This window comes from Podarcis pityusensis (genome assembly GCF_964106645.2).
Source record: "Podarcis pityusensis genome assembly, chromosome: 2".
Lineage (NCBI taxonomy): Eukaryota > Metazoa > Chordata > Lepidosauria > Squamata > Lacertidae > Podarcis > Podarcis pityusensis.
Window position 1 is genome coordinate 121,933,775 of NC_138029.1, and position 114,233 is coordinate 122,048,007.

At 48.7% G+C, this 114,233-nt stretch overlaps 6 protein-coding genes and 1 long non-coding RNA gene across 18 annotated transcripts; 5 read left to right on the forward strand and 2 right to left on the reverse strand.

Annotated features, from left to right (window-relative positions):
• Nucleotides 1-7,902: 7,902 nt before the first annotated feature.
• On the forward strand, nt 7,903-35,627 carry LOC308469892 (cholesterol 7-desaturase nvd-like). Its single transcript, XM_080992970.1, has 7 exons — nt 7,903-8,215; nt 21,899-22,087; nt 25,628-25,806; nt 26,971-27,096; nt 27,524-27,643; nt 29,273-29,449; nt 31,425-35,627. The coding sequence occupies exons 1-7, from the start codon at nt 7,918-7,920 to the stop codon at nt 31,584-31,586; spliced, it is 1,251 nt and encodes a 416-aa protein (XP_080849096.1). The 5' UTR covers nt 7,903-7,917; the 3' UTR covers nt 31,587-35,627.
• Nucleotides 24,307-36,385, reverse strand: LOC308470176. Of its 3 annotated transcripts, none has more exons than XR_013982219.1 (3): nt 35,729-36,385; nt 26,429-26,560; nt 24,307-25,156 (listed from the first exon to the last, which is right to left on the reverse strand). It is a non-coding gene; the product is annotated as an uncharacterized lncRNA (long non-coding RNA). The 3 variants fall into 3 exon arrangements; XR_013982220.1 differs by having other exon boundaries at nt 24,315-25,251; nt 26,429-26,543; XR_013982221.1 differs by having other exon boundaries at nt 24,325-25,251.
• A 325-nt stretch (nt 36,386-36,710) lies between these two features.
• LOC308469936 (DLA class I histocompatibility antigen, A9/A9 alpha chain-like) lies at nt 36,711-53,000 on the forward strand. 9 transcript variants are annotated; one of them, XM_080993058.1, is made up of 8 exons: nt 36,711-37,043; nt 40,052-40,078; nt 42,125-42,400; nt 45,148-45,411; nt 47,784-48,102; nt 49,261-49,335; nt 50,190-50,219; nt 51,659-52,998. In XM_080993058.1, the coding sequence occupies exons 1-8, from the start codon at nt 36,962-36,964 to the stop codon at nt 51,723-51,725; spliced, it is 1,140 nt and encodes a 379-aa protein (XP_080849184.1). In that variant the 5' UTR covers nt 36,711-36,961; the 3' UTR covers nt 51,726-52,998. The 9 variants fall into 9 exon arrangements, with proteins under 9 accessions (XP_080849184.1, XP_080849186.1, XP_080849187.1 ...); XM_080993062.1 differs by having other exon boundaries at nt 36,712-37,043; nt 47,784-48,068; nt 51,659-52,997; XM_080993065.1 differs by lacking the exons at nt 36,711-37,043; nt 40,052-40,078 and adding exons at nt 37,051-38,006; nt 38,111-38,257 and having other exon boundaries at nt 51,659-52,993.
• A 1,266-nt stretch (nt 53,001-54,266) lies between these two features.
• LOC308469945 (major histocompatibility complex class I-related gene protein-like) lies at nt 54,267-67,699 on the forward strand. Of its 2 annotated transcripts, none has more exons than XM_080993079.1 (7): nt 54,267-54,412; nt 56,867-57,142; nt 58,253-58,528; nt 60,685-60,969; nt 61,664-61,750; nt 62,030-62,062; nt 64,662-67,699. In XM_080993079.1, the coding sequence occupies exons 1-7, from the start codon at nt 54,340-54,342 to the stop codon at nt 64,721-64,723; spliced, it is 1,092 nt and encodes a 363-aa protein (XP_080849205.1). In that variant the 5' UTR covers nt 54,267-54,339; the 3' UTR covers nt 64,724-67,699. The 2 variants fall into 2 exon arrangements, with proteins under 2 accessions (XP_080849205.1, XP_080849206.1); XM_080993080.1 differs by lacking the exon at nt 54,267-54,412 and adding an exon at nt 54,765-54,834.
• Nucleotides 67,700-68,255: 556 nt separating this feature from the next.
• On the reverse strand, nt 68,256-78,394 carry PSMB9 (proteasome 20S subunit beta 9). Its single transcript, XM_080993363.1, has 6 exons — nt 78,246-78,394; nt 73,347-73,414; nt 72,791-72,922; nt 69,852-69,981; nt 69,634-69,775; nt 68,256-68,614 (listed from the first exon to the last, which is right to left on the reverse strand). The coding sequence occupies exons 1-6, from the start codon at nt 78,279-78,281 to the stop codon at nt 68,487-68,489; spliced, it is 636 nt and encodes a 211-aa protein (XP_080849489.1). The 5' UTR covers nt 78,282-78,394; the 3' UTR covers nt 68,256-68,486.
• Nucleotides 78,395-78,543: 149 nt separating this feature from the next.
• Nucleotides 78,544-95,319, forward strand: TAP1 (transporter 1, ATP binding cassette subfamily B member). Its single transcript, XM_080991927.1, has 11 exons — nt 78,544-80,437; nt 81,535-81,649; nt 81,758-81,888; nt 84,061-84,266; nt 85,681-85,878; nt 87,326-87,454; nt 88,007-88,195; nt 88,820-88,993; nt 90,092-90,251; nt 91,770-91,906; nt 92,808-95,319. The coding sequence occupies exons 1-11, from the start codon at nt 79,918-79,920 to the stop codon at nt 93,054-93,056; spliced, it is 2,208 nt and encodes a 735-aa protein (XP_080848053.1). The 5' UTR covers nt 78,544-79,917; the 3' UTR covers nt 93,057-95,319.
• A 5,147-nt stretch (nt 95,320-100,466) lies between these two features.
• On the forward strand, nt 100,467-106,866 carry PSMB8 (proteasome 20S subunit beta 8). Its single transcript, XM_080993245.1, has 6 exons — nt 100,467-100,654; nt 102,704-102,854; nt 102,999-103,110; nt 104,399-104,528; nt 106,338-106,542; nt 106,664-106,866. The coding sequence occupies exons 1-6, from the start codon at nt 100,508-100,510 to the stop codon at nt 106,750-106,752; spliced, it is 834 nt and encodes a 277-aa protein (XP_080849371.1). The 5' UTR covers nt 100,467-100,507; the 3' UTR covers nt 106,753-106,866.
• The last annotated feature ends 7,367 nt before the right edge of the window (nt 106,867-114,233 follow it).

Here is a 114,233-nt window from a genome sequence, read left to right on the forward strand (position 1 = left end):
GACTCAGCAACTCAGCATTTTGGCTAATCTACTTTACTTACCGGTACATATTAACACACACGGAGCACTGCAGCATGGCTCCCTCCTTCTCTAGCATCAGACAGCAAAGAGAAAAAGAACGACGGACAATAGTCCCACTTCAGGAAACACAGTAACACAAACATCCTGTCTTTGTCACTTCCCACTCTGTGCAGTCAAAACATATACCGTCATGTGGTAGACAAAAATCCCATGACTGCAATCATGGAGCAGGAATTCTAACAGTGGTATGTGGTTCATGGACTAGTGGGACTAGCCTGAGACCTCTGGGTATAGGGCTGTATATACAATATAATAATAATTAATAATTAATAATAACCTAGTTCCCTTACTGTCCTCAGCAGGACCTTTCCGTTTACCTGCTTGGCCAGTGTCTCCAAGCTCTCTGTACGTGTGTGCATACGTCTGTCTGTCTGTCTCCCCCTCTTTCTCTGATTACCTCTGTGAACGTTGCAAAACTGCACAGCTCTGCCGAGCAATGCACACACCTGAGCAGGAAGTGGCTGTTTGAAGCAGAACTGCAGCCCCTTCATTTTTTTATGGAAGAGCAGTCGGAAAGCCTGACGTGCCTATGGGATGGGGGTGGAAGATCCCTGCAACCTTCATATCTCACTTCCTCCTTTGCTTCAGCCTCGTGTGTTTGTATGTGTGTTTTCAAAGTGTGGTGTTTTAATAAAAAAGCCCGCAGCCCCAATCTGTCAGAACCTGAAGGATCAGCAGCAACATGCAACAACCAGCAACAACATGGTCATAGAAAGGGAGATGATAAAGAAAGGAGGGGGGGTTAAAATGGTTTTTTTTTCCAAGGGGGGGAATCCACCTGTCCATATGGGGCTGTCTTTTTCAAAAAAACAAAGCAAAGCCAAACTTTTCTTTTTGCAAACTGCTAGGAACTGGCAAATTGGCTGGCCAGGGAATTGACTTTCTTGGGAGGTTGTGGATCCTCCTTCATTAAAGGTTTTTAGGCATCTGCCAGGGATGCTTGAGGGGTGCGGGTGGCGCTGTGGATTAAACCACAGAGCCTAGGACGTGCCGATCAGAAGGTCGGCGATTCGAATCCCCGTGATGGGGTGAGCTCCCATTCCTTGGTCCCTGCTCCTGCCAACCTAGCAGTTCGAAAGCACGTCAAAGTGCAAGTAGATAAATAGGTACCACTCTGGTGGGAATGTAAACGGCATTTCCGTGTGCTGCTCTGGTGCGCCAGAAGCGGCTTAGTCATGCTGGCCACGACCCAGAAGCTGTGCGCCGGCTCCCTCGGCCAGTAAAGCAAGATGAGCATCGCAACCCCAGAGTCGGCCACTACTGGACCTGATGGTCAGGGGTCCCTTTACCTTTAGGCATGCTTGAGTGGAGATTTCTGCCTTGCAGGCGGTTGTATTAGATTACCCTAACACTATATACAGCCCTATCTGTTCGCCTATGAAAAATTTCACAGCATGCCACTGGAATACCCACACACACAGCTAAAAATGTATTCGCTCCAAAGAAAGAAAACTTCACACCAGTATTCCTACAGGTACGACCAAATCTTGAACCTTGGAAAGGTTTATCATGATCAGGACACGTGGCTGCGGTAAAGATGGCTATCCTGCTGAAATGTTTGTTTCCTCTTTCAAGTGCTGCCAATCATCATTACACCCAGACAATTTAAAATTTGTTAGTGCTGAATAAACAAGTCTATTCATGAAGGGAAAAAAGCACAACTGGGCTCCAGAATTATATGGAAGTGTCCAAAACGGCAGGCTCGTAATCCCACATTGCCAAGCTCATTACAACGCCTTCCAGCTAAAGCATTTGATGTCACTGATCCACGGGCAAAAAGGAAAACCATGGGTAGATACAGAAATTTCAGATCCTATATATAGTGTGTATCCCTTTTTACTCTCCTTACTGAAAACCCATACTATTGCAAACCCTTTTCTCCACATGAAACTAAATGTATGAAAAGCAAAGTTTAGAAAACTTTTCCCCAATATCCCCCCTTGGCATTCACCCATCTTTTAAAGAAGCAGAGCAATACTTAGATTGGAATGGTTGGGAACAGGTGGACATTTTTAGATTAAAAGATTTCTATGCAAACCCCTACAGAAGGAACAATTCATAGCTGCCATAAAAAGTAAAGGGACCCCTGGCCAGTAGGTCCAGTCATGGCTGACTCTGGGGTTGCGGCGCTCATCTCGCTTTATTGGCCAAGGGAGCCGGCGTACAGCTTCCGGGTCATGTGGCCAGCATGACTAAGCCGCTTCTGCCGAACCAGAGCAGCGCACGGAAACGCCGTTTACCTTCCCGCTGGAGCAGTACCTATTTATCTACTTGCACTTTGACGTGCTTTCGAACTGCAAGGTTGGCAGGAGTAGGGATCAAACAACGGGAGCTCACCCCGTCGGGGGGGATTCAAACCGTCGACCTTCTGATTGGTAAGTCCTAGGCTCTGTGGTTTAACTCACAGCGCCACCCGCGTCCATGATCATAGCTGCCATAGCAAACCTTAAATGATCATGGTACCACTTTAACCAGCTGTGAAGACTGCTGTCAAACCCAGACATTTCCATTCCAGTAAACAGGAAACAAAGAGCAGTAGAGCACATCTTGGTTAACTTCTCTCCACTGTCTAAGGGCCGAGCTCCCTCAATTTTTGAAGTTGTAATAACACTAGAATATGGCAATCTATTGTACACAAAAATGTTGCAGGAAGTGGACATAGATGTGCAAATCCCAAATGAAAAATGGGTGGCTTTGTAGTCAGGGAGACTGTTGAAATCAGTTTCTTCAAAAAATAAGGGCAGCATTGGTGGTGATATACACGGGTGAGGTTATCCCGAATATGTAGGGAAGTCAATCCCAATTGTCGGAGGGGATGCACAGTCAAAGGTACATATTTCCATATGTGGTGGTGTTACATGATCAAACCCTTCTGGAATGCTGTCTTCAAAGAAATAAGCTTGATATACAAGAAAACAATTGAAAATCCCCTGCACTAGTGCTACTTGGGCTTAGGTTCCCATCTGCTTGCGGTTATGCTAAAGATTATCTCTTAGCCCAGGGGTCAGCAAACTTACAGCGCCTCGGGCCGGTGTCTCCAGCGCCAATGATCGTGCAGCAGGCCGGAGAGCGGGGGAGCGCGTGCGCGCACTCTATTTCTGGCACACTTCCAGGCTGGAGGAGCACCAGAAATAGCTTGTGCGCATGTGCACGGGCCTCCTCCGACCCGGATGTGCACCAGAAATAACACTTGCGTATGCGCAAATAACGCTTGTGCATAGGTAAAGGGACCCCTGACCATCAGGTCCAGTCGTGGCCGACTCTCGGGTTGCGGCGCTCATCTCGCTTTATTGGCCAAAGGAGCCGGCTTACAGATTCCGGGTCATGTGGCCAGCATGACTAAGCCGCTTCTGGTGAACCAGAGCAGCACATGGAAACGCCGTTTACCTTCCCGCCGGAGCGGTATCTATTTATCTACTTGCACTTTGATGTGCTTTTGAACTGCTAGGTTGGCAGGAGCAGGGACCAAGCAACGGGAGCTCATCCCGTCGCAGGGATTTGAATCCCCAACTTTCTGATTGGCAAGTCCTAGACTCTGTGGTTTAACCCACAGCGCCACCCGCGTCCCATGCGCACAAGCTATTTCCGGTGCTCCTCCGACCTGGGTTGCTGTTCATAAGAGAAACCTGGTGGGCAAGCAGCGGCAAGGACAGGCCCATCTGCTTCATCCAACCAGGTCTCTGTCACACATGCCAGGTCAAATCCTCCATCCACAATCAGGTCGTGGATGGCAGTGGTTTTATTCATCATTGACCTGGCATTGCACAGCAACACTTTCAGGTCATGTGGGTATCCCTTGCTGATTCCAGTATCCTTCCAGTCAGGACCAGACCTGGAGGCAGGGATAGTACTCAAACAACGACTAACCCTGCCTCCTCAGTAATGACATAGTCTGGTCTTAGCGTAATTCCTCCTCCTGCCTGTGATCACTGAGATCGGGTGTCCCAGTACATTCCCCCCTGTGGAACCTGCCCCAGCCATTCTATTGGCTGAGGCCCACTCCCAGGCAGCCCTGACCCTTCTGCTTAAAAGGCAAAATACAAACTATATAATAACTTAACAGAATAATAAAAATAGAAGCAAAGCAAGAAACAATAGTGCTAAAATTAAATTACTCCCCACCCTGACTAAATACTTCTCCAAACCCATCAGCAATAAAACAATAAAATTATAGAATATTATAAAAAAGCCACCATTTAAAGTGCAGCAAATTAAAAGTACTTAAAACATTTAAAACCATTTTGTCACTTGCTGCAGGGAGCTGCTCAGGCCTCTTAAACTGTGGCGGTAAATGCAGGCCCCGCCCCCTAGGCCAGATGGAGTTGGCAGGAAAGGGAGCGGTCCTCCCAGCACTCACCAGAGCAGCAGCAGCAGTCTCCTGCTGGTCTCCTATGCTGGTGATAGGCTGAACATAGATTCTTGGTACGGTGGTACCTCGGGTTAAGAACTTAATTTGTTCTGGAGGTCCATTCTTAACCTGCAACTGTTCTTAACCTGAGGTACCACTTTAGCTAATGGGGCCTCCCGCTGCCGCTGCACGATTTCTGTTCTCATCCTGAAGCATAGTTCTTAACCCGTGGTACTATTTCTGGGTTAGCGGAGTCTGTAACCTGAAGCGCCTGTAACTGCCCTGTGGAACGTTGTTTGAGGACTATCCCTGCCTCTAGGTCTGGTCCTGACCAGAAGGATACTGGATTCAGCAAGGGAAACCCACATTTCCTTCAGATGTGAAGGAAATAAGCAGCTATCTTATCTTTAAAAGACATCTGAAGGCAGCCCTGTTTAGGAAAGTTTTTAATATTTAATGCTGTATTGTTTTTAACACTCGATTGGGAGCCGCCCAGAGTGGCTGGGAAAACTCAGCCAGATGGGCGGGGTATAAATAAATTATTATTATTATTATTATTATTATTATTATTATTATTAACCTGAAGCATCTGTAACCCGAGGTACCACTGTATAACAGAGTACAGTGGTACCTCGGGTTACATACACTTCAGATTACATACGCTTCAGGTTACAGACTCCGCTAACCCAGAAATAGTACTTCGGATTAAGAACTTTGCTTCAGGATGAGAACAGAAATCATGCTCCGGCGGTGTGGCGGCAGCCGGAGCCTCCATTAGCTAAAGTGGTGCTTCAGGTTAAGAACAGCTTCAGGTTAAGAACGGACCTCCGGAATGAATTAAGTACTTAACCCGAGGTACCATTGTATGGTCAATAGCATTGGCTGAGAAACTAACATGCCAGGCAATAGCAGCAAAGGGCAAACACAATCCATATCCCTTTTATGACATATGGCAAATGTTTATTGAATGCATAAATTGTTCAGACTGTGGCAGAGTTCCCCAGAACTCTTCTGGAAACGTGGTGTGATCTCTTAGAGTAATGAAATGAAACTTCAAACACATGGCATGATAAAAAGTCTGCAATTTTATCAGGACAAGTTTACTGTGGTAACAATTGTTTTCTCAAAATTTATCTTTTGTACCATGAAAATAAGTAAAAACAGTATTGAAAACAACAACATAAAAAGAGCTTCCTGGATCCAGTCAGTGGCCCAGATTGTTGATCTCAGATTGGTGTGTGAGATGAGACCAGAAGGAGCCTGGTCACGTTTCGCTGTGAACTTTGGAGACTCAGTTCCTGCTCTCTTTTAGCCCTATTTATCATGCTCCTTGATCCTAGCTTTCCCTCAGCCATTCTGATTTATACAGTGGTACCTCTGGTTAAGGGACGCGGGTGGCGCTGTGGGTTAAACCACGGAGCCTAGGACTTGCCGATCAGAAGGTTGCGGTTTGAATCCCCACGACGGGGTGAGCTCCCGTTGCTCAGTCCTTGCTCCTGCCAACCTAGCAGTTTGAAAGCATGTCAAAGTGCAAGTAGATAAATAGGTACCACTCTGGCAGGAAGGTAAATGGAGTTTCCATGCACTGCTCTATTTTGCCAGAAGCGGCTTAGTCATGCTGGCCACATGACCCGGAAGCTGTATGCCGGCTCCCTCGGCCAATAAAGCAAGATGAGTGCCGCAACCCCAGAGTTGGCCACGACTGGATCTAATGGTCAGGGGTCCCTTTACCTTGGGTTAAGAACTTAATTCATTCCGGAGGTCCGTTCTTAACCTGAAACTGTTCTTAACCTGAAACACCACTTTAGCTAATAGGGCCTCCCACTGCCACCGCTGCGCGATTTCTGTTCTCATCCTGAAGCAAAGTTCTTAACCCGAGGTACTATTTCTGGGTTAGCGAAGTCTGTAACCTGAAGCGTCTGCAACCTGAGGTACCACTGTATAATTATATAACTGAAGAGTTGCAAGGGACCCCGAGGGTCATCTAGTCCAACCCCCTTGACATGCAGGAATCCCAGCAGTAACTTGCATTTGAGGGGAAGTCACTTTTCTGCTGGCTTTTGGCTAATTTTACTTTTCAGCCGATTTTCAGGAACATGTTTGTATTCATCAGAAATGTGCCAGATACACACAACTAGAAGCTGTGTCCCTTTAAAAAGGGGGGAGGATATTGAGCATGATTTGTAGTGATTTTTAATGGCATCTATTGTTAATTTGTCCCTCCCTCTACTAGAGCATGGATAGGCAAACTAAGGCCCATGGGCCAGATCTGGCCCAATCGCCTTCTAATTCCGGCCTGCGGGGAGTCCGGGAATCAGTGTGCTTTTACATGAGCAGAATGTGTCCTTTTATTTAAAATGCATCTCTGGGATATTTGTGGGGCATAGGAATACATTCATTTCCCTCCCAAAATATAGTCCGGCCCCAGACAAGGTCTGAGGGACAGTGGGCTGGCCCTCTGCTGAAAAAGTTAGCTGATGCCTGGTCTAGAGACCCAACTTAGCCTGTCCTGAGAAACTGAGTGGCTGGAAACTAGAGAGGCTGAATCAGAGTGTGGCAGACTTTGGGCTTTCAGATTTCAGCGATGCCCTGTGCAAGGCTAAAATTTGGCGTAACCCCTCTCCTTCCCTCGCCAGCGTTGTTTCGGTGACCCTTGCAGGGCAGCAGCCTGGTTAAAAGATAAAGGTAAACGGACCCCTGACCATTAGGTCCAAGCATGACCAACTCTAGGGTTGCGGCGCTCATCTCGCTTTATTGGCCGAGGGAGCCGGCGTACAGCTTCTGGGTCATGTGGCCAGCAGGACTAAGCAGCTTCTGGCAAACCAGAGCAGCACACAGAAATGCCATTTACCTTCCCGCTGGAGCGGTACCTATTTATCTACTTGCCCTTTGACGTGCTTTCCAACTGCTAGGTTGGCAGGAGCAGGGACCGAGCAACGGGAGCTCACCCTGTCGTGGGGATTTGAACCGCCAACCTTCTGTTACTCAAGCCTAAAACCGCCTCTGATCTGGAAGCTGACTAGTGTGCATCCGAGGGTGAAAGGCACATCATCCTTGCCATTGATTCCGTAAGAGCCAGGGAGGGCACTATTTCCACTTATAACATTTGTTTGTTTAAATCTGTATATGGCCCTTCCTCCCCTCCAGATAGGAAATTCCTGCATCGCCAGGGGTTGGTCTAGATGACCCTCGGGTCCCTTCCAAGGCCGACGATCCCTGGAGTCTCTTTCGCAAACTTGCAGAGCCAGATGCCGCCTCCCGGGGAAAGGAGAAGGAGAGGATCGTTGGCTTTTAGGAACTCTCTCTCCTCCTAAGCGCAGACACTCCAAAGGCGCGCAGAGCCTCAGTGGCTCCCCGGGAGGCTGCACCCGGGGGTCAAATTTCCAGCCAAACCCTCTTCGTTGGGCTGGGCTGGGCGGGGTGGGGCTGCCTCCTGCCGGCGCCCATAAGAGTCCGGGCGCGCAGCCGGGCGCGGCAGGTGGGGCGCGATGGCTCTGCGCGAGTGGCTTCTCGGGGCGCTGCTTTCCGCGGGTCCCGGGGCTTGGATCGTGCTGCTCGGGGTGCTGCTACTCTCGTGGCTGGCGCTGCGCCCTCTGCGGCTCTTGCGCGGCCCGGACGAGGTGGGCTACGCGGGCGAAGCCGGCTGCAGCCGCGCAGAGGCGGCCAGGCGAGCGCGCAGGAGCCGGCGGCTCGGGCAGCTGCCGCCTGTCTACCCCAACGGCTGGTTCCGCCTGCTGGATTCGGCGCAGCTGGCCCGCGGAGAGGTGCGCAACGTGGCTGCGCTGGGTAAGTGGGGTTCCGGAGCATGGGCAGATTGCGGAGCGGGCAGCTTGGAAGTGGAGCCGTCTGCCGAGCGCGCACCGGAATCAGCTGCGCGTAAAAGCGCGCACCGGAATCCTGCTGCCAAGCGCGCGGCACAGTGCGCTGTTGGCACGTCCTGCCAGGCGCCGGCCTCGGGATTCCACCCCCTGGAAAGGAATCCAGCGTATCTCCACGAGGGTCGGTCGTAGCTTTGTCTCTGAAAGGTGGCTCGCTAGCTGCGGGGAACTCTTTCTGCCTTCCTTTCCACGGAGAAGCTTTCCATGACGCGACAGTCTCTGCTGCGAGTCAGGAATGGCAGCTATAAAATCCCGGAATGATTGACAGGGAGGGGAGCCCGGGGTCTTCTAGTCCAGCCCCCTGCAAGGCAGGAATCTCAGCTCAAGAATCTCTGACAACCTCTGTTGAAGAAAAAAACAAAACACTCCAATTACACCCAGAAAAGACCGCAGTCAATAGAATCTTCTGAGACACCTGCGAGAATATATACTACTGGAAGCATATTTTGCAAAATGCTTTTTATTCCTGCATTGCAGGGGGTTGGGCTAGACGACACTCTGGGGTTGCTAGGCGTGACTTTGGTGTATGTGTGTATGTGGCAACTTGAATGCTCGAAATCTTAAATTCTGCTCTCAATCTGCAAAGGTGGGCAACCAAGATGGCCAAAGGTCTGGAAACCAAGCCTTGGGAGGGAGCTGGGTCTGCAAAAAAGGAGACTGAGAGGAGACATGATAGCCATCTTCAAATATCTCAAGGGCTGTCCCATGGAAGATGGCGCAAGATTGTTTCCTCGTGCTCTGGAGGGTAGGACTCGAACCCATGGCTTCAAGTTACAAGGAAGAAGATTCCGACTAAACATCAGGAAGAGCTTTCTGATAGTAAGAGGTGTTCACCAGTGGAACCGTCTCCCTCTGGAGTTTGCAGACTCTCCTTCCTTGGAGGATTTTAAGCAGAGGTTGGAGGGTCATCTGTCAGGGATGCTTTAGCTGAGTTTATTCCTGCATTACAGAGGGTGGGACTAGATGACCCTTGGTGTCCCTTCCAATTTTACATTTCCATGACTTTCCCTTTCTTCTCCTCCTCGCTGCCAGCACTTTGCAGATGTATTTGGCAGAAAAGACAAAATCAGTGGGTGCTTACAGGCAGCGCTCAGAGGCCAACAATTTTTCTTAAAAAATGCACATCCCCATTCAGTTTTTGTCCTCTGAACTGCAGGTTTAGGTACCCTCCTGCAACTGAAACTGTTCCAAACAATCCTGTCTACACAGGAAACTCGAATCCGGTCTCAGGCTGTTTTAGGAACTTCTCATTGGCTCCCAGCCCAAAAGAGGTGTCCTGTTTGTTTTAAAGAGTTAGATTAGAGGGGGGAACTTGGAGGGCAGGAGGGTGATGGCAGCGGCTGGGAGGGGTGTCGCTGCCCCTGCCCTTCCCTGCTAAGCTTTGCCCAAACCCCATCGCCAGTACTAGAAATTCCCCAGGTGGAAGGCATGTTTTGCGACTGGCGCAGGTCCGATTGCGACCATGTGGAGACCTTTGGATGCTAGGCTGGCGGCTGACATCTCCATCTTGCTGGGCCCTCCAGCTTTCTTAAGCAGTGAAGCAGAAGAGCTTTATTCACCTTTTTCTCCAAAGAGTACATGGTTAGTAATAGTAATTTATTATTTGTACCCCACCCACCTGGCTGGGTTTCCCCAGCCACTCTGGGCGGCTTCCAACAAATATTAAAAAATACATTAAAATGTCACACATTAAAAACTTCCCTGAACAGGGCTGCCTTCAGACATCTTCTAAATGTCAGGTAGTTGTTTATGTCTTTGACATCTGGTGGGAGGGTGTTCCACAGGGTGGGTGCCACTACCGAAAAGTTCCTCTGCCTGCTTCCCTGTAACCTCACTTCTCACAGGGAGGGAACCGCCAGAAGGCCCTCGGCGCTGGACCTCAGTGTCCGGGCTGGACGATGGGGGTGGAGACGCTCCTTCAGGTATACTGGGCTGAGGCCCTTTAGGGCTTTAAAGGTCAGCACCAACACTTTGAATTGTGCTCGGAAACGTGCTGGGAGCCAATGTAGGTCTTTCAAGACCAGTGTTATGTGGTCTCGGCGGCCGCTCCCAGTCACCCCCCCTCAATTAATACCTACAACGACCCTGCGAGGTAGGTGAAGAGGCTTCAACTGACTCCAAGGTCACTCAGTGAGTTTCAGGACGGAGTGGAGGAATTTGAACCCCAATCTCACAGTTCCTCATCCAACACTCTAACCACTACATCCCACTGCCTTCCTAGAGTCCTTCTGCTACAGGGCAGCTCTATAAATTCAGTAAGTAAATAAATATAGGCAAAGCAAAGTGACCTGAAATATTTTCCTTGAAGCATGAATTTGTTTTATTCCGATTGTTTTATTTGACATTTAAATGTGTTGTCAGCTGCTTGGAGATTTTTTCTTTAAAATATAAAACTGTATAGAAATGCAATGAATAACAATAATAATAATATATTTCACCTCAAAAAAAGGCACCTGGATATTCTGTTGTGGCTATCGCAACCTAGGTTTAAGGTGCTATTTAAGCTTATATATCTGAGTTTCCAACACTGGAAATGCATAATAATAATAATAATAATAATAATAATAATAATAAATTTCATTGGTAGGAAAAAATGATGCCTAGGTACTCTGTTGTGGCAACTGCAATCTAGGTTTAAGGTGCCATTTGGCGATCAGCTTCTAAGTCTGAATTTCTAGCACTGCCCATCGCCGAACCACCACATTTTTTTACAATTTGCGTACGGCAGTGTTCAAAACTCCCATTGTCCTAGGCGCATTTTGCGACAGGGACTTTCATTAGCGTGGGCAGTCTGTGAGCTCTGGGCACAGTGCTATGCCTAAGATTTCAGATTAAAACTGCAGAGTGGAAGGAAAGGGGGACCTTTTTCTGCCTCCCCACTTCCAGCTACTCTCTGAAGACTGGAGAAGAGACCCTCTTAAGAAGATTTGGGGGTGTGGGCAGGGGAAGGATTAGACCATGCGACAAATGAACATAATATTTTAGCTGCAGTTCATTCATTTTCAGCTTTGTATTAAAACTATATTTTATTGATGCGCCCATAACCTAGGTTTAACCTAGGCTTTCACACCTCAGTTTCTAACACTGGCGTAACAAAACCTGGGTGCCCCTTGCCGCCTCCTGGCACCCCCTGCCAACTCCTTTCTCTGCCTGACTTGGAGCAGCCCACCCAGAAGCCGGGCAATTTTCTTTTCCCACTTCTTCTCTTCGTTGCTCCTTGTTTTAGAAACTCGCAATGCTGTTTGCCTACACAGAGCTCCGCGTCTTCTTCATCCCACTGGTGGCCTTGGAGATGTTGAGGAAACTCAAACCTTGCCAAGTCTCGTTGTCAGAGCTTCTTTCGTCGACTCACCCACAATTGCCGGCAATACACCCTTTAATCAAACCAGGAACAAAGCGAGCCGTTTGCCTTTTGTAGCGAGTTACTTGGCGAGTTGTTTGCAATAACTGGGTTGCGGTGTTGCCAGAAGGCTTTATGGCCTCAATATCCATTTGGCCATTCACAAAAGGGTGGGTGTGCGGTTTTTTGTGCCTACTGCAAAGCTGAGCAAGCCTTCAGAAAACAACTATTTGACTTTCCGAAGACATCTGAAGGCAGCCCTGTACAGGGAAGTTTTTCATAGTCGATGTTTTATAGTGTTTTAAATATTTTGTTGGGTGCCACCCAGAGTGGCTAGGGCAACCCAGTCAGACGGGAAGCATATAAATAAGATAATAATAGTTCAAATTCTTTTTTTGCGAACCATCAGCTCTTAGAAGTGGTAATTTTTTTACCTATTTACTGATCACATATTCCACCTCGGTAAGTCCTAAAAAACAGACCCAGTAAGGTAGGCCTGATATTGCAGCCAGAAGTAGACATTGTTAGAAACTGAGATACATAAGCTAATTGCCAAATTCCTGCATTGCAGGGAGTTGGGCTAGATGACCTTTGGGTCCCTTCCAACTCTACAATAATTGCACCTTAAGCCTGGCTTGTGATCCCCACCACAAAATGTGTAGGCACCTCTCTCCTTTTTTTGCAGTGACATTTCTTAATCTTATCATTCAGTTCATTTCTATCCTGCTTTATGTTTTAAAGGAAAAATTTCCAACACGTTCAAACATCCAATCGGACCATCAAGCTCCTTGGGAAATATTTCAGATCCTTCTTGAAGGGATATTTTGCTTTCCTCATCTTTATGGGCCAACATAATTTAAGAAGGCAGTGAGGTGTAGTGGCTGGAGCATGGGTAGGCAAACTAAGGCCCAGGGGCCGGATCTGGCCCAATCGCCTTCTAAATCCGGCCTGAGGACGGTCCGGGAGTCAGCGTGTTTTTACATGAGTAGCATGTGTCCTTTTATTTAAAATGCACCTCTGGGTTATTTGTGGGGCATAGGAATTAGTTCATTATTTTTTTCCAAAATATAGTCCAGCCCCCCACAAGGTCTGAGGGACAGTGGACCGGCCCCCTGCTGAAAAAGTTTGCTGACCCCTGGGCTAGAGGGTCAGACCAGAACCTGGGAGATCCGGGCTGAAGTCCCCACTCAGTCATGAAACTGACAGGGTGACGTTGGAGTGGGTCGCTGCCTTTTAGCCCGCCCCACAGGGCTGTTGTAGGGCTCAACATGTACCCTTGGAAAAAAAGGGTGGGATATAAATGTCATAAACAAGCTCTTTTGCTTATCTGCTTAAGAAAGCTGGAGGGAGCAGCCAGGTAAGATGTCAGTCGCTAACCTGGCACCCAGAAATCTCCACATGGGGATGTGTTCCTTAGGGAATCCAAGTTTCCCTCTACACCAGCTCTCGGTTGGATGTGTGCAAAAGCTTCTCATACAATCAAAAGGATAAGGACCCTGGAATAAGTCCAACCCCCTGCAAAGCACGAATCCTTTGCCTAAGCCTGGACTCGAACCCATGACCCTGGCATTCAGAGCCTCGTGTTCTACTGACAGAGCTATCTCAGTGTCCCACTTTCTTCCAGGCCTTTTCAAGCAAAGATGAGTTTGGCGGATCTCTGGCGCTCTCCGTATTGTATTCCGTGTAATTGCAGAATTGGAAGGGACTTCGAGGGTCCTCTAGTCTAACCCCCTTCAAAGCAGGAATGTGCCGCTGTCCTTTACAGGGATCGAACCTGCAACCTTGGCAGACTCTCTTTTTGCTGCCTTCTTCACGGAGCGGCCAGCTCCTGGCTTACTCACTCCAGCAGAGGCATTCCTAAAGGATTCAAAGCGAACCTTTCTCCAGTTCCCCAGCCAGTGCGGCAGAGCTGGAAAAACGAGTTGTGGAAGTGTGCGCCATGTCAAAGGCAAGACCTCGCCGCCTTGTTCGGCTTTGCAATCGAAGAATTGTTGATCTGGAAGGGGTCCCCAGGGTCATCTAGTCCAGCCTGCTTGAGGCAGGACTTTTTTGCCCAATGAGGGGCTCGAACCCATGACTGAGAAGAGCCCATCGCAATAAAGAAGTAAGCGTGGGTATTTAGGGGCTGCGGCCGAAAGCAGATTCAAGTCAGCTTCATTAAGGTGTCACCCAGAAATGTTGACTTGCCTCCAAATTGATGTTCTAGTTGTGCGCTGGCTTGGGGACATGGTGTGCCGCCCCACCAATGGGGTAAACCAGGGTGACATGCTGACACCCCAGCAGCCAACCTTGTCTGATGACGGACTCCAAACGGATGCCAAGGTTTTGTCCTCGTTTTGTGCCAGACTCAGCAATCGACACTTGAACTGGGAGCTAATGTGAAAGAAAGGGTGAGAGTTTATCTAAGGCCGCAGGTGGGACGTGGGTTAAACCAAAGAGCCTAGGACTTGCCAATCAGGTTGGCGGTTCGAATTCCCGCGACGGGGTGGGCTCCCGTTGCTCAGTCCCTGCTCCTGCCAACCTAGCAGTTCAAAAGCACGTCAAAGTGCAAGTAGATAAATAGGTACCGCTCCGGTGGGAAGGTAAACGGCATTTCCGTGCGCTGCTCTGGTTCGCCAGAAGCGGCTTAGTCCTGCTGGCCACATGACCCAGAAGCTGTACGCCGGCTCCCTCGGCCAGTAAAGCGAGATGAGCGCCGCAACCCCAGAGTCGGCCACGACTGGACCTGATGGTCAGGAGTCCCTTTACCTTTACCTTTAAGGCCGCAGGTTCAATCCCTGTAAAGGATAGCTGCATCTTCCTGCATTGCAGGGGGTGGGCTGGATGACCCTCAGATCCCTTCCAAGCCTGCTGTTTTCATAGAACCCTAGAATGGTCAAGATGGAAGGGACCTCGCCGGTCATCTAGTCTAACCCCTGTGACACAGGACTCCCCTCCCCGGTGGGTCTCGAACCCACAACCCGGAGATTAAAAGTCTCCCCCCAAGTCCAAGCGAATCCAAGCTTCCGGGCAGGAGGTTTCCATTGCTTGGTGCAGGCTTCAGAAGGCAACATCCAGCCTGCAAGGCCCACAGCAAAGAGGCTTCATCCTTGCATTTCTGACCCATGTGGGTTCGATTCCCTTGTTGGGCTGAAGATTCCTGCATTGGGCTAGACTATCATCCCTAGCTAACAAGGCCAATGGTCAGGGAAGATAGGAACCGTAGTCTCAAAACATCTGGAGGGCCGGGGTTGGGCTAGATGACCCGCAGGGTCCCTTCCAACTCGACAGCTCTAGGACTCTCGAAAAGCAGCCGCCTTTTGCATCAAGCATTTCTGCTTTGGACTGAGTGAGATGTTAAAAAAAAGAAAGAAAACGGGGCAATCTGTCCTGGAAGAACCCTGGGAAAAAGGTCGCTGGGGTGACCCTGGCCTTGTTGCTGCTTGCGAAGGGGACACCACCACAGGCGGGACTTTGGACCACCTCAAAACATCAGTCCGCCACTGCACAGACTGAGTTTCCGGCTGCCCCACCCCAGCGGAGGCATTCTCAACGGCTTTTGCTTGACCCTTCCTCCAGTTCCTCACTCCGTGCGGCAGAGCCAGAAAAGCAGGTTGGCAAAGTGAGCAGCGTGCCAAAGGCAGACCGCCTCCCCCCCCGCCCCGCTCAGCCTTGGAACCGTCAAGTTGGAAGGGACCCCAGGGTCATCTAGACCAACCCCTGGCAAGACAGGTATCTTCTGCCCAACGCGGGACTCGAACCCACAACCCTGAGATTCAGAAACTCCTGCTCTTCCGACTGAGCTATTTCATAGAATTCTATAATTATCAAGTTGGGAGCGACCTCCAGAGTCATCTAGTCTAACCCCCTGCAAGGCAAGAATCTTCTGCCCCATATGGGACCCGATTATTCTTTCTTCTGTCTTTCCCAGGAACATATTCACGTCCGGAGAGCTTCCTAACCGGATCATTTCTGAGAGAATTTAAGCGCTCTTCGGCAGAGCGGCCAACTTACCATCGTGCTCCATCTTGGCAGCTTTTACGCTGCCTACTCTCAAAACTTTGGGATTGTCAGAAAAGACACCACCAAAAATGAATCAATTTGAGTCGGACTACTCCAGGGGTCAGTTAGACCCAGGTTGTTTTTTAAAGCAATGTGGGTTTGAGTCCCACATTGGGCAAAAGATTCCTGGCTTGCAGGGGGTTGGACTAGATGACCTTCAGGATCCCCTCAACTCGAAAATTCTGGGATTCTGTGAGCAAGATGTGGCATGAGGTCTGTGCAGTGGGAAAAGAGGCTGTTCCTGGGTGCTGATAAGCCCTTCTGGCTCCTTTGCTTGCCCCCCATGGATGAGGCTGGGCCGAGGGCAGTGGCTTCAGATGGAAAAACTTCCCCCGGCTGACCTTGAGAAATGCGTTTCCTGCAGTCCAGTTTAGCAGGCCCTTCTGCTCCCAGCCAGATCTTCACACTGCTTGTAAATCCAGCACAAGCTCCAAGTGTCCCTATTTCCCAGGGACGTCCCTGATTTAGAGAAGCCATCCTGGTTTCTAATTTGATCCCGGAATGTCCTGCTTTTCCTTCGGACGTCCCTATTTTCACTGGAAAAATGTTGGACGGTACAGAGTTATCCGACGCCCAAATCATTTGAAGGTACAGTCATACCTTGGTTTTCAAACAGCTTAATTCTTGAACGTTTTGGTTCCTGAATGCCACAAACCCGGAAGTGACTGTTCCGGTTTGCAAACTATTTTTGGAAGCCAAACGTCCGACAGGGCTTCCATGGCTTCCGATTGGCCTGCAGGAGCTTCCTGCAGCCAATCAGAAGCTGCGCTTTGGTTTCTGAACGTTTTGGAAGTCGAACAGACTTCCAGCACGCATTCCGTTCGACTTCCAAGGTACGACTGTATGGGGAAGTTTTTAAAATGCTTAATGTTTTATTATGTCTTTATATATGTTGGAAGCTGCCCAGAGTGGCAGGGGCAACCCAGTAAGATATGTGGTGTATTAATACTTAGTAAAATTATCATTATGGAACGAGACGTCATTGGAGAAACGTTGGAGGGTATGAGATATATAACAGTGGTTTTCAACCAGTTTGCCGTGGTACCCTGGGGTGCCTTGAAGGATGGTAAGGGGTGCTGTGGGCAACCCTGGCCTCTGTCCCCTTTTCCTTCCCTCCCTCCTCTGATGCCCTCTCGTGTCTCGGCCTCCCAAAGGCTTGCACAACTGTTTGTTGCAGCGGTCCTGGCTGTAAGCTCCGCAGGCAAATGGTGCCTCTGGGGCTGGCCAGGGGGTGCAGGGTGCCAGGAACTGAGGCAACCTCGAAGCAAGCAAATAAGTGGGTGAGGGAGCCCAGCCAGCCAGTCAGTCCACCAGCCCCTGCTTTGGGGAATGGACAGGCAAGTGGGAGGCCGGGCAGGCAGGCTCCGTGCTGGCCTTCCTTGTGCCTGCTGTGTACAATGCCTGCCTGGCAGCTGAGTGCCCAGTGCCGAAGAAGAGCCTTTGTGCCCTGCAGGCCTGGCAATGCCCGCTGCTGCCACCCAAGGTGCCGGCCTCACGTTCTTCTTTGGCCAGTCTCTGTTGGGCTACTAAGGCTGGGGGCACCCTCTTTCCAGGCTCCTGTGGGGCAGTGTAAGGAGGCACCTCTCTCTGGGGCAGGGGGGCAGCTCAGAGACCTAGGGCGGCAGCAGCGGCTGCCAAGGAGAGGGGAGGGGAGAGGAGGCTGAGGGAACACTCCACAAGGGAGGGTGTTCGAAAAGGGGTGAGGGGCTGCCGGCTCTGCAACCAAGGGGGGGGGGGATATAACTGGGCTCCTGAGCCCCACAGGGAGCCGCAGAAAGAATGTAGTTGCTCAAGGGAGCTGTGGACTCAAAAATAATTTCGGAGACACCGTTGAGGCCAAAGAAGAAGAAGAAGGACTCAGAAAGGCTGAAAATCTCCGGCATGTAATCATTAAGTTGGAAGGGACCCTGAAGGATGCCAACTTCAATAAAATATTGGGGGGCGCAGGACCACATCATTGATCACATGACGCAGTGCACACACATAATATAATAATAATAATCATTTATTATTTATACCCCGCCCATCTGGCTCGGTTTCCCCAGCCACTCTGGGCAGCTTCCAACAGAACACTAAAATGCAATAACATATTAAACATTAAAAGCTTCCCTAAACAGGGCTGCCTTCAGATGTCTTCTAAAAGTTTGGTAGTTGTTTATCTCTTTGACATCTGGTGGGAGGATGTTCCACAGGGCGGGTGCCACCACTGAGAAGGCCCTTTGTCTGGTTCCCTGTAACCTCACTTCTCGGAGGGAGGGAATCGCCAGAAGGCCCTCAGCGCTGGACCTCAGTGTCCGGGCAGAACGATGGGGGTGGAGACGCTCCTTCAGGTATACTGGGCCGAGGCCGTTTAGGGCTTTAAAGGTCAGCACCAACACTTTGAATTGTGCTCGGAAACGTACACAAACACCGTTTGAATGGCAGTGCTCATCAACTTGGGGGGGGGCCCCTAAAATATTTGATTTTGGGGGCCAAAGCATAGTTGGCTCCTATGTTGAGGGTCATCTAGTCTAAGCCCCTGCTAGGGAGGAAGAGGCAGCTGCCCAATATGGGGATCAATCCTGCAACCTTGGTGTTGTCAACAATCACACTCTAACCAACTGAGCTCTCCAGCATTTTAGAAGCCCAGAATTGTTAAGGGACCCCAGGGGGTCATCTAGTCCCACCCCCTGCAATGCACAACAGATGGTGCTCTGGGGAAGTTTTACTAATTTTACAATTAAATTTACAATACCGGATTATTATTATTATTTTTAAAGCTGAATTCTGCAGCTCGTACCCAAAGTCATTTCTGCGCTCTGGAGAAGCTATGCGTCTCTGCATGACTGTGGGTTCCCGAGGCATCGGGCGGCTACTCATGCTGTTTTTGAGCCGTTTGATTGGATTTTTATGCCGTATGAAGCATAGCAGTAGCAGACCGTTAGAATTGTGGAGTTAGAAGGGACGTAAGGGATCTGCAGGGATGCAGGTGGCTCTGTGGGTTAAACCACAGAGCCTAGGACTTGCCGATCAGAAGGTCGGCAGTTCGAATTCCCGCGACGGGGTGAGCTCCCGTTGCTCGGTCCCTGCTCCTGCCAACCTGGCAGTTCGAAAGCACGTCAAAGTGCAAGTAGATAAATAGGTACCGCTCCGGTGGGAAGGTAAACGGCATTTCCGTGCGCTGCTCTGGTTCGCTAGAAGCGGCTTAGTCCTGCTGGCCACATGACCCAGAAGCTGTATGCCGGCTCCCTTGGCCAGTAAAGCGAGATGAGCGCCGCAACCCCAGAGTCGGTCACGACTGGACCTAGTGGTCAGGGGTCCCTTTACCCTTTACCTTTAAGGGTCATCTAGCCCACGGGTGGCGCTGTGGGTTAAACCACAGAGCCTAGGACTTGCCGATCAGAAGGTCGGCAGTTCGAATTCCCGCGACGGGGTGAGCTCCCGTTGCTCGGTCCCTGCTCCTGCCAACCTGGCAGTTCGAAAGCACGTCAAAGTGCAAGTAGATAAATAGGTACCGCTCCGGTGGGAAGGTAAACGGCATTTCCGTGCGCTGCTCTGGTTCGCTAGAAGCGGCTTAGTCCTGCTGGCCACATGACCCAGAAGCTGTATGCCGGCTCCCTTGGCCAGTAAAGCGAGATGAGCGCCGCAACCCCAGAGTCGGTCACGACTGGACCTAGTGGTCAGGGGTCCCTTTACCCTTTACCTTTAAGGGTCATCTAGCCCACGGGTGGCGCTGTGGGTTAAACCACAGAGCCTAGGACTTGCCGATCAGAAGATAAATAGGTACCGCTCCGGCGGGAAGGTAAACAGTGTTTCTGTGCGCTGCTCTGGTTCGCCAGAACCATGCTGGCCACATGACCCGGAAGCTGTACGCTCCCTCAGCCAATAAAGCGAGATGAGCGCCGCAACCCCAGAGTTGGTCACGACTGGACCTAGTGGTCAGGGGTCCCGTTACCCTTTACCTTTAAGGGTCATCTAGCCCACCCCCGCAGTGCAGGAATCTTTTGCCCAACATGGGCCTTGAATTCACAACCCTGAGATTAAGAGCCTTATGCTCAGCTGGTGAGAGTGTGTTTCTGATAACGCCAAGGTTGCAGGTTTGATCCCCGTATGGGACAGCTGCATATTCCCACATTGCAGGGGGTGGGGTCCCTTCCATTCCATGAGTCTATATCTAGCCATGGAGCATAGCAGACTTTGCTTTTCATTCCCTGCTTCTCCGCTGTGTGAACAGGATGGGCTCCGTTTGACCCCACCCAGACTCACTCCTCTTCTCAGAGCTGGATAAAACTTGCAGACGTCGGTTCAAGTCCTACCCTCCAGAGCAGGAGAAAACAAGCTGCCTTTTGCTCTAGGGAATATTCTCCAACCGTGAAGCTGCGTCTTATCATACGCCTGGTGTCACACAAGCAAAGTGGATGTGAGATTTTTCCACGCCTCATTTTTGCAACAACCTCTCTTATGTTTAAATCGGGCATTTGCCCAAATTACGGCTTTAGGCTGAAATCCTGTTTTCTTCATTCCGGGACTCGTCTCCTTAAGTCACCCCTTTCAAACAGCTTTCCTTTCCCACCATAGAGCTGGAAGGGACCTCAAGGGTCATCTAGTCCAACCCCCTGCAATTCAGGAAACTCAATTAGGCATCCATGACAGCTGGCCATCCATCCTCTGCTTAGAAACCTCCAAGGAAGGAGAGAGGTCACTCTGCTCTTCCTGGCAGAAAACTCTTCCTGATGTTTAGCCAGAATCTCCTTCCTTTCAACTTGAATCAATTTGTTTGGGTCCTACCCTCCAGAGCAGGAGAAAACAAGCTTGTTCCATCTTCCATGTGACAGCCCTTGAGGTATTTGAAGATGCCGATCTTATCTCCTCTTTTTGAGGATAAACTTACCCAGCTCCCTCCTAAGGCTTGGTTTCCAGACCCTCGATCATCTTGGTCGCCCTCCTCTGCACATCTTCCAGCTTGTCAACGTCCTTCTTAAATTGTGGTGCCCAGAACTGGACGCAGTATTCCAGGTTTGGTCTGACGAAGGCAGAATAGAGTGGGATTATGACTTCCCTGGATCTGGACACTAGACTTCTGTGGATGCAGCCTAGAAAAGCGTTAGTTTGTTGTTGTTGTTTTGCTGCCGCATCACACTGTTGACTCATGATAAGCTTGTGGTCCATTGATGCTCCTAGACCCCTTTCACATGAGCCACCAAAACAGAGGACGGAGCTGAGTGCAACTTCAGCAACAAAGAGTGAATATGAACATGAAATTTATTACGGTCAGAGACCAGCTTGAGAAACACAAATGAAACTACTGTCCCAAACATTTAAAACAATATACAACAATGGTTTAAAAGGGTGATAGGCATATAAACACATAAAAACTTTAAAATAGACTGCCTTAGAGAAATGACCCAAAGTCACCCGTGAATCCGGGTTTGGGAATTTTCTTAACAAACTAGATTGAATCGGGGGGGGGGGGGTGTCTGCGCCTACAGATCTGTGCGCAGAATCTGGCGACAATCCGGGTCGCCTTGTGGTCTTTGCCTAACAAGGGAAGATCAAATTTTTGCTTTACCGGCAGGTCAGCAAGCCTCACCAGCAGGGGGTCAATGGTTTCTCTACGTAAAAGGGACTTCTAAAAAATATGTGTTCAGGGCTTCCTATATCCCCCAACGGACAGGCGCAAATTCTCTGGTCATATGGGACTTTTTAAAAGGATCCTTCCAAGACTGGCGAGGGCAGAGCTGAGCTTCTGGCAAGTGTGAAAGCCCTTCTTGCATTTTTGGATACAAGAAAAAAGAGATATGTTGCTGGTGATTTCTACAATTTTGTAGTCAGGGCACCTTAAGCAGCCCTGTTGTCTCTCGGTGTCTATAATTCTTTGCCTAACCATTGCTTTTGACGAAGAGTGAAGAAATCATTCTCACTTCTTGGGGGCTTTTAAGCAGAGGTTGGGTGGCATCCAGGTGGAATTTTTGAAATGTCTGGGAAAACCTGGGAACACGACAGCCCAATTTTCCTATTAAATTGGTAAAAATGTCATTTTTACCCCCTCCCCAACTTTGCCCAACTTTTGTGTCTGGATTTTCACTTTATGAAATATGGCAACCTTACATCTAGGGATTCTCTTTGGGCTTCCCCCACCCGGCTGAGAATCAAATCCTTTGTCCTAGCTGAGAGAAGAGCCAGCCTTAGCTCCCTGGGCCTCATCCTGCCTTCTTTCTTTGCCTCCGGCAGGGGAGCAGTTTGCCGTCTTCCGGAACTCGGAGGGGAAAGTTTGTGTGGTGGATGCCTATTGCCCTCACCTGGGCGCTAACCTGGGTGTTGGAGGCCAGGTGGTGGGCAGCTGCATTGAGTGCCCGTTCCACGGCTGGCAGTTCGACGGAGAGAGCGGCAAGTGTGTCAGGATCCCGTACGCCGAGAAAGGTGAGACGCCTTTGCCCATCTCATTGAACCCTGAACGTGTTTCGCACCTGGGGCCTGGAAGACAGGGGGCGGCTCAGCGCTTTGGGGGCCAAGGGGGGCAGCCCTCACAGGGGTGGCGCAAGGCCTTGTGGGCACAGACAAAGCAGAAATCCCTGAAGATAAGCAAGGTAAAGGTAAAGGGACCCCTGACCATCAGGTCCAGTAGTGACCGACTCTGGGGTTGTGGCGCTCATCTCCCTTTACTGGCCGAGGGAGCCAGCGTACAGCTTCCGGGTCATGTGGCCAGCATGACTAAGCCGCTTCTGGCGAACCAGAGCAGCACACGGAAATGCCGTTTACCTTCCCACCAGAGTGGTACCTATTTATCTACTTGCACTTTGACGTGCTTTCGAACTGCTAGGTTGGCAGGAGCTGGGACCGAGCAACGGGAGCTCACCCTGTCACGTGGATTTGAACCGCCGACCTTCTGATCGGCAAGTCCTAGGCTCTGTGGTTTAACCCACAGCGCCACCCACGTTCCTGAAGATAAGCAAAGGTTCTGTTAAAACCAGGAATGGGAGGCAATTAAATGACTCCCCCAAAATCCCAAGTCCCCACCAGAGCCTCAAACTAAGGCCAGGACAATGACCTTTGACACAGGCACCGTAATACACAACAGCAAAGAGGCTCAGAAAAGCAGTCTATAAAACTGTGGCAAAAGCAGATACGATGTGTCGTACTGTTTCCCCTGACTATCCAACATAGAATCTAATAATTGCCCAAATTCAGTGGTTTGATGGATTTCCTTGGTTCCTACGGCTAATGACTCCTCTGGAAGAGGGGAATCTAGGGCTCCCCCTGCTTCCATAATCCCTTAAGCATAAGGTCACACACTCCTTGCCCTTCCATAAGGTGGGAATGTAGCCTCACAATAGGAGGCAGGAGGCGATCAAGGGCAGAACAAACCCCAGACAGAAATCCTTCGGGATGGTGGATTGAACCCTGATACTTTCAGAGGAGAATTGTGGGGAAAGCCTTGCAGCTAGGGCAACACTTTTATTGTTCTTGGGAAGCAGGCAGGGGCGGAGGAAGGGGGTGCGGGCTTCCCCGGGTGTCACCACTGAGGGGGGTGACAAAATGCCGGTCGGCACTCACCGTGGGGCCTGCTGCGTGCCTGAGCCACCGCGCGCAGGCTCTGTGCTGCCCACATGGTCTGACCGCTGCCTGCCCCCCAGCTGTAGGCAGCTGAATTGGAGGAGGCAGGCAGTGGCGTCGCAAGGTGGGGGCAGGGGGGGTGCGCTCCGGGTTTCAGGTCTGGGAGAGTAACAAGGTGGCAATCTGTGGGGTGCTTGCCCTGCCACCCGGGCGCAGCGGCATGAGCAAGGCCTTGCAGAGACAGGCAGAGGCCTGGGCCAGGTAGATAATGTGCCCCCCCTTTTTTTCTACCCTGGGGATAACTGAAGCCTTATAAATAAGTAAGTATATAATTTTCACAAAGTTATGCTGACAAATCATTTTATTTCAAGGCTTGAACCTGCATGTAAAGACAAAATGGAAAATACAGATAAATATGCTGACCGAGGCCCCCTTTGGAATCGGAGGCCCGGGCCAAGTGGCCCATATGGCCCCCCCCCCTCTGTCTGGGAGATCAGCCATCGTGCCGCCACCGCCACACGTGGAGGATCCTCCGTTCGCGGCTGCAGCCACAAGCAGAGGATCCCGCCAACGTCTGTATGGCTCTAAGGCGGCGCCGGCAGCAAACTGCTATGTACAACGCATGCGCGGTGTCGCACGCACACACTGTGCATAGCGCCGCCGCACATGGGCTGTACATAGTGGTTTGCCACTGGCGCCGCTGGAGCACCGTACGGATGGCGGTGGGATCCCTCCACTGCCAGCAGGAGCCGCTTACGGCGAGCCGGGGGGCCCCCTCCCCGCCTCCCCGTAAGCGGCTCTCGCTTTGCCGCTTTACAGCGAGCTGAGGAGGGAGGGAGGGGGATGGACGGACGGAAGCCGTGGCTTCTGAGAGGACGCAGCTTTGGCAGTGCCCCGGCAAAGCGGCATAGCTCCCCCCCTTCCGCCGACGGCTCAGGGTACTTGGGAGTCGCGGGTGGGGGCGCAGAGGCATAGGAAGGGGGGTGGACATTTGGCCGCGAGTCCCAAGCCTACCCCGAGCTGTGATGTGGGGGGGGGGGGGGGCTGACAAAAAAAATATCCACACTGGGTACCACCTGGGTTTGCTCCACCTCTGGAGGCAGGCAGACTCCAGAGGCTCCACGGTGTGCCCTGCCCCTATGGGCAGCTTGCGCTGCCCTAGGTGCCCGAGCAGCTTCCTCTGCCACTGGAAGCAGGTACTTAAAAGGTGTCAGGAACGAGGATGATGAACAGGGGTGGGCGGTGGGCTCATGTTTCTACACACCAAACACTTCTTTTCTTTTCTTTTTTTGAATTTGCATTTTATTTATTTGTTAACATTCTTATATTACATTGGTAAACGTTGTCATATTACGTTACAGGACTTGGTATAATATAATTTCCAACATGTATACATAAATTATATATGAATTTTATATACCTAGAAGGAAAATGGAACAAACAAACAAAAAAGAACAAAGAGAAAAAACAAAATTTCCCCCCAAAATCATATACATACCAGCACACTAGACTCCCTGTCTTTCCCATTGTATATTCCTTTTTTACAAATGAATGTACTCTTATTATTGTATATTTCTTTACATATTTCTAATACATATATTTATAATACATTTCTAATACATATTATGTATATTTCTGATACATTCCTATATCAATATGTGCTCTTAGTCTTATTTCTCAACTCAGTCTCACTCCAATGTCAATCAAATGCTAGCACAGACAGCGAACCTTTACTGTATTTTTGAACATATGTTTTATATCTATCCCACTTTTCCATAAATTTTTGTTTTGAATTGCCTCTCAGGGTATTTGTTAACTGCGCCATTTCAGCAAATTCTTGTAGCTTGTCACGCCAGTCTGTTATTGTCAGGGCTTCTTGTTCCTTCCAAACATACCAAACACTCCTACGGACATATCTGTGATGTCTCGATGATGCTGTTGATGAATGTGTTATGGGAAATGGGGGGAGGTCTTAAAAGCTCACGCAACCCTATGCTCGGAGTTCCTGCTCTTGGTGTGTTTGAACCTTCCTGCAACAATTAAAGATCAGGTTTACTGGCCACCATTCTGCTTCTTTAACTTGGCTGGAGACTCCTCCTTTTGCTGACCAAAGGGACCTGCAGGGAGTGGCACCCCGACGGGCTGGACCATAGCTGTCAACTTTTCCCTTTTCTTGCGAGGAATCCTATTTGGAATAAGGGAATTTCCCTTAAAAAAAAGGGAAACGTTGACAGCTATGGGCTGGACAATGGAGTAATCCGCACATCAGTATTTTTCCTTATCAGTTCGCAAGCACACCGGAAGCGCTGAACATGGATGTATAGCTCGGTTCATCTGAGCTCTCTGGCCTCCATCTGAATCAGGAGACACTGGGCTGCCTCTGACGCCTGCTCCCTCTCCCCGCAGTGCCCGAATTCGCCAAGATCAAGGTGTGGCCGTCGTGCGAGGTCAGCGACATGGTCCTGGTCTGGTACCACTGCGACGGCATCGACCCGACGTGGCGAGTTCCTGACCGCGAGGAGTTCCTGCCGCGCCCGTGCCCCTTCCGCGGCCTGACCGAGCACTTTGTCAACGTGCACATTGAGGTGCTTGCGGGGGCACAGCCAGGCAGGGCGCTGTGACAAGTCGGGGGTCCCGAGGGAGGGGGGTGGGCAGGCGTCATGGCATGATCTGATGGTGGCACTTGGTAAGGCTCGGTGGCAGGATTTGTGCGGGGTTGGAGAGTGTGTGGAGAGGAAGCCCACGCAGAGCAGAATAATAATAATAATAATAATAATAATAATAATAATAATAATATCTTTAAACCCTCCCCAGCCACTCTGGGCAGCTCCCAACAAAATATTAAAAACACAATAAAACTTCAAACATTAAAAACTTTCCTAAACAGGGCTGCCTTCAGATGTCTTCTAAAAGTCAGGTAGTTGTTTATTTCCCTGACATCGGGTGCCACCACCGAGAAGGCCCTCTGCCTGGTTCTCTGTACCCTCACTTCTCGCTGTGAGGGAACTGCCAAAAGGCCCTTGGCGCTGGACCTCAGTGTCCAGGCTGAGTGATGGGGGTGGAGACGCTCTTTCAGGGATACTGGGCTGTGGCTGTTAATGTTAAAAACATATGAAGGCAACTGTCTACTTTTGGAAAGGCACGCTCAAAATTGTCTTCTACAATTATGTTATAAAGTCCAGCAGGACTAAATTTTGGTTTTTTTACCTTTATTGTTGCACTGAACTGGCAATGGGAGATTTCCTTGAAGCTTGAAGTTATTTTATTCTGGACCGTTGGATTTGATTCCTTAATGGGTTGTCAACAGCCTGGAGATTTTTTCCTTTAAAATATAAAGTGCTATAGAAATGAAATTGTTATTATTGTTATTATTTATAATAATATCATTGGTGGAAAATAGCAAATAATAATAATAATAATAATAATAATAATAAATTTCATTGGTAAAAAAAGGAGGGGGGACTGTTTAAGACCAAGCCAGCCCCTTGGAAGGGTCTCTGGAGGTTGTGGAGGAGTCTCCTTCTTTGTTTTGAAGCAGAGGTTGAATGCCCATCTTGGATGCCATCCAGTTTTTGAACAGGGAAGGGCGGGGTATAAATAAATATTAATTATTATTATTATTATTATTATTATTATTATTATTATTTGATGTTTGAGTGGGGGTTGGGCTGGATGACCTTTGGGGGCCCCTTTCCAACTAGCAGAGGCTCTTCAGAGTTCCAGGCAGCTCTGTCCTTTCTCCATGCCAGGAGATCCCAGAGAACGGAGCGGATACGGCCCACCTCTCCTTCCTCCACCGCCACGCTTTCCTGAGTGGAGCTGACCTGCGCTACATGGACTCCCCTTTCTGGACTTTCTTCCGGCACCACTGGCAGGTAAAGGAGGCTCTCCCAGCGGGACCCAGCGTTTGAAGCACAAATATCATTCCTACATTGCCGGGGGTTGGACCAGATGACCTTTGGGGGACCATTCCCACTCGACAACTCTCTGATTCTATGAAAGGAGGGTTGGGGTTACCTTGGCCAAGTTGAACGCCAAAGTCAATAATTTCTAGCTCGGTTGCTAGTGGAAGAAAATGAGACTCCAGAACTCTGGGTGGTGGGTTCAAGCTCCATGCTGGGCCAATGTTTCCTGCTTTGAGCGGGGTTGGGCTGGATGACCCTTGCAGGTCCCACCCAATAGCTCAGTCGGAAGAGCATGAGACTCTGTATCTCAGGGTCAAGATTCCTGTCTCGCAGGGGGTTGGGCCAGATCACTCTCCCAACTCGGCAATTCTATGACTCTACCATTTTTCTACCGCAGGCAGATTGGCACCCTGATCCGGAGCCCAATGCGCACTGTTCCCGCTTGCAGCTGAAGCACAGCATCACTCTCTTCGGAAAGCACTTCAGCTTCATGGACCTGAGAGTTTCTGCCTGGCAGGTACAGTCTGTGGCGAGGAGAGGCTGTAAGAGGATGGTTTGTAGACTGTGTTCTTTCTCGACTTTTTCTAGGGTCATCTGGTTCAGCCCCACCCCCTGCATGGCAGGAATCTTTGGCCCAAGGTGGGATTTGAACCCATGACCCAGAAATTAAGTATCCTAGAACCATAGGATTGTAGAGCTGGAGGGGATCCCAGGGACATCTAGCCCAACCTGAATCCCACCTATTACATCCCAGAACGGAGATGAAGACCCAGAACAAAATTGGGTCATAGCTTTTAAACACATTGCCTGACCCCTTAGCCAAAGACCACCTGAAAGCATCATACAAGCATCACAGAAAGAGGCGGAGAAATGTGAGTGTGTGGCTTGTCTCTTGTCATGGATTTGTGGAGTGGTCTTCTATTCCAACCCCCAGCAAGGCAGCTGTCCCATACAGGGATCGAAACTGCAACCGTGGCGTTCTCAGCATCATGTTGCGTGCCGAGACCCCGCAACCACCCCATCGTTGATGAATAAGACACAAGGACACAGATATTAGGTTAATGTTACTGGGCAAATTTAGGCCACAACTTTATTGGTTACAGAAGGTGAGCGGTATTGGCTTAGGCATTGGAACTGACCTGACTATATGACAGCATCTTAAAAAGCAGAGACATCATCTTGTCAACAAAGGTCCGTATAGTTAAAGCCATGGTTTTCCCAGTAGTGATGTATGGAAGTGAGAGCTGGACCATAAAGAAGGCTGATCGCTGAACAATTGATGCTTTTGAATTATGGTGCTGGAGGAGACTCTTGAGAGTCCCATGGACTGCAAGAAGATCAAACCTATCCATTCTGAAGGAAATCAGCCCTGAGTGCTTACTGGAAGGACAGATCGTGAAGCTGAGGCTCCAATACTTTGGCCACCTCATGAGAAGAGAAGACTCCCTGGAAAAGACCCTGATGTTGGGAAAGATGGAGGGCACAAGGAGAAGGGGACGGCAGAGGACGAGATGGTCGGACAGTGTTCTCGAAGCTACCAGCATGAGTTTGACTAAACTGCGGGAGGCAGTGGAAGACAGAAGTGCCTGGCGTGCTCTGGTCCAGGGGGTCACGAAGAGTCGAACATGACTAAACGACTAAACGACAATCACATTTGTTTCGAGTATTAAATTCTCTTATCTATTTTACATTGTAGGAGTTACTTCAGTCCTGCTATTGATTTTAAGTTTTTACAACTGTCTTTTAAATACTCAGTAAATTTACTCCAATTGTCCTGGAAGCTCTGGTTGTCCTGGTTCCAGATCCTTCCTGTCAATTTGGCCAATTCCGCGTAGTCTGCCATTTTCGACTGCCACTCCCCAATGGTAGGAACCTCTTGTGATTTCCCGTTTTGAGCCAGCAAAGTCCTTGCAGCGGCTGTGGCATACATGAATAGTCTTTGGTCCTTTATCTTAATCTCCCTTCCCATCAGACCAAGCAAAAAAGCCTCTGGTCTTTTGGGGAAGGCATATTTTAATATTTTCTTTAGTTCATTATAGATTGGCTCCCAGAATTTCTTTATCACAAGTCCACCACGTATGATAAGCTTGACAGTCCATGAGGTTGCCTCCAAGCTGGTTGACAGTCTCTCTCTCGCCCCCTGCAGGTGGGGCCCAGTTTGGTCTTCCTTGTCCTTCGGTTTCCCCTCCTGGGCCAAGGAATCATCGTCCAAAGCGTCACCCCCGTTCAGCCCCTCATGCAGCAGGTGATCCACCGAATATACTTCCAGAAGAACGTTCCCGCCTTCATCCCCAAGATGGTCCTCCGGGCAGAGTGCAGCCAGGTAGGGAGTGCCAGCAGGGGGCACCCAAGCAGTGGGTGGGGGGAGAACGAGACCTTCCCGTGGGCTGGAAAGCCAGCCAGACCTTCGCCCCTGACAAAGGGGGCAGGCAACATCAGAAACTCAGGGAAGAGAATCGCCAAATGGCACCTTCAACCTGGGTGATGGTCGGCCCTGAAGAATGTTGAGGCACAATTTGTTTTTGCAGTGAAATTTATACTAACAATAATCTCAGATATATAAGCGAATTGCCAAATGCCACCTTAAGCATAGGTAACAGTGGCCAACATGGAACGTCTAGGTGCCTTTTAAAATAATTGATTATTATTAGTATTACAGTCAAACCTCGGTTGTTGAATGTACAGTGGTACCTCAGGTTACAGACACTTCAGGTTACAGACTCCGCTAACCCAGAAATAGTACCTCGGGTTAAGAACTTTGCTTCAGGATGAGAACAGAAATTGTGCGGCAGCCGCAGGAGGCCCCATTAGCTAAAGTGGTACCTCAGGTTAAGAACAGTTTCAGGTTAAGAACAGACCTCCAGAACGAATTAAGTTCTTATCCCGAGGTACCACTGTACAGTCAAACCTTGGTTGTCGAATGTAATCCATTCCGGAAGACTGTTCGACTTCTGAATGACAACCGAGGATCAAAAGGCGGTTGGCAAAGTCAGTGGAGAAAAAAAGGGGGGAAAAACCCGGAGTTCGAAAATCGTTCGAAAACCAGAGCAGTTACTTCTGGGTTTTTGGCATTCAGGAGCTGAAACTTTCCAAAAGGGAGGCGTTTGGGAGCCGAGGTTTGACTGTATTATTAATAATAATTTCCACTGTTAGAAACTCATATACATAAGCAAGTCGCCAAATAGCACCTTAAACCTGGGTGATGGTTTACACTGTGGAATGTTTAGGCACATTTTTTTTGCTATTATTATTATTATTATTATTGTTGTTGTTATTGTTGTTTAGTCGTGTCCGACTCTTCGTAACCGCATGGACCAGAGCACACCTGGCACTCCTGTCTTCCACTGTCTCCCGCAGTTTGGTCAAACTCATTATTATTATTATTATTATTATTAATCTGGGGGGCAGCCAGATGGAGATGTTAATCACTATCCTGGCACCCTGAGATTTCGGCGTGGTTGCAAGTGGGCCTGCGCCTGTTGTAAAACGCAGCTGGTGGATTTTGAACCCTGGGTGCAGGGCAAAGTCTATCAAAGGCAGGGCAAAGTCTATCAAAAGAACTCCTGCACTCCATCCCCGTTCCCTGCCAGCTGCATCTCAGTGCAGGTTTCGTGCTTCTCTCCACGCTCTGTCTCAGTTCAGAGGACTGCATGCAGATTCTTATATCAGGGAAACCTCCAACTGTAGAATGAGAAGTGACGCCAAGGGTCATTAACCACTTGCAATGCAGGAAGATGCCGCTGTCCCTTACGGCGATTGAATCTGCAACCTTGGCATTATAGACGCCATGCTCTCGCCAACTGAGCTATCCATAATAAAATAATGATAATAATAATTTACTACTTATACCCCACCCATCTGGCCAGGCCTCCCCAGCCACTGGGCGGCTTCCAACAGGATATTAAAAACACGATAAAATATCAAACATAAAAAACTTCCCTGAACAGGGCTGCCTTCAGATGTCTTCTAAAACTCAGATAGTTGTTTCTTTCCTTGACATCTGAAGGGAGGGTGTTCCACAGGGAAGGTGCCACCACCGAGAAAGCCCTCTTCCTGGTTCCCTGTAACCTCACTTCTCGCAGTGAGGGAACCACCAGAAGGCCCTCGACGCTGGACCTCAGTGTCTGGGCTGAATGGTGAGGGTATTCCTGTTGTCCTGTTCCTGTTGCAGGGGTTTGCACCCTCAAGGTCCCTTCCAACTCTACAATCCTATGACTGATCTGCAGACGCCTGTCACTCTACTGCCGTGATCCCTGCAGTGAAGTGACTTTTCTTTCTTTGTTGGTCTCCTTTTTCAGTTTGAGCGGGACGTCATGATATGGAACCACAAACAATACCTCTCCAAACCGCTTCTGGTGAAGGAAGATGGGGCGATCCAGAGGCACCGTCGTTGGTTCTCCCAGTTCTACGGCGAAAAGAGCCCGAAGATTACCAGCCAAAAGGAGAGCCTGGACTGGTGACCGAGAGAAGCCCCCTTTCCCCCTCTGGGTTTTTTTTCCTCCTGTCAAGGGGATCCAAGAAGTCACCACCCGCGAGTCGCACTTGGGTGACCCTGTTCAGGGAAATCTTTAGTGTGTGATGTTGTGCTTTTAAAATTTATTATGGCAGCTGCCCAGAGTGGCTGGGGCAGCCCAGTCAGATGGGCGGCATATAAATAATAAATTATTATTATTATTATTATTACTATTCCTGGGGACTGTCGCTCTTTGGCCAAGCAAGCCTTGAAGAAATGCAGATCCTGATCTGGTCCACACGTGAAGCTCTTTTGCTGGCCGCCCCGAAGAAATGTGGATCCTGATTTTCTCTGAAAAGATGGACTGCAACCAGTTGTTGCCCCTGAAAAATGTGGCTCTTTTGGCCCGCAAGACTTTGGGTGGTATGGAATATTGCAGATACTGATATTGCGCAGTTTGAACAGACTGGATGCATAAAAACTGAGTCCTTTGGGAATGAAGCATTGTCCTGACCCAAACTTTGACTTACAGAACTTTCTTTAAAAACATAACAAAAGCATCAAAGAGATATTCAAAATATCCGTATAATATCTTGTGCTGTCCAGCATGGGCTCCGCATCTTACAAATAAAATAAACTTATAATCAGAGCGAGCAAACATAGCTCTTTCTCTCACACAGGCTTCATTGCCAGCATTCTGGCATTTCAGCCCCCAAGGCTGTGCTCCTGACAAGCCATTTACATTGTATCAAATAATTGTAGAGTTGGAAGGGACACCAAGGGTCATCTAGTCCAACCCCCTGCAATGCAGGAATCTCAACTTAAAGCATCCATGACGGATGGCCAACCAACCTCTGCTTTAAAAAAACCCCAATGAAGGGAAGTCATTACTCCATAGAGTTTGAGAACAGAGAAAGAGCCTTCACCCTTCCAAGTTAGCAGATTTGCAATACGATAACCTCACATGTGATCTAAGGTTATACACTCACCTCTTACCTTCTTGAGAACAACAACCAGTTCATTTGTCAACTGGTTAAAACTCAGAGATGACTCTTCTTCTTTTAATATAGCCCCAACACATAGGCATTCGCATTTCAGTGTGAGTTAAACCAATTATACCTAACGTGAAAACCCCTTTGCTTGGTGGAAAGGGCCCCTTCATTCAAAGCAGCAAGGGGAGAGTTGCACCCTCTGGCAGGGAGTGCAAATGCGCCTCTTCTGGGATGCCAGGTGTTTGCACCCCGTGGTGGCTGTGGAAGGAGAGGATTCTTGCCCATGATAACCAAACATCTCCGCTTGCTGGCACAAGGCCGGTTGCCTGCTGCGAAATGCGCCCAGCGAGATTCGAACGCTGCTCCTCTGGTGGCTGCCCGCATCTTCCATGCAGCTACTGTGAGATGGCCCTGCAGCCCATTTGGAGAAGGAAGCTTATTGTGCAGGTTCGTGATTTGTAGCTGAGCTCCTGCACTGCAAGGGTCACAGCTGCCATGCCACCCAAGGGGCACGTCACAGCACTTCCACAAGCTTCCTGACTCCCCTACCCCTGAAATGGAGTCTTTAATTTCCCGGCAAAGGTAGAGCACAAAACTCTGAATCTCAGGGTTGTGGGTTCGAGTCCCAAGTTGGGCGAAAGATTTCTGCATTGGAGGGGGTTGGACTTGATGACCCTCGGGTCCCTTCCAACTTGATGAGTCTAGGATTTGCAGCCTCCTGATGTTTCCAGTTGAGGAATTGAATGGTGTGCTGGTCCAAAGCTGTGGTGCGTGGATGTAGATCCCTAGCAGCGAGCGGGAGGTGCACGATGTCAGGGAATGGCTGGACAAAGAGAAGAAGAAGAAGAAGAAGAAGAAGAAGAAGAAGAAGAAGAAGAAGAAGAAGAAGAAGAGGAGGAGGAGGAGAAGGAGGAGGAGTTTGGATTTGATATCCCGCTTTATCACTACCCGAAGGAGTCTCAAAGCGGCTAACATTCTCCTTTCCCTTCCTCCCCCACAACAAACACTCTGTGAGGTGAGTGGGGCTGAGAGACTTCAGAGAAGTGTGACTAGCCCAAGGTCACCCAGCAGCTGCATGTGGAGGAGTGGAGACGCGAACCCAGTTCTACCACACTTAGCCACTACACAACGCTGGCTCCCAGGAGTGGTGGGAGCCCCCAGCCAGGGAACCCCCAAGGGAAACCCCAGAAGAGCCTGGGGATTGGTGATGGAACACCAAGGAGAGGTCAGAGGGAGAAGTGTGGGAAGTGTGTGTCGGATGCTGAAGGGGCAACAGGGTTTAGTGAGCAGGGAAAGCCAGGGACAGAGAGCAGTTCAGACTCTGAGACTGAAGCAAAGGAGGGGGATCAAGAGACTGCAGAAAAGTCCCAGGGATCTCCCTCTCCGGCTGAGAAAAGCTCCCTTTCCTGTTCAAGAACATGCAGAAGTGATTATTGTTTATATTGATTGGACATATCGGAAGCATTTTAATTTCTATAATTTATCTTTCCCATTGTCTCTTTGAAGCTCTTTTCTGCTGCTTCTTAGTTTTTTCTTTTCCCCCTCTTTCTTTACTTTTACTTTTCCTCTATGTTTTCATTTCATTTCATTTATTTCATTGAACTGCCCTGAGACCTCTGGGTTTAGGCCGGTATATTAATTCAACAAATAAATAATAGATGAAAACTTAGATTAAAGTTGGCTAAAAAAAGAGATTTGGTATTAAGTTTTGTATTTCTCTTTATAAACTCTAATAAAATTGGTTAAAAAAAAATAAGAAATGTGCAGGATAATGAGGGCAGAACAGAGACCAGAACCATAGAAACATAGACAGCTACCCGTCTCCTCTTCTGATTCTCCTCTACGACAGGAATTAATTTCATCACTAACCTTGACTCCAACAGCCAAATTTCTCAGCAGCTTATTCCCCACATCTTTTCCAAAGAGGGCTTTAACTTAGCCCCAATTAGCCGAAATGAAAAGGGGATCTGTACCTGCCAAGGCAGATACGGAGGTGGGCTTCTGGGTCATGTGGTCAGCACGACTAAGCCACTTCTGGCGAACCAGAGCAGCGCACGGAAACGCAGTTTACCTTCCCGCCGGAGTGGTACCTATTTATCTACTTGCACTTTGACGTGCTTTTGAACTGTTGGGTTGGCAGGAGCAGGGACCGAGCAATGGGAGCTCACCCCGTTGTAGCTTTATGAGGCTTTGCCCTCGGGTGGGAAAAATATTGCGCCTGGGAAAGGGAAGTGGGAGTCAACAGACACTCAAGGAATAGTTTCGGAGAAAAAGGTTTTATTTCTACCATCCATGAACTGGTAGAAGGAGCAAGCGTGATAAGTCACAAAAAGCATGCACGAGTTCACAATCATGTGCACAAGCATATATACCCCTTTCTAGTTCCCTCCCCCTTTCTCCTCCCTCAGGAGTCCTGCCCCATGTTGAGGTTCCTCTGAGCATGAACAGAAAGCTGTCTTGGGACTATTGTGGACTCTTGGCACCCTTCCCAGGAAAGGGGAATGAGAACGGTTCAAGATGTCCAAAGGTGTTGCAACTGAATGAGATAAGATTCGTTTCTCAGGCCTGAGTATTCTTGGCAATGACAAAGTCTATTCATTAGCCTTTAAAAGTAACATTTTGCCTTTTGCCACAGCATCTTGTGATAGAGCAGAGGAGAGCAGAGAAAAGCTGTTTTGGATTTTTAGAAGACAAAAGGAGTTTTGGACAGTTTTGAGGCCTGGGGTGATTTCACAGACAGGATTTGGGTATCCTGTCCCTTCACCGTCACGGGGATTTGAATGCCAACCTTCCAATCAGCAAGCCCTAGGCTCTGTGATTTAGACCACAGTGCCACCCAAGTCCCTTAGGGACTGGTAACTTGATGCTTTTTTAAAAAGAAAAGAAAGAAGAGGAAAGCTAAGAGTCCCAGGAAGTTCTGTTTCCCTCCTGGTTGAAACCAGCCCCTTTCCTTTTTGCCAAGAGAAAGCCCGAGTGTGCTGTTCTATTTATTCATATATTTAGTTATTTCACAACATGTATACATCATTTGATTAAAAAACAAAACAAAACTCCAAGCGGTTTGCAAAGAGAATTTTTTTAAAAATAATAATATTCATGCATCTGATGGAATGGCAATGCACCCACTTAGTTTCACAAAAGTGACCAGTTTACTCACCTGAGTGACTGAGATCCCTGATCCGTGGCTTTTCCCATGCTTCAGAGGCTTCCCAGATCATTTCAGTGGTGGAAGCGGACTGTTTTGTGCCTGTCTCTTTGCACAGGTGGCTCCGATCCCCCTCGAGTGGGATGAATGGGTGTGGTGTTTGCCCATCCTTTTGAAAATGTCTGTACAGGGGCAGAGAAGGATTAATAGGGAGACCAATAGCAAAGCCCAGAGGCAGAGCCTACCTCTTTTTAAAAGGCTTAGCCAAAGGTTTAGACAGTTGGGGAAGACAGTTGGAAACAGAGAGACCGTTAGTTCGGTTGGTTTCTTGTGGGTGGGGGGCATAGGAGCCCGAGTGGGTTAGAGACAGAGAGAGGGAATTGGATTACAGTGGTACCTCGGGTTACATACGCTTCAGGTTACAGACTCCGCTAACCCAGAAATAGTACCTCGGGTTAAGAACTTTGCTTCAGGATGAGAACAGAAATTGTGCAGCGGCAGCGGGAGGCCCCATTAGCTAAAGTGGTGCTTCAGGTTAAGAACAGTTTCAGGTTAAGTACAGACCTCCGGAACGAATTAAGTTCTTAACCCGAGGTACCTCTGTATTGTGTTTCAAAGTATTTAAAACTTGTTTACGTTCACAATAAACTGGAATCTTTGTTAATACGTTACAACCTGACTGAGTCTGAATATATTACTGGGAAAACCTGGTTGGTGGCAGTGGAAGAGAATAGACGTGGCGGCACAGGGGCAAGAGTCCGTGGAACGACCGGGGACTGTGTGTGAGCGCCACAGTGGGGCTCCAGAATTTGCCAAGCTTTATTTTTCTAATTAAAATAGCATTTTCTTAACTGTTTCGTATCCGTCTGCAACAAACGGCAAGAATTTCAGGACGTCCTTCACTCTGTGTGTGTGTGTGTGTGTGTGTGTGTGTGTGTGTGTGTTTATTTACGTCCCTGCTCTTGCACGCACCCCGTGACTTGCTCAGACGTACCCGGGTGGTTTCTTAGAAATCACCGGCTTGCATTTTCGACCTGGGAAGTAGCCAGCAGGAGGCAGAAAAGCGTCACAGACGGAGGTAAAGTTGTAAATAGGAACTGTTAAGAAATAGCAGAGCGCGCGAGCACGCAAGTATCCCCCAGAGAGACACCCACGCAGCCCGAGATGTCCCGGTTCTTGCCCGGATTCTAGTGGCCGCGAGTTCCCCGGGCTTCTTAGAGGGAATTGTGCAACGCGAAGCTGCTGATGGGTCTGCGCCGGTGGCCCGTCGGGCTGCTGCTGCCGCTGCTGCTGGGATCTGCTTCCTTCCTGCTGGGGGGCTGCGCAGGTGAGTGGCTTCTTCGGGGGTTAAATGTCGACCCGGGAACAGAATTGGCACCCAGTACCTGCGTGTGTTTGTCCGCAACACATTTACAGTGAGCGCGTTGGGGGAGAGTGGATTTTCAGACAATGCAATCCATACCTTAGCGCCTCTTTCGCCAGCAGAAAATGCTCCATATCTGTTTAGGGCACCCCCTGCCCCCTCCTCCAACCCAGAAATTAGGGTGCTAAAAAGATAAAGACGTGTTTTCCTAAATATGTTTAGATGGGGGCAAACTTTCGTGTCCTTCTCACAACAATATCGCACTTATTAGTCACTTGCTGCACATAAAAAAGGTCTCCTTTGGAAATTCACGCACCAAAGTTAGTCGTGCCCATTGGGTCTACTCTGTGTAGCAATGGCTGCAACCCTTACAAAAACTTCAAGTGCCAAAGGGGTATGGGGTATAACGCTATAAATGAATACACAGAGCTACAGTTACAGCCCTCATTTTCCCCTTGCAGAGCTATAATTCCCTGCGCCCTTTGCAAACTACAGTTCCCAGGACTTTTTTGGGGGGGGAGCCAGCTGCTTTCAATGTATGTTGCATCTGCTTTAAATGTACGGTATTTAAATGTACGGCCCGTTACACCCCCCCCCCCCAGAAAATACTTCAGTGCTGCCTGGTTTGACCTGCCCCCCCCGGCTTTGGGAAAATAAGTATGGGAACTATAGTTTACCCTGGAAAGACCTAAATTGTCAGCAATTTAGAGTTCTCGTGGTTCTTTGGGAGCGGGGAAAATGTGCTTTGAATGTGCTTTAAAGGTCTGGTGTGTAGATGGGTGTGTGTGTGTGCTTTCTGTGTGTGTGCTTTCTGTGTTTTTCTGTTGTTTCTTTTCTGCCCAGCGCCTGGCAAACTACGAAACACACCTTGGAGAACCGTAGCAATAAGGAAGGGAAACTAAAGGCCACCTAAGAAACAAGCAAGAGGTAAAACCTTATCTCCCCTCCCCAGTTCACAAAAGTCCCCCCATTCCTTCTCTTGATTTATTTACTGAATTTATTACATTTAACACACCACTTTTTCACCCAAGGAGCTGAAGGTGGAGTGTAGTTCTCCAGCTTCCCATTTTATCCTCACAACAACCCGGTGAGGTGGGCTGGGCTGAGAGACAGTGTCTGGCCCAAGGTCACCCAGCGAGCTTCATGACTGAGTGGGGATTCGAACCCTCATCTCCCAGGTAACAAAGACCAGCACTCTAACCCTTACACCACCTCCTTGCAGCCCTTTCCCGTCAGTTTATTTGGGCCTGGCTTGTCCTTGCAGGGATGATGAGATCAAAGAATCATAGAATTGCAGAGTTGGAAGGAACCACGATGGTCATTTAGTCAGTGGCGTAGCGTGGGTTGTCAGCACCCGGGGCAGGGCAAGTAATTTGCGCTCCCTAACCTGTGGATTTGCGCCCCCTAACCCGTGGATTTGCGCCCCCTAACCCGTGGATTTGCGCCCCTAACCCGTGGATTTGCGCCCCCTAACCCGTGGATTTGCGCCCCCTAACCCGTGGATTTGTGCCCCCTAACCCTAACCCCCAGATGTTGCGCCTGGTGCGGCCGGGCCCCCCTGCACCCCCCACGCTACGCCACTGCATTTAGTCCATCCTCCTGAAATGCGGGAATATCTTGCCCAACGTGTGGCTCAAACTCACGACCCTGAGCTTAAAACTCTCATGCTCTACCAACTGAGCTACTAGCTGAGCTGCTAGATGATGGTGATGTTTTCAATTGTTAGCCGCTTGCTGCAAAAGGAGTCTGTAAGCAACTTGTTGTTGTTTAGTCGTTTAGTCGTGTCTGTCTCTTCGTGACCCCCTGGACCAGAGCACGCCAGGCAATTCTGTCTTCCACTGCCTCCCGCAATTTGGTCAAACTCATGCTGGTAGCTTCGAGAACACCGTCCAACCATCTCGTCCTCTGTCGTCCCCTTCTCCTTGTGCCCTCCATCTTTCCCAACATCAGGGTCTTTTCCAGGGAGTCTTCTCTTCTCATGAGGTGACCAAAGTATTGGAGCCTCAGCTTCAGGATCTGTCCTTCCAGTGAGCACTCAGGGCTGATTTCCTGAAGAATGGATAGGTTTGATCTTCTTGCAGTCCATGGGACTCTCAAGAGTCTCCTCCAGCACCATAATTCAAAAGCATCCATTCTTCGGCGATCAGCCTTCTTTATGGTCCAGCTCTCACTTCCATACATCACTACTGGGAAAACCATAGCTTTAACTATACTGACCTTTGTCTGCTTTTTAAGATGGTGTCTAGGTTTGTCATTGCTTTCCTCCCAAGAAGCAGGCGTCTTTTAATTTCGTGGCTGCTGTCACCATCTGCAGTGATCATGGAGCCCAAGAAAGTTAAATCTCTCACTGCCTCCATTTCTTCCCCTTCTATTTGCCAGTGGCCATGATCTTCGTAAGCAACTTACACCATTTTAAAAACACCAACCATCACATTAAGTTGGATGAATGAAAAAGTTAACAAAGGCTGTAGGATAAATTCCAGCGAAACAGCAGCGAGAAAATACAATATTGTTTTGGCCGCAAAATACAAATAACATCCAGTGACATCACCCTAATTTGTAAAGCTGTCTGGCGGAAGAGATAAGTTTTTGCCTGGCATTGAAAGATGACGGTGCCAGGCGGATTTTGCTGTCCCAGATCTGGCTGGGCTCTGCGGAGAACGCCCAAAGGAATTCAGGCAGGAACGCAGGTGCAAGTCGACTTTTCACGATATGCAAGGATTCAATTGCACGCCTGGGTTGCATTTATTGGGGCCTGTGCATTAATTGGCTTCCCAGTGGGCGAAATGGTTGTGGTAACAGGTACATTTCTGCATCTCTTTTACCTCTGGCCTCACTATTTACCCCCCTAAAAACACCTCCATGTGTGAACACACAAACACAAACCGCTCAGGAAAACAGTTTCTGCACCTCCTACATTAAATGCTATTTCTTGAAGCTTGTGGCATAAAAAAAGCTTCTTAATTTTTCAGGTGTCACAAGACTCTCTTTCCTCTTTGGTAAGTTTCACTTTCCAGGGTTAGTTGGATAGGCTCCAACACTGGGCGGGGTGTGGGGGGAACAATGCAAGTTGTAGTTTTAAAAACCGATTTTAAAGTTATGTTTTAAACCTCCCCTCCCTGTGTCCTCTGCCCCTGGCGTGTTGCAGTCTTGATAACAACCACAACTGCACCCACCTGGTACAGCGACATTAGGTGTAGTTCAGCTCTTTATTTGAAGGGAAAACAACAGATCGGCAGAATAAAAAACAGGAAATGTCGAACCTTCCCCTGTACCACAATCTCCACCTCGGAACCACGTCTTCAGGCTGAGCTTTCCAGCGACAACACCAAGCTGAAAACTTCTGCTTTATGTTTTTCCTTGCGCAATATCCGTTTGGGGCAAACAAAGAGGACTAGAAAGTTTGTCACTATTTTGTGACATTTTAGTTGGTGGTAAAGTAAAATGTGCAGAAAACAGACGGCTGAATAAAAGGCATTGCAGAGCATTGCAGTGCTAACATCTCTAATATTATTCATTACCTTTTTAGATTCTTTTTCCCCCAGAGAAGGCACCCAAAGCAACTTGCAAAGCGCTATGGCCTTCAAAATAAAGCACAAAAGAACTGCTCTTTAATCCGATGGTCATTGGATTCAACTGACATTTGGTTTTTTTTTACTTTTGATGTGATGCGATTTTCTTGCATGTGTGCTGTCCATGGTGATATTTTTTATTAGAGAGTGCATGGAACTGCAAGGAACATACACACGCCCACACGTGAATTATGGCTAAAATGCTGCATTTCTTCAAGTCAGCAAAGAGTGACAGCATTGATAGTTCAGGGTTTGAGCTCCATGTTTGACAAAGATTCATGGATCATAGAATCATAGCATCTTAGAGTTGGAAGGGACCCCAAAGGTCATTTAGTCCAACTCACTGCAATGCAGGAATCTCAACTAAAGCATCCATGACAGAAGGACCTCCAACCTCCGCTTAAAAACCTCCAAGGAAAGAGAGTCCACCAGCTCCCGATAGAGACTGTCCCACTATCAGACAGCTCTTACTGTCAGAAAGTTCTTCCTGATATTTAGTCAGAATCTCCTTTATTGAGACTTGAAGCCGTTGGTTTGAGTCCTACGCTCCAGAGCTGGAGAAAACAAGCACACTCCATCTTCCATGGGACAGCCCTTGAGATATTTGAAGATGGATCTCCTATGTCCTCTCTGTCTCCTCTTTTCCAGGCTATTCAGCTCCTTCAACCATTCCTCATAAGGCTTGGCTTCTAGACCCTTGATCATCTTAGTTGCCCTCCTCTGTGTGGGATGTGAAACACAAGAGCAGTCAAGTACAACATTTCTAGAGTGAACATGTTTACACATGGGGAGGAATGCTTGTCCAGCCAGCAGGTAAACTTTCTGTTTCCTTCTGGGCTGGGACAGACTTCCTCTGCATGTGACTAGAGGCGGGCGTGGCCTCACCTGTGCAGGTAACGACAAAAGCACAGGGCAGGACAACCATCTTTCTCTCCATGACTACTTTCGTCGAAGAAGCAACATCTGATTAGCCAAAGATGCTCTCTTGGTCTCCAGCCAAGAGAAGACAAAGGGACTGTCTCCTTATGGGATAGTTTCCAGGTGTATGTTACTTTTCTAAGCTTCTGGGATCCGATTGTGAACATAATCTTCTTTTATAGAAGACTGTGTCATGTCTTATCTTTTATGAGGGAATAACGGGAAAATACCAGAACGGTTATTATAGAGGCTTTAGCAAGCCTGAGCAAACGCATCCGCCGAGAGTTTAAAAGGGGGAATGTTACTCTGCTAAGTTGTGAACTTGTTTACACAAGTTGGAAAGGCTATAATCAAACAATATATCCTCTCCTGCATCCCTGATCATTCCCACACTCTGCGCATGTTCTAGCTTGTCAACATCCTTCCTAAATACTTAGAAATCTTTAGCTGAGCTTCCTGCATTGCCGGGGGTTGGACTAAATTGCTCTCAGAGATACCTTCATTTTATGATTCTACTGGAGTCCTAATTCTGCCCCTCTCTGTCTTCCTTTCCAGGCTCCTCCTCGCACTCCTTGCGTTATTTCTACACGAGGGTGTCTGAGCCTGGCCAGGGGCTTCCCCAGTTCACCGCTCAGGGGTCCGTTGATGACCACATCTTCATTCAGTACGACAGTGACAGGAAAAGAGCCTTTCCTCAGGTGCCCTGGGTTCAGAAGGTGGGGCAGGACTACCCCCATTACTGGGACAATATGACCCAGATCTTTCGGGATGCTGAGGAAGTCTTCCGAGTCGTTCTGGAGAGTGTGCAGCGTGACCACGAGCAGAGCACAGGTGAGTGGGTGCTGCAAGGGGCAGCAAGTCCCCCTCCCCAATATTTATCCCTCCCCTGGTCAGGAAATGGGGAGCAGGGGGACGACAACTGGGAGAAAAGGAAGGAGGAGCTCTGCTCTGCACAGAAGCTCCTTCTCCCTCCATGCACCAAGCAGTTTGACTGTAACCTTAGCAGCACCCAAGTGACCTCCCTGGGGTGCAAGCCCGGGCAGTGTGTCTGGAGGTCCTGCACTGCTCAGGCAACAAGACCCCCCTCTCAGCCTCGCCGATGTGCTCCAAAGGAAAGCAGAGCAAGACGTTTGGTACCAACTGAGCTGCAGGAGTTGCCCGAAGGAGGCGTACAAGGTGCCATCCAACCATAGCTGTCAACTTACAGATTTGAAAATAAGAGACCAGCAGCCTTGAAAATAAGGGACCAGCAGCCAAAATAAGGGATTTTAGTCAACCAGTTAAAAGGGACCAGATAATTTTGGAGAGCAGCGCCGGTTTTTAGCCCTTCGTTTCCAGAGGTTGCTGCTCAAGACACCAGCCGCTGAAACACTGCAATTAAATAACTACAAGCAGCAACCACTTTTTGCGCAAAACGAAGTCCAAGCTACGAAGATGCTGCTGCAGTTCTGTATCTTTTCTCTCGTGCTCCATCTGCAGCTCTCAATTCCATCAGGTGGGGCGGAAGGAGGGGGGGAAATAGCGCCCGAAGTAAACCCGCAGATCAGACCATCTATGCTAATCTACCACTACAAATCTATGGGAGAAGCGCTTGCGGTCCTTCCCTTGTAGCCCTTGGAACACCTGCCCGCGCCTCCGCCTCCTCCTCTCTCTGAACTGCTTTCTCTATGGTTGCCCTCGCTCTCCTCGCAAGGCTCCTCATCACTTCATAGACCATGCCCATCTCATTCGGGTCCTTCAGCGGCACAGCCGCAGTACGGCCTAGCGGGAGCGGCGGTGACGGGCAGAGGGGAGGCCCCAGGCAGAGACGCCCAGTTCGGTGGCCGTGAGGAGGATGGCGGCGAAAGGGCCCGAGGCTCCCGCCAGTCCCGGCAGGGAGGAGTTCCTGGGGGCCGAGGCTGGTGAGAGGAGGCCAGAGGGGGGCGGGCCGGGCAGCCAAGCAACAAAGTTGGAGCCTCCCTCCCCCCTGGCCAGCAGGGAGGGAGGGAGAGGAGCTGCTTCCTTTGAAACCCGGGAAATTTAAGGGACATCCATCAATAAGGGACAGCAGAGGGACATGGTCCTGGGATAAGGGACTGTCCCTCCAAATAAGGGACGCTTGACAGCTATGCATCCAACCGTCTTCGGGACTCCACTCTGGATTTATGTAGAGTTTGCTCCTGAGAGCCTTTTCTTCTCCTGCAGCTATCCCACAAGTCAGCAGAGGTTTAGGATCAGAGTTTTCCTTCTCCTCGATGGTCTCCCTTCCCTGGTGGACGAGCCCCATCTGCCCCTCACTTCTCTCTGCGACATGTGCAGAAACTGCCTTATTTACGGCTGGCCCCACACTTGGTCTCATCTGCTCGATCCACCGGGGTCTGTCTTTACATGCAGGGGAAGCCCCTATTTACACTTGCCTGTAAATCCCACCGAAATCAAAGGGACTTGCTTCTGCATAGACAAGTACAGTCATACCTCGGGTTAAATATGCTTCAGGTTGAGCGACCTGGGAGTAACAGAACGTGTTACTTCCGGGTTTCGCCGCTTGCGCATGCACAGACGCTCAAAATGACATCACGCGCATGCACGGAAGCGGCGGATTGCGACCCACGCACGCGCAGACGCAGGTTGTGTTCGCTTCAGGATGCTAACGGGGCTCCAGAGGTACCACTGTACATAGGATTGCACTGCCAGAACTTGAGTGACGTTAAACTTGGAGGTAAACAGAAAATTTTTGTTGCTTTCCATTGGGGGGGGGGGGGGAGAATGACCTGTTTTCAATCGTCAGCATCTCTAAGTAGGGATGAGAGAGATTCCTGCCTGAAAGCAACTGCAAGTAAAAACTTGGTGCTGATGATTCTTAGCTAGAGGAACCAACAGTGGGGTGGGAGGGAGTCATGTAGCCCCAGGAGCTGAGTCATCCGTTGATGGGTGGGAGCCACCACCGAGAAGGCCCTCTGCCTGGTTCCCTGTAACCTCACTTCTTTCAGTGAGGAAACCGCCAGAAGGCCCTTGGAGCTGGAATCATAGTTGGAGGGGACCCTGAGGGTCTTCAACCTCCTGCAACACAGGGATCTTTTGCCTGCCGTGGGATTTGAACCCACAACCCTGAGATTAAGAGTTTCGCGCTCTACCGACTGAGCTATCCAGTCTGCCTCTTCTTCCCCGAGGTGAAAAATAATCAAATCTTGGATTTAAATAAACATTCACATTATCAGCATCAGAAAATGTTTAGAAGATAGTGAAATATGATGGTGTATTTACTTTTATTTTTATGTTTTTAGGTTTGATGCTATGTTATTAATAACTTTTTCTGTTAAGAGATAGCAAAGTGGGTGAAAATAGAAACAAACCAGAAGCGCAAGTTGGGGGAAGCCTTGGAGGGGAAGGAGGGAGGAATATATAGTAAATGTTAAGAATTTGAGATGTATGTAATGAATGAAAAAGAAAAATGAATTATTTTTAAAAATATAATAATAATAATAATAATAATAATAATATCTTTGCCAAACCTCTTCTGTGGGTTTGTGGGGGTTTCACCTGCTCCGGTCCCCCAATCTCTCTCCCCTGTCCCACTGACCTCTTGCCCCTTCTCCCAGGCCTGCATACCTGGCAGGTCAGGTACGGCTGCGAGTTGAGCCAAGAAGGCCGCCAAGGAGCATACGAGCAGGAAGCTTACGATGGGACGGTCTACCCCGACCTTGACCTGGAGTCTCTCTCCTGGATGGCAGTCGAGAGAGGAGCCCAAGTGAACCGGACTGGAAACCAGACGGTCTCTGTGATGGCTTACATGGGGAAGGAGGACTGCATTGCGTGGCTGCGGAGATACCTGGACTACGGGAAGGAGACTCTGCTGAGGACAGGTGGGTGTTTGTGTGAGGGCAGGTGCAGGGAGATGGGAACAAGACTTGTGTTGAGTTGGGTGTGTGTGCTGAAATTCTTTCATATTCTACCCAGCATAAACCCATCCTATACCACACTGCAAAGGTGATGGGAGCCAAGAGCTGCCTAATAATAATAATAATAATATTAATAATACAGTCATAGTTCTTGTTACGTTTGCTTCATGATATGTTTTTTCAGGTTGTGTCCCGCGACGCCCCGGAAGTACCGGAAAGGGTTACTTCCAGGTTTCGCCACCTGCGCATGCGCAGATGCGCAAAATGACATCATGCACATGCGCGGAAGCGGCGCAGATGCGGATTGCGTTCCTTTTAGGTTGTGAACAGGGCTCCGGAATGGATCCTGTTCTCAACCAGAGGTACCAGTGTAATAATAATAATAAACGACAGCTTAGGGGGTGGCAGAGAGGACACACTTCTAGAATATTTATCCCGATCTTTTGAAATAAATAAAGAATCTCAGGAAGCAAGAGGACAAAAACTTTTTAAAAATAATGGTGGGGTGGGGTGGGAAATATAATTTATTTAGGAGACCTTTGCAAGCAGATGAAAACATTATCAGAAATTTAATCTCACTTGTAATGTAACAAATATGATGGATAATATGGACTGATATAAAATATAGATTATAGAAAAATATGCAGTTGTAAATGTTGACAATAGGACCCATGGAGGGGTTGGGGGGAAATCTCAAGATTCAGAGTAATCTCTATATAATGGATACATATCTGGATTGTTATAATTTTGTATTTGTAAAATCAAACAAAAATGATTTTTAAAAAAATGAAATAAAGAACGCAAGCATAGTGGAGACAGACCGGACCAAGTTTTCAACTTGAAAGGGTTTAAATCTCTCTTCTTAATGTTGAGAACCTTCAGGCTGGATATATCAGAACATGTGCAGACTGCCACACCTTTGAATTATCCTCTTTGCACCACCCCGCCGTAAATAAAAGCCTCAGCCCTATGGAAAGTCATAAAAACACTAACAATGTATTTTATGGCTTCACGTCTTCCTGAAATTCTTGCTGGACCTGCTGGTTAACTCTTATGTGGCCTCCATTCCAAGGAGTTGAGGCCTTTTGTACCTCATGTGGAACATTATTGTATTCACCCAATGATTCATGTTTTGCCAGATATGAAGGGGCAGAGGTTCAGAGCTTTCCCGTAAAATTGGCTAGCGAAAAAACTGAGATGACTTCCTTTCTGTGCCTTGGCAATAAATTGCAACCACATGCACATGCTCAGACACCATTTCATACTTAGATTTTGTACTTTTGTAGCTTGGATAGTAGTTACAAACCTGTCTTAATTTTGCTTCATTTTGCTACTGTAATTGCTGCTTTGAGACCCAGATTATGTAAGTAAACACTGCTTTTATTTCTTCACAAAACAATGTGTGTATGATTGCTTTTAAGTGGGGGAGAAGAGGGATAATACAGTGGTACCTTGGTTCTCAAACTTAATCCGTTTCAGAAGTCTGTTCCAAAACCAAGGCGCACTTTCCCATAGGTCAGAGGGAGTTGACGCTGGCAGCTCTGGCCTCTGCTCAGCCTGCGTCAAATCTAAACCTCTCTGTTCCTGCCCGTATTCTGCAGCTGGCTGTAAAGTTCTACTTGGAGCTGGTTCATTCCTGACAATTGTCATAAAATTTTCTCTTAAACCATAACATGCTGTAGATAATCATCCCCATTCTTCCATGTCTATATTATGACCAATATCTATTGCCCAATGTATCATTGAGGATTTTACTTGCTCATCTTTACATTTCCAACACTTATTTGGTTTAGATTTATACATTTATACTCGGTGTTAGATACCACCGATATATCACTTTCGTATCATTTTCTCTTAGACCATAACATGTTGTAAATTTTATATCCATATTCCACAAGTTCTTAGTCAAATACAAGAACCATCAAACACTTCTGGTGAGACGCTCGGACATTGCCCTATCCCATATATTTTCTGATATCTTCAGGGGTATTTCAGACTGTTTCTTCCATTCATGCTGTGGTCAGTAAGGAGCCTACTACTTGGCTGTGGTGCAGGGTAGAGCCTAAGTCCATGTCCAAAGATAATAGGGCTGGGGCAGGATTTGGAGAAAGGGATTGACCTGTAATTGCGGATATAATGGGGAATACCCTATTCCAAAAGTTTTTAACATGGGGGCATTTCCGCCAAATGTGAATAAATGAACCAAGTTTTCCACAACCCTTCCAACATAAAGGGAAAAGGGAGGGATTAATTTTTGCCAGCTTGACAGGGGTGTGGGGACATTTGAGGAGGACACGGCCTGCTTGCCTCTGAGGAGGCTTCTGTCATTTCCGCAGAGCCTCCGGTCGTGAAGGTGACAAGTAAGGAGGACTCCAAAGGCCCGGCCACCCTCGTCTGCCGAGTTTACGGCTTCTACCCAAAGGAGATCAATGCCTACTGGAGGAAAGACGGAGAGGTCTGGGTGCAGGATACCTTCCGCAGAGTTGCCGACCCCAATTCGGACGGGACCTACCATGCCGTGCTCGGTATTAAAACCAGCCCCAAGGAGAGGAAACATTTCCAGTGCCACGTGGAGCACGAAGCCCTGCCCAAACACCTGGATGTGGCCTGGCAGGAGCCTGGTGAGAGGCAGCAGGGAGCAAAGGCTTATGGGAGGTGAATTTTCACCTGGGGAAGGAAGAGGGACGACACCAGGGCGCTGGCAGCATTGCAGCTGATATTGACAGCCTCCAATTGGAGACAAACGTTTCCTATTTGCTGAGATGATTGAGGTCTCGTGCAAGCCTTGAGAGGTGATGAGATGGAGGGGGGCTCTTTCTTAGATGATGATGATGATGATGATGATTTATTATTTATATCCCATCCATCTGGCTGAGTTTCCCCAGTCACTCTGGGTGGCTCCCAACAGAATATTTAAAATGTGATAAAGCATCAAACATTAAAAACTTCCCTAAACAGGGCTGCCTTCAGATGTCTTCTAAAAGTCAGATAGTTGCTTTGTTCCTTGACATCTGATGGGAGGGTGTTCCACAGGGTGGGCACCACTACCGAGAAGGCCCTCTGTCTGGTTTCCTGTAACCTCACTTCTCTCAGCGAGGGAATCGCCAGAAGGCCCTTGGAACTGGACCTCAGTGTCCAGGCAGAACGATGGGGGTGGAGATGCTCCTTCAGAAATACTGGACCACGGCCGTTTAGGGCTTTAAAGGTCAACACCAACACTTTCAATTGTGCTCCGAAACGTACTGGTTACCTCCCCGAATCCCTCTGGATTTCATGAGCTCCCAAGTCCTGTGGCCTCCCCTATGTCAGGTTCTGGTGTGATTGCTCGAGAGTAAGAGGCAAGACTCCGACCTGTCTTTTCCAGGCTTTATTCTTGGTGCAAACTATTTACAGTGAAGAGCATCGTAAGTTCATGTCTGGCTCAATTGCTAGCAGAATCTGGGAGTGGTTGGTCTTTGTACCACCCCCAGCATAAAAGTCGCATCACCCCCAACCTTTTTCACCCCTCCCTGCGCCAAAACCTATCGCGCAGAATCGGCGCTGGCAGGGGCATACTTCCCGCCTCTCCGGTTTGCTCAGGCTTGGTGTTGAGGCTCTCCCTAGCATTCCCTGGTCCCTGCACCTCTTCTCCACTGGAGGTGGGGCTTTCCTCCTCGCCAGAGGTGGAACTGCTTCGCAAGATTTTTGGAGGCTCCCTGCCCTTCCATCTTTCGCCTCTGAGCTAATGGCAGTTCCCTGACACCCCATAAGAGGAATTTTTTGTTCTGGGTTCCCCGTCAATCATTTCTCTCTTTTCTTCTGTTCAACCTTCAGTGTTCAACAGCTGGCTTCTAATTCTATGCATCGTGGGGACTGTAGTCCTGGTGGCCGGCATCTCCATGGGCATCAGTAAGTACCACGTACCCTCCAAGTGTCCCGATTTTCTGAGGATAGTCCCAGAATTACGAAAGCCACCCCAGCTTCTGATTGGATCGCTGAATGTCCCAATTTTCCCTGCCGGTGCTGCTGCCACCAAGCTTGGCTAGGAGGATTAGCCGAGGGAGCATCCCATAGCCTCTTTGTGGCCTCTCCATGGCTGCCACTGCCAGCCTCCTCCCATGGGCAGCTCATCGTGGCTGCTGGAGAGCGGGCAAGGAGGAGAGAACCTGCCACCGCCAAGGCACAGCCCTGCGCATGATGCTCCAGCCCTTAAGGGCAGATAAGAGGGTAGGGCTGCCCATGGGCAGTAAATCGTCCAAATAATAAAATATGGGTTGAAGGGTTTTCTCAGGACAGTGGAGGGCGGTGTGTCCTCTTAGTGTGGTGGCACTTTTCCAGAAGGAAGGGTCAGAGGCAGCAAGGGTCATGTTGGAGGAAATCAGGTAGTGCTTGGAATCTGGAAGACTTCCTACCTTTACTAGTGACAGGTTCCTGGGGTGTCTGCCAGGATCTTTCCCCAGGTCCTTCTCCACAGGAAAGGGTGAGACTGGACAATCTCCATTGCATCCCTTTCCGTCCTGAAGAATCGTTGTCATGAGTAAAATGACTAGAGGCTCCAGAATCTATAACCCACTTGTTTGACTAGGTCTCACAACTGTTCACAGTTAAGCTCTTTACTTATGAAAGAAAACTTTTCTCGTTGTTCCTTTTCATTTGGCCACTTAAAATGTAGGGGATTTCTGTGACTTTTGGGCTTTGCAAACCTTGGCTGTGTGCCCTCCCTTGTGGCAAGTGAAACTCATAATTTGATTCTCTCTCTGCAGAGATGTGGCAAAGACACTAAGCTGTGCCAAGTAAGTGAGATGTCCCTCTTTGCGAGTTTTTCCTCCGGCATGGAACAGGCCCAGGGTGGGAGACGGGCATAAGGGAGGATTTGTTCAGGGCCTGTGTGAACTTGAAACAGCACAAGGTCCCTGTAAAACTGGAGACAGAAAATAAAATACTCTAACGGAAAGGTAACGGCATTTAAACCTCCCATACTCCCAGAAAACAGGAGATTACGTTAAGGGGAAATTGAGAGGGGCAATTCACAGTATTCTGTCCTTCACCAGAAGCAGTGAAAACAGACCTTCTGCTGGCCTGTATGTCTGAAACTGCCATCGCACACACCTGCGTAGGATCACCTCCCTTATTTCCTTTGAGTGCCTTCTCAAAACTCACCTTCCTCCGCGATGTATTTGGCTCAGGCCTGCTCATGCCAATGCCCTACTGCTGGCTTCCCCAACCTGGTGCCCTCCAACTGCTTATGGCCTCAGCCAGTGAGGCCAACAGGGAGAGATGAAGGGAGTGTGAGCCTTTAGCAGCTTTAAGCAATGTTTATCCAGTCTACACGGGACAAGTTGGAGTTGCTGTTGGATCCATCCATCAACCTCTGATGGATGATTTAGGAGGATTGGGTCCAGCATCACTTTTGCTGTGTGTGTGTGCCAGTATCCTGCAACGGAGTGAGCTCCCGTTGCTCTGTCCCAGCTCCTGCCAACCTAGCAGTTCGAAAGCATGCCTGTGCAAGTAGATAAATAGGTACCCCTGTGGTGGGAAGGTAAACAGTGTTTCTGTGCACTCTGGTTTCTGTCACGGTGTCCATTGTGCCAGAAGTGGTTTAGTCATGCTGGCCACATGACCTGGAAAGCTGTCTGTGGACAAATGCCGGCTCCCTCACCCTCAAAGCGAGATGAGCGCCACACGCCAGTCGCCTTTGACTAGACTTAACCGTCCAGGGGTCCTTTACCTTTACCTATAGCTTGTCTAATGGAGGCAAATGTATAGAAACCAGTGGTATGTATGTAATTGCATGTCATGCTATGCAGCAAAGTGAGCTCCTTTGCTCTGGAGCAAAGTGCAGGAGGCCAACGCTTCTGATGTGTTGGTTGGGTAGCGCCCCCACCCTCATCCATAACAAGCCTCACCTGGATACTTTTGCCCAGAAGGTGCCCTTTTGATCTTTGCTTCCTGCACATTTCATTAAAAAATTCCTTCCAGTAGCACCTTAGAGACCAACTAAGTTTGTTCTTGGTATGAGCTTTTGTGTGCATGCACACTTCTTCAGATACCAACACAGCTACCTGCCTGTACATTTCATGTGTGTCTTGATCATGCCCAGGGATGGAGTCCTCTGCAAGGGGAGTTGGGTTGGATTAGATGCTCTGACTCTGTTATTCAGATGCCCCCGTCCTTTGTCAGCTTCACTGTGCTTAGTTCACCTGACACCCACCTGTGTGTTTTTCTGCAACAGATATGTCGGCTGGAAGAGCAGCAGAAACAGAGGAACCTCTCTGACATCTGAGCAGAGAGGTGGGTAGATCGCCCTACTCATGAGGAGCTATTTTGCCTGCCCAATGGCAGGACAGCGAATAAGAGAGAGCCTTGTGTGGACAGTACGGGGCTGTTCAAGGAAGAGACGCAAGCTGGAAATCCTAAGAAGCTCAATTGGAGAATTCCAGGATGGGCCTCAGGACACCAGATGGAGGAACCTGTTTAAAGGATTGCGTCAAGCCAGCAAGTTGGAAAATACTTGGCCCTACAATGGGCTGGTTTTTGTGCTTCCTATCGCAAATGGGATTTCTTTAGACATTTCTCCCTCTTCTTCTGATTTAAGGGTTTGGGGCTTTTGCTCTGCAGGAAGAAGCACATGGGAACTTTGCATCATTTTTTACTGCTCTCCATCATACCATATTTTAGGGTGGAAGTGTGCAGTGTTCTTTTTTAAAAAAGAAAAATACTGTTTGTGACTCTATGCCACATGTTGGTGCCAAAAATGCTAAGCTAGAAGAACCGTAGTTGGACCCTGCAGAAGGCAGCTTTAGATGTTCCTAAATCTTGTATTTTTCATTGCTTAGCTAAATTATGGTGGTGATGAGGAAATTGTTTTAATAATAATAATAATAATAATAATAATAATAATAACTGGAACAGTGGCCTCCAGCAAATGCTGCTGTTAAGGCTTTAAAAGAAATACAAGAGATTCTATAGACGGCTCCCTGCATCCCTATCTGTAGTTTGGCAATGAGTGTGAAGCCCTCAGGACTTAATCAGAGCTGATGACTGGCTGACTTGGTTTATTCCCCACTTTAACATCAACTTACGTGGAAAGCATAGACACACACCTGTATCTGCTCCCTAAAAAAAGCTAAACAACTTTGATCTGAACCCCCCAAAAAAGGGGGTAGATCACTGCCAGTTTTTTTATTCTGCAAGTGGATCGCAGTCTCTTAGGAGTTGGACGTCCCTGCGCTACACCAATCAAACTTGTTCAAATAGGTGATGATTACCTGTGTTTTTACAATTTTATCATAGTATTGCAATAACATTTCATAAGACTCTCATGCCACAAGGTTCTGTGTGTTTTGCTGCAACAGCTACCTGTCTGGAATTTGTCACAGCTGTTTCATTTCCACCTCCCAGGATTTAAAATATATATTGTATGCAAATCAGGAAGCTGAGGCTATTTTACTTACAGCGTTTCTCTCCTGCTCTTAGGCCAAAAAAGGGTCCTAAAGCAGCTTACAAATGTCAGCAATAAGACGGTCCCTGCATTCAGGCTTATACTAAAAAAGACACAACACAAAAGGAAAAGGGGTTGGGTGGGAGGAGGAAAAAAGGAAGTTTAAGATACTACAGTGGTGCCCCGCAAGACGAATGCCTCGCAAGACGGAAAACCTGCTAGACGAAAGGGTTTTCCGTTTTTGAGTTGCTTCGCAGGACGAATTTCCCTATGGGCTTGCTTTGCAAGATGAAAATGTCTTGCGAGTCTTGAGATTTTTTTCTCGCTTCCCCCCCCTTTATCTAAGCCGCTAAGCCTTTAATAGCCTTTTAGCAGCTAATCTGCTAAGCCGATAAGCCTTTAATAGCCGCTAAACCGCTAATAGCGCTAATCCGTTAAGCCGCTAATAGGGTTGCTTCGCAAGACGAAAAAACCGCTAGATGAAGACACTCGCGGAACGGATTAATTTCGTCTTGCGAGGCACCACTGTATCTGGCAATGGACACCACTCACTATTAATGACATTTTTGGCCCTGGTGAAAGGATTGCAAAGCTGCATAGGATGCAGGAGAACCATTATGCCCTGAAAGAAGGAAAAGGAGGGATGGGGTGGTTTATGTTTAGGAGAAGTGTCAAATTGTAAACCATCCAGGGTGGCTAAGCAAAAAGGCAGGATATAAATGCAATACAATCAATTTATTACTTACAGAACTGGGTGTATCAAGTGAGGTCATGTCTGTGTCCCTATGATCTTGCTTTCCCCCCTCCTTCCTGCATCATTTCCTTCCTCCAAACCTCGCTACTTTTTCGACGGAAATTCTGAAATCGAAATTTAAAACCATGCAACAAAGCAATCATACAGGAAAACTGAGCTACGGGCAACGTTCAAAGTGTGTCATACTTTAAAAGCCTGTCAGAACAACAACAAAAATCCCCTCTTGGCAGTTAGCGGTTGTCGACTATCCCCCTCTGGAAAGGAGGGAAAGGAAAGGGAGAAAAGTCATCTGCGGAGGAGAGGATGGGAGAAAACCCACTTCCAGGGTCCCAAGCCACTGAGGACTTTCAAAAGTATTTGATTTGCAGCCAGGAGAATTTTGGCAAAACCCTTGTGGTTCTCCAATGAATATTTTCATACACACACCCCCCCCCCCAGTGATGCACGTGGACCCTCCAGACTCTACCAGCGACATTCAAGTTTTTACCCCCTCCCCCGCATCTCCCCAGCAGAAAAGGCAAGAGGAACGGGGAGGCGGCGGAGTCAGGGGAGAAGTTTCGCTTTCGCTTTCCACTCCATCTCAACCACGCTACGGTTTTCAGATCTACCCAGCAACCGCCGACGCAATCTGCACGCCGTTTTCCCATTGGTGGAGTATTTCCGCCGCGGCTCCTCTTCCGGACCCTTCTGCTGGCGGGGCGGGGATCGCTTCGTCCCGATGGGGGTCCTCATCCGTGGGGGCCCCTGGATCCTGTGCGCTGCTGCCCACCTGCTCCTGCTGGACTGCGCTGGTCAGTACCTCCGGGGGCTGAACTGCGCGGCGGGGCGGAAAGAAAGACCCCCAAGTCCAAAGATCCCGGGGTTGTGGGTGTGACTTTGCTGGTCACCCAAAGGGGGAAGATCAGGGGGGAGCTCCCTACCCGAAGTGGAGCCAGATCCCTTGGGAAATACCTGTTTTTCTCAGACTTTTTGTTTTGCATGCCGCCTTGGGGGCAGGGAGAGTTTCAGAGGCGCGCAAGGTGAGAATTAAGGGACTTGGGGGTCGTGTTTGTGGGGCTCATCATCTACCTACCAATGCAGCGCTGGCCTCTTCCCTAACGCACACGGTAATGTGTGAAGAGAGCTACTAGCAAGGGTGGGTGCGTGATCTGGGTGGCTATGAACTGGGAAGTCTACGGAGTAATTGGCAAAAGCGAGTCCTCCTTTGCTTCAGGTAAGGATGTGCTGTGTCGGCTCCTTGGTCCACCTAGTGGCCGGGGTTGGAATAGCTCGTGGGAAAGGGAGCTCTGCTGGGGAGGGCTGGTTCAAATCTTACCTCTGCCATTCACGAACTGACCAGGTTTAGCACACCTGTCAGCCAAACACCCATTCCCAGCACCCTTCTGAGTAATACCCCTCCCCACTCTCTCACTCTGGTGACTTCTGTTTCAGTGTATCTGAAGAAGTGTACGTGCACATGAAAGCTCATACCAAGAACAAACTTAGTTGGTCTCTAAGATGCTACTGGAAAGAATTTTTTTATTATGAACATTAATTGAAAATGAAATAATTCTAGCACCCTCCCTTTTTGAGGAATGACACATACGTATTAGCTGTGTTTAGAGAGATCTGGGCAAATTCAGCTATGGGGGCCTGGTGATAATTCCCCCCCCCCGATGATGTGAGCTTCAGCACCCGCAGCTCCCTTTCATATTTAAAATGGGGGGGGGGGTGGCAATACTGACCTCCTGCATTGCAGGGTCGTTGTCAGGCTTAGGAGAATGTCAAATGCTCAGAACGCCTTATTCTGCTGCCCCTTTGCTGTCCTGTCTGTCTGTCTGTCAGTGGTTCTCCAGACACAGCTGCCTTTCATCTTTAAAACTGGCAAAACTGACACGGGACAAATAGAAGAAGACTCCTTCGTCCCGGTACGGTTCCTCTTTATCACATACACAGCCCAACAAGACAACAGGAAGGATCCGCCAACAGCATATGAATCAATCTGGCTAACCTGATCCAAACACACACACACACACACACACACACACACACATGCCCTCACTCACACACCAAAACAAATCTCACCACAGCCAAGCAAAGACAACCAACCACACATTAGGCTACCCCCAATCTCTCTCACCACCAAGGAAATACAACGAGCGAATAGTAAGAGAACCCACACAAGTGACGCTGACACAAAACGCCACACATACACTAAGCAGAATCATTGCCACCCGACCCACCCCCCTCACCATTCCCCCTCCCTCTCTTCCCCCTTTTTTCTTACACTAACACTGTATACACTAATGTCTCACAACAAATGAAACCGATCTGTAGAAAACACGACTTGAAAAAAGAGACACGTATTTTTGTAAATGACAAAATCTTTAATAAAAATACAGTCGTACCTCTTGTTACGTCAGTCTCCGGTTGTGTTTTTTCAGGATACGAACCCGGCAAACCCGGAAGTGTATACTTCTGGGTTTTGCCATGCGTAGAAGCAGTGCTCTACTTGCGGACTTTTCAGGGTGTGAACGGCACCCCGGAACGGATCGAGTCTGTAACGAGAGGTACCACCGTATTTTAAAAATAAAACTGGCAAAACATACACACGTTCAGTGTCTCTGGGTGCAGTGGTTTGCCACTCCCTCAGGCGCTGGGCACATTTGTGATTGTTCGTCTAGAACAAAACATTTAGGCTGAAGTCCTTGCTTTCCTGGGTGTAAGCCCCATTGAACTCAATGGGACTCACTTCAACACAGAGGTTGGCAAGGTTTATCTTCCCTGGGCTGGATCAGTCCCATGGGCCAGATTGCGTGCACGATTTTCAGCATCTACGTATGGACAGGTGCAATTTTTGGTGGCTGCGTCTATGCAGATGCAATTTTCAGCACTGCAAAAGCAAGTCCCTGCAACATAAGCCCCATGGGGCTTATGTTTAGCGCAGTGTTTAGCCAGTTTAGCCAGTGTTTAGCCAGTTTAGCGCAGTGCGCTAGCGGGCAGCTCGGCTCTGGGGTGGCTCTTGGGCCAATCAGACAACCTCCACGGGCCACTTCTGGCCCATGGGGCTTATGTTGCAGACCCCTGTGATAACATATGTGCACAGGATGTCATGGTTTTCTGCTTTAAAATTTAAGGAACCAACAGCAGCACTTTGAGAGCAGTCTTCTCAGGTTCCTCGCAAGGATGATGGTCTGTGAAGGTTTTTTTTTGGTGGGGTGTGGATTCTCCTCTTCAGGATCCCTAACTCTGCCCTTCTTTTGCAGCCTCTTCCTCCCACTCCATGCGCAATTTTTACACTGGGGTGTCAGAGTCCGGCCAGGGGCTGCCCTGGTTCGTTGCCGTGGGGTACTTAGATGACCAACCCATCTACTACTACGACAGCGATACCCGGAGGGAAGAGCCTGCGGTGCCCTGGATGGAGAAAGTAGAGGAGGATTATCCCAAGTTCTGGGACAGGCAGACGCAGATCTTGCATGGCTGGGAGCAGACGTTCAGAGCGAACGTGGAGATTGTAAGGAACCTTTACAACCAGAGCAAAGGTGATTGGAGGGGACGAGGAGTGGCTCTCTCTCCTGCTGCAGCTTCTCCCTCAGATGAAGGCCTCCACTCTGGAACAAATGTCAACTCTGCCTGTGGTAGATACATGGAAGGATGATGATGATTATTATTTATACCCTGCCCATCTGGCAAGGCTTCCCAGCCACTCTGGGCGGCTCCCAATAGAATATTAAGAACACAATAAAAGATAAAACATAAAAAACTTTCCTAAACAGGGCTGCCTTGAGATATCTTCTAAAAGTCAAATAGTTGTTTATTTCCTTGACAAATTATGGAAGGGCGTTCCACAGGGTGGGCGCCACTACCAAGAAGGCCCTCTGCCTGGTTCCCTGTAACCTCACTTCTCGCAGTGAGGGAACTGCCAGAAGGCTCTCGGAGCTGGACCTCAGTGTCTGGGCTGATCGATGGGGGTGGAGACACTCCTTCAGGTATACAGGACCGAGGCCGTTTCGGGCTTTCAAGGTCAGCACCAACACTTTGAATTGTGCTCGGAAATGTACTGGGAATCAATGCAGATTTCTCAGGACCGGTGTTATATGGTCTCAGCGGCCACCCCCAGTCACCAGTCTAGCGGCCACATTCTAGATTAGTTGTAGTTTCCAGGCCACCTTCAAAGGTAGCCCCACGTAGAGTGTATTGCAGTAGTCCAAGGGGGAGATAACTAGAGCATGCACCACTCTGGTGAGACTGTGGGCAGGTTGGGTCTCAGCCATATGGTTAACTCAGAACAAGCCAGCCCCAAATTTGGCAGCTCTGCTTTTCAGCAGAATCCAAGAATCCTAAAATTGTAGAGATGGACCCCAAGGGGCATCTAGTCCAGCCCCCTGCACTGCAGGAATCTCAACTAAAGCATCCATGTTAGATGGCCACCCAACCTCCCCTTAAACACTGTGAGGTTTACTTTAGCAGAGTTAAACAATCCCCCTTTTAAGTTTATGCTTTGGTAAACCACGATACACCACTGCAAAGAATGAGCCCTAAGAACATCCGTTCCCTGTGGGTGGCTGGGAGTCCCCAGTGCTATTTCTCAGCATGTCTTTGGATGCCTGGCGTTAAGCTCACTGGCCTCCTGAGCCTCTTTATATTTACAGGGTTTCACACCTGGCAAGCCATGTACGGCTGCGAGCTGAGGCAGGACGGGCACGTAAGTGGGTATTCCCAATTTGGCTACGACGGGAGGGACTTTGTCACCTTCGACAAGGAGACCCTGACCTGGACGGCAGCTGACACAGCAGCCCAGGTGACCAAGAGGAGGTGGGATGCCGACTTGACTGCCAACCAGCGCAGGAAGCACTTCTTGGAGGAGATTTGCATCGAGTACCTGCGGAAATACCTGAACTACGGGAAGGAAGTTCTGCTCAGGACTGGTGAGGGGTGGGGTTTTGGAGGGCTCATTGGGGGGAAGTTGGCCATTTCCTTACAACTTATAGGGTGGCGTTCCTGCCAAATGTCTACCAGATCAAGTTGATGATGGGGATAGGGAATAAATGGGGGTGGGAATGGCTTGTTGTGGGTTTTGGGGGGTGAGGGTAGGACTTGAAATACCTTCCTTCAAGTTAGAGGGAACTGAATCAATTCATCCATTGAGGGCCTGGTGACATTTGCCCCTCAGCCCAGAGGTAGCTCAGTGGGAAAATCTCAAAACCACAAGTTTGATAGGCGGGTCTAAACCACTGAACCTCTTGGGCTTGCCAGTTGGAAGGTCAGCAGTTCGAATCCCTGCGGCGGAGTGAGCTCCCGTTGCTCTATCAAAGCTCCTGCCAACCTAGCAGTCCGAAAGCACACCAGTGCAAGTAGATAAATAGGTACCGCTGTGGTGGGAAGATAAACGGCATTTCTGTGTGTTCTGGCTTCCGTCAAGGTGTCCTGTTGCGCCAGAAGCAGTTTAGTCCTGCTGGCCACATGACCCAGAAAGCTGTCTGTGGACAAACGCTGGCTCCCTCAGCCTGAAAGCAAGATGAGCGCCATAACCTCATGGTCACCTTTGACTGGACTTAACCGTCCAGGGGTCCTTTACCTTTACCTTTAATATTAGAGCCTCTCAAGAAGACGATGGTGATGATGATTAGAAAATGACATCTCTCCCTCCCAAAGCAGCCCAGGTTGGCCAACACACAAGCAACAAAACTTCATGTGGAATGCTCTCCCCAGGGCGGTTCGCCTGTCGCCTTCATTATATATTTTTAGGCGCCAGGTGAAAACATTCCTCTTCAACCAGGCCTTTGATTGAAGCCCTTTAAACATGTCTGAGGGAAGGGGGTGTTATTGTTTTGTTGTTTTGATTTAATTATTTACTTGTGCTTTATCTTGTATTTTATTCTGTCAACTGCCCTGAGATCGTTTCATGAATGGCAGCGTATTATTATTATTATTGTTGTTATTATTATTAATAATAATAATACAGTGGTACCTCGGGTTAAGTACTTAATTCGTTCTGGAGGTCCGTTCTTAACCTGAAGCTGTTCTTAACCTGAAGCACCATTTTAGCTAATGGGGCCTCCTGCTGCTGCCACGCCGCCGGAGCACGGTTTCTGTTCTCATCCTGAAGCAAAGTTCTTAACCCGAGGTAATATTTCTGGGTTAGCAGAGTCTGTAACCTGAAGCGTATGTAACCCGAGGTACTGCTGTATCATCATCATCATCATTAATAGTATAAGGTGTTAAGGTGTGACCGGAAAGTTCAGTGAATGGTCACAGAAATCAGACAGCGAGAAATATGCGAACATACAATTGGCATCGGAAACCCACGAAATGCTCACAATTGTGAATGGAGATGAAGCTGTAACTCGAAAGACAGTGTGTGAGTGGTTTAAGCATTTCCGTGAAGGGCAGCAAACCATCGAAGATGACCCTCAGTCTGTCAACAAGCAGAACGGCGGCAAATGTCGACAGAGTTCGTGAGTTATTGATGTGGGATCGGCGTTTGTCCAAATGATGGTGGAAGAATCGCATATTCCACATGAAATTGTTACTGAGGTTACTGAGTTGTCCCACCCTCCATATTCTCCCCATCTGGCCCCACCGGATTTCTTTCTTTTTCCAAAACTGAAATCTGCACTGAAAGGGCACAGATTTCCCAACATTTCACATGTCCAAGCTGCTGTGATGAAGGACGGGAAAGCAGTATAAAAAGAGGACTTTTCCAGAAGTTTCTAACAGTTCTATGAACGTTGTCAATGGTGCGTTGTATCAGAGGGGGCCTACTTTGAAGGCCTGTAAGGCATGTATGTTCAAATATTTTTCGCTGTCCGATTTCTGTGACCATTCACCGAACGTTCCGGTCATACCCTGTAATAATAATCCAGAAACAGTTCTGAGACCAAAACGGACTGGAGAAGATGCCAAGGGAGGCTGAGGAATCTGGTTCCTTCAAGGTTCTTCTTAATTTATTCAGGATGCTACAAGTGTGGGATATTGACTCTCTGGGTCAGGATTGAGGGGGACTCTCCCTGATTTTACAGCATCCATCCTGCCAGCCACCAGAGACATCCCTCTGTTAACCCCAATGTGGCTCTTTTTCCAGAGGCTCCGGTGGTGAAGGTGACCAGGAAGGCAGACTATGACGGCCTGGAGACCCTCGTTTGCCAAGTCCACGGCTTCTACCCCAAGGAGATTGAGGCCAACTGGGTGAAGGACGGGGAGGTCTGGCAGGAGGGCACCCTCCGAGGATTGGTCGCCCCCAACTCGGACGGGACCTACTATCTCTTCCTCAGCGTCAAGATCGACCCCGAGGAGAGGGAGCGCTTCCGGTGTCGCGTGGAGCATGACAGCCTGGAGAAGCCTCTGGACGTGGGCTGGGAGGAGCCAGGTGGGCTCTGGGAGGGGGATTTTATCCATTTTATTTATTGAATTTCAAACCCAGCCACTGCATCACAACATAGATTGGCAATTCCTAGTTGGATCCTTTCTGTACATCTGAGAGCAAAACAAGTTACAGTTGTACCTTGGTTCTCAAACACCTTGGTACTCGTCCGTTTTGGCTCCTGAACGACGCAAATCTATAAGTGGGTGTTCCGGTTTGCAAACGTTTTTCCGAAGCCGAATGTCTGATGCGGCTTCCAATTGAGTGCAGGAAGCTCCTGCAGCCAATCGGAAGCCGCGCCTTGGTTTTTGAACATTTTCGGAAGTCAAACAGCACCTGCTGCCTCACAGGCCTTGAGCTCAAAATATTATGTCAAAGGTAAAAGATGGCCACCATCTTTTTGTCTGTAAACCTGTGTGGTTCTGAGTTCACAAAGCATTCATAAACACTCTGATTTTTAGATATGAATAAAACCTTACTATGGCTTCCCCAATTCTGTGGGGAACTCTTCCACACCTTGCATAGGGGGGGGGGTTGGGGGGGAGTAGAGAGAGAGAAGCACGTTCACCACCTTAAAATCCTTGGTGGGATTATAATTACAAATAAATAAAACTGAATGTCAGATCTCCATCTTTCTGCCTCTCCCATGAATGGAAAATATTGCTCTGAATTTCCCTAATTTTCCCTAATCTGCTTTTAGCATCCAACCTGGGACTTGTTATTGGGTGCATCTTGGTAGCTGTCCTGCTGGCAGTGGCTGGAATTGCTGGGATCTTGGTGTGCATCAGTAAGTAACTTGTGAATGGACTTGCTGGGAATTAGGGACCTAACTCTGTTGTGGGAGAGACTATCCCCTTTTGAAGGAATCCAGGTGACTCCATGGGTTGGTCTTCTCCACTTCCCCCATCCCCTGGTGCTTGGTGTGTTCCTCATTCACCCCTGGAGATTATTAGGCAGGGACCAGAGGAGGCACCTGCCACAAGGTCCTTCCTCCTTGCAGAGAATAAAGCTGGAGGATCTCTACAAGGTCTCTTTCCATCCTAACGCTCTGATTCTGTCTCTGCAGAGAAAAGGAAAGACGGATACAGAGCAGCGTCAGGTGAGTGATGCCTTCCTCTTTGCATGCTCATTCTAATGCAGGTAAATTCAGGGTGAGAACTGAACAATTAGTTGAGCCATGTGTAAGTATATTTCCTCTGTATTATGTTTATATGAGACGATGATGATTACATTTGTGTACTACCCTTCATCCATAGACCTCAGTGTAGTTCGCAACATAAAAATGCAAGATAAAACAATATGATAAAAACAACACCCCCCCAATAAAAAACCCCTCTCTCCTATCCTTTACCTGTGCACTGCACTGCGCTGATGTTGCGTGTTACAGTGGTATAGAGATACTTTAATAAATTAAATAATAAATAAAAAGCACAGAAAAAGGCTTGGGACCTGGCTTCCTGAGACTCTCTTCCCTTCATCATCTTCATCATTTTTAATTTGTATACCGTCTTTCTATCTTACAATACTCAAGGCGGTTTACAAGCTGAGGAAACAAAAAATGTACCTCTTATAACAATCTAATGCAATACAAAAATGTGATAATAAAACATAACTTTAAAATAGGCATGCACACGAAATAGTGCATGCACACGAAAGCTCATACCAAGAACTAACTTAGTTGGTCTTTAAGGTGCTACTGGAAGGAATTTTTTTATTTAAAATAGGCAACCTACATAAAAAGTAACAGTCAACAATCATTAGAATAGCATTAAACAACAACAACAACATATAAAAGTTAAAGAGAAATCCACTCACCAGTTACAATAAATAATTTCCAAACTATAATCAATAAAACGACAGCAAGCCACAGTACATAAAATAATACAATACAATTTGAGAAGCAGAGACTGGAGGGTGGAGCAAGGCAGGTGGAAAGAGGCCTTGCTTCGTTGTACCCTGAAAACACATCGGTTAGAAAATGGGAGGATTCAAGGCACCGAGGAGGCAGGCTTGGTTTATTTTTAAATTTTATATCCCTCTTTCCCCCCACATCTGAATCTCGAAAGGTCTCACAGATGCAAAGCCAGATTGAGTCCTTTAACGGTGGTGTCCTAGGCTGCCGGTGGCCTGTTCTTGTCACCACCCTAGCTGCAGTATCTCCCCTAGGGCAGAGCAGACCCACATTGCAATAATTTAGATTTGAGGTGACTGGAGGTGTCAGTGCATGGACTACAGGGGTCAGGTTGCCCCTGTTGTGACCATGAGGCCCTGCTATGTGTGAGGAACCAACTCTCCCAAGGTTAGATCTGAACGTGGGCCTGCAAGGTGGAGAGAGAGAGAGAGAGAGAGAGAGAGAGAGGGAGAGAGAGAGAGACGCATGTCCCAGAAGGAGTCAGTGGAGTTTTCCCTCCTGCCAGGTGAGCTCTTCTTACATTGAAGATATCCCTCTCTATCCCCCATGGCTCCCCAAAGGAGAGGTGTACTTGCTTCCAAACTGAAGACTTTCCTGTTTAACACCCCCACTGTATACGTTGCAGGCGGACTCAACATCTTTCCAGTTGTTTTCCCAGGCCTTGGAAATGCGTTCATTACACTGTACAGTGGTACCTCGGGTTAAGAACTGAATTCATTCTGGAGGTCCGTTCTTAACCTGAAACTGTTCTTAACCTGAAGCACCACTTTAGCTAATGGGGCCTCCCGCTGCCGCCGCGTCGCTGCTACGCAATTTCTGTTCTCATCCTGAAGCAAAGTTCTTAACCTGAAGCACTATTTCTGGGTTAGCGGAGTCTAACCTGAAGCATCTGTAACCTGAAGCATCTGTAACCTGAAGCATCTGTAACCCCAGGTACCACTGTATTTTAGTGCCTTAATTCAACGACAACGCTGTTCAGGGGGAAGACTTGTGATTGCCACCATGGGCAGCCAATCAGTGCTGTGCACAGCCGGCTGCTCAAACCTAGCGCAGCCAGTTCCTCCTGAACTGCATCCTGCAGGGAAGGTGGTATCATCATTTTTTATTTGTATGCCGCCTTTACACAGTTAAAAAAGCAATGCTCAAGGCTGCTTACAGCATAACAAGGTTTACATAATTACAAAAGTCATAAATCGCATTAAAAAAAACACACAACCAAATGAGAAACAATTTCCACATAAATCAAAATTTAAAACTAAGAATACAGCATTAATATCACAGTTTAAAATGACATAGGTAAAAAATAACAGCAATTTAAACAAAAAACAAAACACAACGGAGCTCTCTCTGCCCAGCAGCAGGAGCGCTAGTCCTTTACAGAGCCCATCAGGCCCCGCCCTGGGCCAGGTGGTGAGTGGCAGGACTGGGGTCCTCAGGCGCAGAGCAGGGGAGTATGATGAAGGCCGTGCCATATCTGACCTTAAAGGGGACATTCCCAGGGTGCAGAGAGACACTTGCAATGCTGTCTGTCTGTGGAGCATATCAGCAAGTTGCGTGTGTCCCCCTACCCCCGCTGGGCAATGGTGGACCTGAGATCCACCCCTGGTGCTTAGTGGTGGGAAGGTGTCTGGATTTGGGGCGCCTCTTAATACCCTCCCTCTGCACCTGACTTCTGTTTGTTTTGTTTAGAGCGCAGTGTCTGCCCTATTTCTTTTGAAGATGGAGAAAGTGCTCTGCAAACACCCCCCGCCCAATCGTGCATACCTGTCTTGTTCTTCCTCTGCAGGTGACCCTGGAGAGGGTGGGGTCATCCCATGCGTGGTCCTCGAGGATGCTGAGCAAGCCTGATCTTGCCTTGTCATGATTCCCCAGCCGGGGCGGACAGGGGAGAGTTGCCTCTGATCCAATGATGATTGCTTGCTCATGTGGTTTTGAGAATTTGCCTCATATGGCGAGAGTGTCAGTTTGCATTTCTTTGTACAGAAAGTATTGATCTGATGTGTAGAGATCTTTCCTGTTCTGCTTAATCCAAGAGGGTTCTGGAAGGTTTCTTCTCTGTGTGAAAGAAGGATCTTGTTTGGGTTATTCCTTCTGAGTACAGCTGGTTTCAGGGATGTGGGTGGCGCTGTGGGTTAAACCACAGAGCCTAGGACTTGCCAATCAGAAGGTTGGCGGTTCGAATCCCTGCAACGGGGTGACCTCCCGTTGCTCGGTCCCAGCTCCTGCCAACCTAGCAGTTTGAAAGCATGTCAAAGTGCAAGTAGATAAATAGGTACCACTCTGGCGGGAAAGTAAATGGTGTTTCCGTGTGCTGCTCTGGTTTTGTCAGAAGCGGCTTAGTCATGCTGGCCACATGACTAACAGTGAGGTCAGAAAAAAACCTGGGTTTCATTCTGTCTCTATCTCTCTTTCTGGTGTGATGTTTCGTATATAGTGTTAAGGTTTTAGTCTTATTATAAGATATTGTTAAGTTTCCATTAAGTCTTCTGCAACTGTATTTCTTATGGACAGTGCCAATCCTGAATGTATTGGATTTGTGACCATTATGCTCATTTGCCTTCAGTAGCAGCAAAGCTCTGCTGGATGAAATATCAATTGCCTCTGGTCTATTTTCTGGGAACTCTTCAACGTGTTTAAGTTTTTCCTCCACACATGCGACAGAGAGACCCTCAGAGAGATTGAAGGATATCTCGGGAGTGATGCGGATTAAAGTTGCCAGGCAGAAGGCTGCGTCTCTGGGACTCTGGAGAAGCAAAGAGAATCAGATCTGTGGAATGATGAGGGGGAGAGGAAAGGCAAGAGTTTGGCCCCCTGAGCTGGGAAGACTCCAGGAGAAGCTCCAGGAGTCCTGATGTGAAGATGCTGAATGGAGGAGGACAGAGAGAAGCGGTGGACAAACACCGGAAATCTGGGGAAGAGAGAGCTCTGGAGGTGGAAAATCCTGAAAGGGAGTTTGCTATGAATATGCCCGCCTGTCTTTGGGTGTTGGTGGGGAACGACTGCTTTGGGGAGCTGATTTCTGAGACACACGTCTGTTGGTGCTGTGATTTCTAGGTACAGGTGTGAGTCTTTTTTCTTACCCACTGTTTACTCCTGAATTGCAGCAGCAGCAGCAACAACAACAACTTATTTATACCCCACCCATCTGGCTGGGTTTCCTCAGCCACTCTGGGTGGCTCACAACAGAATATTGAAAACGCAGTAAAACGTCAAACATAAAAAACTTCCCTAAACAGGGCTGCCTTCAGATGACTTCTAAAAGTCAGGTACAGTGGTACCTCGGGTTACAGACGCTTCAAGTTACAGACGCTTCAGGTTACAGACTCCGCTAACCCAGAAATAGTACCTCGGGTTAAGAACATTGCTTCAGGATGAGAACAGAAATCGTGCTCCGGTGGCGTGGCGGCAGCGGGAGGCCCCATTAGCTAAAGTGGTGCTTCAGGTTAAGAACAGTTTCAGGTTAAGAACGGACCTCCGGAACAAATTCAGTACGTAACCTGAGGTACCACTGTACTTGTTTATTTCCTTGACATCTGATGGGAGGGCGTTCCACAGGGTGGGCGCCACTACCGAGAAGGCCCTCTGCCTGTTTCTCTGTAACCTCTCTTCTCGTAGGGAGAGAACGGCCAGAAGGCCCTTGGTGCTGGACCTCAGTGTCCGGGCAGAACAATGGGGGTGGAGACGCTCCTTCAGGTATACTGGGCTGAAGCCATTTAGGGCTTTAAAGGTCAGCACCGACAAGCATCAGCCAGGCTTTCCACAGCAGGTTTTCCAAGAGAAAGTGGTGGGACAAAAAAAAAGTGTTCACAACCATGCCTAGAAATCACAGCAGCCCACTGTAATAGCCAAGGACCCACAGGCGTCCTGCCCAATGGGGAGGAGCTGAACTGAGACGGGACGTGGTTTGTGTGTGCGTGCATGCGTGTTTATCATTGGCAGAAAATTCCTTTTGCACTGCAAGCTGGCAGTATTGTGTTACAACTCCCAGCCTTAAGTCTAGCTGCCACCTTGTTCCCAGGCTCACTTTAAAGTGCACACACTTTAAGGCTGCCTCCTTCCCTACAGACCCCCCCGGGTGTCAAGGCAGTTCTGCTGCCTGAGCCCTTCTCTCCCATGGAGATCTACCAGAGGAAAAGGATTAGTTGTCCCGACTGAGCTCCACTAGGAGCTGGGCATTTGGTGTCGCTGGTCCCCTGCCCTTCCAGCAGATGTTCAGCAGAGGCCTCTTCACCTTGGCCTTCTGGACATCCCTTGAAGACTGTTTTGGATGCCCATTCAGTTTAATTTATTTGAGATTAGTCAGTTGTGATTATTTTGCATTGCATTTTTGTATTCGCATATCTCGTCGTATGCCACCTGAATATTCTATTTGAATAGGCAGCAAGTACAGTTGTACCTACGAAGTCAAACACCTTGCGAGACAAATGTTTTGGCTCTCAAACGCCGCAAACCCAGAAGTGAGTGTTCTGGCTTGCAGATGTTCTTTGGAACCCGAAAGTCCATCGCAGATTCCGATTGGGTGCAGGAGGTTCCTGAACATTTTGGAAGTCAAACGGACTTCCAGAATGGATTCCATTCGACTTCTGAGGTACGACTGTACTGTTATAAATAAAAATCTAGAAAGAATAAGCCAGTTGCTGCACAATACTACCTTGCCTTTGTTGTTCTTGCCTTTCCATCATCTGCATGGACTCCAAATATGTACAGGGCAAGAAAATGAGTAAAAAGTCATTGATATCACAAGTGTGTTGTGCATTCGTGTTTTGGCTCTTCTGCAACATGTAAATTGAATAAACAAATAAAAATAAACTTGACTTGCTTAAACTGGTCCCTTGAATGATTTCTCGGAAATCACCTGATTTCCTTTTCAGTTGGGAAGAAAGCAGCCGGCAGGGGGCAGCGGAGGATCGCAAAAAACAGGAAAGTGAGAAAATACAAATAGGGACTGTGGAGAAAAGGGTGAGGATGTTTTGTGGCAGAGAGAAACCATGAGGGCAGGAATCCACCCTGGAAAAACACACACACACACACACACACACACACACACACAGAGAGATCCATTTGCACAAGAAGAAAGACAAAGGACTGACTTTCTCAGCAAAAGGGCTCTCCATTTATCAATTGTCAATTATCAATTTCTGTACAGGCATCAGTCAAATGACGGGCCTGAGATGCCATTGACATGTGAAAAGGATTCCTGGCACCTCAAAAGCAGTGGAGACACACCAACTTCGCTTCTTTCCCCCCTTTATGAGCCCAATTAAGATGTTGACAAAGCAGATTCCCACACAGAAGTGTGCGCAGGCACGACTGTGAACATGCATGTGTGCATGCGCACAGCGGTGGACAGCCTCTGTCCCATGGACCACACGGGGCACAGTTTTTCTCTAGCAAAGTTTATTACTGTCAGCGGAGGGGGGTGCACATTGGAACTGATAAGGCAGGAGACAGGGAGGCCAACACTAGGGGGAGCCAGAGCCAAAGGCAGGCTGCTGTAAGTAAGAAGGAAGGGAGGTGGGGGCGCACTAAGGCTGGTGGGGCAGTGCCCCCTTGTCCAAATGGGCTGCCCTCCACTAATGGGAATAAAAACAAAGAGGGGAGGGGAGAAAATTCATTCGTCGTAGAACTTGGGAATTTCGTCTCCCACGACAACTTCCTCCTTGACACCCTCTTTGGTGATGGTGGCGAGGTAAATGACGCCCCCGCTGGATCCGTCCCGGCACATGGCAAGGGCAATGGCTGAAAGGAGAGGGAAGAGAAAGGAAAAGGGGCATTTAAATTCAGCTGATGCTGTAGAAAAAGCTTTGAGGACGGGGATGATATAATAAAGTTGTTGTTGTTGTTGTTGTTGTGGCCTATCAGCACTATACATTTAAAACAGTATCAAAGCACTTTAAACCGTTGAGCCTTCTCCCAAAGAATTATGGGAACTGTAGATTGTTAAGGGTGCTGAGTGCTGTTGGGAGACTTCTAGTCCCCTTGCAGAGCTACAATTCAAAAAGTTCCCTTGGGAAGAACAGGGATTGATTGTTAAACCACTCTGGGAATTGGAGATTTGTGGAGGGAATAAGGGGTCTGGGAACTGTAGTTTGGCAAGGATGCTGAGAGTTGTTAGCTCTCAGTATCCTTACCAAACTACAGTTCCCAGAATTCTTTGGGGGAAGCCATGATATTCTAAAGTGGCATCATAGCACTTTATATGCCCAGTGCAGACGGGGCCCTGTTGCTTTTATGGAGCCACTCGCATAGCTATAGAAACCACAACCCATTTCTAGGAAATACAGTGGTACCTCAGGTTAAGAACTTAATTCGTTCTGGAGGTCCGTTCTTAACCTGAAACTGTTCTTAACCTGAGGTACCACTTTAGCTAATGGGGCCTCCCGCTGCCGCCGCGCGATTTCTGTTCTCATCCTGAGGCAAAGTTGTTAACCAGAGGTACTATTTCTGGGTTAGTGGGGTCTGTAACCTGAAGTGTCTGTAACCTGAAGCGTCTGTAACCTGAAGTTTTTGTAACCCGAGGTACCACTGTACTGCTATTTTCTCCAATGGTTAACAACGATTAACAGTGGTTAACAATGGTTCTCCAAACTGCATCTTTCTGAGCTACTTTTCTCCAATTTTTAGTCAAAACCTGCACCTTCTGTAAAGATGGGACTAGACTTTCTAGGAGTCCAGCTTTGTTTCCACCTCTCCACACCCCCCAAAAAAATGTCCCTGTCACGCCGCCACCCTGAAATGGACACAGCTTAGACGGCTACCGTTCATGGTGAACTGGCGGCATTCCTCCCGGCTCATTCCTGGCTTGTAGGCAGAGTCCACGTAGCCGTAAATGTAGGTGCTCCCGGATCCGCCAATCGCAAAAGGCTGTCGGGTCAGCATCCCGCCCAGAGTCCCGTACACCTGGAAGGTAGCAGAGAATGAGCGGAGCAGGTGGGATGCCAGAAACCATCCCTGGCCCATCATTCTCTCTGCTTACCTGCCCGCCTTTCTTGGCGTCCCATCCTGCCACCATGAGGTGAGCCGAAAACTCCTCCTTGTACTTGTAGCTGATGTTTTTCACCAAGGTGGCTGCGGCCAGGACCAGCGGAGGACCCTCCATGTTCAAGCTGCCAGGGAGACAAAAAAAAGATTAGGTAGGTAGGTAGATAGATAATTTATTACAGTCGAAGACCAGCTTATAAAACACACTCGGGGGTACATTCCCAGAAAGAAAACAAACAGTTAAAACAATGTACAACAATAAATTTAAAATTTATAAATGCAATAAACGTATAGACACTTAAAACTTTAAGATAAACTACCGCAGAGAGATGACCCAGAGTCACCCATGGAAGCGAGTTTGGGGATTTTCTTCATGAACTAGTTTGAGTCGGGGGATGGTCTGCACCTACAGATCTGTACACAGAATCTGGCGACCATCCGGGTCGTCTTATGATCTTTGCCTAACAGGAAAATGTCAATTTTTTTTGCTTTTCTGGGAGGTCAGCAAGCCTCACCAGCAGGGGATCAATGGTCTCACTACGTGCCTCTTCGGAAAAGGGACATCTAAAGAACAAGTGCTCTGGGCTTCCTATCTCCCCCAATGAAGAGGCGCAAAGTCTCTGAGCATATGGGACTTTTTAAAAGGATCCTTCCAGGACCAGTGAGGGCAGAGCCGAGCTTCTGGCGAGTGTGAAAGCCCTTCTTGCATTAGGTAAAAATGAGGGGAATTGGGTCCTGCAACAAAACCACAGCAGTGCCCTGCATTCCTGTTCAGGGTTCTACCCAGCCAGCCAGCCATGCCCTTTTTCAAGATATTCCATCACATTCCCTCTCCTGCCTGGTTTTCCACAGACACACCTAGCATTCTGTGTCTTCTGAGCATGCTCAAACCTCACTGGCCTGTTTTTTTCGGGGATGCCTTTCCCCCACCCTTCACATTTTCTCCCCTTAAAGCAGCCTTTCTTGACCTGTGGGTCCCCAAATGTTGTTGGACTACAACTCCCATCACCCCTAGCTAGCAAGGCCAGAGCTCTGGGATGATGGGAGTTGTAGTCCAACAACATCTGGGGACCCACAGGTTGAGAATCACTGCTTTTTCGTATTTCTGCCAAATTTTGGGGGTCCCCTCCACCTCCGTAAACCTGCTGATTCTCTCGTGTGAGAATAAGAGCATTGATCTTGCTATTTCTATATAGGATATGCTCCCCTCACTTTAAAATACACACTGGACGTGAAGAGGTCTGCACAAGCCCCTTTCTCGTGTACAGTGCTATCTTGGAAGTCGAACGGAATCCGTTCCGGAAGTCAGTTTGACTTCCAAAACATTGGAAAACAAAGGTGCGGCTTCCAATTGGCTGCAGGATATCTCGTAATAGCAACAGCCTTAACGGCTGAGTCTGGAGTCTCCTTTTCTGGGAAATCAGGTGATAACGGAGTAGAGAGAACAGAGAGCTCTTCCTGCTTTGGCCACTAGAGGGCGGTTCAGCACCAACAAACTGTCTTCTTTCTTCCAGAAACCAGGCTGAGTTCACCTAACATCTGAATCAATTGCCAGGTGGCTTAAAGATGGGGTCCGCCATCTTGAGGCTTGCAGCTGGTAGTAGGCTAGACCTCAGGGCCAAGACCCAGCCCCCACCCCACTCATTACCATCTAGAAAGCAGCAGAAAATGGTGAAAATGGCAAAATTGTGGGGGGGGGGGGGAGCAAATCATTGAGGCTGGTCACCACAGCATCCTCCCTTTATTATTATTTTTTAAAACATGTTTATAGCCACATGAGTCCAGATGCTCATTTTCTTTATACAGTGGTACCTCAGGTTAAGTACTTAATTCGTTCCAGAGGTCCGTTCTTAAGCTGAAACTGTTCTTAACCTGAAGCACCACTTTAGCTAATGGGGCCTCCCGCTGCCACTGCCGCGCGATTTCTGTTCTCATCCTGAAGCAAAGTTCTTAACCCGAGGTACTATTTCTGGGTTAGCGGAGTCTGTAACCTGAAGCGTACGTAACCTGAAGCATATGTAACCTGAGGTACCACTGTATTTTTTCCCTTAAAAATATATATTACTCTCTCTTTTTTTTACAACAAAATTATACTTGTGTCCAAGCAAAGGTGCTGAGCACAAGGAAAACAGAAGGAAACTCCATTTTATTCCTGTACAGTCATACCTCGGGTTGAAGTTGCTTCAGGTTGAGCGCTTTCAGGTTGTGCTCCGCAGCAACCCAGAAGTAACGGAACACGTTACTTCCGGATTTCACCGCTCGCGCATGCGCAGGCGCTCAAAATGACATCACGCGCATGTGTGGAAGCGGCGAATCGTGACACACGCACATGCACACACGTGGGTTGCGTTTACTTCAGGATGCGAACGGGGCTCTGGAATGGATCTTATTCATATCCAGAGGTACCACTGTAGTAGTTATGGTGCTGCACTTTAAAATGAGAAACTGTACATGCTCAGAGTATTTATTTCTTAAAAAAAATAGGAGTAGCCAATTTTCTTTGCCGTTTACTCTAGGTTGGAGAAACTTTCTGGCTGGGGAGACCAGATCTTTATTAGACCCCCGTCTCTGACAGCCAACTGTGACAGGCGGGCTGGGTGGACAACGCTCCTGTCAATCATATGATTGACAAGTGGGTAGTCCCACCCACCTGTCATAGAATCAGAGTTACATGAGGATCATCGAGTCCAACCCAACCCAGGAATCTTTTGCCCAGCGTGGACCTCGAACCCACAGCCCTGAGATTAAGAGTCCCATGCTCTGCCAAAACTGCTGTTAAAATGGAACGTCCCCTCTCTTGTTTTTGCAGTGGTTTCCCTGAAATTCACCCGAGCTAAGGTGACGCTTGGCCACTGTGTAAGGTCCTTTAGAGATGGCACCTGTGGCTGGCAGCCTGCCCCCTCCCTCACCTGAGAAGCTGACACTAGTGCTCACCTGTGCAGCTCTAGCTGGTAGTTCACCATGTCAGCAATGGCCTGGGCATCCGCTGCCGAGCCAGAGAGGGCACAATAAATTCGGCTGTGCAGCCGCTCCAGTTTGTTGAAGACGCAGTTCACCACGGACTGCCTGGGAGGAGATGTCAAAAGCACAGTGTGAAAGGAGAGAGAGACATTACAGTGGCAAAAATCAACATTCCCACAACTCTAGAAAATCCCACAAATATTTCAACAGAGGAAATCAGAGGTGGGCATTTTGGCTCTCATGCACGGCTTGGCACACTTCACGTGGTTCCAACTTTGGAAGCCAGCCATTTAACTGGACAAGCAACTAGTCCTGTGGAAGGTGGATTTCCATCACGCATTCAAGGAGGCCTCGTTTGGACAAAGAGATACGCATCTCGGAGGAAGGAAGCTCCCTCCCAGAAAAGTAGCCTTGGAAATGTTACACTGCCCTGCGATTCCCCACCATCGGGTGGAGAGGCCAGACATTAGACAGGTGTACACAAACACACAAGCACCCCCCCCCCCTTTCTCAAACGCACAGCACTCACCCTGCAGATACTCTGGAGTCAGATCCAATCACCACCCCTCCGTCAAACTCCACGGCCATGATGGTTGTCTGCAGAAGGGGAAAGAAGGGGGAGTTTTTTTGTTTTTATAAAAAATTATTTAATCGTTTTTTCAATACAAACAACAACCGCAAAGACACATAAAACAAAAACCATTGTAACACTAATAACACAATTTGACAATTCAGATTTGAATACTGATATACCGTCCGTATAGTTAAAGCTATGGTTTTCCCAGTAGTGATGTATGGAAGTGAGAGCTGGACCATAAAGAAGGCTGATCGCCGAAGAATGGATGCTTTTGAGTTATGGTGCTGGAGGAGACTCTTGAGAGTCCCATGGACTGCAAGAAGATCAAACCTCTCCATTCTGAAGGAAATCAGCCCTGAGTGCTCAGTGGAAGGACAGATCCTGAAGCTGAGGCTCCAATATTTTGGCCACCTCATGAGAAGAGAAGACTCCCTGGAAAAGACCCTGATGTTGGGAAAGATGGAGGGCACAAGGAGAAGGGGACGACAGAGGACGAGATGGTTGGACAGTGTTCTCGAAGCTACAAACATGAGTTTGACCAAACTGCGGGAGGCAGTGGAAGACAGAAGTGCCTGGCGTGCTCTGGTCCATGGGGTCAGTCGGACATGACTAAACGACTAAACAACAACAACACCTTTTAAACAATATTTCCCCACCTCTCCTCCCCTACTTCCCACCACCGTCCGCCTTATCACTTAAATATTCCCTCCAGATTTCTTCACATTTACCCATTCTTCATTTGCGACATGCAATTCGTTCGTATGTAGCTAGTCTGTCCATATTATCAATCCATGTGCTCAATGGAATCTTTTTGCAGCTCTTCCAGTTCATCAAAGCAAGTTTTTTTGTTTCTAATATGGCATGGTACATCCATTTTTGTGTGACCCCTTTTAATCTCCCACGTTTCCGGAATATAATTTAGAATTAAATTCAATTCCCCTAAATAACAAGGGGGAGTCTTGACTTTTTCAGGGGTGACTGGTGCCCCTTGGAACCAGTAGGGCAGCAGGCCAGGAGCCGAACAGAAGGTGGCGCCAGAACCAACTAAGTCTGTTACTTGTCCCTCCTCCCCATTGAGTTTGACAAGGGCAACACTGAGACTAGCAGGTAGGCAGGTGGAGACTGGTGGGGCAGGGCCCCATTTGCCCCAGGGAAGCAGACTCCATGGAGATCTTTTGCAAAGGAGAAGAAAGGGAGGGTAGGGTTTTCATCGGTGCTTGGAGGCCCTGGCCCTCTGGCACTGATAGTTTTACACTTGTACAATCAGTGAGACAGCTGGATTCTAAATGGAGCCGGGTTATTCTTATTCTTATTATTAGGCTACTGTAGAGAAGAGAGGATAAAATACTGCTGGTTCTTGTTTCCAACATTTGCTTCAAACATACCTTTAAAGAAGATTGGAAAATGTTTATTGAAAAATGGGAAATAACTGTGTATAGCTGAAAACGCTGGCAGCGTTAAAAGAAATTCAACAGTGTAAGTAAGTTTCGGTGGATGCAATAATGGAATACTGAATGGTATAATTTTTGTAAAAGATGCAGGGGTTTATGATACGTAAAATGAACCATGAAAAGAGAAGAAGGGAAGTCATAGATATTTTAAGGATGTAAAATGAGTATTTAAAACGGTAAAACAGAACATTTAATAAAAATTATAATAAGAATACAGTAAATTGGTTGGCTTTAAATCTAAAGAGGAAGCCGGGCTTTGCAATCTTGCAGCAGTGAAGATGCGAGTCAAAAGACATACCATATTTTTGGCTCTATAGGACGCACCCGAACATAGGACGCACCTTGTTTTAGAGAGGGAGAACAAGAAAAAAAATTCTCCCCCTCTCTGCGCAGCGCCCCTTCAGCGAAGCGGCAGGAGAAACGGAGCCCCTTCCATTTCTCCTCCCACTTGGCTGAAGGGGCGCTGCGCAGCTCTCCCTCTCTGCTGAAGCCAGGAGAGTCTTGCTCTCCCGGCTTCAGCGAAAGGAACCCGAAGCCTGCGGAGCGCAGCGGGAACTTGCGCTGCGCTCCGAAGGCTTCAGGCGGCTATCCCTGAAGCCGGGAGAGTGAGAGGGGTTGGTGTGCACTGACCCCTCTCGCTCTCCAGGCTTCAGCAAAAGCAACGGGAAGCCTCCGGAGCGCAGAGGGAGCGCTCCCTCTGCGCTTCGGAGGCTTCACGTTGCTATCGCTGAAGCCAAGGAGCCTGCATTCGCGCCATAGGACACATACACATTTCCCCTTAATTTTTGGAGGGGGAAAAGTGCGTCCTATAGAGCGAAAAATACGGTAGTTATGTGCTACCATGGATCATTTATTTTCTTCTCTTTCGGGCCTATTAACAGATCCATTTTGCAGGGATATAAATATTACTATTATTATTATTTGACATCCAGCAGGGCAAACGAGATGGAACCAACGCGGAAGAAACTTTTTATTTGAATACCACTATGCCCCTCGCACCTCATTTTTTCTAGCATTCATTAATGATGCTGATGGGGGGCGTCCCTCCTTCTCCTCCCCCCACCCAGGCAGCATCAGGTGGCTGAAATGCCCTTACGTTTCCCACAATGCACCTGGCAGAACATCACTCTGCGGCATTCTGGGAAACTGAAAAGGGGGCTAGATGCAGCCGCCCAGGGCTGCTGAAGAGTGCAACCACCACATCTAGGGGAGACCACCTGAAACCCACTGACAGGGAGGGGCGGCTAGCAGAGGACCCTCAGACCTGGAGCCAGACCTGGGCTGAGGGCAGACCCATAACACTGCCCTCTCCATTAACCAGCGTAAAGGTAAAGGTAAAGGGACCCCTGACCATTAGGTCCAGTCGTGGTCGACTCTGGGGTTGTGGCGCTCATCTTGCTCTATAGGCCGAGGGAGCTGGCGTACAGCTTCCGGGTCATGTGGCCAGCAGGACTAAGCCGCTTCTGGTGGTGAACCAGAGCAGCGCACGGAAACGCCATTTACCTTCCCGCCGGAGCGGTACCTATTTATCTACTTGCACTTTGACGTGCTTTCGAACTGCTAGGTTGGTAGGAGCAGGGACCGAGCAACGGGAGCTCACCACGTCGCAGGGATTCGAACCACCGACCTTCTGATTGGCAAGTCCTAGGCTCTGTGGTTTAACCCACAGCGCCACCTGCATCCCTATTAAACTGCATACTTCTTGCTTATCTGTCTTATATGCAGCATTATCCGCCATTGCCTCTGCAAAGGAGCGAAATCCATTGGCTGGCACATCCGCACAGAAGACGGCCAACTTTATTCCTGATTGCATCTGTTTTATACGAAACTGTTTCGCCAGTTGTATCTGTTGCTACAATATTTCTTATGTAAAAGGCAGATGATATTAACCTCCTGTTAATATCCCATTGAGTTCAATGGGACTTACTCTCAGGTAGACCTCCATGTATAGGGGTACCACCCAAATGCATAGATCTCTAATAATAATAATAATAATAATTTATTATTTATACCCCGCCCATCTGGCTGGGTTTCCCCAGCCACTCTGGGCGGCTTCCAAAAGAATATTAAAATACAATGATACATCAAACATTAAAAGCTTCCCTAAACAGGGCTGCCTTCAGATGTCTTCTAAAAGTCTGGTAGTTGTTGTTCTCTTTGACATCTCTGTGCAACAATGTCTGGAGGTGAGGTAGCTATTGGCTGTGTTTAAATTGTGGGGCTGATTCACCAACCAAACCGGAAAAGCTTCTGCAAAATAATAAATATGAATAATGGGGGGGGGGTGTCCTCAGTTTGAATTAACTGATACAGATCATAGAATCCGGGGGGAATATTAACTGTTCACCGCACAGAGCTCTGGGCTGATTCACTTTGATCTCAGCTGCTTTTCATCCATTTGGGGAATGTGTGTAGTGCAGGCATAGGCAAACTTGGCCCTCCAGATGTTTTGGGACTACAATTCCCACCATCCCTGACCACTGGTCCTGTTAGCTAGGGATCATGGGAGTTGTAGTCCCGAAAACATCTGGAGGGCCGAGTTTGCCTATGCCTGGCCTAGTGGGTAGAGCTTTGGCCCTGGCAAGGTCACACCAATTCTAACCATAGCTGTCAACTTTCAGATTTGAAAATAAAGGATCAGCGGCCTTGAAAATAAGGGATCAGCAGCCTCACCTGTCCCGGGGACAGTCTACGGGATATATAACAATCCGGGATAGCAGCGGGAAGCAGTGGGAAACGGTGCTGGAATAAGGGAATTTCCCGCAAAAAAAGGGAAGGTTGACAGCTATGATTCTAACAGATAAGTCATTTAATGTTGGGGAAACCTTTCTCCCTGCCTCGGTTTCTCTGTAAAATGCAAACAGCTGTGCCTATTCCTTCCTCAGAGGTTTTCAAGCAGAGGTTGCAAGGCCATCTGTCATGGGTGCTTTAGCTGAGTTCCCTGGGGTCTACAAATTCTACGTTTCTGCGATTCTATTACTATTCTGTAGGGGATATGGGAAGAGGAAGAATGATGTACTTTGACAGGCGAATATGCCAATAGGATTAGAGGGGGAGGAGCCTCACTCTGAAAACAATTTCTGCCTTGCAAGAACCCACCAATTTAGTAAAATAGTATGGGCAAAAAAATTAAAAAAAAAAAATTAAAAGTGTGGGCGAGATCCGTGACTGTTGGTGGTGCAAAACTGCCCTCCTGCCTCCGTTTTTCCTAACATGAAACGGGTGAATGTACCTTAAGCCCCCTCCCCGATTTCGCTCTCCCCCTACCCATCTATATCCAGCCCCCTATTTGGGGGGAGCGACCCCCCCCCAAAAAAAGGGTTCAGGGGCGTTTGGATTCCTGCGAATCCTAGGCAAACCCCACCCGCCACGCAACCAGGACACACGCAGAGATACTCACGCCGGTGCTGATCTTCTGCGGCCCGCGGTGGTCCATGGTGGCCCCCGACCCGCAGCGCTGCAGCTTCTTCCGCGGGAACCGACCGAGAACGAAAGTGACAGGGGACGCTGTCGCCTGCAGAGCCGCTCGTGGTCGCCAGAGGGCGCCCCTCCTCGCGTTAAAGTTTAACCTGCGAGGAAGTCGCCATCCGGCTCTGAATGGGGCGCGGTGGGGCGGTGGCCAAGGCCGCCTTTGCTGCCCCTGGATGGGGCGCTGGGTCTTCAGGCATCCCAAGCCGCTTCCCCAGCGCTCAGGTTACTGGCAGCCAGCTCTCCGGAGCATGCTGGACACTTGATCCTCCGGGGATCCGCTCCAGAACCTGTTGCCAATGCCGAGGCTCACATTTCTGAATGAAAGAACGCGTGTTAACCCTCCGGCATGCGGAATAATCGCGATGGCGAGAGTGGTCCAGAGCATGTGCAGAGTACAAGGCCTTCCTCGCACAGATCGAGGCTACGGGGCGGGGCAGATGGGGGGATTCGCACGTGCAAGGGACGCCCTGCACGCAGATGGTGAGAGAAGGCGAGAGACATCGTTGAGCATTGGGGTTGGACTACAGGATCTCTGGGGTGCCCTACCAGCTCCACGATTCCCCGGTGCTCAGTCGACGGCTCTGCTGCATCCGTGGCGGCGGCGGCGGCCGTGTGCCCTGGCGAGTGTGCAAACGCACCTCCCTGATATTCTGTGCAAGAAGCACGTGTGGACGGGCGGACACGCGTGTTTCTTTTTTCCAAATGGCAATAAATCGAAAAGTGGAATGTAAATGCACTAGCCAGATGCAGAGTGTGTGTTTTCACCCCTAGGAAACTCCCTCCTACTTTTTCCTGCTGCCTGACAAAATCCAACTGGTGAAGCTTGCCCATTGCATCTCCACGCATCTAGTAGGAAAAGCTTCACCGGTTGAATCGCCGCCTGCCCTGCAGACATAATTTATCCTGCCAGAGACACAAAGCCATTTGCAACTCCCTTCCCCCTCCAGTCCTTTCTAACGGGCTGTTTCCTTCTCGTCCTCCAGCCCTTCCCACCTCTGAGATATTTCTGAACGACCAAATTACTTTCGTTTTCCACTTCCCAGAAACGGCCGCGCTTCCCTGAAGATCCGAGCTGGTCAGAGGGGCTTTCCAGAGAAGAGAGGCGCGGCTGACGGAAGGCTGCAAACCTCTCTCCCCTTTTGACTCCACTTCCACTTTTAGCTCCCAGGATATACAGAACACACCCGAAGCTGTTCCTTTAAAAAACCCCTTTTTTTTAATTCCCTCGCGCAAAGAGGCGCGAGAGGCGTAGGGCCGCCAGAGGGCGCGCCGTCGCCCTTCCTTTTAACCTCTTTTAGCGACGTCGATTTGCAGCAGAAAGAAACTTTCCGGCTAGATCAGCTCCGTCCTCCGTTGGGAACGGAGAACTGGGTGCGCGGCTGCAGATTTGCTGCGCGTTGCGGCGGCGGCGGCTGCTTCTTCCTTGGGCGCCGTCGTGATGGTCTGCTGCTTTTCCCCCAGATGAGATTTTTGGCCTGATCCGGATTCTTGATTGATTTCTTTTTCAGTGGGGCTTTCCAGAACTGCACTTTGCCGGCCTCTCCTCCGAAGGCAGCTGCTCCTCTCTGTCTCTCTCTAGGATCCTGCCAGCTGCAGAGAAGATGAAGCCCTCTTGGCTGCCCTGGGTCTGGATCCCCCCAGTGGCGCTCCTGGACTTCTTCGCCCTCCGCCTGGCCTGGCATCTGCTGAGGCTGCCCTGCTGGAGCCCCCTGGTGGCGTCCTGGGCCGCTGCCCTGGCGCGGTGCCTGCTGCTGACCCTCTCGGCTTGTGCTGCCACCTGCTGTGGGGGACCCGGGGGCCCAGGGGCCCTCCAAGACAGCCTCCTGCCTGCAGCGCTCCTCCTCAGTTTCCTGGTCCCCTGCTACACAACCCTGCAATACCTGTTTCTGTCTGAAGGGGTCGCCCTAGAGCTGGCTCACGGCTGGGCCCGGGCTGATGTGTTTGCCCTCAGCTATGTTGTTGTGGGGGCATCGGCCCTGTTGTGGCACCACCTCGCCCCCCACGAGAAGGGGGAGGTGGAGACGAAATCTTCTGCGTCCTTTTGGCGCCTTGTCGCCACCATGAGGCCAGATGTGCTGAGGTTCGTAGCCATCGCTGTGCTGCTGGTGGTCTCGTCCTTGGGTAAGTGAGTGGTTGGGGGTGGTTGGGGGTCTCAAACCTATCCCCTAGGGGGATATTCATTCTAGCCCCCTTCCCAGCTCTCCCTCCGGTGCAGAGTTTTACTTGTAATAATAATAATAATAATAATAATAATAATAATAATAATAATATATTTATACCTCGCCCATCTGGACAGGTCTCCCCAGCCACTCTGGGCATCTCCCAACAGAATATTATTAATAATAAAAAAGCGATGAAACTTCAAACATTAGAAACTTCACTAAACAGGGCTGCCTTCAGATGTTTCCTAAAAGTAAGAATTACCCCTCTGGGTCCGTCTCTCTCTGCATCTTGAGGGTGTCTGTGCAGCGAGACGAGTGGTTTGCTTGTGGGAAGCCACCAAGAAACCTGATATCCTTTTCGTATTCATCCAGCCTTTTTCTTTGGGAAAGTTATGTATGCTCCTGATCCTCCCAGCATCTTGTAGCAATGAGTCCCACAGGTTAATTGTAGTCTAGATCATGTGTGGAGGAGTGCTGGTAGGTGTTTGTCTGACCTGCTGCCGGCTGGTTTCAATTTATTGGTTGTTTTCACCCAACACCATCTACTCAGATGCAACAAATGCAAATTTCAGCCAAGTCTCAGTATTCCTCGCCGCCTTTGATTTGAGGCCTGGGTGCAATTTCCTCGCAGCTTCAGGACTAGATTAATTTTGGTGCATGATAACAGAGACATTGCTGGGCTGGGCAAGTAGTAGGCCCAGGGGTGGCAACTTGAATAAAATATTGTGGGGGCCCAGGTAAGCCCCTCCCCACATAATCACATGACGCAGTATACACACACCTCAAATATTTTATTGTGGGGGACCGAAGCCCCCAGGTTCCCTAGGAATTGGCTCCTATGAGCAGGCCGGAATATACAGAGGGCTCTGGGTTGGTGAAGACTGAGTTGTAGCCTGAGAAAGGGGGATACACCACAGTCTAAGCCTGCTACACCCCACTTCTCACACCGAAACCGAAGCCTCCAGCTCCTGTTACCCCCACCTCCACCCCACGCCTACCATTTTTTCCCTGGGTTGCCCGAGTCCTGAGGGTCTCTCCCCCTTTTGTGTGTCGTAGGGGAGATGGCGATCCCGTACTACACAGGGCACGTGACCGACTGGATCACCGGTGAGGCCGACCCCTCTGCCTTCGAGAGAGCTCTCTGGATGATGTCCGCCCTCACCGTTGGCAGGTACGGAGCAGGTGGAGAGGTTTTAGGAAGGTTTTTTGGGGGGAGAAAGTGGGGTGTTGGAAGGCAGAGGTCCACCCTCCCTTTCTGACCTCTCCTTTTCTCTCTCAGCGCTCTGGCTGAGTTCCTGTGCGACTATCTCTACAACACCACCATGAACCACTTCCACACTCGCTTCCAGAGCAACGTCTTCAGAGCCGTCCTGCGACAGGAAGTCGGCTTTTTCCACGCAAACAAGACAGGTAAAACCAGACTCTGCACTGAATGGGACTTGTCTTTACGTTTAGGTACTCTTTTATTTTCTGGATGATTATTGCATCATTTTTTTTCAGATCGCTGCCTCGTGCTAATTTGTATCATTCCCCCAAAAACAATTTTAAAGCTCTTCTGGGGTTTTAAATCACCGTATTTTTCGCTCCATAAGACGCACTTTTTTCTTCCTAAAAAGTAAGGGGAAATGTCTGTGCGTCTTATGGAGTGAATGCGTGGTACCTGGAGCCGAATTGCCCAGGGGTGAAAAGCAGATCATGTTTTGTGTTTTTTTTTAAAGAGGGAAGTAGGTGTTGAAACAAAGCAAAAACGTGGTTACAAAGCACGGATCCACATGGATTCTCAGGATTTTTGCATTTGTTGTTTAGTCGTTTAGTCACGTCCGACTCTTTGTGACCCCATGGACCAGAGCACGCCAGGCACTCCTGTCCTCCACTGCCTCCTGCAGTTTGGTCAAACTCATGCTGGTAGCTTCAAGAATTTTTGCATTGGGTCACCCCAAATTCACTGTCAAATCACATATCATGTCTGTGGCCACAGCATGAACCACAAAAATCATACATCCACTGTTTCGTTCAGAATATTGTTTTTCTTGTTTTCCTCCTCTGAAAACTAGGTGCGTCTTATGGAGCGAAAAATACAGTGTTTGTTCATTGCTTTTATATGCCGCCTTTTCCTCCAAGGAGCTCGAAGGTGGCACACGTGGTTCTTCCCCATTTAATCCCCCCACAACTGCCCTGTGAGGTAGGCCAGGCTGAAAAGTAGCGACAAACCCAAGGCTTCAGGGCCCAGCGGGGACTTGAACCCTGGTTCCTTTTATTTTATGGCTGTGTCCACATAGTCGGCTTACAATGCAGTTAGCTCGTCCTTTTTCTCAATTTGGATTGAAGCTGGGGGGTTTTAGCGGTGGGGGAAACCCATCAAAATGTAGCATTTCCAAAGAAACAACAAGGTACTTATTTGGTGGCTCAAATCACGTGTAGTCTGCTTCCTGAACCAGCAGCGCTCGCCTCTACATAGTTCCATCCATATTTCAGACATCGTGATATATTGATATATTGCGATGTTTAGCTGCTGATATATCACTATGTTGAAATCCGGATATCGCCCAACCCCTAGAGCACAGTGGAAGTAGAGTTAAATGGGCGATTGCAAATCACCTTCAGGCTTATGTGAAAGGTGATTTGTAAATTGTAACAAATAAATATTTTTTTAAAAAAACCAAACAAAAACTACTTCCTCTGAAATGTGCACTTTCTGCCCCCAAATCCTGATGATGGCGGTGCTGGGCTCAAGGATCTAACCCCCCACGGGGAGGGGGATTTGATTTTTAAGGGGGGCAATTTGAGAATGTTTAGACCAAGTTAAAGGCCTTTTAGGCTTCCCCCACATGAATAGGAGTTTACTTTTTAAAAATAAGAATTATATGTCAGTGGGGGGAGGGGGTGGCATCAGGATTTTAGAGATGCTTAGGTGGGGCACAGCCAAAAAAAAGTTGGGAACCACTCATCTAACCCAACATAATTCAACACAGATCCTCATTTATTTCCGTGCTCATCCAAACAACACGTTTTCCTCAAAAGCTAAAAAGCAGGAGTGGATTTCAGCTGCTCTGGTTGGTTTGGAAAGTTTTCACATTCCTGGAAATGCAGAGTTGTCCTGCCTGGCCTCTGGCCTGGAATCTACTTGATCCCCTTCCCCTCCATCCTTTTTCCTTTCTCCTCCTGTGATGGAACTCCTATCTGGGGATTTCCCTGGCTTTTTTTCTGGCCCACGTAGGACCAGTCTGGATAGTTGGCCTTGGTGAAGATTTGACGTTTTCATCCCCAAAAAGTTTTTGATTTGAGTTTCTACTGAAATGAGGCTGCGTTTTAAGTTTAATGTTGTATTTTAATCTTGTTTTTAAGTTATATTTTAATCAATTGTTTTGCGCCTGGTGTTAGCCACTCTGAGCCCAGTCTTGGCTGGGGAGGGTGGGGTAGAAATAAAATTTATTATTGTTATTATTATCGGGGATAGAAGACATTTTATTTGGAATGATCCCCCCCACCCGGTTTTCCTTGCATATATTATACAGCTGTTGGGTCATCTTCGCTTACCTTGAACCTCTGCTGTCCCACCATCCTTGACCTCCTTCCTTACAGGAGACATTACTTCCCGGGTGACGACTGACACGGACACCATGAGCGAGGCCCTCAGCAGCGACCTCAGCCTGCTGATGTGGTACCTGATGCGAGGGGTCTTCCTCTACGCCATGATGCTGTGGCTCTCGGTGCCCTTGACCCTCTTCGTCACGGTGGCCCTGCCCTTCATCCTGCTGGTGCCAAAGCTCTCTGGGAAATTTCACAAGGTACCCAAATAACCAGGAGTGCCATGCAGGGTCCTGCTGGGCGTCATTCGAACTCGGTACCCCATCTCTTTCTCTCGACAAGGCTGTCGTTCCCCCCCATAACGGTATTCAGTGGTAATGGGCAGATCCACATTGTATAGAAAACTCCCCCTCAAATAATCCTGGGAACTGTAGTTTGTTGAGGGTGCTGGGAATTGTAGCTCTCTGAGGTGAAAGCTGTGCTTTTTTTGGTTTTATATCTTGATTTTATTCTGTGGACCGCCCTGAGACCCCCAGGTATAGGGCGGTATATAAATTCTAATAATAATAATAATAATTAATAATACTCTCAGGATTCTTTGTGCTTTCGATGTGGCTCTTCCTTTAGACTGCCCCTAAAAAGGAGAGCGAGAGAGACTCTGCCAACTAAGATCAACTGAAGTAAATGTGACCACCACTTAAGGGGCGGTTTCTGTGCTCCAATTTCCCTGCTTCTGCCCCCTACCGAAACTCGCCAATTTTTAGGATAAATGGCCGTCTTTTCAAAGGGACACAAGGAATATTTGGTGTTGCGTTGGAGGGGGTGCCAGGAAAATGGGAATTATGTCCCAAATGTGGTGGAATATAGCTACCCCCAAGTGTGTTTTATAAGCTGGTCTCCGACCGTAATAAAGTATCTAGCTAGCTAGCTATTAATGATAAATCAACGTGCTGTTAAGGTAAGAAGGGGAATATGCAGGAGAAATGATTCTGAGGAGATACGGAGGGTGTTTGTAGAATCTGTACTGTTTAGACGGAAAGGGGTCAAACCATCGCAAGACGTGTTGAAATTTTTGGAGGTTAGATAGTTACAATGGAATGGTCTTGGGGGTGGGGTGCTCATTTTTATTCTTATTTATTTAGGATTATTAAGGTAAAGGTAAAGGGACCCCTGACCATTAGGTCCAGTCGTGACTGACTCTGGGGTTGCGGCGCTCATCTCGCTTTAGTGGCCGAGGGAGCCGGCATACAGCTTCCGGGTCATGTGGCCAGCATGACTAAGCCGCTTCTGGCGAACCAGAGCAGTGCACGGAAACGCCGTTTACCTTCCCGCCGGAGCGGTACCTATTTATCTACTTGCACTTTGATGTGCTTTCGAACTGCTAGGTTGGCAGGAGCAGGGACTGAGCAACGGGAGCTCACCCCATCGCGGGGATTCGAACTGCCAACCTTCTGATCGGCAAATCCTAAGCTCTGTGGTTTAAGCCACAGCGCCACCCGCGTCCCTAGTTAGGATTATTACTTTGTGATTGATAGATAGATGATAGATAGATACAAGTTCCTTGTCCCGTTTCTTTTCTTTTCTTTTCTTTCTTTCTTTCTTTCTTTCTTTCTTTCATTCATTTTTTGCTTCCCCAGCGCCTGCTCCACTGACCCGCCTTTTCTCCTCTCCCAGAACCTGGCACTGCAGGTCCAGGAGTCCCTAGCCAAGGCCAACGAAGTGGCCACGGAGACCTTCCAGGCCATCTCCACCGTCCGCAGCTTTGCCAACGAGGACGGCGCCGCTCGGCGCTACGACCAGAAGCTGCAGGAGACCTACAAGCTGAACAAGTGGGAGGCCGTGGCCTACGCGGCCTCCATGTGGACTAGCGACGTAAGGGACCCAAAGTGCTCCAGTTTTGGTCGGGCGGGGGATGGAGATGGAGGCTGGAATTGGGCCACAGGGCTCTTGGGGGTTTCCGAAACAACTGGAAAGTGCAACCTTTGGGAAGGCTGAGAGAGGGAAGGATGTGGGGTCTCCCAGGGTGGATTGTGGCTCAGTGACAGCATCTGCAGAAGGTGGTGGGTTTGATACCTGGCACTTCCAGGGAAAGCAGGAAATGCCACCTCCCCCAAAAAAAAACTCCAATGAGCCACTGCTGGTCAATGTAGATCAGGGTGGTCCAACCTGCAGCCATTGGCCACGTAGCATTTTATGGCAGCAACCACAACAAAAACATATCTTGAAGCCTTAAAAAAAATAAGTTTTGTGTCATGCATCATTAACAAAAATGCATACACCTGTTTGTGTATTAAATTTGTTTAATAATTAAATCTATTAATTGCTTGTTTAATTATATATATTAATTATATATATTAAATACAGTGGTACCTCGGGTTACATACGCTTCGGGTTACATACGCTTCAGGTTACATACACTTCAAGTTACAGACTCCGCTAACCCAGAAATAGTGCTTCAGGTTAAGAACTTTGCTTCAGCATGAGAACAGAAATCGTGCTGCGGCAGCAGGAGGCCCCATTAGCTAAAGTGGTGCTTCAGGTTAAGTACACTTTCAGGTTAAGAACGGACCTCCGGAACAAATTAAGTACTTAACCCGAGGTACCGCTGTATATTCCAAACACTTTAATTTACGATATAGAAATGTAATTCACCTTGTGGCCTGCGTGGGTTTTGTACTCTTGCGGCCCACTTTGACCACCCTCGTGTCAATATCACTTAGCTAGATGGAAAGACCATTGTAAACAGTTAAAATCATTGGTAAGATTGGAATATCACTTGTAGTTTGAGGGTGAATTCTGGATACAATGGAGGTGTAAAAGATTTGGGCTATCATAAAAGATGCAGAAGGAAATGATTAATAACGGGACCCACAAAGGGGAGGATGGAAGTCCAGGAGATTCCTTGGAATCTTGTTTTTGATAATTGATATATGTATGTAAACTTTTAATTTGAAAAACCAAATAAATTTAAAACACACACACTTAGCTAGATGGACAAAGGATCTGACTCTGTGTAAGACAGCTTCCCTTCTTCCAGTTTAAACAGCTTTTTAGAACCATGAGGTCCGGCATATTATTTTGCCTTTAAGGGAAGGCAATGCGGCCAAGTGGCAGGAAATCTCATTTGCATGCAATAGGTGAATCTCACGTCACCTCTAAGTAGGGCTGGACGAGACCCCTGCCTGAAACACTGGGAAGTCGCTGCCAGTCAGTGCAGGCTATACTGAGCTGGACAGGCGACCGGTTTGACTCTGGATTGCTCAGCTTCAAGCATCCTTGGAGAGGAGTTTCTCCCTCAAGCCCCGTTTTCCCTTTCCAGCTCTCCGGCCTGGCTCTCAAGGTGGGGATTCTCTACTACGGAGGGCACCTGGTCACTTTGGGAAGCGTCAGCAGCGGAGAACTCGTTACGTTTGTCCTCTACGAAATGGAGTTTTCCACAGCAGTGAAGGTAAGTTTTTATTTTGGGGGCCAGGGACGCACAGCAGGGTTCAGGAGAGCAAAGACCAGCATAAAGGTAAAGGGACCCCTGACCAATGACTCTGGGGTTGCGGCGCTCATCTCGCTTTATTGGCCGAGGGAGCCGGCGTACAGCTTCCGGGTCATGTGGCCAGCATGACTAAGCCACTTCTGGCGAACCAGAGCAGTGCATGGAAACGCCGTTTACCTTCCCGCCGGAGCGGTACCTATTTATCTACTTGCACTTTGACGTGCTTTCGAACTGCTAAGTGGGCAGGAGCAGGGACTGAGCAATGGGAGCTCACCCTGTCACGGGGATTTGAACCACCGACCTTCTGATCGGCAAGCCCTAGGCTCTGTGGTTTAACCCACAGCGCCACCCACGTCCCTAAAGACCAACATAGGGGAAAGGAAAAGGTGCCGAGGTCCCTGGCGATATTTCCAGCTAGGTCTGAGAATCCGACAATACTGAATTTGAGGGACCAGTGACCTGGCTCCTCCAATGCTTCCTCCATCACAGATTTTCTCCTTCCCCTCTTTGCAGGCCCTGCTCTCCGTTTCTCCACGTGTAGAAAAAGCTGTGGGCTCCTCTGAGAAGCTGTTTGAGTACATCGACCGGACACCCCAGATTAGTTCTTCGGGGACGCTAACACCCCAGGATCTGCAGGGGCACGTTTTGATGCGAGACGTCTCGTTCTCCTACCCCGACCGGGAAGGCCCTCCTGTGCTGAAGGTATTTGGGGATAAAGGGAAGGAAGAAGCTGGGACTGAGGGTGGGGGGAGACAGAGTCCCAGGAAGGGGGCACAAAGAGAATGTTGGACAGACCAGGCGAGACTCTTAGAGAAGGAACCTGAATGGAATAAAGCTGGGTAGCTCAGTCAGAAGAGCACGAGACTCTCAATCTCAGGGCCATGGGTTCAAGTCCTGCACCAGGCAAAAGATTTCTGCATTGCAGAGGGCTGGACTTTTGGGACCCCCAAAACTGACATTGATAATGTGCAGTATATTTGAAACCCCCCCCCCAAACACTGCCACTGCTTGGCATGTTTTGTTGTTTAGTCGTGTCCGACTCTTCGTGACCCCATGGACCAGAGCATGCCAGGCACTCCTGTCTTCCGCTGCCTCCCGCAGTTTGGTCAAACTCATGCTGGTAGCTTCGAGAACACTGTCCAACCATCTCGTCCTCTGTCGTCCCCTTCTCCTTGTGCCCTCCATCTTTCCCAACATCAGGGTCTTTTCCAGGGAGTCTTCTCTTCTCATGAGGTGGCCAAAGTATTGGAGCCTCAGCTTCACGATCTGTCCTTCCAGTGAGCACTCAGGGCTACCTGAGCCTTATTCATTCTCTCCTGCCCACAGGGAGTGTCCTTAGAGCTGCGCCCTGGCACGGTGACTGCCCTGGTAGGCCCTTCAGGGTCAGGAAAGAGCACCCTTGTGGCTCTGCTGGAGCGGTTCTACGAGCCCCAGAGCGGGCAGGTGACCCTGGATGGCAGAGAGCTGAGCAAATACGACCACCGTTTCCTGCATGAAAAGGTAAGGGAGGATCTCGCCCCAGAACAGAGAACGAAGGTGCCTTTCTTGTATTTCAGCAGGTCAGGGGTGGTATGGGTTGTCTTCTCCTTTGCGACTCCCCTTATTTTTAGTTGCTTTCTCCAAAGCACATTCTCCATATCTTTTGAGCTCCTTTTGCAATCGGCATCATCTTATGCAACACAGGAAAACACATGTTGAGAGCAGAGGGCAATTTTCAGCCTTGGTTTTGCTTCATCGGCCTGTCAGCCTCCTTTTCTCCAGCTGGAGTCATTTTAGAACCACTTTCCAGTTCCATGCAAAGGATGGACTAATCTGTCATAGTTTAGTCCTACTGATGCTCAGTCATAGGTCCGTTCCGAGTTGTGCATATTATTAAAAAAAGAGTGCACAAAGTGTCTTCATATTGCATGCATTTTAATGCACCCCTAAGATGCATGCTTCTCAAGGCATCCATCTTTGAAACCCGCATTTAGTACACGTCTCTTACGGAAAGAATATTTTTGTGCAGATAAACTGTCACAAATGCTTGAGAAGTGCATTTTCCCCAATTTATCCCTAGTTCTGAAGCTTTCTTTCCTAAGAATTTTGTAACCTTGTGATCTATATTCTTATTGGATAGTTGTATACAGTGGTACCTTGGGTTACAGGCGCTTCATGTTACAGGCGCTTCAGGTTACAGACTCCGCCAACACAGAAATAGTACCTCGGGTTAAGAACTTTGCTTCAGGATGAGAACAGAAATTGCACGGTGGCGGCCGGCCCCATTAGCTAAAGTGGTGCTTCAGGTTAAGAAGAGTTTCAGGTTAAGAACGGACCTCCAGAACAAATTAAATTCTTAACCCAAGGTACCACTGTAGTTTGAAAATTCTTCAGTGTTTTTCCCCCCCTTTTAAAAGTGTGTGATCCAACCAGGACTTGCATTCCAGTCAGCAGCAAGTTTAGGCGTGTTGGATCAGTTTTGTGCACCGCAAGGGCAAGCCAAATGAATTCCTCTTCCTCCCTAGTCTACAAATGCACCGTTGGGTTCTCCTTGGCAATACCCTGGAATTTTAAAAAGTCTTCCCAATTCTCTAACGAACTCTTCTGCCCTCCCTGCAGGTGGCGCTGGTGAGCCAAAGCCCAGTGCTCTTTGCCCGGTCCCTGCACAGGAACATTGCTTACGGCTTGGGGGAGAAGAGCCGGGAGGAAGTGGCAGGGGTGGCCAGGCGAGTGGGAGCACATCGATTCATTGCCAGGATGAGCTGCGGCTATGACACAGGTAGGGACCCCCTCCCCAGACCCGCCCACTTCTCCAAATCCCCGTCTAACCCTGGTAAGGAATCCATGGGAGGGGATTGTGGCTCAGGGCCAGAGCAGATTCTCTGCATGCAGAAGGGTTCTGGGTTCAATCTGTGGCTTCTCCACCTTAACCAAAAGGATTCAGTAGTAGTAACCAGTTCTGGAAAAGACCTCTCCCTGTCTGGACGGGTGTTGCAAGTGTGGGGGTTTAACCTGGCTTGCACCGTAGGCTGATGCATCTGCACGAGAACAAGGTAGATAGAGGAACCTCCAAATGCCCTAGACCGTTCTCCTTGCACTGACCTGTGTCAGTGTCCTTCAGCATTTTTGACTGATATTCTTAGGGTTGCTGACCTCACTTCCTGCTTCCCTATTGAGAGCAGGCATGCTTTGGCTCTCTCTCCACCTAGGGTTGCCATATGTCCTATTTTTCCAGGACATGTCCTCTTTTTTAAAAAATGAGTGTGATCCATAGTTAAAAGCAGAAGTTGGCAAATGAGTCCTCTTTTTTTGCTCTTCAAAATATGGCAGCCCTGCTAGGAAAGACCCCCCTAGTTCTTTTTGTTTGGCAAATATAGATTTCCTTTAATAAATATTAGCTTTCTTGTTTCCTTAAAAAACACAAGAACAAAACCCTGGAGCTGAGCTGTAGCTATGGGAGAACTAGCATTTTTTTTTTTTTTGCCATGGGTGAAGCCTCCAGAGGGGCGTCATTGAGACTCCCAGCTTGTGTGTGTGTGTGCGTGCACAACTGTGCATCAGGGGGTGCCAAACTGGGTCTTTGACCCGGGTGAAATAAAGTCTGGTTTTGCCCCTGCCCTGGAATCTCAGTGCGATGGTACCATGAAACGCAGGCTCCTTTGTCAGGGATTCTGTTTCAGTTCAGCTTCTGCCAGCAGATGCAAAGATTTCGGCCCAGTCAACCATACATTCTTTGCTCTGCCCACTTTTTGCCTCTGGACCCACCTGTCACCAGCATGTGGCCCTCAGAAAGTTGAACCATCTGCCCCACAGCCCTGCCAGCCGTGGGATGGGGTAGCAATGGATCTGGGCTGGCCCAAAACATTTTGGCACCGGAGACAGACCCCTAAAGGATTCCCCCCTCCCCGCCAGGGAAGAAGGAGCAAGGGATGCTCTACATAAGGAAAAAGGCAAGGAGAAAGATCAACATCGGGACCCACTGCCCCGGTGAATCCTGCCACCTGAGGCAGTTGCCTCACTTTGCCTCATGGATGGGCCGGCCCCGCATTGGATATTGGTTGCCAAAAGGGAAGGGAAGGTCTTGAGTGTCTGATTTCTTGGCCACTTTTAAGCTGGACCTAGAAAGTCTCAGAGAACATAGGAAGCTGTCTGATAGTGATTCAGACTAAGTCTATCTAGCTTAGTAATGTCTACACAGGCTGGCAGCAGCTCTTCAGGGTGTCAGGCAGGAGACTGTCCTAGTTCTGATGGAAGCAAAGGAATTCCCCACTGCTGCCATTTCTGTTCCTCCCTGCAGATGCTGGAGAAACAGGGGGCCAGATCTCCGGCGGCCAAAGACAGGGGGTCACCATTGCCCGGGCCCTGATCCGAGACCCCCGAGTGCTGATCTTGGACGATGCCACGAGCGCCCTCGACATAGAGAGCCAGCAGCAGGTAAGATGGGCCCGTGGAGGGGTAGAAGCCCAGAGGCGTTGGATGCCTCTACTGTGATATTCTAGAAAAAGGGTCCAATACCTACAGAAATAGACGGTCACTGCAGCAGTTCCCCCTGTGGCTTTCTTGCCAGGCGGCCAGGAGGATAGACAGATGTTCCCTCTCCACCCTTTTTGTGGGAAGATTTTACAAGGTGGGGTGCCTATACGCTTAACACCATGCTTGATGGGGGAGGAATAAAAAATCTTTCCCGCAGCCTCTTTCATGTTGGGATGATGATGATCAGGAAGACCAAATTTTTTATTGCATTTTAACCTGTAATTTACATTGGTCCCCCCCCCCATTATGTTTTTACTGTAATTTTACTGTTGTTAGCCGCCCTGAGCCTGGCTCTGGCCGGGGAGGGTGGGGTATAAATAAATTCTTCTTCTTCTTCTTCTTCTTCTTCTTCTTCTTCTTCTTCTTCTTCTTTATTAATAAGGAATGGGGAAAATATATAACTTATCGTAAAAGCCATTGTAAACAGTTAAAATTGTTAGTAGGGTTGGAATAGCACTTGTAGTTTGATGCTGAATTTTGGACACAATGGAGAGGTAAAAGATCTGGATTCTCATGCAGGAGGAAATGATTAACAACAGGACCCACAAAGGAGGGGAGGGGAGTCCAAGAGATTGCTTGGAGTCTTGTTTTTGTGTTGCGAGCTGTGACTGTAAAATTATAATTTGAAAAACCAAATAAATAAATCTTATAAAAAAGAAAGAAAAGAAAACGCTGCTTTTCCTGATGTATGATTCATTTAAGGCACAGGAGCCCTCCAAAAGCAACTCGGGAGGCAACTGGGTTAAGGGGAAGAAGTTGGCTACCTCCCTGCCAGCAAACTCCTTTTTTCTTTACTCCGCAGGTGGAGAAGGAGATCTACGAAGGGGAGGCTCGCCACAGGCGCTCTGTCTTGCTCATCTCCCACCGCCTGCGCAGCGTGGAGCGTGCCGACCGCATCCTGGTCATGGAAGATGGGGAAATCCAGGAAGAAGGGACCCACCTGGAACTGATGGAGAAGAAGGGCGTCTACTGGCAGCTGGTGCAGAGGCAGCAGAATGGAGCTGAGGGCAGCAACAATGGCTTTGTGGACGTGGACCATGAGCATCTATAGTGGGTTCAGAACTGATGGAGGATTCCTGGCCTAGACCTATGTGGTCATTGACCATCATCACTTTTGGCAGGAGGGATGGGAAAATGCCTGGCATGCGCCCAATCCACCAGCCTGCAGCTTGTCACCTCAGCTAAGGCAAAAGATCTGAGGAGGCATAACCTTGCTAGGACCATTGCCTGTAGAAGGTCCCAGGTTCAGTCCTCTGTGAATAAGTAGAAACACTCCCTTGTCTGAAACCATGGAGACCAGCTGCTGCCAACCAGTGTAGACAGTACTGAGATTGACTGGCCCAATGCTATGAGGCAGCTTCCTCTCTTCCTAATCTCTCCGTGAAAATAGTAATCTTTATTTCAAGGCATCTCCTATATCTGAGAGGGCCAGCCCCACAAAATTCCAGCTCTTCAAAACACATATCTTTACATCTGGAGTTGTCCGTGTGTTTTGGGCCACATCTTGTGATCGATTATGTGGGGGCGAGGCTTGCCTGGCTCCCCCACCCCAAAATATTTTATTCTTGTTGGCACCCCTAGCGGAGGCCGTTCCTTATTTGTTAATCCCTACCTTATCATAGAAGATTGGCACAACTTGAGATTTTGAAACCCATGCGCGGGAATCAATGTTTATACGAAGGACATGCCAAAGTAGAGACCTCGATCCCATGATCCTCTCTGCCTCCCTTACATCAACCCAGAGGTGGCCCACCTCTGTTGTCTGCTTGACCGTCCTCTCACCCCACACTATCCCTCACTATTGGGGCCATCCCAACAGATTTTGCTGCCTGAGGTAAAAGGCAGGCCATCCCTCGCCCACTCCATGCACAAATGTCACTTGGGTGGGCAGTCGAGGCCTAACTGTAGCCCTGGCAACTGGGCAGCGTCCTCCATTTTGTTTTGTACACCATACTGTAAAAACCCGGTTAATGGCTTCAGTTTGTAGCCTTTCTAGGCCCTTTAAACCATGGGTAGGAAAAATGTTGCACCCTAGCAGGGACGATAAAGGAGCCAAACGACACCAAGGGGTTAAACCCAGAGAAAGAGCTTTATTCTGCCATCCCGGGTGGGCAGAGGAGCTAGTGTGATAAGTCACAAACAAGCACGAAGTTCACAGCCATTGCACATAGTTTTTATATCCCCTTCCAGTTCCCTCCCCCTTCTTCACGAGTCCTGCCCATGAGTTCCTCTGAGCATGAACAGAAAGCTGTCTTAGGACCATTTTTGGACTTTTCCCAGGAAAGGGGTGAGAGGGTTTTCAGAGTGTTCCCGTTGTTTCATTCTTGTGCTTTGGCACGGTTCCCGGACAGAAAGCAAGTTGCAGTGTGGTTCTTTAGCAAGGCCAAAGGCTCTGAGAAAGGCCTGAGAAGACAATGGGCTCTGTTCTCTACCTTGTTGCAATCTTTTTTAGTTACAGCAAGCGGAATGCTTAGCTAATGCTTTTTGTCTTAGAGGAAAATGCAGTTTTTAAAATGCTCGAGGCGAGGCTTTTGAGGCCTGGCTGGGGGGGAATTCACAGACAGTTTTAGGGCTTTTTGGGGGTAACCCTAACTGTTCCCCTTCAAGTTCTTGTGAGTCGCTTTAGAGGGTTGTGAATCTGAAAAAAGCAGTGGGCCAGGTGTGTGAAGAACCCTTTTTCAGGCCTGAGGGCCACAGTCCCTCATGGGGAGCCTTCCAGGGGCCACCTGATAGATTGGGTGTAGCAACGGAAGCGGCGCTTTCCTTTGTATGGTTACATTTTGGTCATACAGTACAAAGGTTTTCTGCAAAATGTGCACACTTCCCCTCTGTTCAGGGGTTGGTCACATCCATGCCGTACTTTCAAAACACTCACGTGCCATATAAACAGGCCCCACTTCTCCCAGGGTGCCAGGGTTAAGAGTGTCGGAGTAAGACCTGGCTTCAAATCCCTGTTTGGCCCTGAAGCTCAGCGGGTGAACTTGGGCCTGTCCCTGGCTCTCAGCCTAGCCTGCCTCACAGGGTTTTTGGGATAAAATGTGGAGGGGGAGAACCATGAATGCCACTCTGAGCTCATTGGAGCAAAAGGTGGAATGTAAATGTGATAAATTAAATTGGTAGGAAGTAGGAACTGTAGTTAAGAGAGCGAGGAGACTCCTCATAGAGGGACAAGAGATCAGCTTTGGGGGGGGGGGTGCCTTGGGCACCCGCTGCCTGGCCCACCAGCCCCTGAGGCAGCTGCCTCACCCTACTTAACGGCAGAACCGGCCACAGGTCTCGAGTGGACAATTTCCGTTCTGTATTACTCAATAACATGGAGAAATAGCAAGCAGGGAGTAGGAAGGAATGAGACAGGTTTTTAGGTTATGTTATGCCTTTAATAGGTTATGTTACATTCTGGAGTATGATATGTTTTTATAGATTATGTCTGAATAGGATGAGAGTGTTGGAGATACGTGCAAATGTGTATGTGAACCCGGTCTTTGGGTGGGTGTTTGATTTTCGTTGTTGTGTATACTGTGTATATACGGACAATGACAATAAATTTATCTTAAATCTTAAATCTTAGATTGAGAGCTCTCTGGGGGCTGTGCTCTGAGATGTTATCTTTTTCCTCAAACAGGTCTAGGCAACCGCTTAAAATGTTGAGGTTTTTGTTTCATTTTCCATAATTTTTTTTTGCTTTTGTGTGTTTCTTACGTGTACGAACAGAGAAATGTGCTTTGTTGTAGATGTGTATAAATTAAAACACACTTTTTATGTGGGTTTTTCTCTTTCACTGTTTTTCACTATAAAGCACGGATCTCATTCCCCCAGGACAATGAAGACACCTTTCTATACAGCCGCTGTATATCCCTGAACTATGGTCACCCTGTTTTTCTCTTCCCTCCCACCCCTGGCCCAGCCCCCTTAGTGCTCTCCAGAAGTTGTTGGATTGCAACAACTATCAGGCCTTCAGTTGCAGTCCAGCATGTTCAGGGCACTTCAGGGGTCAGCAAACATTTTCAGCAGGGGGCCGGTCCACTGTCCCTCAGACCTTGTGGAGGGCCGGACTATATTTTTTGGGGGGGGTAATGAACGAATTCCTGTGCCCCACAAATAACTCAATGATGCATTTTAAACAAAAGCACACATTCTATTCACGTAAAAACTCAGGCAGGCCCCACAAATAACCCAGAGATGCATTTTAAATAAAAGGACACATTCTACTCATGTAAAAACAGACTGATTCTTGGACCGTCCGTGGACCGGATTTAGAAGACGATTGGGCCGAATCCAGCCCCTGGGCCTTAGTTTGCCTACCCATGCACTAGGTGGTTGAAGGTTGTTCCACCACAACACGTACAGTGGTACCTCGGGTTACAGACACTTCAGGTTACAGACTCCACTAACCCAGAAATAGTACCTCAGGTTAAGAACTTTGCTTCAGGATGAGAACAGAAATTGCGTGGCGGCAGCGGGAGGCCCCATTAGCTAAAGTGGTCCCTCAGGTTAAGAACAGTTTGAGGTTAAGAATGAACCTCCAGAACGAATTAAGTTCTTAACCCAAGGTACCACTGTAATGGGAAGGTTATCAACAGATTTTGAATCTCCTCACCAGGTGACCTCAGGGCAGCTGCTGCCTCTCTGCCTAACCTACCTCAGAGGACAGTGGGGTTAATCATCACCTGTTGCTACAGAAAGACAAGAATTTGTGCACATGTAAGCCCTGGGGTCATCTAGTCCAACCCCCTGCAATGCAGGAATCACAGCTAAAGCATCCAGGACAGATGGCCAGCCAACCTCTGCTTTAAAACCTCCAGGAGGGCAGAGTCCACAACCTCCCAAGGGAGACCGTTCCACTGTCAGAAAGCTCTTCCTGTCAGAAAGTCCTTCCTAATGTTGAGTCGGAATCTCCATTCTGGTAACGTGAAGCCCTTGGTTCGAATCCTACCTCCAGAGCAGGAGAAAACAAGCTTGCTCCCTCTTCCATGTGACAGCCTTCAGTTATTTGAAGATGGCTATCTCCTCTTGGTGGCCTCATTTCCAGTGGAAAGAGCCAGCTTACTTCCAGGACGGAGTTCAGGAAGGTGAACATCAGCAAGAAGACTACAGAACATGGAAAAATCATTAGAGCCGGGTTAGGGCAGCTGTGGCCCTCCAGATGATGCTGAACTCCTAACCCCCAGCAGAAGCCAGCAGGGCCAGTGGTCAGAGCTGGAGTCCAGCAGCGTCTAGAAGGGTCACCGTGTGATGTGGTGTCTCTGTGCATAAATGTTTCCTGCCCGTTCCTTAACCAAGCTCCAGACTTGCAGCATGACATCAGGGGAAAACCCCAGGGCTATAATTAACTTCCAGCTCAGCGAGTGTTTGGCTTGTCCTCCTCTCTAATTACCTGTCCTGCCTCAAGAGCTACACAACGGGCAGGAATCCAACTGGTGCAGATGTTCCCAGGACTGGAGAGTTGGCAGGAGGTTTTTTGTTTGTTTTTGCACTGCAGTCAAAGGCACAGGAGCCCTGCTTGAAGAAGCAAGTTGGCAACCCTTTCCTAGGAAAGAGGATCTTTGCAAACAGCGGGTGCTTTAAGGGCAGGACAGGGGAGGCCAGCTATCCAGGGCCTCATTCTGCAGAAATAGCAGGAGGGGCCGCTTTTGAAATCAGGGAAATAATGCAAGAGTCCAGAATCTAACATAATTGCAATTGCAGCAGAGCTGCGATTTTATGGGGCCTGGAAGGTGGACTTTGTGGGTTGATCAGGAAGGCAAGGGGGAAGGGCAAGAACACTGGCCATCTGCTGCTTCTCTTCTTCCTCTATCGCGTCGATCTAACAGGCAGGAAGCGGCCCGTGTGGTTTCCTCTCCTCCCGCCCCTCCTGGTACAGCGCCTGGCACACCGCCCAGCTGATAAACTTAGTCGTGTCCCGCCGAACCAATGGCTAAAGAAGGCATGGGATGCGTCATCAGTTGCTGGGTAGATTCGGTCACGCAAGGTTGGAACCGTCGGGGATTCCCCCTGCCGGCCGCCGCGGCGCGTGTAGCCAGCGCCGCCTAGCGGTTGAAAGGAGCAGCTCAGCGCACCGGTGGCTCGCTTTTCAACCAATTTGTAGCTGCTATTGACAATGTTTCACGAATTCTGTGCTCGCTTTTCTTTTGTTTGCCAGCAAGCGAGACCTCCCATATTTGCAGGCTGCAACCCTGAGCATAATAAAGGCTAGAGAGTTTTTATTAGGATCAGAATGAAAAGAAGCCGCTCTTCATTTTACTGTGATTGAAACTGCATGCTGGAGATTTAAAAAATAAATAAATCAGAATGGAGTTGCGGCTGTTGAAGTCTAGTCTGTTCCCAACCCAGCGATGGGTACCGTGCCCTGTTCCAGAGCGCACCCTCTTGCAGGGCCTGCGAGACCCCGATTCAGCAAATGCACACTCCTGCACAGGGCCGGATTTCATTTTGATGAGGCCCTAAACGACTGAAGGTAATGGGCCCTTTATATGTCCAGCTGTCCTTTGTCATCAACAAATTGCCGCTGTTTTTTGTGTTGAATATACCGGTATGCTATATGGTAATTTATGGACCTAATAGGTATCTAAAGCCATTTGCACATAAAAAATAGGAGCCTGCACAACACAAAACACTGTAGCTGTATGTAGGTTTTATTTTATTTGTTTTTTATCTTATATTTTGGAAATGTACATCCAGTTTTTTTCCTTTAAATTTTTTGGGGTCTCCCAAAGAGAGTGGGGCCCTAAGCTATAGCTTGTTTAGCTTATACATAAATCCGGCACTGCAAGTCTTGCAGGAGTGCATTGGGAACGAAGGTAGCACCCAACTCAGATTGCCACAATTATTCGTTTGTTGTTGTTGTTTAGTTGTGTCCGACTCTTCGTGACCCCCTGGACCAGAGCACGCCAGGCACTCCTGTCTTCCACTGCCTCCCGCAGTTTGGTCAAACTCATGCTGGTAGCTTCGAGAACACTGTCCAACCATCTCGCCCTCCGTCGTCCCCTTCTCCTTGTGCCCTCCATCTTTCCCAACATCAGGGTCTTTTCCAGGGAGTCTTCTCTTCTCATGAGGTGGCCAAAGTCTTGGAGCCTCAGCTTCAGGATCTGTCCTTCCAGTGAGCGCTCAGGGCTGATTTCCTTCCAAATGGATAGGTTTGATCTTCTTGCAGTCCATGGGACTCTCAAGAGTCTCCTCCAGCACCAGAATTATTTGTTTAGTTGCAGCTTTTTTGCAGTCTCTTCTTACGTTCTCCTTCCTTTTAAAGGTTTTAAAGCAGATGTTCGAATGGCTGTCTGTCATGGATGCTTCAGCTGAGATTCCTGCCTTGCAAGGGGGTTGGGCTAGATGACCCTCGGGGTCCCTTGCAAGTTCTAACACCAGTGGGAAGGCTGCAAGCAAGAAGAGCACTCTCCCCACTTGCAAGCTCTCCAGCAACTGGCAGAGGCATTTACTGCTTCACATGGTGGGGGGACATAGCCATGAGCTCTGCAAGTGCGGCTTTCTCCAAGACTGAAGTGCAGTGTTTGAGGACCGGGACATTCACAGGGAAACCAAAATGCTTGTTTACAAACCTATTGTACTACCAACCTTACTGTATGCTTGTGAAACATGGACCACTTATAAACGCCATCTCCAACTCCTCAAAATATTCCATCAATGGTGTCTCCGAAAAATTTTACACATCACTTGGGAAAACAGGTGAACTAATATCAGTATATTGGAAGAAGCAAAGATCCCCAGTGTTGAAGCAATGATTCTTCAACATCAATTTCGTTGGACTGGTCATGTTGTGTGGATGCCTGGTGATCGTCTTCTAAAGCAACTACAGTGGTACCTCGGGTTAAGTACTTAATTCGTTCTGGAGGTCCATTCTTAACGTGAAACTGTTCTTAACCTGGAGCACCACTTTAGCTAATGGGGCCTCCAGCTGCCGCCGCACCACCGGAGCACGATTTCTGTTCTCATCCTGAAGCAAAGTTCTTAACCCGAGGTAATATTTCTGGGTTAGCGTAGTCTGTAACCTGAAGCGTATGTAACCTGAAGCATCTATAACCCGAGGTACCACTGTGAAATAACGTAAGACAGAGAAAAGCAAGCAATTGAAACCAGAGCTGGGGCGCAATGAGCCTGGAGATATCCAAAGGGTCATGGCAAAAATTTACAGAACCCTGCAGGGAACTTGCGGGGGGGGGGTTCTTCCCTTTGGATTCCCCCCCCCCACAGCTTCCCCCCACTTCCTTCCCCAGATTCTCCCACCCCCTCCAACAAAGAGGGTGGAGTGGGGTCCGTTTGGATAGGGCACCCTCGGTGCGCGCCTCTCCCGAGGGTTCCTCGCCTTCCTCCGTGCGCCCTGCTCCTTCGCCGACCTCTCCAAGCGCGCCCTTGCCCATCCCCGACGTGGCGCACGGAGGAAGGCGGGGAGGGAGGAGCAGAGCGGTGGCGGGGGGAGGCACGGAGAGGAAACACGGGTCGGGCGCTGCCGCTTTCGCTTTCACCGAGAAGAAAAGAGGCGAAGTGGCGATGGCGCTCCTCGACGTTTGCAGGCTGGAGCGCGGCGCCTGGGACTGGAACCCGCTGGGAGGAGCCGCCACCCCGCGGCCGGGGGCACCCGGGCATTACGCCTTCGGGGTAGAGAAGCCCCAGATCGCCGTGCCCCCTGGCAGGCAGGTGAGATGGGGAAGGGGGCGAAGAAGAGGCGGGAGGGCCACTGCGGCTAGGCGCAGCAGTACCTTTCCAACGCCAGCGAGCGATCCCTGCCTGCCGCCCTCTGCTGGGCGGTGGCAGAAGCAGGAAAATATGTATCTGTATTCCGGAAGGCGCAGATGGGGGGCCCGCTTTGACCTACATGTTAGGATCTGGAAATCGTTGTTGTTGTTTATACCTCACCCATCTTGCTGGGTTTCCCAGCCACTCTGGGCAGCTTCCAACAAAATATTAAAAATACAATAAAACATCAAACATTAAAAACTTCCCTAAAGGGGGCTCCCTCCCCTGCCCTCTGTCATTTGTTCTCCCAACCTAACAGAGGCTGATCTGTTTTTGCATTTGTTCAGTACTGTTGTAGCATCTGTCTCTGGACCCAGGTGTGCCTCACGGAACTTTCTCCTTGCTTGATTTGTGTTAACTTTCAAGAAAGCCTGGCTCTTTAAAAGCAGTGACCCTAAAACAACTCCAAACTGATGAAATCGGGTTTAAGCTGCATATCAGAAGTGCATTCCTTCAGATGTAACCACCTGGGTCTAGCAAGGAAGGGTGGGGAATCCCCCTTTTCTTTGGGAAAATGGGCTGCCCCTCTGGCTAGTGGCATAATCTGTGGGTTGCCTTCTGGTTGGATTTTATTCTGATCCTGATTGGATTTTAGGATGTATTTTAATTAATTGTCTGATTTTATGTTAATGTGTTATACATTTGATGTTAGCCGCTCTAAGCCCAGTTTAGCCGGAGAGGGCGGGGTATAATAATAATAATAATAATAATAATAATAATAATGCCCCATTTCCAATTGTTATATGAAAATTCAGAAGACCCAAAAGGAGACAGATTTTGTGACTGCTTCTGCCTCAGGCTCCAAGACAGCCTCCCGCAATGCCTGGCTTTCTTTTATATCTTACTTATGATACTTTGCTGTAATTCTGGGGATTTATTTTATGATTTGCGATCTTGTCTTTTGCAAAGTTAACTACTTTTAAAACGCCTGCCTGCCGAGAATGACGCTGCCCGTGAGCATGTGCAGAATGCTGCTCACCGGCCTCCACCAGCACTTGAAAGATCTGTGAGGAAGATTGACATGTGTCACTTTGAAACGGGATGGGGTGCCGAGCTGAGAGGCCCCCACAGCAAGTGCCACAATGACTTAGGACAGAGGGTGGGAGGTGGGTGGCGGCGCCGAATTTTGGCATCGCACAGGACACCGCTCAAATTTGAGAGCCCCAAATCCACCACTGCCAGCTTGATACCAGTTTGTTTTGTTTTTGTTTTTTCAATGTTTTTTGTTTGATTTTACAACTCCAGTCACAATTATAATCACATACGGTAAAAACAGCACAAGATTCTTCTGAATCTCAGGACTCCCCTCCTCCCCTCTGTGGGTTCTTTAAGTAACTTTTTAAACTGCATATAATAAGTCCATCTAATTTACAACCCTCCATTATATCTAAAGTCTATGCATCACTGCAAGAGTTACCGTATTTTTCGCTCTATAAGACGCACCAGACCATAAGACACACCTAGTTTTTGGAGAAGGAGAACAGGAAAAAAAATATTCTGAATCCCAGAAGCCAGAATAGCAAGAGGGATCGCTGTGCAGCAAAAGCAGCGATCCCTCTTGCTGTTCTGGATTCTGGGATAGCTGCGCAGCCTGCATTCGCTCCATAAGACTCACACACATTTCCCCTTACTTTCTAGGAGGGGAAAAGTGAGTCTTATAGAGCAAAAAAATACGGTAGTTAAAACCTGCCAAAGAGTTCAAGTGTTGACAATGGTCTTTCAAATATACTGTACATTTGTCCCCTTCTTTATAGAAGCTCAGCTTGATACCAGTTTGGGTAGGGGAGTGTTTTGTGGCCGTCTTCCTAGGAGGAAAGGAAGCACCCAAACATTGGGATAATTTATTGTTGCTGTGTATTACAGAAGTCTCAAAAGTCGCTTCGGATGGCAGATAAAAGAGATTTCTAAGCATTAAGCATTTCCGTGCCTTGCTTCCTCCCCCCCCCCCAGCCTTCTGAGTTCCTGCAGACCCACTGCGAGGGCAGCGGCAGCAGCGGGCAGCGGATTGAGCTGGAGCATGGCACCACCACCATGGCCTTCACTTTCCAGCATGGCGTCATCGTCGCCACTGATTCCCGGGCATCGTCCGGCAGCTACATCAGTGAGTAACCACAGAGACATAGACAGTTGAAATGGCGCCACAGATTAAATGGAGGAGGCCTGGCTGACCTGGGCCTAGACTATGGGGGACAGAGGCTCCCCACCGCTGGCTTGAACCCTTCACAAACAACTCTCTTCCCCATAGGTGCAAAGGTGTTCAACAAAGTCATTGAGATCAACCCCTACTTGTTGGGCACCATGTCTGGGAGTGCTGCAGACTGCCAGTACTGGGAGCGACTCCTGGCCAAACACTGCAGGTAGGTACCTAGAATCAGAGATTTGTAGAGTTGGAAGGGACCCTGAGGGGCAATCTAGTCCAACCCCCTGCGACGCAGGAATCTCAGCTAAACTCGGTAAACCTCCGTCTTCTGCAGGTATTTTCCCCATCTCACAAATATGCAGGGCAGGGCAATCAGGAAAAAAAAAATGAATTATTGAGTGTGTGCTCATGTAAAGGCAGCCGGGCTGACCCATAAGAAAACTCCAATATCCATTCAAAGGTAATGCCTTTTATTAGGCCAACCAAAGTGGCACAAAACAGTTTTGCAGGTCTGAGAGTTCTGCAGAATTCTTCATCTAGCCTGATGAAGAGTTCTGGAGACCCCGAAAGCTGGTATGCTTTTATTGTGAATATTTTGGTGGGCCTGATAAAGGTGTTGCTCTGATATGTATCAATTGTTGTTTTTGCTTCCTAAAAGTCACATGTAGTGTAGCAAACTTGAGCAGCAAGGCAGGATCCTTCCGGTCTTCCCCTTTGGGAAGCACAAGCTAGGATCTGGAATAATGTGTCATGATATTCTTCTTCTGACCCCCCTCCCCTCCCCCGGGTCTTCTAGAAATGGTGGCTCAGCAGGTCACAGCAAAAAATTACCAGGCCAGACCTCCTCTTGATGGATTATAATTTGAGCCCAGCCTGGGTCTGGTTGAATAGATTCCAGAAGGATAGTGAAGCCCCAACATGGGAGCTTGGCCGCCACAGTTTTACTTGGGAGGCCTCAAGATGGGTCGTTGGCCCACCTGAAAAAGGCGGGGGTGATGGAGTTATGAAAAAGAAGAGGAGAGAGCGACTCTCCCTTTCATTCTCCTCCTACCCCTCTTTACCTCCTTCCTTCCTTCCTTCCTTCCTTCCTTCCTTCCTTCCAAGCACAATTCAAAATGTTGGTGCTGACCTTTAAAACAGCCGCGGCCCAGTATACCTGAAGGAGCATCTCCACCCCCATCGTTCAGCCCGGATACTGAGATCCAGCTCCGAGGGCCTTCTGGTGGTTCTCTCATTGCGAGAAGTGAGGTTACAGGGAACCAGGCACAGGGCCTTCTCGGTGGTGGCGCCCGCCCTGTGGAACGGCCTCCCATCAGATGTCAAGGAGATAAACAACTTTTTGACTTTTAGAAGACATCGGAAGGCAGCCCTGTTTAGGGAAGTTTTTAATGTTTGGTGTTTTATCGTGTTTTTAATATTCTGTTGGGAGCCACCCAGAGTGGCTGGGGAAACACAGCTAGATGGGTGGAGTATTAATATATCATTATTATTATTTCTTCCGGCAGGTTGTACTACTTACGCAACAAGGAGCGAATCAGCATCTCGGCTGCTTCCAAACTGCTGGCCAACATGCTTGTTGAGTACAGGGGGATGGGGCTGTCTGTGGGGAGCATGCTGTGCGGCTGGGACAAGAAGGTACCAGCAACGTGACCGCAAGGAGGGGGGGCAATTGGGGGCAGGCAGAGTGGGGGGGGGAATCACTCAGGAAAATGGGAGCTCATTGGGTCAGAGATGACTATAAGGGGTGAGTCAAAGGAGGGGCTGCTGGGTATCCTGATGAGAGAGGAAGTCTGGGTGGAAGAGCGATTCTAGGATTCCTCCTCATTCATTGCCAGCCAGGTCCTGCCTGAATACACACTACACATTTAAAGCCACCCCACCCCCCAGAATCCTGGGAATTGTAGTTTTCAAAGGTTCTGGGAATTGTAGTTTATTTATTTGTTGGTTTAATTTGTATTCCGCCCTTCATCTGAACTTCTTCTTTGGCGATCCCTCGTAGCCGAGTAAGATTGTCTTCCATGAACACAGTCTTAACAGAAAGTCTGTAAGTGACTGTGGAGGCCAATTCTGGATCCACACTTCCTTGCACAGTGGGGACATTGGTTTCCGGGCGGGAGCTGATCACGGTGAGGGTTTGTCAAGCGTGCCTTCCTCTTAGCACGTTTCTCCCTTTCATCCTGAGTTCGAGCATCTTCAAAGTCCATGACACCTTTGGTAAAGGCTGTTCTCCAACTGGAGCGCTCGCAGGCCAGTGTTTCCCAGTTCTTGGTGTTTATACTACATTTTTTAAGATTTGCCTTGAGACAGTCTTTCAACCTCTTTTGTTTACCACCAGCATTACGCTTTCCATTTTTATGTTCGGAATATAGTACAGTGGCACCTCAGGTTACAGATGCTTCAGGTTATAGACGTTTCAGGTTACAGACTCCACTAACCCAGAAATAGTACCTCGGGTTAAGAACTTTGCTTCAGGATGAGAACAGAAATTGCGCAGCGGTGGCGCAGCAGTAGCAGGAGGCCCCATTAGCTAAAGTGGTGCTTCAGGTTAAGAACAGTTTCAGGTTAAGAACAGACCTCCAGAATGAATTAAGTTCTTAACACGAGGTACCACTGTAGTTACTTTGGAAGACAATAATCAGGCATCCGCAGACCATGACCAGTCCAATGAAGTTGGATGATGTTGAAGAGAATTGCTTCAACACTGGTGATTCTTGATTCTTCCAGTACACTGGCATTAGTTTGCCTGTCTTCCCAAGTGATGTGTAAAATGTATTTTGCCCTTCATCTGAACATCACAGGACAGTTCACAACATAAAAATATCAAATGAGAACACAAAACACATACTAGAAGCAAGAACAAACCTGCCATCCCACAAACATATTTAAAAGGCCCTAGAATCAGCCAAAGGCCTAGTTATAGAGGAATGTTGTCACCTGGTGCCTGAAGACATGTAATGAAGGCGCCTGGCAAGCCTCCCTGGAGAGAGCATTCCACAGGCAGGGAGCCACTGCAGAAAAGGCCCTGTTCTTGTGTTGCTACCTGCTAGACCTCTTGAGGAGGCACACAAAGTTCTCTGATTATCTGTTCTGTGGGGGTCAGTAAACTAATGTTCCCAGGATTCTTTGGGGGAGGAGGTTTTGCTTTAAATGTATGGTGTAAACAAGGCTGATAAATATTTATCACACCGCCGGGAATTCACCCAGGGCACATTTTCAAGAGAGGTTTAGTGGAGGGGGTTTAGTGTGGGTCTTGGGGGGCACATGGGAAGTGCTGCCAGAATGAGGGCCTGAGGGAGAGAAACAACTTTGTGACTTTCAAGGAGTGGGGTGGGAATGAGCGGGTGGGGAGTGGGTGCGAGATCAGCCAGGCAGGGGACTTGGGTGGAAGCGGCCGCGATCAGAGCCAAAAGAGGCCAGACCTGCGGGTTCTTCCTCTTTTTCTAGGGTCCTGGACTTTACTACATAGACGATAACGGGGTACGCCTGGGTGGTCCCCTCTTTTCCACGGGAAGCGGGAACTGCTATGCCTATGGGATCCTGGACAGCGGCCATCGCCCCGATCTCAGCGTGGAGGAGGCCTACGAACTCGGCAGGAAGGCCATCTCATACGCCACCCACCGCGATGCCTACTCAGGCGGTGTGGTGAACAGTAAGTGCCCCCCACCCTCATTCTGCAGTCCCAGCCCCACGTCCCCCTTGTTTGGTGAGAGCCTGCTTTCATTTTGCACAAGCTCACTGGTGTGGTGGTACCTCTCTGTCGCCCTGCGCAGTGTATCACATGAAGGAAGACGGTTGGATCCGGGTCGGGCGCACAGATGTCAGCGATCTGCTCCACCAGTACGCCGAAGCCAAGAAGTGAGCGGCCGGGAACCACGAGGAACGTTGGATGTGCTTCAACACTCAGGGGCGAAGGGCAGAAAGGGACAGAGCTACATTTATGACGGGGCAGCAATAAAGTATTTTCATTGATAAAGTCTTTGATTCTTTGCTGGTGTTTTAAAGAAGATTTTAACCGGTCTGAAGTAGCATACAGGATACACGTAGTGGGAGGTTCTGGACTGAACATTTGGGAGTTATTGTGTTCAAGATAAGCTTATCCACAACAGCTTCATTGGATGAATTTAGATGAGTAGGACAGGATTTTTTAAATTTATTCTTCCTCTTTTTCTCACATGTGTGAGAATGCAAGTACAGTGGTACCTCTGGTTACGTACTTAATTCGTTCTGGAGGTCCGTTCTTAACCTGAAACTGTTCTTAACCTGAAGCACCACTTTAGCTAATGGGGCCTCCTGCTGCCACTGCGCTGCCAGAGCACGATTTCTGTTCTCAGCCTGAAGCAAAGTTCTTAACCCGAGGTACTATTTCTGGGTTAGCGGAGTCTGTAACCTGAAGAGTATGTAACCCAAGGTACCACTGTACCTCTTTCAGCAGATTAAAATCACCATCTGTTTGCCGTTTATCTTTAGACGCTTTTGGGGAAAAGGTTGCTTAACCTTCTAGACCAATTATGATATCCAAAGATGCTTGGGCAGACTTGAATTCCTTTTCTCCCTTCTATGTTTCCCACTTAACAAAGAAATCACAGACTGCTTAAGTAAACAAAAAAATATAAGTTTACTCACATTAAAAACCTTGCCAGGATTCAACAGGTACAGTGATGAAAATCAGGCAGGCAGTAATCCTTAAAAGTTACAAAAGTCCGTAATCCAGTTCAAAATGGAGTGGCCTTGACTGTCCTTGAACCTTGCTGCCACACTTAAACTGAGTTGGGCCGTTAGTCCACCTGCCCCAATCAGCGGCGTAGCGTGAGTTGTCAGCACCCGGGGCAAGGCAAGTAATTTGCGCCCCCCCCAACCCCTAACCTGCCGATCTGAGTCGAGTTGCTGCTGGCGCTGCCGCCCAAACCATGCCGCTTGCCCGGAGGAGGAGGGGGGCAGAGAGGCGAGGAAAATGCAACATGGCCCAGCAGCTGCAGCAGCAGCAGCGGAGGCGGGGCTGTGAGGAGGGGCTGCCTGGCACGTCCTCCGCGGCCCTGACGCGCGGGGCTGAGAGCCGCTGCCTGCCGGACGCCTTCAGCCCGGGCGCGCGCACAGCTCGTCGGTTCCACGAGACATGGGGCTCTGCTACAGCCTGCGCCCGAGGCTCTTCGGCGACTCCGGAGGCAGCGAGCGCGCCCCCCCAGATGTTGCGCCCGGTGCGGCCGGCCCCCCTGGCACCCCCCACGCTACGCCACTGGCCCCAATATTGCCTGCACTGACTGGCAAGGCTCCCCAGGGGTTCGGAGAGGGGGACTCTCCCAGTGGAGATTCTGGGGATGGCACCTGGGGCCTTCTGCATGAAAAGCAGATGTTCTAATGCTGAACTACAGCCCCCAAAGCCTTTCTCCAGAGCAGTGTTTCTCAACCTGTGGGTCCCCAGATGTTGTTGGACTACAACTCCCATCATTCCTAGCCAGCATGACCAGTGGTCAGGGATGATGGGAGTTGTAGTCCAACAACATCTGGGGACCCACGGGTTGAGAACCGCTGCTCCAGAGTCAAACCACAACAGTTGTTCTTAGCCCTTTGTGTCCTCACCCACGTGGGTGTCTTGTGGCACTGCAGTTCCAGGAACCTCAACTGCTCTCCGTTGAGGAAGCACCTGCGGTCATCAAGCTATTGAGAAGATCTGGGAGGTGTTTTCTGGCTCTCTCGGTTTTGCACAGCAGAACAGCGAAGCACAGCCCTTTCTGAGATGCTGATGAGCCCCTCTGGTTTAGGTTTGCTGTGGGGACTACAGGGTCTGGATCTTTTCCCTCTCATTGCCTTCCACATAAAGTGTATGCAGAGGGTTCATGTAGATCAATCCTGATATCGGGGGAGGGGGTGCCCCATGCCTGTTGCTCATTCCTCGTTCTGCCTTCTGCAGTCCATGTAGCTCAGCATTGTCCACACCAGGGACTAGGAATAGGAGGAGAAGGAGAAGAAGAACAAATTTATTTATACCCCGCCCATCTAGCTGGATTTCCCCAGCCACTCTGGGTGACTCCCAACAGAATATTAAAAACACAATACACCATTAAACATTAAAAACTTCCCTAAACAGGGCTGCCTTCAGATGTCTTCTAAAAGTCAGGTAGTTCTTTATCTCCTTGACATCTGAAGGGAGGGTGTTCCACAGGGCGGGCACCACTGCAGAGAAGGCCCTCTGGCTGGTTCCCTGTAACTTCACTTCTAGCAGTGAGGGAACCACCAGAAGGCCCTTGGCGTGGACCTCAGTGTCTGGGCAGAATGATGGGGGTGGAGACGCTCCTTCAGGAATACTGGGCCGAGGCCGTTTAGGGCTTGAAAGGTCAGCACCAACACTTTGAATTGTGCTTGGAAACATACTGGGAGCCAATGTAGGTCTTTCAGGACTAGTCTCGGCAGCTGCTCCCAGTCACCAGTCTAGCTGCCACATTCTGGATTAGTTGCAGTTTCTGGGTCACCTTCAAAGGTAGCCCCACGTAGAGCGCATTGCAGTAGTCCAAGCGGGAGATAACCTGAGCATGCACCACTCTGGAGAGACAGTCCATGGGAAGGGAGGGTTTCAGCCTGCGTACCAGATGGAAATGGAAGACAGCTTCCCTGGACAAAGAATTGACCTGCGCCTTCATTCCTCTCACTTATGTGCCCTCTCGCTGTCTGTCATGTGTGATTTAACTGAGGTTCCTGCATCACAGGAGGTTGGACTAGATAACTCTGGGGGTCCTTGCAACGCTACAGATCTATGTTTCCATACACTCCCAACGTTTTCCCAATGAAAATAGGGACATCCTATTACATAATCAGACATCACCTTGCCCACAAAGGTCTGTATAGTTAAACCTATGGTTTACCCAGTAGTGATGTATGGAAGTGAGAGCTGGACCATAAAGAAGGCTGATCGCCGAAGAATTGATGCTTTTGAATTATGGTGCTGGAGGAGACTCTTGAGAGTCCCACGGACTGCAAGAAGATCAAACCTATCCATTTTGAAGGAAATCAGCCCTGAGTGCTCACTGGAAGGACAGATTGTGAAACTGAGGCTCCAATACTTTGGCCACCTCATGAGAAGAGAAGACTCCCTGGAAGAGACCCTGATGTTGGGAAAGATGGAGGGCACAAGGAGAAGGGGACGACAGAGGAAAAGATGGTTGGACAGTGTTCTCGAAGCTACCAGCATGAGTTTGACCAAACTGTGGGAGGCAGTGGAAGACAGGAGTGCCTGGCGTGCTCTAGTCCAGGGGGTCACGAAGAGTCGGACACGACTAAACGACTAAACAACAAATTACATAATAATGATGATGATAATTTTATTATTTATACCCCACCCATCTGACTGGGTTTCCCCAGTCACTCTGGGCATCTTAACACCATATACAGTGGTACCTCGGGTTAAGAACTTAATTCATTCCAGAGGTCCATTCTTAACCTGAAACCGTTCTTAACCTGAAGCACCACTTTAGCTAATGGGGCCTCCCACTGCCGCCGTGCTGCCGTTGTGCATTTTCTGTTCTCATCCTTGTCGCATAACTCTGTACCCTCCAACCTTTTTCTCATGAAAATAGGGACGTCCTAAGGAAAAGTGGGACATTTTGGGATCAAATCAGAAACCGGGGCAAGTTCTGGAAATCCAGGACTCTCCCTGGAAAATAGGGACACCTGGAGGGTCTGACTTTGATCTCTGCCCATTGTGGCTGATAAAATCTAGCAAGGAGTTGTTCACATACTGTAGCTGTCAACGTTTTCCTTTTTTTAAGGGAAATTCCCTTATTCTGAATAGGATTCCTGAAAAGGGAAAAGTTGACAGCTATGGTTGTTCAATTGAGATACCTTTTCAAAATGAGAGCAAGTGCATCAAGTGATATTGCAAGCTCACATTTCTCGTCCAGTTTGTATACCTGCTTAAGGTACGTGATAGGTATGAGACTCGTCTATAATTATATTTTGGGAATGATTCCTGTTCTTCTGTAGCTGCAATGTTTTAGACCAGCAAACTTTTTCAGCAGGGGGCTGGTCCACTGTCCCTCACTTCTTGTGGGGGGCCAGACTATATTTTGAGAGAAAAAAATGAACGAATTCCTATGCTCCTCAAATAACCCAGAGATGCATTTTAAATAAAAGGACACATTCTACCATAGCTGTCAACCTTCCCTTTTTTGCGGGAAATTCCCTTATTCCAGTGCCGTTTCCCGCTGCTTCCCGCTGCTATCCCAGATTGTTAGATATCCCATAGTCTGTCCCTGGGACAGGTGAGGCTGCTGATCCCTTATTTTCAAATCTGAAAGTTGACAGCTATGCATTCTACTCATGTAAAAGCATGCTGATTCCCATACCGTCTGTGGGTCAGATTGAGGAGGCGATGGGGCTGGATCCGGCCCCCAGGCCTTAGTTTGCCTACCCATGTTTTAGACTTTATGGATGCCCCACACTCATATTACAAAGTATTTGCGTCCTGTGCTATAAATCAAGCACTGTTGCGAGTTGTTCTCCAATGTACTTCGTGTCAATAAAAAAACTGGGAGCGGCGCGAGCAAACATTTTTCCTGAAAATGTCAGCCAAGAGTTTGAGAACCGCTTGCGAGGGAGGTTTTCTAAAGCGCAGGCGGCGGGCTCCCTCTGGCGGCGGAAGCGGGGAGCGCGGCCGCGTGGGCGGGGGAAGGGAAGCGGCTGGATTTCCCCTTCGAAAGCGAAAGTGGGCGCCGGCTCGAGCCCCCGCGAGCGCAGAAGAGCTCATTTCCTCCCTGGGAGACCGGAGGGCAGGTAAGGCGGGCAGGGAGAGGAAGGCCAGGGGGTTGCGGGGTGGGAGACCCAGGATAAGGGCATCATTGGGGGGGGGGGTGTGCTGGCTGGGGGGGTGCATGAAGCGCGGGGGGTTCAATGCAAATCGGGGAGATGTTGCAAAAGAGGCTCCCGCGCAATGTTTGATTTCTTCTTTGGGGGGGGGAGGGGTTACTTAATGTAAAATAATTTGTAGTCCCTGAGATCGGATCTCCATTTTTGCAGGGCTGGGACACACACAAACGCACAGTAAAAATTCGCCCCACAATAAATATTTCCCCACCTTTTCAACCATCCCGTTTCAGTTTTATTTTCTGATCGGAGATGGAAAAGAATAATAATAACTGTGGCAAGAAAGAACCCGGTTCCAGAAAGGGCAGCCCTGTCAGTCTCTTCGGAGCAAAATGCCCCAAACTAGAAATAAAAACCCCAAAGTTAGGAAAGTGGCTTCTTCTGGGTCTTTAAATGTTTTTATCACTTTCTGCGCAGTCTTGGGCAGTCTAACTCTGAGGTAAGAGTAAGCCCCCTTGATTTCAGTAGGGACTTACTTCTGAGTAACGGGCCTCATGTGCACTATTCATTTAAGCAGTACTGTATAATATTGCCTTAAACAGGCCTGTCCTCTCCCAAAGCCTTCTGGGAACTGTCGTTTCAGGCTGCAGAAAGTTGTTAGGAGATTTCGGTTCCCAGAGGAGTTTAACAATCAATCCCTTTTCCCAGGGAACTGAAGTTCTGTGACGTTCATGCTGTTTTTAATAATAATAATAATAATAATAATAATAATTTATACCCCATTCTCCCCGGCCAGAGCCGGGCTCAGGGTGGCTAACACCAGTAAAATTACAGTAAAAACATAATAGGAAAAGAAAAGGAAAAAACAATTTAAAATACAGGTTAAAATGCAATTTAAAATGCAGCCTCATTTTAAAAGTAGCCCACAGATGTTAGGATTGCTCTTTAAGTGCCATAGGATAGCTTACCTCTGGCTCCTCCTTAAGCACAGTGCAATTTTATTTTGCAAAGTGCTCAACAGTCATAGAATCATAGGGCTGGAAGGAACCATGAGGGTCATCTAGTCCAACCCCCTCAATGCAGGAATCTTTTGCCCAATGTGGGTCTCAAACCCACAACCCTGAGATTAAGAGTCTCATTCTCTACCGACTAAGCTATCTATCCAGTAGCTGCCCTCGCGAGAACCCACCAAGGCCCCAGTGGGCTCCATTGAACACACTGGGGGTTGTTTCTGGGTGAGAATAGATAGGATTGTGCTACTTGCTGGTGAGGTCACTGCCATGCCCATTTTACAGATGGGGAACTGAGACTGACAGAAAGCGTCTGGAGGGTGGGATTTGTGCCTGGCATCCCTTTAGGCCAGGGATGAGGAACCTCAACCTGGTACCCTGGACTACAATTCCCATCATCCTCAGCCATTGTCCATGTTGGCTGGCACTGATGGGTGTTGCGGTCCCGCCACCTGCATGGGGAGGTGGAACTCAGCTTTTATCATGATGGTGATAATGATGATAATTTATTATTTATACCCCGCCCATCAAACATTAAAAACTTCCCTAAACAGGGCTGCCTTCAGATATCTTCTAAAAGTCAGATAGTTGTTTATTTCCTTGACATCTGAGGGGAGGACATCTTATCACAGTCGTACCTCGGAACTCAAATGGAATCCGTTCCAGAAATCCGTTTGACTTCCGAAACCATTCAACTACCAAGGCACAGCTTCCGATTGGCTGCAGGAGCTTCCTGCAGCCAATTGGAAGCCTTGCTGGACGTTCGGGTTCCAAAGAACGTTTGCAAACCAAAATCCTCATTTCCAGGTTTGTGGTGTTTGGGAGCCAAAACATTCAACTGCCAAGGCATTTGTGATCCTAGGTACAACTGTATTATTATTATTATTATTGATATTGTTGTTGTTGTACAACTGTATTATTATTATTATTATTATTATTATTATTATTATTACTATTATTATTATTATTATTATTATTATTATTATTATTGGTGTTGGTGTTAAATTTATATCTTGCCCATCTGGCTGGGTTTCCCAAGCCACTCTGGGCAGCTTACAACATATATAAAAACACAACAAAACCTCAAACATAAAAAAACAAAATATCCTGTACAAGCAACAAACAAACCAATAAATCAATAACAACAACAACAATAACAAGAATAAACAGTTTACAGTTCTACTTAAAATAACCGCCAACCCCAAGTAAACATTTGACTAATACCAACCCGACAAAAACAAAACAGAGGAAAATGTTTTAAACATTTTTGCCATTTGCCCCCAGCCCAAGAGTTGTTCCACCAACATCCCAGTGGCCTCCCAGGAGCCTCTTTTAGCTGTTCAAGGTGAGTCTGGGCTCCGCCCCCCAGGCCAGGTGGAATAGGCCTTGCAGCAGGGAGCAGGTCTCCCTTCCATCACTCGCGGCAGCAGCAAAGTGTGGGTTAGGCTGCTGAGATCCTCCCTAGACAAACTCTCTTTCATATTTCAGACTGTTAATTACACCTGGCCATTCCTTCTCTCCCCAGACTCGGCCGCCA

Bases quoted from the DNA above. Each gene is read 5' to 3' on its own strand.
- TAP1 (XM_080991927.1), top strand. From the start codon at position 79,918: ATGAAGCCCTCTTGGCTGCCCTGGGTCTGGATCCCCCCAGTGGCGCTC. The intron at 85,879-87,325 runs GTAAGGGACCCA...TTCCCTTTCCAG, and splicing joins CCTCCATGTGGACTAGCGAC to CTCTCCGGCCTGGCTCTCAA. The intron at 91,907-92,807 runs GTAAGATGGGCC...TTTACTCCGCAG, and splicing joins ACATAGAGAGCCAGCAGCAG to GTGGAGAAGGAGATCTACGA.
- PSMB9 (XM_080993363.1), bottom strand. From the start codon at position 78,281: ATGGACCACCGCGGGCCGCAGAAGATCAGCACCGGC. The intron at 69,982-72,790 runs GTGAGCACTAGT...TCTCCCTGGCAG, and splicing joins TACCAGCTAGAGCTGCACAG to CTTGAACATGGAGGGTCCTC. The intron at 68,615-69,633 runs GTAGCCGTCTAA...CTCTCCTTTCAG, and splicing joins CCGCCAGTTCACCATGAACG to CCATTGCCCTTGCCATGTGC.
- LOC308469945 (XM_080993079.1), top strand. From the start codon at position 54,340: ATGGGGGTCCTCATCCGTGGGGGCCCCTGGATCCTGTGCGCTGCTGCC. The intron at 54,413-56,866 runs GTCAGTACCTCC...CTTCTTTTGCAG, and splicing joins GCTCCTGCTGGACTGCGCTG to CCTCTTCCTCCCACTCCATG. The intron at 57,143-58,252 runs GTGATTGGAGGG...TTATATTTACAG, and splicing joins CCTTTACAACCAGAGCAAAG to GGTTTCACACCTGGCAAGCC.
- PSMB8 (XM_080993245.1), top strand. From the start codon at position 100,508: ATGGCGCTCCTCGACGTTTGCAGGCTGGAGCGCGGCGCCTGGGACTGG. The intron at 100,655-102,703 runs GTGAGATGGGGA...CCCCCCCCCCAG, and splicing joins CCGTGCCCCCTGGCAGGCAG to CCTTCTGAGTTCCTGCAGAC. The intron at 102,855-102,998 runs GTGAGTAACCAC...TCTTCCCCATAG, and splicing joins ATCGTCCGGCAGCTACATCA to GTGCAAAGGTGTTCAACAAA.
- LOC308469892 (XM_080992970.1), top strand. From the start codon at position 7,918: ATGGCTCTGCGCGAGTGGCTTCTCGGGGCGCTGCTTTCCGCGGGTCCC. The intron at 27,644-29,272 runs GTACAGTCTGTG...CGCCCCCTGCAG, and splicing joins TGAGAGTTTCTGCCTGGCAG to GTGGGGCCCAGTTTGGTCTT. The intron at 29,450-31,424 runs GTAGGGAGTGCC...CTCCTTTTTCAG, and splicing joins TCCGGGCAGAGTGCAGCCAG to TTTGAGCGGGACGTCATGAT.
- LOC308469936 (XM_080993058.1), top strand. From the start codon at position 36,962: ATGGGTCTGCGCCGGTGGCCCGTCGGGCTGCTGCTGCCGCTGCTGCTG. The intron at 48,103-49,260 runs GTGAATTTTCAC...TTCAACCTTCAG, and splicing joins GGAGCAAAGGCTTATGGGAG to TGTTCAACAGCTGGCTTCTA. The intron at 50,220-51,658 runs GTAAGTGAGATG...TTTCTGCAACAG, and splicing joins AAGACACTAAGCTGTGCCAA to ATATGTCGGCTGGAAGAGCA.